Here is a 144,179-nt window from a genome sequence, read left to right on the forward strand (position 1 = left end):
CTTCCCAGACAGGGACTTTTTCGGTGTGAAACAGGAGGGTATAAAGTTCTTACACTCTGGCTTCCGAAACCATGAAATAACCATGGCAATGAGAGTGTCTACTTCAAGTCAAACACGGTTACCTATCCAGTAACCACTCCTCCTGAGAACTCAGGGGCGAATGGGAAGCTCAGGCCTCTTCACATCTCTTCTTTGTTGTGGTAAACTTGATGAGAAAGCAAGGGGACAGAGCTGTGCTGTTAAATTCCATTTTCTTACTCAAAGGAAGTTTCTGAAAATATTTTCATTTGCTTCCTTTTCCAAAAGCCTTTTATGTTTTGAAGGAACTATGCACATAAAAAGCTGTTTCCAAGTTGTCTCTGTATAAGGAGATATTGACATAATAAACCCACATAGTAAACACGGGCAAAATCCTCCCTCCAAAACTAGTATTTATTTTTGTAAAAAAAAAAAAACAAACTTGGGGACAAAAAAAAAAAAAAAAAAAAAAGACAGAATAGGGAAGGAGTAGAACATTCAAGAAATTTTAAAAACATGACCTAAAGCAGAAATCTCTATGATTATAAGGTGGTAATTAAATAATGAGCAGAATGGGAATTAAATTAGAAGTTTAACCAATTTTCTTCAAAGCAAAAGATTTGTTTTTATTAAATAACCCCAGGACAGGCTAAAGTATGTGCATCAAAATCCAAGGCATCTGAAAAGAGCAAGTGTTGGGGACTCGGGGACTTTCTGAACCATCCGTTCAGTTTTGTCAGTTTACAAAGTTGAGTGTATGTCTCAGAGTGACATTACATACATCACCGTGTGTGCATGTGACCATAGGAAGAGCAAGAAACAGACATTTACCATGGAAACAACCTGTTGTTGACACTGGCTTTAATTCAGTACATTACCAAGTTAGGCCCACGGAAATAACCATCATGGCTGAAAGGCTGTATGAGAACAGACACGGAAATGGACGAGCACACGGTTACGGAGCCTGGTTTAATACGTGTTTATATACACACATTCACATCCTTACATACACGCACCAGGAACTCAGGTTCTTTTCATTAATTTAGTTTCATTAATTCCCTTCTGGGTGCTGAGATTTTTTTTAAAGCAATTACAGTATCCAAAGAACAAAATGACTATACCATTTGGGTTACAGATGACAACAGGTGCAGTGGGTGAACTCTGATTTATCTTCTGGAAAGTGGCTTTGTTTGTTGAGACGGGCAGGATTCAGCTGTGCATACCACCTCTCAGAGACAGCCTGGGGAAGCACAAGGTTCAGACAATCCAAACAACACTCCTGGGAGGTGTCCTCAAAACACATCTGAGGATACCCTGTTCTCAAAGTATTTTCTTCCGAGAGCCACAAAGGCCAGAGTTACTATGTAAATGTCTATAGTTAACGAAAGTGACCGTTTCATTTTTCAGAGCAGCAATTGTTTAGGGAAAGGACAGGATACCATGGGAGTGCACCGCAGCTAGAGCACTGTGGCCTGCAGAGAGCCACAGGACACGAGATGGCACGGGTTCCTCTCGGTGGTTTGAAGGATCCAACTCACAGACAGGCGCACAAGCCTGCACGGCTCCTCCTGGTACCAGCTGACGTCACGTGAAGTCCTCTGTGGATTACCAGTGCATACCTGTCCGTGATCGCTTTCTCTGTTTTTTACAAAGGCAATATATAGGAAATACAAATAAACCTAGAAATTGAAAAAATGAAGGCAATTAGGGAGGAAAGCACTGAGGGGTGTGTGTGTGTGTGTGTGTGTGTGTGTGTGTGTGTATGTGTATACATATATGTGTACATACATATATATTTAAATTTTCCTAATTTTACTTATATTACAAACTAGTTACAACAATCATTATCAATAGTTCACAACATCAAAATACATGGGATGTGTTTTTTGTAAGACTTCATTCTTCCTAGTTTCCTGAAGTCCTCTGTCCCCTTTATCACCCTCAGTCATACAAGTCTAATTAAAAACAACAACAACAAAAAACAATGTTTTCAAGTGAACCATCTAGCTTTATGTCCTTGTCTTTACTGTCACAATCCTATAATTTGCACACTATAATATTCATTTCATTACTGGTTGTTATAATATTGCATTTAAGAACACATGGGTTCCCAGTTTAACAAGTTTGAGATTTTAATGAGACCGGAGTCCCTCTACTTATAGAACAGATAGTAACATCTGTTCTATAAAGTCCCAACTGACTACAATGACTTAAATGTGAGATACTTTGTAATTCTCTCTGCCCCACACATTCATTATCTGTAAGGAGAAGTTTACATGTGGAAAATCATTCAATCAGCAAAAGCATCCCATTTTCTATAGGGAATAATGATCAAAGTAGCTTTTATCTAGAATGTTTAAGTTGAAATTTTTTAAAGCAATGCTTCTCAAAGTGTGCCCATGGGCTAACAGCATTAGTAGCATCTGGGACCTTTTTAGAAATGAGAACTCATGAGTCCAGCCAACACACTGTGCTAGAAACTGACAGTAGGATCTAGCAATGTGTGTTTTTAACAGCTCTACAGGCTAGCTATATCATGCTAAGTTTGAGAACTAGTCCTTTATATGTTCCTATATTACAGCCTCATAAACACATTCTATAGGAAACATGACTTACACACCCCAAGCTGCATGGCTGTTTGAAGCAAGGCAGAGCAGAAACCACACACACACACTGACTGATTCACGCTACTCTATGTACACTCACACTGTCCCTACTGCCATGGAGAAGTCTAATCTGAAATATGTCATGTTCTTACCGATTACAACTGCTATGGCCCCTAGTGCCAATCCCAAAACCAGGATAAGAGGCGCAATGAAGAGCTTTCCAGCTGGAAAACAAAAGGATAAAGAAAAGGTTCTCACTGCCGAGTTACCGAGCGGTTACAGGAATCCTCACAGCAGCACAGGTACAAGTAAGGGCACATGTAGAACTGACACACAGAACGCAGTGCCACGAAGCCATGGGCATATGCCGAACACCCACAGGCCCCTTATTGTTTATAACCAAAATAAGATTATAATCTTTTTACACTGACACATTTCATTCTTTTGTGCTTTTTCCTTAGATTCCTCCACTTTCAATATTCAAAATGTTGAATGATTAAGGATGGAGTGACTCAGCAAACAATCTATTAAGCTCACCAAGTTAGAGGAGCTGGTAGGGACCAATGAGGGTGTCTGACCAGGCCCGTGTCTAAGAAAAACGCTGTATTCACTTGCTAGATAAAGAGGGAAGTCCTATGAATGTCTAGCAGACTGAAGACAGCTGCTGAGTAAGTGATGGGCTGGAAGTGACCCAAGTGAATCACTGAGACAAATGTTAACAGGAAGCATTGTAAGACAGCTCCGTGCTGGCAGGCACGGCGTGCTTGGCAGGACCAGCGGCTTCTGTGCTGAATGAATAATTGATTGGTGATAATAATCACCACTGTTACGTGTAACCGCGGCCCAGAAGCCACCAGTGGAATCCCTGACTCTGGAAGGCAGCAACGCAGACAAAACCCCAACAGTTACTTATGTCTTGTTCCTGTGCTGCGACTTTTGACATAACTGTACAAACGAAATGTCACAAAAGTGTGAAGGGAACAGGAAGCCTGCAGTGGACACACAGTTACTTAAGAATCACACAGCAATATCATCTGTGTTATGGTCATTGACCAATGACTGAAAGACAACAGCCATTTGCTGGGAATTTGTCAGGAAAAAACTAACTTTTTTAATTCATAGAAAAAAGTTTTGGAATTCAATGTCTAGCTATTGAAAAAACACAGCTTTAAATATCAATTTAACAACATTGCTTAATATTTAGTAAATTTAGAAATGAATCATTGTTCGTTTAACATAATACCTAGACATACTCTTTTTTTTTTCTTCTTTACATCAATGACAAAACTCAGTGCTTGTACATCCAATGAGCTGTAGGGAAGAATCTAGAATATAGTACCAAGGTTTACATATTTTAAGAGTCTGCTTTTCTTTCCTTGGCCCTGGCTTAGACTCTTTAGTAGTATATCTTCTTAAAGTACCCGCTAAGACATTTTCTTCACAGCAACAGAATACAGCAGTCAAGTAATAAGAGCACTGACTTTCCCAACCGTCACTGAGTTCAAGGAGCACATGCCTGCCTTTAGGAGGAATAACTTGACAGTACAGGACATGGTTAGGTCTACTTTAAAGATGATTTTGACTTGGGTAAGCATGTTTGTTCTTATTCCAAGAATAATTCTCTTAGGACCTCATTTTTTTAATCATCAAATATAATTTTTCACAGTCATAAATAATCTTATTTAAAGATTTTTAATTTAAAATTTTATTTAATTTCTGCTATTACAATAAACCATTGATTATATCTCTAGATTTACTGTTTTATTTGTTCATTGCTTTGGTGTGTGTGTGTGTGTCTGTGTATGTGTGTATGTGTGTGTCTGTGTATATATGTGTGTATGTGTGTGTCTGTGTATATATGTGTGTATGTGTGTGTGTCTGTGTATGTGTGTGTATGTATGTGTGTGTATGTGTATATGTGTGTGTGTGTCTGTGTATGTATGTGTGTATGTATGTATGTGTATGTGTGTATGTATGTTTGTACGTGTGTATGTGTGTCTATGTGTATGTATATGTGTACATATATGTGTATATGTGTGTATGTATGTGTGTGTATGTGTGTGTGTTTATTCATCATTGTCCTGTTTCATGCTGTACTGTACATATTTAGGAAAAGTCAATGGCAATCCTTGTGTTGAGATACCAGCTAAGTCCATACAAAAATTAATACGATATTCTTGGTTTCACCACTTGGTTTTCACTCAGTGTTCCAGATGTGCTGATCATGGAAGAGTGTCATATTAACAATCTTAACTTTCCAATTTTGTTCACAAAGGGAGTGATTCTCTTCTTCCTCTATGGTAAGGACCTACTAGAATCTCTGGCACATAGCAAGCCCTCAGGATTCTCATGCCTGGGACCCTGCTGCTCGCTGCCCTTCATCGGATGCTGAGGAAGCAGGGAAGAGCAAGCGTGTGTGCTACTCACCACAGACTGACCCTCGAACTAATCTTCTTAAGTGAGGTCTCTCTGGGAGGTAGCGATATTTGCATCCAAATATACTGAGGTTTGATGTATGGTCTCCGAAAAACCGGAGCTGGCGGTATCTCTCTCCACATCGATAGCAAAAATTAGTGTTACACTGTGAACAAGTCATATGGTCACACCCTTCTGTCCTCTGGATATGGATCTGGATAAAGGGACAAACAGAGGGAAACACAATGTCTTTAAAAAGTAAAATATGTCAAGAAGTAAAATAAATCAGTTTTATGAAATTAAAAGTCTTATGAGTATCCCAGAGTGACGTTTTCAACTTGTTTATATTCATATTTATAAGGTTTCCAATATTAATTTTACCATTATGAACTTGTAATGTGGCTTTAGGAAATGCACACTGGGGAATATTTTAATGTGGCTGGGAATTTTATAGTTAAAACAAGAGGCGAGCCTGCCAGAGTTTGTTGTTTGACTTAGCAGTAAGTTGCTGCCAGAGTCCACAACTTTACGTATTCCACTTATGACTCTACTCTTTTTCCTCAAGTACACAGGGTTAGCATGTGGTCAAGGGCATATGAGCAGTTACATTTTGGGGTCCCTACTAACCCAAAGCTGATGATCCTTGCTACTGGTCACCTCACCCCTTCACAGCTATACAGTTTTCTCTTTGTCTATGCTGGTCCATAGTAGTGGATAGGCTTTGTGCGGCCTATCAATTATCTGAAGGTCCCTCGTTAAGGACAGATGTAAATTGTCAATAAAAACCTGGATACAAGGCCTCCTAGTCTCAGCCGCTGGTCCAGTGACCACGCTTCTTGTGCCTATTTGTGAATAAGAAGATCACAGCCATGCAGCCCAGGTGGCACTAAGATGGCGCTCAGGCCGGGACTGGGAGTAGCGAATAGGCCTGATCCAATCGATTGCACCTCATGAACTGAGCACAGGCCTGCACTGCCAACACCAGGGGCCTGGGAGGCAGGAGAACCGGAAGTTCAAGATCTTTCTCCACCACTAGGAGAGAAATCAAGGCTAACTTGACCTGCACGAGGCCTTCTCTAAAAAAAGAAAGAAAGAAAAAAGAAAGAAAACAACAAAACAAAAGCAAACAACAACAACAAAAAAACCCCCCAGTAGTATAGGCCAAGGCACTTGTGAACCATTTCTGAGCCTTCACACTCCCAGGTCCTAGAAGGCATTGTGAGAAATCCACCCTAAGCACTCAGCACCCACCGTCAACCTTTGGACTGACTGCTCCATTGAGACGGAGATAACAAACAGTCCGTGGTGTTTGTGAGAACGCGGCCGCATCACTGGTGACCTACAGAGACTGCTCCTGCCACTTCTAACCACACAGTGTGACCATCCTTCTTATTCCTACCCGAGCTCTGAAAAGTATTTGGACTACAGAACCTTGGGAAGTGGGACGAGCTGTGAGGGTCTTTGAAGGTTACAGCCCAGGCCTTGGTTCTGGTTATACTCTCTGCTTTCTGGTATGTTATGGTTTAGACACACGTTCCTGCCACCACGGATGCGACTACTTGACCACACCTTCCAGTTACAAGAGACTGAACCCCTACAACCACGAGTCGAAACAAATCTTAGAGTCTGTACCAGCTGGTTTGGTCCCAGTTATGCAAAAGCAAGGAATATGATTATATAAATTCTTTATGACAGCCTGGAAGACATGGCCACCATTACAATAGTGGCGTGGATGTCATGAGAGTAAACAAGGACTTTCTGGTTGAATTTAAATCTTGCATGACAGGATGAAACCCATACCTGGCACCATTATTGGGCTCAAGAACCTGTGGCCTGACAGTTCATAGACCACCCCATAGGAGAACCTTGTATTATCCTTCAGCCAGTTTTCTTAAAAATGTTCACCTGTCAAGGGGGTAGCGCCACTAACAGTGGGTTCAACTTCCCCACATCAACAATAACCAAGAAAAGGTCCTAAAGATATGCCCACGGGCCAATCTGGTCAAAACAGCTCCCCAACTGAGATGCCCACAAATAACGCTGTACTCAAACTGACAACTGTAGCTAACGAGATCTCCTCAACAGTCAGTCAAAGGAAAACATACTAATTAGTGATAGACTCCTGTAATCCAGTGCTTGGAAGCGTGAGGCATGAGGATGGCCTTGGTTACACTGTAAGATCCTATCTTAAAAAGCAATATAAAATAAAAGACAAAATAAATATAATGAGAGTATAGTTGCCATCAGGGAGTCAATGCCAAGGGGGAATAGGTAAGAGCTTATTACTAGAAGTTAAAGACCAAATGAGTGAAAAGCAGTTGCTTTTCCTGTCAGACATAGTTCCTAAAAATAAATAGGATGTTGGTTTCATAGTTGTTTGGTATCTCCCATTGTGATGTTAGCTTTTTAACATCGTCAGCACCAATGATCCCTTGTCTCCATTGGATTTGTTTTCAGTAAATGACAGAAGGCTTTATGCATGCTTCTGTCTTCGTTTATGAGGAAGGGAAGAGTCTGAAGTAGGTATGAACACTGTGTGATTTCTATAGAGCTTCGGAACTGATTAGCCTCTCACTACCATCTTCCTCCTTTACCACAGTACCTCTCGTCCTCAGAAAACACTGACTTCCATTTCCTCATCTTCACATTCACTCTCAACCTTTCCCTCTGCTCTGGACTCCTCAAGCATCCATTAATTCCCCATGGTTGTCTAGCCAGAGATTACTCTCATTTTCCTGAAGCCCTTGTTCCTCTGAGTCATGTCTCCATTCTTCCTCACCAGAACTCATGTTCTGGAAACATCCAGCTGTCTTCTACTTAGTCCTTTGCCCAACAAGCAATTACCTTCTTGCTGATAAAAGCCATCTTTCATGGCTTTTACTCTTAAAGGACTGTGTAATTTAAAGTGTAGACAGATAATCAATTGTACAAAAAGCATGTCTCCTAAGCCGTAAAAAACTCCATGAAGAGAAGGAGTGTGTGGGGGAAGAACGGTTAATGGAGGAGGAGCCTGATCTGGTGTTAAGGGCAAGAGGAGGTTTATCTGAGGAGGTGACATTTAATCTAGGAGATGAAAAGCAAGAGCAGTGTACTCGCTGAGTGGAGTTCCAGGGCAGAACACTGTTCTCAGCACCAGACTTCTGAATGCACCAGCCAAGTGCTGCTTATTCTACAGCCTAATTATCTGCATCCCCCTGCCTAAGCCCTGGCGGATAAAGTCTATGTTAGCCCAGATATATCTATTCATTCATGTATTTATTTTTGTTAGTATTGTATTTGCACCTCTCTCTCTCTCTCTCTCTCTCTCTCTCTCTCTCTCTCTCTCTCTCTCTCTCTGTGCATGCATGGGGCTGAGGGGTAGTGCATACATTTCTTTGTATGAGACCAGAGGGCATGAGAGACATGTGTCCTCCTCAACCCTTCTGTGCTGTTCCTTTGAGTCAGGAAGTCTTCTTTTGAACCCAATGCTTTCATTTTTCTTGGTTAAGCTGGAAGCCAGCAAGCATCAGCAATCTGTAACTCAAGAGCTAGAGTTACAGGAGAGGATGGGGTTGTTGCGTGGTTGTAGGAATGTGAACTCTGGTCCTCAGGTTTGCAGTGAAGTGCTGAGCCACATCTCCAGCCTTCTGTGCATTGCTTTGTTTTTGTGTTAAGGGGCTTACACGTCCTCGCACACGCACATTCTCCAAGAATACTTATGAAGCGGCAGATGAGTGGTACCCACGATGTTACACACAATGGTTGAACTCAGTGAACAAGTTTTAAATGGTTATCTTCTTTTTTTAAAGATTTATTTTATTTATTTTTAGTATTCAGACACACCAGAAGAGGGTATCAGATCCCATTACAGATGGTTGTGAGCCATGAGGACCTCTGGAAGAGCCATCTCTCCAGCCCCTCAGTGGTTATCGTCTTGTATCACTTGGTGTCATTAGTCAGCCCGTTACTGCCTCTTGTCTCACCATTGGCAGGCTCTTCTTTCAGTGACCTCTCTTTTTCCATCCTCTGATCTCTCTTGGGTTTGCACTGCTTCACCTGGCCCTCGTGCTTCCAATACTTCGTACGAGATCTTTGGGTGAGCTCTTTCCACACGTCAGTCACTCTTCCTCCACTCTATTTCATTTCTTTATCTCATTTGTGGGCCTGGCCTTTAGCCTTTAGGTCTGCACAACTATCTGTTGTCATTTACATAGGACTTTTAGTCACTTCCAACCCAAATAAGCAAAACTCAAGTCACCATCCTTCTAGAGCACTTTCTCTTACAATAGCAAGATAAAACTGTATCTTGTCTCCATGTGCAAGTGAGCTGACAGCTTCCTCACAAGTTTATGTACACAACTAAATGTCAACGGTGACACATTAACCTCCTTTAACTGCCTATGTCAGACTAATCATGAAGTTCACGGAGATGTAGGTCTAGGTGATTTGTCTGATCCTTCTCTTCTCAGCCTTGGGACAGCTAGCCTAGCTCATACCATCATCTCTTTCTAGAGGTGTCAATAGACACCTACTAGAAGCGACTCTCAATGGCCATTTCCACTCCCTTTAGAGAGGTCAGAATTCTTCTTTTATTTGGCAGGAGACACCTGGCTATCACAAATGAGGCCGATGCTGCCTTGGGGTCTCCTGGAAGAATAAGACGCTTGCCATATAATTTTTAAGTGCATTAGATATTCATACAGATATAATCTACTTATAATGTCTGAACTTAGACCCTAACTATTTTATGTATAAACACAAAGCTATTTATATAGTTTTCAAAGAGCATGTTTTCTTAACTTACACTACTATTATGTGACTGAAGATATTGATTGTATATGAACTTAGAGCCTTACTCCATTTTATATTAAAGGCCAAAACATGTTTGCATAGCTTTAAAATTAATGACTGTTCTCATGGTATAACTGCACATATACATAAGCTTTTATATGCATATACGTATATGTGTATGCACATGTAAGCATGTTTAGACATATGTATATACCTTTTTGCCTTCATTTAATACTATTAAATTAAAGGACAGATATTGATATCTTAATTGCAAAGTTTATTAAGTATTAATACATTTATATATCTGCCTGCTTCCTTATCTCTTTTAATATCATAACCCATATTTACATATTATAGTGTATGTTGTTGTATTATTATAGTGTCACTTGCTTCTATTTTATAATTAGATCAATTCACAATTTAAAAATGGAGGGCAGGAAAGAAAAACAGAAAGAAAAAAATTTAAAAATGAATGTAATATGTATTTAGCAAGTTTTTTTTCTCATAGAACTCCAGTTGTGGTTGGGTTTGTCTGCACATGCTCAGAATCCCAGCATGTGGCAGCCGCTGTGGGGTGACTGTAAGATAACTACCTACCACAAAGACTGGCGTGTGGTAGCAAACATCAACATACATTAGACAGCACCGTTATTGTTATTAACGTGTTAACAGTATAAGGGGGAAATAAAGACTGTGTATCAGAATTTAGCATTACCTATCAGTATTTCAGCTTGTGTGTGCATGTATGAGTGCGTTATAACTCAGAGCACCCCTGACTATAGCCCTGACAATTCCTTTAAAAGCAGAAAAGTAACTGTCTTTTCATTCTGAAACAATGTGTTGGCTTAGAATAAGTTACTTAGCTACCATTGTTTCATATTTCATATTATTTCACAAATCCTGTTACACATTAGCCTTAGAACTCATGTGGTTCCCAGGTAATTAGTTCTTCCCTATGTCTTATAAAATAGCTCAAACAGAGGCACCAGTTCATTTCTGTAGCAGGAGGATCTCAGTTGTCAGCTATAAATCACCTGGTTGGGTCACGTGACTAATGTCTATTACATGCCATAATGTCTAAGCAAACAGCTTTTCAATTCAACACTAAGGAAGAAAGTAGCTCAGGAGGAGGTGGGTACATGAGTTCCCTTTTAACTCCTGCCTCCCGCAGGCACCGCCAAAAAAGATTCCCCAATAATTTTGGAAGCAACACAACTTTGGTTTAGTAAGCTCTGAATTCTGAGCAAAACTTGGCCTTCACCCAAAGAAGGAAACACAAAAAGTAGGCAAACTAAACCAAGAGACATTCTGAGTCCCTAAAGGATATAGAATACACAGGTTACAGGAGAGGGTTGTCTGTGAGCTAACCAACGCCACAGGACATGACACTACAGGGCTCCTGATGCCTGGCTGAATTTTATTTTTAATTATGAGCAAGTCTGAATAGTTTAAGTATTACCAAGGATGATTTAATGACTGTATGTGGACTCACTGTCCACATTTAACAGAGAAGGAACAGTTCAGCCTTTGCTTTACAAGGGTGAGAAGAGATGCTGTCTTGGCTGATTGCTTTCTTCATATAATTATGTGTGATTGACTCAACTTCCCGCTTGCTTTGCACTTGCCTCAAAGTATGATGTAAAACAAAGGTATGTGCTACTGTGTTTTCCAAGATCCTAAGTGGGAAAGGCATGTTTGGTGGGGGGGGGCAGGAGTCCTGCCTTAGAAACAATGGGGTTCGTCTCTGCCTTCTGATTGGAGACGGCAGGCATGTAACAATTACTCCTGGGTGAGGACAATAAAATAAAATATAAAATTTTTTGCTTGTTTTAGATCATGGTCTTAAAGAAGCAGTTGCGATTGAGAATCAAATGCCTTGTTTCAAAACCTAAATACTCGCCAGCAGCTACTAACTTCCCTGATGGTTTACTGTTGAAGGCAGGGGGACAGAGGCAGGTGGAGGTCTGTGAGTCTCAGCTTAGTCTGGTCTACAAGCAAGATATGGGCCACCAGGAGCCACATGGTGAGAATACTGTCTTGAGAGAAGAAGAAAAGGAGGAGGAGGAAGAAGAAGAAAGAAGAAGAAAAAGAAGAAAGGAAGAAGAAAGATGGAAGAAGGAAGAAGAAGGAAAAGAAGGAAGGAAGAAGGAAGGAAGAAGGAAGAAGGCGGGGAGGAAGAGGAGGAAGAGGAAGAAAGATGGCAGTGATGTGACTAGAAAGGTGGCTCAGTAATGAAGAGCACTTCCTGCTCTGGAAGAGGACCCAGGATCGAGTCCTAGCACCCACATTGAGACTCACACCCATCTTTAACTCTAGTTCCAGGGTATCTGATGCCTTCTCTGAACTCTGTGAGCCCCTGCCTATATTTGTATATATTAATTAATTAATTACAAAGTGGTAATGACATTCATCAAAATGGTTACACAAATTCACTCTGAATAAGACATTTCTACAATCTCATAAGATAATTAATGAGTAACCTATGGAATTGTTTTTGTATGTTTACCCCAATACACAATAATTGGACTTATGAGTAAATATCTTGATCATAAATGATAGGGAAGAGTTTCCAATGCTTATTTGTAATATCTGTTAGATTCAATTATACTTTTTAATATATTTTATTCTTATACATGTGTGCATGCATGCCACGTCTACCTACGAGCAAGCCATAGCGCATGTGTGGAGGTTGTACCACAAGACCGAGGAGTCTGGTCTCTCCTTCAACCACATGAGTTTTGAGACTGAGCTCAGTTTAACAGTTTTGATGGTAAGCGCCTTGAATTTATTGATTCATCTTGCTGGCCCCCAAAATCAATTATAAATACTAATTTTGATTTATTTACAAAAGTCAAATTTTTCACAGTAGCATGAAACTGTGATTTCCACCTGAGGCAAAGGCATCTCACAGTGGGAGAAGAGCTTTGCTGAGTGAAGGAGAGGAAGAACCTGCTGTACTTAACACACTTCCCACAAGGTTCACATACGATTCACGCAGGGACAGCCACATTCTAACGCTGCTTCACTTAGGCGTAATCATTGGAACTCATTTGTCTAACAACTTAGCCACACGATTGGAGATCCCAGCGAAGACAGTATTATGTATTATAAGATGACACTGGCTTAGCAAGAATTAGAAATTACTTGGTAGGGCAGAATTATTTGACAAATACAGTTGAACCAATATGATTCAATTGGGGAAAATCATTTTAAGTGTCTGATTAATAATAAACACTAAATAAATTATGGTCAGATTAAAATTTGAAAGTTAAAATATCGGTATGTCAAACCTAAAAGGAAAGAAAGAAAATAAACACTTGTATTAAACTTTTACATCAAACTTTTGGATGAGTGACTTTTTAAGCTTAGAAGCAAATGCATATGGAAAACATGTAAGTATAAAATATATGTGTGCATGATATTTGTGTGTGCTTGTATGTATGTACAAAGAGAAAGAAAATGATATATTCAGACAAAACTTTTAAAAATATGTGCAAATCAATTAAAAGAAAAAAACAAGCAGAGAAAATATTCTATAAAAAGAGTTAAATTTTGAAATGGAGAGCTCATAGAATTTGATGCAGACAAGAACGCCTCAGCCCAGCCCACTCAAACGGTCAACTGATACAAACGGAAAATGTAAGAGTTCGTGACGAACACTAAAGAACGTGAATATTTATTTAGCTTATAAGCAAGTAAGGAAATGTCAGCATGAGGATGTATGTCACAATTACTAAATTTGCAAATGAGTAACAGTATTCTTGAACTCTGCATAGGAAAGAAAAGCGCACCAGAAATCTGCAGACATTTCTGGGAATTAAGCTGTTTCAGTGCTTTTAGAATTCAGTAATGGGACATTATCCACCAAATGTGGAGAGCCTGCGTCCCTACACTCGGCAGCTCACAATGGCACATGCCACCGGTTAAACGGGAAGGATGATGTATCCATGTACACACTGCTCATGTAGTGTGCAAACAAAACCGAACATCAGGGAAAGGACACTTAAGCGGAGAGGACGCAGATTATAGAAATGTTTACTGATATTAGAAATGTCTGAGTGGTTACATCGGGAACTAAGGCCTGTCATAAAAGTGATTTCAGAAGGGCATGGGCTGTGGAGACAGCGGATATGGTGGTGCAGTGGGGTGCTTTCCCTCTCACCCCAAATCCTATCAAGTTTATGAGTTTAGAAATGAACACAAAATACAAATTACTACTAGTACTATAAAATTAACTTAAAACACAACAACAGAATGCAAAAATATAAGTAAGTTTGGTCAAAACAAAATTCAAATACATTTTGTTACAAGTATTGAGTCTATTTACATGAAAATGAATTGTTCACTTGGAAGCATTGTATATGAAAAATCTTTGAAAAAACCTCTTCCAGATGGTTTCCTTTTTCATATTTGTAAATTTTAATGGATATTTTGTGAAAAGTGCTCTTAGAGTATAAAACACTAACTCACCAAACCTGTCTCCTTAATTCCTAGTAGGAAAAAAAGAAAAAGAGGGGTAGTGATTTCAAGAACAAAACAAAACAAAACAAAACAAAACAAAATCAGAAAATATAGAGCTTTAAAGTCACATATGGAAGGAAAAAAACAGGTTTGCAGTCAAAACAAGTCATAAAAATGACTTACACTGACCTACGCTTTATGGTAGTTTTCAGGCGTCATGTGGGTGGCCCCATGCCTCCTTCCTTTGGGCTGTTTAAAGGGCAGTTCTTTTGAAAGCCTCTTTACCTGCTTTGTGGGCTGCAGCCCTTCCCACGGTCTCTTAGCTATTTATCTGTATTCGTGGAAACTGCAGACATTGTTAGAGCCCGCGGTGAGTAACCAGCTGCTTTTCCTCCATCCTTCCGCTCACTGTTAGGTTAGGATACGAATGGAATCCTCCTCTGCATGTCACAGGGCCATTTGTTTGGGGTACAGTTTGAGAGCCATACTAAGTGGAAATTGCTTTTATGACTACTTAGAGATGTGAGGTAGGCTCCTGAGGAAAGTGTTCCATAGAGTGAGCGAGTAGCCCCTCAGCACCTACTGGCCTGGCCTGGGTTTGAAACTGAGAAGATCTCTGAATGGAGTGCTAGGCAAGAGAAGGGTGAGCCGTCTCATCTCATACCTGCTCTACAGTGGGGCAAACACTGATGTACGCAGAGCCATTGGCTCAGCACAGAGATAAAGACTGAAATGGAACTAACCTCAAGAATTAAGTCAAGCTAGTCTGGAGGTCCCAGCTATGGAGGCTAAGACAAGACAACCACGGGAAGCCAGGAGTTCCAGTTCAGCCTGAGTAACACTGAAAGGACTTCTCTCAAAGAGTTCTTCTTGTCACTAAGTATACAGCACAAATGTCACACTACATTACTTACTGCCTATATGTATAAGACTGGATATAAATTTGGCACAGCAAAACATTACATGCTCAATAATATATTAGTTTATAAAATGCTTTTGATACAATTTGAATTAACCATTATTATTTTTTATAATAATTTAAATTTCATTTATCTAGTGCTAGATATCAAGGAAGCAACTAAAAAAATTATTCTTAAAGAAAATAAGGCCCAATATGGTTGCCTAAAAGTAAATTTGTTGGAAGACAGTACAAATACTTTTCAATCACACACATAACTTTCTAAAGTAAATCTTAAGATAAAAATGTCAGGCTGCGATGGATGCTAATGACAATAATAGACACCATTTATGTGACTGTATGTTCAGTTTGATACGCAGTCCAATTACTCTTTAAGAATGAAATGGCAGAGCTTCCTCACACCTGATCACAGTTATGCACATGATCCACGTCCATGCTGCAAATACTGTCCCTTTAAATGCAGACGCCACTCCCTTCTTGCTAAGGCTTCTCTCACCTTGCACTTTGGACACTTCTGGGCATTTCTCTGCCCGTGCTCAATCTCACTGGCCCAGTGACGCAATAACTTGTCTCCTTTTCTGTACTCCTTGCAGTTAACACCTTCATGCCAAGGAGAGTGGCACTTAAAACACCAGATGAATTGGCAAGTGGGACACTGGATCTGTGCAAGAGAAACAGTCATTAGTACCCACGAGACATACTGAGTATTTTCTACCACTGTGATAAACACTGTAAACACAGGCAGCTTGGGTAGGAAAGGGGTTGTTTGGCTTACACATTCCAATCACAGTCCGTCATGGAGGAAAGAAAAGGGAGTGCAGCTGGACCTGAAGCAGAGACCACAGGGGAAAACACGCTTGCTGGCTTGCTCAGCCTGCTCTTGTATAACCCAGGACCGTCTACCTAGGGAAGCACTGCCCAGAGTGGGCTGGGCCCTGCTTTATCAATCATTACTGAAGACAATGCCCTCCTGATGGAGAAATTTTCTTAGTGAAGGTTTCTTCTCAGATGGCCTGAACCTGTGTCAAGTTGACAAAAAAAAATTAACCAGCATAGTGCCTCAAAGATAAGAATGTCAGTGCTTTGGGAAATTAACCAAAAGGTTATTATTTGACATATTTTTCCCAAAACCAGAAAAGCTTCCCACTAAAAGAGAAACACTCTGCTACTGAAAGAGGAAAACATCGTTTTGAAAGGATAGTTTGTTGTTCAGAGACTACTCAGGCATTAACTAAGCATGAGGTGTTTTCATTTTGAAAACAATTTGGTTGTTGAAATCTCCCCCCACTGAAGCACAGAATGAATCCTGAAGTCACCAAATCTGAACTCTTTGACCATTTGTCAATTCACCTGTCCCCTGAGCCAACTTTCTAGTCTTTCCATTGCTTTTCTCGCCGAAGGCTTGCTTAACGTACAAGTGGAAAGCTCAGTGCTGGTGCCACGCTGCTGAGCCAGCACTGAGGGTCCTGTTAGAGAGGTGCAGTATGTGGACTTGCTGGTGGCACTAGGACACCATCAGAAGGAAGCCTTTGTGGTGAATGCCAATGTATGGAGTATGCTCATTGGGAACATCTGATGTCCACTCAACATGGAAGATACCTTTTTAGAATGGCAGTGATGTATTGTTTCACACAGTATTCTTCATTCTCGTTATGGTGTGATAAACGCACCATCGAATCCCTGAACTCCAGCACCAAATTCTAGCATCATCAGATGAGAAGATGTAAGTTCTCTTTTAAAGGAAATAAAACAACAAGCCTGAGGATCTGAGTTCAATCCCCAGGACCCATGTTTAGCAAGAACCAGACATAGAGGTTGGTCACACTTGTAACTGTAACTCCGGGACCAAGTGGCCGTCCAGTATAGCCTAGCTCAGTGAGTAAGATGTAGTACACGGCCAAGCAAAAACGCTCAAGGAGGATGGTGCTTAACGTTGAACATACTTGTACGCACGGATACTCAGACACAGACAAACATACACTGCTGTCTCCTTCCCCTGCAGGGTTTTTTTTTTTTTTTTTTTTTTTTTTTTGTTTTTTTTTTTTTTTTTAACTTGAGTTTTTCTTATTTATTTTTCGAGTTTTTTTCCCTTTTCCGTTTTCCGGGCCAACATCCCCCTAACCCCTCCTCCTCCCCTTCTCTATTGGTGTTCCCCTCCCCATCCTCCCACCATTGCCGCCCTCCCCCCAACAATCACGTTCACTGGGGGTTCAGTCTTAGCAGGACCCAGGGCTTCCCCTTCCACTGGTTCTCTTACTAGGATATTCATTGCTACCTATGAGGGCAGGGTTTTAAATCAGATTTATATTGTATTTATTAGTGAATAGAAGAAGTAATGTATAGTTACTTTGAGACCAGGAAACACTTCACAAAGGTGGGACCACTATAATGTCTCAAGGATTCTTATAGACAAAAGTTGAATTACATTTACAGCTTTCGAGCAATGATAATTACAAATATTCAATTATATTAAGGTATCATAATGAAGGAGTCTGGCACCTGGTGCCTACACCAGAGAATGTGGTACAAAACGAAAAGTCCTAATTCTTACCAACACAGATTTGGAGACAAACTGAGAGAGCCACTGTGAAGCAAGATCTGAAGTAACTATGGATAATAAAAATTCACACTGAGCTAAAATAATATAGAACGATAGCAACTTTGACCTCAGAGAATTTACCTGAATAGTTATAGACCTAGATTTTGTCTGAAGATGCCACGATGCCTTATTCATTATGACCTTAACCACGTTCAAAATCAGCCTTACATCAATGCAGATACCAACGCTGCCTCGTGTCCAGCTACTGCCCTCAGGAGATGCCAGTTCACAACCACAGGCCTGCCACATGGAGTTTGCCTTCTGGAGTAAAATTATCTTCACACAGATGCACCATAGTCCCTCCTTCCCACCGGGACTGGTTTGAATGTGAGATGTGATACCTGCTCTCCAGCTGGGGGCACTGGAACACAGCCTCTCTGTGCTCTCAGAAAACATTTCCCAGATGATTTCCCCTCAATGATGCTGGTCTCTTCTTGATCACCACTGATTTCTTAGTTCCAGCTGACCAGCATCAATAGTCCCAGTGATGCAAAGGTTTCGCTTTAGTAGTTCTGGTGTCTTGTTAATCACAGCCCCAGCTAACCAAACCACAGAATCTTCACAACTAAAACAACCTGACAAGTGGCCCTGACAAGTCTTTAATCTTCCCTCTGAAACGTTACAAGCCAGGCCTCCATCCTTTGCACTGTTCTCAACATTAGCTTCCAAGCGCCCACAGAACATCCCACAGAGCTCTTAACACCCAATGGTTCTTCTAGCCCAAAGCTCCAAAGTCCTTCCGCAGTTCTCCCCAAAACATGGTCAGGTTGTCACAGGAATACCCCACTTCGGCACCAACTTCTATATTATTCAGGGTTCTCTAGAGTCACAGAACTTATGGATAGTTTCTATATAGTAAGGGAATTTTTTATGTTGACTTATAGTTTGTAATCCAATTCCCCAACAATGGTTAGCTGCGAATGGGAAGTCCAAGAACGCAGAAGTCGCTCAGTCCCACACGGATGTTTATTCAGATGGCCTTCTGTAGAAGTAGAGTCCTACAGATGTGCTGGCAAGTAATTGCAAGCAGGCAAAGAAGACTAAATCTTTTTTCTTCCAATGTCCTTATGCAGGTCTCCAGCAGAAGGTGTGGTCCAGATTAAAGGTGTGCACCACCACGCCTGCATCTGGGACTTGTTTTGTTCCAGGCTGATCTTGAACTCAGAGATCTTGCCTTACTCTCCTACCTTGCCGAGCCCTAAGCTTTCCATAGCCACTCTGCTTCAAGATCTCCATGTCAAGATCCAGGTCAGAAACTTGTGTCTCCCAGCCTCAAAATCTGGATCACAGGTGATTATAGTTCATTCCAGATATAGTCAAGTTGACAACAAGGAATAGTCCTTACACATACCCATGCTAAAGTTTCAAAAGGACCAATCTATTCCCTTCATCTCTTTGACTACTGGGCCCAGAACTTCTCCCAAATACATGTAGTTACTGGTTGACATGGTTGACAAGCTGCCTAAGGATTAGCTGACATTGTTGTGGCAGCAGAGGTCATTCCCTCTTTAATGAAAAGAAGCAAACTGTGTCTTCTCTTCTTAGGTGCAAGATGGGATTCACATACATCCGGCCTTCACTGTGGCAGCCGACAAGAAGACTGTAGGTGCACATCCATGGAGAAGACAGCTGACATTGGCCTGTTTGCTCCTGCTCCCAGGACTGTCTGCTTCTCCCTGAGCCTGCTCTCATCCTTCCCAATCCTCTGTGTGTGTGTGTGTGTGTGTGCGTGTGTGTGTGTGTGTGTGTGTGTGTCTGTGTGTGTGTGTCTGTGTGTGTGTCTGTGTCTCTGTGTGTGTGTGTGTGTGTGTGTGTGTGTGTGTGTGTGTGTGTGTGTGTAGGGGACATGCTTAGGAAACCTCATTGGGGTGGCCTGAGAAAGATCGCCTCTTTGCTTCCTCTGATTGAAATGGATCTAATTAACAAGATGTTTCCATTGATGTATCCTGAGGAAGCTTCTTGCTTCAAAATGTCTTCTCTGTGCTTCCCAACCATATTTAGGACCTTTACCAGGAAATTTATATTAGGTATACAGATATCCAATCTCCCCAAGAGTCTACAAATTCTCTGAGGCTAAAGTCCTCATCTGCCTCCTGGGTGCTCGAAGCTAATAGCATAAACCACAGGCAATTAGTAAGTTTTCTGTAAAAGGAATCTGACTAAACCCAGGAGCTGACGTAACACTGATGTGGCACTACCACAGCACCAGGCGACATTTTCTAAACATCTTATCTTCTTGACACTTTAGTGATCATCTTGAATAAGGTATAAACCCTTCTGCATGAACTAACTTCATGCTTCTGACACTACAAATCCATCTCCTTTTGCAGGAATCCTTGCCATACCGACACTTAAACTCAACTGCCCTAAGCAAGCGATGCTTTCCTGTAAACACATCAAGCCTCTACCCCCAAAAACACTCAAGAATAAGAATTTAAAATAAAGAAAACTACAGATAAGTTTTCACTAAATTCCCATATTCCTATATATGATTTTAGCAATTTATTTGTGTATATGTATGGCATATGTATGTGTGGGTTCATGTGGGTTTCTGCACTTGTGTGTGGAGGTCAGAGGTCAATGTTTGATGTTTTCTTCTCTTGCCTTTTCTTTTATTTTCGAGACAGGGTTTCTCAGTGAACCTGGAGCTTATCACTTGGCTATGCTGCTTGGCCAGAGGTCCTTGGCATCAGTCTTTCTCCAAGCCTCCCCAAGGCTGGGGATTACAGATGCATATTGCATCTTCAACTTTTATGTAGGTGTGGAAATCTGAACCCAGGTTCTCCAGTTTGCACATCAAGCACTTAACCCAGTGAGCCAATGCCCAGCCTATAATTTTAAATAAATCACAAAAATCATTACATATTATGCTCAAGATGTTAGACAACATCCATGCGTACATAAATCCCTCTGAAGATGAGAGCTACCTCAGTTTCCCATGAGGGACTTAATTCTAGCATCAGCTTAGACATATTCTCAACAGTGAAACAATTCATTTGCAGCAGAGTCATATAGTACCTGAGTGACAGGTACTAATATACTGATTTTTTTTTAACGTTTCTGACACAGAATAGAATGAGAATATCTTGTCCGTAACGAACTTACTAGAAGCAGACAGGCATGAAGCCGGGCAGTCATATAATCATAATCTGCCGAAGCTGCCGAGATAGAAGCTTGGACAGGTCAGGGCCTGGAAAAGATGTTTCAAGGAAGACTGTAGTCTTGCACAACAGGTAGAATGCTGCTGTAACATGTGCTATAGCCCTCTGTCAGCCACAGTCCACCTGGAGTACTAGATCGGGCCCTGAGAGCACGCACAGAAACAGGTTATTCTAACAGCCAGAACTGAGAGGGCATTCAGCTAGCTTACCCTGAACCGTGCTGCTTTTCCAATCAACAGACTCTGTAAATCCCTATAATCCAAGAGGGCTGCAGGTCTGGGTTCAGGGCAGCCAAGATGGAATATAGGTTTTAGTAAGTAATAATTTAGGAATATCCGAGGGGAGAATGTTAGGCACATGAAGATTTGGAAGTGGCCAAGCCATTGAGCTGTTTAAGATATATTAAAATATAAAGGCTGTGCGTGCGTGTGTGTGTGTGTGTGTGTGTGTGTGTGTGTGTGTGTGTGTGTGCGCGCGCTTGTGTATGTGTGTGTGTCTTTCATTCGGGAATCCAAAACATTGGGGTGGGTAGCAAGGAGCAGCACTGCGGCCTCCGTCACCTCCTCCACCCTGCAGCAGTGATTAGTGGTGATCAGTGTAGCATTAAGTGGAACTGCAACAGGGGATTGCTCCAAAGAGCCCCCTTTCCCTCATGCAAGATCACAGTTTCACTACTCACCTGGAAATACTCTGTAGACCCCTTCTAAGGTCAGACAGCAAGGCCTAGGGAAGTGCCTGAGTCCCAGGCCCACTTTTCATTAATGTATAAAGGGGAGAGGATAGGAAAATTCTGTCTTGAGTTACCTCATCTCTAGGCCAGTGTGGCACCTCACTGGGTCTATGCAAATGGGAGAGTAAACGAGAGAAGGCAGGGTTACAGAGGGCAAAAGAGAAGAGTGGCATGGTCCTAACCCTTCCTGTTCCTGAGCATCTTCTGACCACTGTACACCAGCCCTAGATGTGCTGGTCAACCCCCAAAATAGGGCTTGTTCTGAAACCTCAAGAGGCGATGTGATGAAGGAAAACAAACAAACTCACTTCTAAACACTACGGAAGTGAATTTATGTTAGCTTTAGGTCTGGATTATTATTATTATTATTATTATTATTATTATTATTATTGTAAAATATGATAATATTTATGATAAAATATCAGGTGAATTTCAATATTTGACTGTTAGACGTTAAGAGTAGGAAATTTTTCTAAAACTTTAGCTGTTTTCTGGAATCAAGAAAGAAAGACAGGTAAGTATGGCAAGGCCCCTCATAAAAAAACAAAGGGAGAAAGAAATGTGTTCACAAAATCTAGCCAGCTTGCATCACCACCGAGCATCAATAAACACTTCAAGGTTAACACCTGCGACATACCCTTTGTTTAAGTAGCTTCCTTAAACCTGGCTGGACAACTTCATTTTTATCTCTCTTGTGCAACAATGTTTAAAAAGCTACCTTTGTTTTCTGCCCTCTGCTAACACTGACGATGCGTCAGTCAAGTTAGTCCATGTGAGGAGCTACGCTGACCCTGGTGGCTGACTGGCAGCCTGTTCTCATTTGTAAGCAGTCAGTTTGAAGAGATGATGTGTTGGGGGTTGGGGGAGGTGGAGGAAGGCAGGGGTGGGGGGAATGTAGAAAGGAGAGCAGAGAATACTAATTTCACATTCATGGGGAAGCCTGGAATATGTTTGCACATAGATAGCTATCCTCTTGTCATTTCAATCAGAAGGAACACTAAGCACATTCTATCTACCCTTCTGAAAGCCCTTAGGAAATTATTTTCACCACATACTGAAATAGCATATGTGTGCAGCTTTAAGGACTGTGATTACCCAGAGGCCTATGACTCCTACAGAAGGCTGGAAAAGTCCTAGAGCTGTAGGATTTTCTCCAGGACATCCTTTTATCTGATGGTGAGTCACGGTACCATTGTGCGAATCACCCCGGTTGAGCTTAATAACCATTGTGATGAGTGAAGGGCTGTTATTAGTTTTACCTTCAGGAGCCACATAGGTGCGGCTGACATGTTCCCTGTGTGGATATGCACGGCCTTCAACTGAAACTGAGTCAGAATGAAAAGTGGCTCATTCTTCGTCTCACTTGGGAGGAGAGGGGAGTTTGGAGCCTCAATAAACTATGAGTGGCTGCTTCTGACCCTTGGTGATAAACTGCTCCTCTCTACTTGTCTATCCGAAACAGAACTCTCACTCTTTTCACTACAATGAGTTTAGTTATTACGATGGCTGTTCTTGATTGGTCACGAGTGGAATCAATTAAAACCCAAGCGAATGTGTATACCAGTAAGAGATTTTCCTTAGCTAAATCATTTGAAGTGAGAAGACACACTTTTAATCTGGATCTTTCAAGGTTAGGAAATCCACCCTTAATCTGGCCTCATCTTTAGATGTCAGCCTACACACAGAACATGGAGGAAGGAAGGTCTCTGCTTCTTGCCTGCTTGCTCTCGCTCTCACTGACCGGCAGTACAGCCTTTTTTGGGATTCCGGTGTATACTGAAAACCAGCTGAGACAGCCTCCAGTGGACTGAATAACTACTGGATTCTTGGACTTCCTATTGGGTGACAGCTAATGTTGCTGTATCTGGGCCACAACCTACAAGCCACTCCAATAAATTCCCTTTCTTCTTTTCTTTATATCTTCTTACTTCCTTTTATCTACCTCTTTCTCATATATATTATATATTTATACAGATAGATTGATATATGGTAAATAGATGATAAATACATTCTATCAGTTCTTCTCTAGAGAAAGAACCATGACTAATATAAAGTTAGAAATCTCTCTTCCTACAACCCCTACGACTGATGACTTGTATAAATCACTTCTGACTCTGATGTCCCAAGGGGTCTTTACGTCATCAACATATTTCTAACTCAAGTGACTTACTTTGACCTAAACAACCTAGCCTGTTGCCCTTCTTCAAGCCAAGCGGCCCATCTCACCCTCTCCTATTCCTACCATCCATTTCTTGCCCTATCCATGCCTCCATCTCTGCTCTTGTTGACTCTCCTCCTTTCTTGATGCTCAGGGCTGTTAACCTTGCTCCCTTGCCTAACAGTAATGAGCACAGTGGTTGCTGGTGTGTGTGGAACATGACTATCTGTTAGTCATGGTGCTAGTCCTTTATATGTGTGGTTTCACTCAATCCTCACCACACCCTTAGAGCAGAGGTGCTATTTACCCCCAGGTAAAAATGTACAAACTAAACTCAAGGTATTAGAGAAAGCGTGACAGGCTGAGACTACAAATCACGCTTACCTATGTTGGCAAACTCAACATTAAAATATTTAATAACCTTTCTAATCGCTCCTGCCTTTTCCTTTTCCCATATTCCCAAAACTTTCTACCCAGATGTATTCTAGGACATTTATTATTATTTACATGTTGGCCACTTATTAGTTCCTGTAGCAAGCAGAATTCATAAGAATGCTTGCAGGATGATGTCATTATACAGGTGGAAGGCAGGTACAAGATAGAACGAGGCCTGTCACTGGACTCGAAGGAAGGATGGGCGGGAGAAAAGTTTTAGAGAGGGGAGGAGACTGGAACAAGAAGGAGAAGCAGTGGAGAGAACATGGAGTCAGATGTTAAGATTCCCCTCCACACATTTACCGGTTGTTATGAGTGTTCTTAAGGGATGGAGTGTACAGGGCTTTGTGTGTCTAGGTGGGCAATTGTATCTTATCAGTTGGGTCAGCAGTTATTGTGTTGTGCTCTTTCCTGCGTCAATTTAAGTTCAAGAGAGTGTGTGGTGGTTAGATACGCTAGCCCTACCATGAAATTGGGATGTGTATGATTGGCATGGTGGTAACCTGCCTTGGGAACTAGACGGGTAGAGAGATTGCTGCCAGGCTCAGAGAGAAGCCATCGGCAGTGTGATATGGGATGGAGCAGAGCGGGTGAGATGCTTTGCTAACTGAGATAACGATATCTAACAGATGTCTTGGGGCACTGCGGTGCTGGACCTAGTGCAGGGTAAAAGACAGCATTTTATTTAATTTTACAGCAACAAATACTGGCAAGTTTGTAGCTGCTTAACTGCAATGAATGAAGCCGACCTGGACCTGGACCCCTAGACACCAGGTGGAAAGACAGGTTCTAACCAGATGACTACACAAATGTTCCATAAAATCCCAAATGACAGTCTCCATGGAGACACACTTCAGGTGCGGGTGATACATTCGTCTCTAGCTGTCATGTGAGTACATTTAAGACATATTAACTTTCTCATTGCGAACACGCTTGCAACTTGACGGGCATTAAGTATGACATCGGGGCATTAAAGGGATGGTTTAGGCAAGAAATTGTATTTTTACTCAGAAATTGAAGTCAGTCTTATAGAAATGGAATTGTATAAATTGAAGGAAAAAATAAAATTGACTTGACAAGGTTGTCTTGGTATATATTTCTCAACCCAGGAAAGCACTTATTCAATGTGATATGAATTTGACATGTTTAGAATACATCGAATTTTATTCAAATTATTGCCAGATGTAAGCTGTTACCTGGAGACCGGGAGATATGAAGGAGTGCCCAAGAGTTCTGATTACCTGAAAATGCTACATTTCATCTGTCCTGCTGGCATCTGTTAAAATAAATATTTAACAATGGTCTTTACAGAAAACATAAAGATGAAAGGCCCAGATATGGCAGTTTTGATCCTTACGTGAGAAGCATCATTCAGCTGGAAAATGACTGAGACATTTCAGATCAGTTTTAGCCTGCTTCTGACTTGATAGCCAAAACCATGGTAAATGCTCAGAGTGACTGACGTCTTAGAATGATGCTGTAACTTAGTGATTCAAGAACAGTACTACTGAGATAAATAAATGTGAAAAGGGACTTGTTGATAGGCACAAAACCTGTGTACAGCTATAAATAATGTCATAAAGAGATACTATATTATTTGGAAACATTAGGAATTACCGGCAGCCTTTTTTGTTTGTTCATTTACGTCATAGTTTGAGTGTTAGTATTTTGTCTAAGCTCTGCCCTATGGTATCAGATATGCCTGATACTATAAACAGGGCTGCTTGCCCCCTCCTCACTCTCTTACTCTTCCCTTCTTGCTCTCGAGCTCTCCCCATTCCCTTCCCCCTTTCTCTCCATGTGCTCATGGCCAGCTTCTACTTCTCTACCTCTTCTCTTCTATTCATTTCTCTTTTCTTCTGTTCTCTTCTCTTCTCCTTTCCCTCTCCCTCTCCCTGCTTTTATCTTTCTTTATTACCCTCTTAACTCCCCTCCCCATGCCCTGAATAAACTCTATTCTATCCTATACCATGTGACTCAGGGGAAGGGATGGCCTCAGCATGGGCCTGCTGAAGCACCCTTTTCCTCCAATGTCTGACTACTCCTCCATAGAACATATCCCCCCTTATCTTTTGTTATAAGCATATTATTGAGTACTTTACTAAATTGGAAGTGAATTTAGTTATTGAGATAGATGATTAAAATACATCAAAATGGAGGGGGAAAATATCCATTTGCTCACTTCGAGTACCAAAATTTTAGTGTCAATTTACAGTGCTAGCCTAAGAGCATGTATGCCACGGGGCTTGCTGGCATGACCACGTCAGCACCATCCTCACCTCAATATCGAGACACTTTGGGGCATGTAAATTGGGGAGTGTTAATTAATGTGTAGCCTGGGTTTTAGTGACGGGAGCTGTTATGTGAACACTACACTAATGTAGTAAGAAGTACTGCTTCAGGAATTACTTGAATCCTGCCTCAGAATAAGGCCAGCACAGACCAGGAAGAATCAGTATCTCTTGACTGCTGGGGTTTTCTCTTCTAAGAGAATAAACGGGGGCAACAAAAGCAGTCCAACCCACAGCCAGCCAGCGGCAGCCTTGCTCTTGCTGAGATCTGAGTCATGCTGCAGTTTGGCTCTGTAATGTTCTAAAGGCTCATGGCTGCTGGTGAAGGCTGGGTTGCTACCTATATGAACTCTATACCTGACGTGAACTCTATAGGGGTGGCATTTAGGGACTGAAGCTGGTCTTGTGGGTATGCCCCTAAGGACATACTGAGACTCATACCCTCCCTTCTTTGGCTTCCTCTGCCACTCTCCAGTTTCCTGTTATCATGCACCCCAAGGCAATACAGATGACAAACCACTGAGCGAAGCCGAGAGGTAATCTTCTCCCCTGTAAAATGCACGTTGTTGCGGTGACATAAAGCTGCGTGGCACAGACTCAGCTTGTGATCCTTACGCCAACCCTGAAGATTTGAACTGCTTTATTCTGAACAACATTTCTTTTGTTCTAAGTTTCTGCTCTCCTCCCGGTCCATTTGTCCTTTGCTCCTCTGCTCACCTGCAACCCAGTTGAGAGACACTGAAAGAGCACTATTTATTGGGATATGTTATCCAAGTTCCTGTGGTTCACTCAAAACTACAGACAGCTAAATAGATATGCAAGCTGACAAAGTATGCTTATCCTGACATGGTTTTAATAAAACAAGACATTTTATTCCTATAATAATTGTACCTGAAATTATAGCACTTGTTGCCCATTTAGTAATAACATTACATTTTAAATTACTCAATTATTTTTATTTTGATTCAATTATGCATCCATGTTTTAATTTCAAAACTCCATAACTGAGTATTGCTTCATATATATATATATATATATATATATATATATATATATATATATAATTCTGAAAGTAATTTAGAGAAAAGTACAATACTCTATGTTATGGAAAGACATAGCTTAGTTCTAAAAATTAAAGACTAGTTCCAAAACTAATCTTTTCTTGATAACATTAATAAAACACAACTGGACTGATTCCTCAACCTAAGAGCGCTCATCATCCAATAAAAATGTTCTATTAAGATCACACATCCTCAGGGCATGATTTCAGTCCCATGGCTTCATAAGCTCAGGATGGCATGTTTGCAGAGGATGGACAAAAGACTTTCTTGATGGTTATGTGCTAAAGAGACTAGAGAACATAGCAACAGGACAAATAAAAATACTAAGAGTCAAGCAGCTTCCAAGGCCAGCTGGTCATGAAGAGACTTGGACTCAGCTCACCAGGACCACAGAGGATCAGAGGAAGTCACTCACTAACCAGTCTCCTTGAGGCTAAGGACCAATATGGTGTGACCACTGCTTCAAAGATAGCACATGGGCAGGAACTGCCCCTAAATAAAGGGGACTTGAGACAGTCACTTGCTTCGATGGTCAGGAAGGACACAGGACACACTGCAGCAGCCTTACTGCCCCATCCTAAAAGTCCCCTGCTCTGCTGCTGGTCAGGCTCCTAGTGAGCTGAGACATGTTGCAGGACATTGTTCTGGGCAGGACTGACTGATACAGGCTATGTCTTGACAGCTCCCTAGGCTTCATCCCACAACAGAGGCTGCCCTACCATGGCAACTTTCGACTACTACAGTTCCGATTTCTCTCAGATGCCTACAGAATTAAATTCAAATCTGTGAAGACTTCCTACAAGACTCAGCCTGCCCTGCTCTTATCTCCACAGCTGCCTCTCTCTTCCCTGGGCCTAGGCAATGACTCAGGCTTTCTCTGAGTTGCTCACCTCTGTGTCAGCCAGAACAATTCCTTCTCAATCAGGCTATTCTTAACATCCTGGCTAGTGTCTACCCAGGTACTACTTACGTACGAACTGCATATGTCTCTTAAGCATCCCCCACCCCTACGCCGTATGATAAAGAAAGGCTTGTTCTCAGTGAGAGGTGTCAGAGTTTTAACAGGCAAGGCCTAAAGGCAAACCTTCCGGTCACCCCTCTCCCTCTCTCTTGCCATACGACCACAAGATGAGTAGTTTTACTCAGCTGGTTCTCCTATACAGGCGCAAAATGACCAAGTAAAGGACCCTGGACTAAAGTGTCTCAAACTGGCCAGCAGAGAACAGGAACATTACCCTCTATAAGCTGATTATCAAGGTGTTTGTTACAGTCACAGAGAACTGGCAAGCATACACTTATGGAGAGTTTTGAAGCAGAGACTGTGTCACATTTGTTTGTCACCGATTGCATGTAAAGGCCAAGCACATGACAATATCCTGCACTTGGCGAATAGTGAATGAATGTTTTATACATGTTTACTCATTATATGTAGATAGAGGCTGAGAAAAAGGAAATTGAGACCACCGAAAAAATCAAGCTCATTACTGAGAAAGAAACAAGGTCCTGGCATTTATGTAGCACTTGGTATTAATGATGACTGCCACTCTAAAGCTTGGCCTTTCCATTAAGTCATACAATGAATTTCCAACATGATTCAACTCAAAGAGAAAACTTCAGTTAAATTCTCCAGTGATCTCTTAACATGGGTCACCCCAGGCTACATGTCAGAATCACGGGGAACACCCACTTACCTACCCAGACAAGGGGGTAAGAGAAGAAAGCCCACATAATGCCCACTACAGGTCAGCCTATCATGGCTGCTCCCATGACCTTTAACCCACCAGTCTGGAGAGCATGCTTACTTTGTATCTGCTTTCTGATCTGGAAGGAGTGGGGATATGTCCTTTTTTCTTAAAGGTTGTGAAGTGTTTGCACTGAGGACATGGCTTGGTGCTGGAGTCAATCCGGCCAAGTTCCAAGAAGTACTTATACTTGATGGAGTCCTCATGGGTTAAGTTGTAGACGACAGTTGTTTCCTCCAGGAACTCGAAACACTCTGTGACTGGGCATTTGATTTCTACTTGGCCAAGTTGTACCTGTGTAAGAAACAGACAGAAAAGAAAAAGACCACTGTTTTTTTTTAAGGTTTTCGTATTTGCAAACAATGTCTTTATATACAGAGTATATAATTCGTACTTTCAAGAAAAGATTATCAACTACCTTTCCAGATAGCATAAGGAATACTGGTCATTTTGAAACCTATATTAAGTACCAAACCTAATCAGAATCTATAAAACGTTTAAGCGTTCTCTGACGAGTAGGTTTGCAAACTTATTTGACGATCCACAGGCTCATTAAGGAAGCGGTGGTCTGTCATACTCTTTTGGAAACTTCAGTGTGAGAGAGCATCCGGCAGAGAGCCAGCTGAACGGTGCGCAGACGACTGAAGGCCCTGGGCCCTGCCAACCAAGAAGTATTCAGAGATTTCAACTGCACTGCTGTCTTCAGTCCTATGCTTTGGGCAGTTTTAGAAAGAGAGATGCTATAAAGTGCTAAAGTTTAATAGCTACTAGTCTATAACAGTCATGACCCAAATTAAAGTTTTCTGTGGCCCTGCCCCGACAAACACATAAATAGCTCCAATTTAACACAATCTTAGAAATACGAAAAGAAACCAAACCCCCTCTTTGGTATAGGAAAAATAAGAAAAGTCCTGGTTGTCATCAACCTAAGGATGTGGGTTCAATCCCCAAGACCTACGAAATAGAAGCGGCCCTTCTTCCAAAAGTTGCCCTCTGACCCCATATGCATGGCACAAGCAAGTCTCCTCTTTTATGCACACATACACCAAATGAAAAAATACAAAACAGCTGAAAATACAGTGGTGTTATTATGACATTTTAAGTGCAATGATGAAATCTTGCAACTGTGAGAAAACTTATCAACAAATAAATGTTATGGGAGATACTTAAAGCTAGCCAGACTCTTCTACGTAATCGGGTTAGCTCACCGCTTCTCGTGGTATTTGCAAGTCCTCCCAGCTTTCTGTTACCTTTAACTCTTACATGCGTTCTCTCAAGTTTGTGAGAGGTGAACAGTGATGTCAAGAGTGAGTGTGAGTTTAAGGTCTTTATTTGTAGTTGTTCTTAACAGCTACCTCTTTCCTCTCTCCAGACCCATTTTCACCCCACTCTTCCTACATTCTCTTCTCTTGTGCGTGAGTGTGTTGTTTCTCAGAATGTCGGAACAGCTTGCCAAAATCAGAGTTGTAATTGTCATGTAAGCGTCTATTGTCAGCCTTCCTCTCACAGTGTGTGTGTGTGTGTGTGTGTGTGTGTGTGTGTGTGTGTGTGTGAAGGCGATTATGGTGCCAGACGACCGTCTAGAGGCACCACTACTCTAGAAAGCATCCCAGTTCCCCTTTACTCTTAGTTTACTTTCTTGAAGTTACTATTCTAAAAGTGAGTTGTGCTAACGTCTCCTGTTTTAGTCATTTTCTGTCATGTTTAATGTGTCTGTCACCTAGTTTCCAATCCAAATGTGAACAGTGACATTCTTGGTATCACTTCTCTCCCAGTTCAGCTCTGTGGTCTTCTGGATAAATTAACATTGTAAGATATCAGGACTAAACCAGATTTTCAGACAGTTTCACTTTATAACCCGGGTTGGTCTCCCTTGCTCAGCAACCTGACTGTTTAGATATCCTCCGATCACTGGCTTTCCAACTATTTTTTCTAGTAAATTATTTTGAATTATACTTCAAGAAAGAGGTCTTTATAGCTTTTCATATTGACAAAAGTACACATGGACCAGTAAGTGTTTGGGTTTATGACATTGGTAACAAATCCTTAAAAATGACGAAGTGTTCCTTTTGCATACTCTGTGGACATCTATGAAGCCCTGCTTAGAACTAGGCACCGAGGTAAGTGCTGACGCTCGGCAGGTCCCTATCAGGAACGATGCATGCGTCGGGGCCCGGACTGAAGCTATGTCGGCCTGACAGGGTGGTGTCGCCGAAAGGTGTGGGAAGCTTGGTCACTTCATACGTGAACGGATCAGACCAGCCTTCTCAGAATGAGTGTAGCTTCCAGTGAGAGCTTAGAATCATCGGGACTTAGCCAGTAAGAATGAAGCTGTTCCAAGCACACAAAACCAACATCCTCTGTGAAAGGCCTGGAGGTAAACGCAGAGCTCTCTGGGGCAGGGCTGCCATGTTCCATTCACCCCAACTGCATTGACTTACACAGGAAGCATTCGTGTGAACTGATGATCACACCCTTAAAAGAGGGTAGGAAAATTGGATTGAACCCCACAATATCAGTGAAGAAGGGGCTGTGGACAAACGAGCTTGCATCAGAGCACAAGGGCAGGGTGTCACGCTATCTGAGGTCCCTGGACATTTTCCTCTATAAAAATAACACCAGTTCCTAGCACATGGAAGCAGAGTTTCTTTCATTTAACGGGTAACGGCCCATTTTAGTGCTTAAGAGCCCAGCCTACCTATTTCCTGCCTGATGCTTGGATTTAACCTCCATCTTCCTCTGTTTGCATTTACTTATTTCAGCCGTGTAAGTGGTAGGGATGGATGCAGCACTTTTCTAGCTATCTGGACCAGTCGGGTCTTAAGGAAATGCCATGCACTGTGGCGAGTAGAAGCATCCCAGGCCTCCGAAGGACAGGGCTATCTTGTTACTCTTTGAGCGGTGGGTGTTTATTACCTGACCACACTGGGATGCCATCCAGCATCCAGAAGGCATCTGCTCTTCTTCAGTGGTTCTTGGCCTTCTGAGAACCTATTCCATTTCCGTGGGCACCTTATTTCCTGTAGTTTTCGCTCTATTCTTTCTCAAAGCTCCCAAATCCTTACCCTACAACACTGAACCAGCGACTACACACAGCACTCTACCTACCCATCCCGGGGAGACGACCTCAGGCACATATGCCTCAGCTGCACTGGCAATTCCATCGTCTTCCTCCACCCAGCACTCTCTCCTCTGGCTTTCTTACTATGAGACAAACACACAAGCACACAAAAGTCCCTGGAAAAGTTTTTTGAGATTTTAAGTTTCTTAGCCTACTCTAGATTAACTCATTCAGAATTACGCATTCCGAATTTGAATTATTTTCAGGAAGCCAGTAATTGGCAGATGGAACAATGACTCAAGCCTTTCAATTAATGCACACTTCCTCCCCAGAGCCACACCCCTTCGCAGGCAGAGCGTGACTCATGACCTGTCTGATTCTTGACAGCTACATGTATATTGTTTTCAGACAATTTTCTTAAAAGATTATCTGACAAGTGTCTTAACGAAGCAATGTCTATTCATTTATTTATCCAGCAATATATATCCTATTAATTCAGGGATACACTTAAATAAAAAAACCCTTTAACACCTCAAAAGTAAAATTTGTCTTGCAAGCGAGAGCTGGTTAGCATTAAGTTGAAGTTTTTAGTAGTTTTACTCTTGGATGGTGCATGGCGTAACAGTGTGTCCCACAACTAGTCACCTGTTAGATTTCTGCAAACTGTGGGCCTCACAGGGCAAAGAACACGAAGACTTCTAGAGAGATGGGAAGAGACGGCTATGCTGGGCTTATGGAAAGAAAAGAATTTTAAGTGCAGATTGCTATCTTTGCCACGATGGAGAAGTGACAGCTTCCCACAGGGCCTGAAGAGCTGTGATACAGGGAAAGTCTCCACAGGCAGAGGAACCAAGGACTGTGGGTCCCTCCCAGACAGGAGGAACCTGACGTGGTCCAGTGGATAAAGCTTACCGTGTGTAGCCTGGGACAGAAATATGTGGAATGAAGCTGGTGTGTCAGGTAAATGTGGTCATATAGGCTTTCCTAATCATATTAAGAATTCTAGGTTAAATTAAAATTCAATTTGAGTCACTTCCAGGTTTTAAAACAAGGTATAACATATCACATTAATAAGTAAATAAACCATTCAAGCTCTTCTTGGAGAATGCACCTACCATACAGGAGCCAAAGTGCAGGCTAAGAAAATAGTAGCTCTCAGATAAAATCTGGGTCTACCAGATGTTCAGGGAGCAGGCTGCTGATGGCTGAATTTGGGTGCCTAGCGGCAGCCAGTATACAGCAAGTTTTGTAAGTAAGACCAATTGAGACCTTTTTTTAATTGGCAAAAATTATCTGTGTTTACACTGTGCAACATGATGCTTTAAAATATGGATCCACTGTGGACTGGCTACAGCTCATTTCAATATTTATTATTTTGGAGTGGGAACACTGAAATCCTTAGCAACCTTCAAGCTTCTCATTATTAACCACAGTGACCACATTGGACAATAGTACCTTGAACTTATTCCTTCTAATTGAAGTTTTGTATTCTTTGATGAACATTCACCAAATACCCCCATGTCTCTCACCGCTGCTGCCAGCCAGCTCTGGATAGTTAGCTACTCTCTGCTTCTCCGACTTCATCGTTTTCGGATTCTAAATTGAGTAAGATTATCTAGCAGTTATCTTTCCGTGTGTGCCTTCCTCACTCAACATTGTACTGCTGTGGTAGATGACAGAATTTCCTCTTTTTAAAAGACTAAGTAGTACTCCAATGTGTGTGTATATTTACAAGTATGACAATGTAAGCATAGTTTCTCCGTCTACTAACAGATACTTAGGTTAATTTTGCCTGTTAGCTCTTATGAAAAACGATGCAATACACATGGAAGTGGAGATAACTCTTTACATGTATATATTACACACACACACACACACACACACATACATACACACACACACACACACATACACACACACACGAGTATATATTTTTGTAGTGAGTATTTGAGAGGAGCCATTCTTTCATTGCACATAATAGCTGTAGTAAATTATTTTATTTATTTTAAAATTAATTCGCAGGGGGTGGGTTAGCCCTTGTGACACATGTGAAGGTCATAGGACAATGTAGAGGGGTTAGTTCTCCTTTTACACCCTGTGGTTCCTGGGGATTCAACTCAGATGGTCAGGCTTACTGGCAAGCACCCTTCCCCCAGCCATCTCACCAGCCTGGCTGTGGAAGTTTACATTCCCACCCACATGTACTCCACCATTTATCCTTTTTACAGTTTATAGAAACATTTGTGTAGTGATAGTGATAAAAATGATGGGTACATAGAGTAGACTAATTGTGAAGCCTTCACTCATGGCCTTCACAACAGTGATCAGTGCTGACAGATTTTGTAACTTGGGTTTGATGTTACTACGTCCATTACTATCTTCCCAGTGTTTCATAAAGCCTTCACTAGGGATAATTACAATCATATGTGAAATGGTAGATAGGCGCTAGGAATCCTCATGTGCTCATTCTCTCATTTAAGCAATTGTCAACTCATGACCAATACAGACTCTTTGGGGACTTGACTTATTTAGATCTTGCATCTCATTTTGAAGTAAACGCCCAACATCATGTCATTTCACTCATACATATTTTCATATGGTTCCAAGAATTAAGACATTCCTCTGCTACTATAACTGTCATGCCAAACATTTCCCCAAATGTCTCTTAATATCAAACCAACGTTTGCAAAGTGCCAGCCGACATCTGTCTACAGTACAGCGATGTTCTGAGTACACATAACTGACTTTGCATTTTGTTGTGTTCAATGCTGATGCCACTCCTTACCTCACTGAAAAATATGTTCTCTGCTTCTTCTGAACAAGTTCAATCTTGTAAGAAGAAAATTACTTAACTGTAAAACAATCTCCAAGGTGTCAGCAGGAAGCATAATTATCCACTTAACACCTGAGCTAGATGGATAATTTGCCACATGAGAGAACTCAAAAGTAATTTAGTGGCTAAGGTGAGAGAGACCTCTGAAGTGGTGGATTAATTAACTAAATTCTCCAAAGAAAAGGACGGAAAAAGGTACAATCTGGGGCCTCAAAATCAATTTATCAAATGTTTAGTATGATTTGGACCTTGGTTTTAAGTTGGACATGAGATTTTACAAGGTGTTTACAGCCTTTTGCTCCCGATACCAAAGGATCGCGTTGTCTGTATCCTGAACAGTGAGCAGCAGCATCAGGACGCCCTCAGCATCCACTGTGCAAACGGCTTCCCAGCTCGCTGCTTTCCAGCATCAGCAGCCATGAAGAGGTGGATGCTCTGGGGTATTTTTGTGTTTGCTTTTTGGCATATGTAGACATGTTAATGGATGAACATGCATCTGTGTGCACGCACACAGGTGTGGAGGCCAAGGACAGGTGTTTTCACAGACTGCTTTCTTTATTTACTGAGGCAGGGTCTCTCACTAAACCCAGAGCTTCTAAGTCTGGCTAGCCAACTTGCCAACTTGTCTCCTCTCCTGAGTGCTGGGAATACAGGCAGCTGCCATGCCCACTGGCTTTTTATATGGGTGCTCGGGATTCAAACTCTAGTCCTCATGCTTGCACAAGTGCTTTATCTCCTGAGGCAGCTGCGTAGGAGTTTTTAGTTTCCTCAGCAGCTTCCACGATGTCCTATGGTAACACCTTAAGTTGCTTTCCTTTTTATTGTTCTACCAGGTACGAGCAGCATGAGTGCAAAGAACACCGTATTTAGGAGCCTGAAGCAAAACCACCAAACACCCACATAAAATAATAAATGCAACCGTGAAAAGGAAGCGTATCACAAAACGGGAAAACTTCAGCCCTAGGTGCCTTGTAGGTGAATCCACTAGCAGTCAAGGATAAAATAACATTAACATTACACCATAATTTCGCAAACAAGGGGGAAAGAAGCATTGTTGTTAATTCTTATGGAGTTAGCATAACCCTGATGACAAAACCTGCAACAGAAGCTTCTAGGAAAAAAATATTGGGCAATCTCTTCTATAGACATTGATGCAAAAACCCTGAGAAAGCATTCACAAACTAAACTGACCAACACAGGAGCTATATCATGATAAAGCTGGTCCTATTGTAAGAATGCAAGCAGGATTATCTACTGAAGCTTGAACAAAGACGCCTTATTGGCCCTCTGGAGAGCACCATGGTGTTTGTCAAAAACAAGCACCTAAGGAAAGATGGCAGAGGGGAGCCAAGAAGAAAGTCATTCATCCATATTCTAAGGAAGATCTGTCAGACAGGAAAGCTCTAGACAGATAAATATCGGCCATGATAGAGACCCAGCACTGCATCCCACAGCCTCAGGACTGTGTGTATGAAGTGAACCTTGCTGATCTGCAGATTGATTTTGGAGCTTTATCCTAACTACTGAGGATGTGTGGAGCAAGCCTGCCTGGTCAGTTTTCATGGAAATGAGCTAAACTGGAACAAAATGTATTCTGTGGTCAAAAGTAGAGTCGGTCAGTAAGGAAGACCACCCTGAAACATCACAGCCTATTGCCACTGCTTTTTGGTGGCCCTCCAGGACCTGCGTTAAGACTCTGTTGCTGTGAGTCAAAGGATATGGGGAAATGAAGCTGCTACCATCATGAAAGTTTCATCCCTACTGGCTAGCTTCCACGGTGCAGGAAGCCTCTCTCGTGATACTGGGGGAGAACGGTAACCAGCAGTCTTATCCAGTTGTGATCCCTGGAAGCTACTTTATAGCAATGCCTAGATTGACACAATAGGCTCTCCACTGCAGTAGTGGCAGCGGGAATGCTATGGGATTAACCAGCCACTTTCTGATAGGATTTAAGGTCCATTACCATTGACATGGAAATCATGCTTGGTACCACTAACTGGGCCAAAGAACTGAATGTGGCTAAGTCATTGACCTTTGGGAATAACATAATGTTACTGTCAAATGGACACAGTATTAAATTGCACCACTTCCTCCGGGTTCTTATCGTTATGCTTATAGATCATGCATTTTCCAACCCTCATCAGAGAAGCTCCTTTTTGAAACAGATGGAGGTTAATATAGACACCTATAACTTCCGATATGCAGAGCGAGTCTATGGAATGTTCTACTCTAATTTGGACATCTATATCACAGCCCATCCCTCAAGTCTCAGTGATCACCTCAGAAGAGGGGGTAGTGAAAATTTAAGAGTCAGAGACAGTAACTGTCTGCAGTGAAACAGTAGTTGCGGGCCATAGCAGAGCTGCTGCACACATGAACTTACAGCATCTGGGACTACATGAACAAGACTTGGATAAGACCACGCCAGCCAAAATCCCAGCATGGATGGGGAAAGCTCATTATGTTACACCCCTAGCTAAGGATCTACTGTCAACTGATGACTTCCAGTGTGGAATGGAGTTTTCCTAGGACCTCTGAAAGGCTAGTTATGTTGCAGTAGACAGTCCTACACCCTTGCACATACAGGAACTCAGTTGTTGTTTTTTTGTTTTATGGTTTTAAAGAGCATATAGCATTAGGAAGGAAAAATGGTTGAGGGAATAGTGGTGGAGTTGGAGGGGAAGGTATGGGGGTGGATTTGATCAAAGCACACACATGCATATATGACATTTTCAAACAACAAAGGGCAGGTTGTGATTACAGCAATGGTAACGTGAACCCTACTGCCAGTTATCGGCTTCATCTATTTTGCATTGGTTTTACAAAAACACAAGAACCAGTAAGCAACATTACCAGCACATCTGCCATTCCCAGAAGATGATGAGAAAAATCATGGTCCAAGAGGACACACAGATGTCTTGAAAGAAGAGGATAATCCATTGCTTCTGGCTGGCATTGGGGAAGACACAGAAAGGCTTGCCTGTCAGTAGGTCCCCTTCTTAAAAAAGGAAAAATGCTGAAGGCAGCCGGGTTTGAACTGGGAAAGTGCCTGGAGCTTTATGGTTAAGGCAATTGGTTGGGAAAGGCTGCAGGTAAAGGGACAGGTGCCAAGGCTCCACATGGAACACCAGGCAAAAGATCTGCTTAAAATTCAAAGCTTTAATAGTGACAAATTTTAAAAATCTTATTTTTAAGAAAATAAAGTTTAAAACACAATAAAGGAGAAAGATCTTTTGATCATCACACATCAGGAAACATTCGATATATTCAACATCTATTCCAGAGAAAATCATTCTGAATATCAGCAATATGAAAGTGTCCTTAGTGTGATGAGGAATAGCTACAAGAACATCCACAGCAAACACCAAAAGTGTGAAACACCGACAGTTTCTTCTCAACGTTGTACTAGGGGCAGTGATCCCCAATGTCACTATTATTCAACACCCAGTAGAGTGTCTGACCAAAGCAAGATGACAAAAAAAGGAAATGAGAGTTGAACACATTGGAAATGAGGAACTCAATCCCTCATGACTTGCAGATTTCATGATCATACACGTAGAGACTTTGAGTTCTAACAGATAAACCATTAGAATTAAATGTAAATCTAGCAAGTGCAAAATGTTGCACAGGTTGGTCTTGGAATCTAGACTCTAGTTGGTGAAAGGAATAAGAAAGGACAGACACATAGACACATGTACAGAGAACCTGGGGCCCAATGGAGATGCACCATCCACAGAGCAACAGTAACCAGAACCCAGCGTTCGTCTTCTGTATCTAAAGCAGAGGGAGGTTTACTATATCCAGATGAACACGGCCTCTGTAGGGTGGCTATCTTCAGCTGCAGTCATCTGACAGAAGGAAGCTGTGGTTGATAGTTTTTGTGTAGGCTGTCAACATTCACACTTAGACCAGAGGAAGACTATGTGGACCTCTGAGCTTCACCACAGGAAGGATTTGCTGTCCCGACATCTGAGGCACTGGGTTGTTGACATAGCTGTGCTCATGTAAAACAAATTTCCTCAGAACTTCATCCACTCTGCATATTCATTCAAGGCTTTCTTTGCTTCATGTAAGCAAGGGCACTAAATAGGTTAGTAATGCACAAGCTTACATATTTCTGTATACTCGTTATGAGAAATCAAAGATAATCTCCAAGAACCAATGACATTTTGGATAATAAAACTATTTCCAACAGAGGTAAATATAACAAATTATCTCCTCAAACAGACGTCAAAAAACAACTAATGACTAAAAGAACACACTGCATTCAAGAATTGGAAGAACACACTGCATTCTGGGACTGGAAGAGCACACTGCATTCTGGGACTGGAAGAACACACTGCATTCTGGGACTGGAAGAGCACACTGCATTCTGGGACTGGAAGAACACACTACATTCTAGAACTGGAAGAACACACTACATTCTGGGACTGGAAGAACACACTGCATTCTGGGACTGGAAGAACACACTGCATTCTAGGACTGGAAGAACACACTGCATTCTGGGACTGGAAGAACACACTGCATTCTGGGACTGGAAGAGCACACTGCATTCTGGGACTGGAAGAGCACACTGCATTCTGGGACTGGAAGAGCACACTGCATTCTGGGACTGGAAGAACACACTGCATTCTGGGACTGGAAGAACACACTGCATTCTGGGACTGGAAGAGCACACTGCATTCTGGGACTGGAAGAGCACACTGCATTCTGGGACTGGAAGAGCACACTGCATTCTGGGACTGGAAGAACACACTGCATTCTAGAACTGGAAGAACAACTGCATTCTGGGACTGGAAGAGCACACTGCATTCTGGGACTGGAAGAACACACTACATTCTGGGACTGGAAGAACACACTGCATTCTGGAACTGGAAGAACACACTGCATTCTGGGACTGGAAGAGCACACTGCATTCTGGGACTGGAAGAGCACACTGCATTCTGGGACTGGAAGAACACACTGCATTCTAGAACTGGAAGAGCACACTGCATTCTGGGACTGGAAGAACACACTGCATTCTGGGACTGGAAGGATACACTGCATTCTGGAACTGGGAGATTCAACACTAACAAGTGTAAAACCAATCTGGAAGCAGCTACTATTTCAAGTTAAGTGAAATTTCTAGCAGTTTTCCTTTTCTTATTTTTGGGGAAAGTAGACTCAATATTATGAGGTAATTTGAAAACATATATATATATATATATATTTTTTTTTTCATATTCATGACACTTTCCACTGTTTGAGCTCCCAGAGCCTATAAGTGACATGTAACGACCATTGTTAAATATCAGGAGAGAGGGACTTTGGAAGGAGATTGACTCATGAAAGTGGAGTCCCTGCAAGTGAGATTAGTGCCCTTATGAAACCGACCCCAGAGAGCTCTGCCTCTCCTTCTATGTTGAGAGACACACTGGAAAAAAAAAGCTGTCTACAAACACAGACATTCTCAGGGCTCAGTTTCAAAAGTTCCAGTTCATGCTCACTGTGGGTCTGCAGTGGTGCATGTGGCAGGAACATGTGGCAGAAGAGGCAAGCTTACTTCATGCCATCTAGAAAGTAAGGAGCAACAGAAGGGAGCGTCCTAATATCCCCTTCAATACATGTCCCCAATGACCTACCTTTCTTCCATTAGCTCCCATCTCCCAAAGGAACCCCCAATTTCCTATAGTGCCTCTGGGTGGGAACCAGCCTCCACATGTAAAGCCTTGGGAGGCTTTCAATATCTAAAGTTGAACAGCTCCCTAGTTTATAATATTTGATTATAAAGGCATGAGTGGACTAAGTCAATACTTGATCAAGGAAAGAACAGCAGTAAAACTTGTTCTGCAAGATTTAAAACTAATCTGGGAGCTCCAGGATTATGATACAATGGTGCTGGCTTGAGGGCAGATCTTGCAACAGTGGACCAGGCGTACAGAACAAAAAGCAGTCCACAGGGAAGCTAAATACACCGATGGTACACAGTAGTGTGGCAGACAGCTGATTTAGTAACTCATCTGGGTTCCTTAAATCTCATGGCCGTTAGTCTTAGATGTCCCCTTTGCACGAGGTGGGTTATGGTTATGTAAGTAAAAAAGAAGCTTCTAAAGGCACCCGAGAACAGTTTTGTACCAGAAAGTACTTCTTACACACGATGGGAAAGCATTCATTATACAAACAGGTCAATTCACACCTACACTAACCAGAAAATGTAGAAGAGTTGAGATTCATAATTATGAAATATTCACAAAACAGAAATGACAAGTCTCATAACCAGAAAATATAAAAAGTGAAAAAATATGACCAACACAGTTTTTAAAAAAAATGGTCAAAGGACAGACGGGATTTCAGAAAAGATGATATCCACATGGCCACAAAGAACATCGGAGGGGGCTCAGATTTGTGAGCACTCAGAGAAGAGCCCAGGGCAGGTGCCTCAGAATTAACAACCTGAATGCTCGCCTCACTTGAAGGGTCAATAGATTGGCTAGGGAGAGATGGCTTAGTGGGTAAGGGGCCTGCCAGGCAAGCAATGAGGATCTACGTTTGAATTTCCAGAACCCACAGCCAGCCACATGCAGCAGCACATGTTTGATCCTGTGTCCCAATGTCTCTATGCTGAGATAAGAGGCAGAGACAGGAGAACCCAGAAGCTCATGGGCCAGGTAGCCTGGTATATAGAGCAATGGAATTAAAGATTGTAGCTCAAGACAGAAGCCAGACTGAACACCTGAAACTATGACAAGCACACGCTCACATAGAGCGCGCGCGCGCACACACACACACACACACACACACACACACACACACACACACACACACAACACACACATACACACACACACGTGCGCGCGCGCGCAGAGGGAGAAGGGGAAGAGAGAAAGATTAAACATTAAATATTTAAAATAACTGTAGACTTAATGGATTATTGGATTTTTACATAGCCAGTTCTAGGTACTCTCTTTCATGTAATCATGCTCCTGTATTACTCAAACGTTTCCCCTTCACTCTCTGGATTTTATAACCACCTTTAAAGTAAATGTAAATATTCAACTCATGTGTTTTAAGGTTGTAAATTCTCATGGTTCTTCGATAAAGAAGTAGGACACAAACCCAATGGACAAGCCTGGGTCTCAGCCAGGCCCTGTTTCCTCACAGACACAGAAGGCTGGGGTTTCTTTCCAGAGACTTTGCAGGGTGGCTGCAAAATGCAAGGCTCTCCACTATCCTCCCGAATACAAATGTCTATGAATAATCCTTGTCGTACTCTCTTTATCAGGAGTTGCGTCCCAGAGCTATGCTTATATTAACTTGAGTAGGTTTTACTGTTTCTTCATAATTCCTAGTACAGCATACCATTTTATTATAACCAGTCATAATGCCTATCCTGATATCTATATTATTCTTAGTACTTTGTTGTATCAGACAATGCTGGAATATCTAATATTTTACATGCATTATTCAACTCTACACAATTACCTAAGAAAGATGAGTGCCTTAGATGAGAACCGTTGGGTCTAAAGAAAATGCTTGCGTTTAATAGACAGAATTAGCCTGTTCTCCAGGGGACAGTTAGAGTCGGTGTGGTGGCTCACGTCTGTAACTCCAGTACTCTGGAGGCAGAAAAAGGAGGACCATGAAGTTAGGGTCCAGCCGGACCAACAGAGTAAAACTGTATTTCAAAACAAACAAAAGAGAAAACTTCGTGACCAAATAAAGCTTTGACCAATTAGGTATGTAGAATGTTTAGATTCTGGAATTTATAGGGCAACAAGTTCCTTTTCTTTATTTATTTTTGTAAAGTCATAAGTCCAATGTAATTTCCTTTTTTGAGAAGCACACTGAGATGTAATGTCAGACACTAAGCAATTTTTACGTGTCCCTAACTTACCTTGACTCTTTGAGAAGAGAGCTCCCTACTTCTCATCAATACTTGGCAAATATTACCAGAGAGGGCCTTTGTCCCCCCCAAATCCAAGTTACTGAACAAGCATTTAGGCGAAGGGAAACCTGAGGTGTCACATGTGTGTAAATGTCCAACTTTTATAACTTCCTGTTTAAGTGAAACAGTTAAGTTCACTAGGTTTACAGTTGCTGTGCTGTCATCTTACCTGAGGTCACTGGCATCCTTTGCCTCTCCCTAGTCCCTCCTGTCCCAGACCCTCTTATTCCACTCTAATCTTTACTGCTTGTGCTTTTGGATTTGATGCTTAGGTGAAGTCATGTGGTAACTGGTTTTGTGCACACTTATCCCAATCCAAACAGTGTCCTCTGGGTTATAGCAAAGGGCAGAGCACCCTCTGCTTTATCCGTTCCACTGCATACATGGACACTCTCTTACTCATCCATCCACTGGTGGACTTGTGGGCTGTTCCCACGGCATAGGTAGACAAGGACTGCAGTGGGTATGGAAACATAGTTATTATATCCTCTAATGGGGTCACTGGATTATATGGTAATTCCGCTGTACTGTTTCCTATGGCAGCTGTGCTAACGTCGCCACCAACAGAACACAGGATTCTTTCTCCAGAGCACTGTTTTTAAGATACAATTCTGATCATCATATCTCATAACTTAGTATATGTGCTACTGAAGCGAGCACAGAGTCTCATAAATTAAAGAATCCAATGCCCTTACACTGAAATAAAGTGAAGATTTCTCATTATGTGAAACCAGCCCTGCCTCACGATTGTCCACTTTGGGGGCTCCCTGTTCCCCCTCACAGGCTATGTTTCCATCATATTTGCTTTCCTCTGGGCTCTTACACATGCTAGGGCGCATTTTACATCATTTAGGACGTATTTTTGAACATTTCCTTATATAAATTCTTCAGATCTTAGTACAGAAGGCAAATACTACTAAAAGACATTGATACTCTATCAAAACTGTACCTGGTGATCTTAAAACAGCGTGTGTACCTTCGGCAAACGATGCTTACTCAAGTAGTTTGGTTTGTATTATGTTTTCCTGTTGTCTTGTAACTCCTTAAAGACAGCACTGTGGTGCGCTTGTTCCTGTACCTCCCACACCCTGCTGATGACCTGGCACAGAGCGTGTACCTAACAAACATGCGTCGAAATTTAAAAAGAGGCTAAGACAGCTTTGCATGGGCTTTGCTATGTAATGATCAGGTGTCACTAATAATAAGGGGGAGTAGGTGAGAAAATGACCCTGTTATAGAATAAATGGTATGTGATTCTGGACTATTTTAACGAGGGTGAGGAGGCATGCAAAATGGCCTCACTCCGTGACAAAGAGGATAAAAATGGCCAGGTCTAAGTGCCAGAGCAGACTTATTCAGGCTGTATGGCCAGTCTCCTAAGAATCGCCCATACTCACAGCTTGCTATGGTTTTAGATTCTGCTGTGATGGTTGAAAAAGGGAGTTTCCGTGGCTCTCTGTGACAGCTTCTGTCTGCAGGTGTCCCTAAGCAGCTCAGAAGAAAAGGTCGTACTATGGTTCGGAGATTAAGTGTCCCTGCAAGTGTCTCAGATATTGAAGGGCTAATCTCACACTCTACCTTCTTCAGTGGATTAGTCTATTGCTTCATTCAAACTCTCCATAGAAAACTAGGAGGTAATAAAACCCAAAGGCAGGGTATGCTTGAGCAGTGTGCCCCAGAAAGGTAAACCTAGTACTTGGCCCCATCCTGCCAATTCTCCTTGCTCCCTGGAAACTAGAGACAAGACTTCTCCTCCAGACGTACATACATCCTAGCCGGAAAGAGCAGATCCAGTCAACCACAGGCTGTATCCTCTGATACTATGAGCCGAAATGGATCCCACTGGACGTTCTCTTCCCTTTTTTTTGTCTTAGTGACCAAAAGCTAAATAACACACACATTTGCTACTGACATTTATTAATGCATTAGTTATTGAACTTCCACTAGTTGACTAAAACATTAAGAGACTTCTACTAAAGGTGACAGAACTATACAAATTTTATCTGATGGTTAAATAATCTCACTATTTCATATGAGAGATCTGAAATATCTATTTTTTTATTCCTAAACAAAAAGCTATAATTTCAGTCTCACTGGATAGACGTATAAGGGAAAAATGGACCGATTGTTAGGTCAAGTGTGTGATGACTATAAGTCTCTTAAGCCATACTTTCAAACAGACTTGCAAATACTGTATTGATATTGATTTACTTCGTAGCTGTGGCCAGTGCACTTCTTTTCCCTCATAAGGACATATTGGGGACTTGGAGCACATGGGGTAATATCTGACAACAGCTTTGGTCAGTGAATGGCCTTGTTTACTGAAGGATAGAATACCATTTTACTAGTTGTTTTGATCATATAGGGAAAATGAGATGACCTGTATTTGTGTAACTAATAAATGGTTTTATAAAAGAGATTTGGAAAATGGCAGTAGAAAAATCAGGCCTTGGTTTATCATCTAAACAAGTTCTTTTATTTTCTGGACAATTCTCTCTCTCTCTCTCTCTCTCTCTCTCTCTCTCTCTCTCTCTCTCTCACACACACACACACACACACACACACACACCTTGCAAGCCTTTCGCACACATGCATATCATATCATAGTCTACATGTAACTCACTTTAGTATCCTACCTGTCCACATCTATGCAGTGTGAGCCCCTCTTATGTTATTACTGTGTGTGATCACTTTCTGATATCCAGGAAACTGAGAATATACTGACCATTTTGCAACCTGTCAGCAAGCAGCAATAGTCCACCTCTATGTGGACACTGCATCCAGTAATGCACGTCACTTCGCTGGACTGAATACCTCAGGGCAAAAAGGCCTCTGTATTAGAGGCTATTTTCTTAGGCTAGATTCCCAGAACTGAAATTACTAGGTCAAAGGAAATGATTAGTCTAAAATTTTTCAAAACATACTGTTGAAATGATTCTCGAGGGCTGTATTAATGCTAAACAATATCAACCTTTTCTCTATTGTAGACTACCACCTTAAAAAAAGCATGCAAACACATACATATGTACACTCACTCACCCACATATATACCTCAATATTTTGTCAAGTAAAGTAGCAATGCTATTATATTAATATATGTCAGTCCTTTTCCTCCTTGCTGTGAGATGCCTAGCCATGTACAGCCTATTACAGTCTGATCCTTCTCCCACACTTGCAGTATTCATGGAGATTATCTAATATTCTATGTGAAGCATGAATAGTTTCCAGCAAGTGCAGCCAAAGGAGAGCCTTTATCCAGAATTCAGCCCTGAGCAGATGTTTACTTGGCAGCCTGACTGCACTAATTAGCATCAGAAAGCAGGGCAATTTAAAAAATAGACAAGCAGATCTCAGGTCCGTGAATCACTGTTCTGTAAAGGGCCCAAACCATCTGGGCCCAGTCCTCCATTTTGAGAAAAGGAAGCAGGACAGTAGAGAAAGTCAAGGGACCTCAGAATACCAGGCGCTCACAACATAATGTCCTCACAGTGTGGCCTCTTAAACCCCAGCCATTCTCTATCTCACAGAAGCTGGTTTACAGATAATCTGAAGGATTACCTACATCTCAGACGGACATGTGGCAGTTTCTGTTAAATCTTAGTTTCCTACATAGCACAAGCAGGACTTAGTATTTACTTATTGACATAGATTGAAACAGAATAATCAAAATCTTGGCAGACATATGTCCCCAGGCCAAAGACAGGGGATGACTATCTCTGTCTAAAGTCCTGTTGTAGGGCACAGAACATTCACTGCAGCCTACCGCACCGGAGAACCCACAGAAACGAGGAGCAGCAGGTGGAGATCTCAGGACCCGCAAAGCCTCTCGCCAAGATCTGTTGTGCTGCCCTCCACAAAGCTGGCCTTTCAGAAAGCAAGATGAGACTTTGATCTCATAAGCAAAACTAGCAATGCATGATTGTCATGGACATAATTTTAACACCGGTTTGCTTTTTTCCTGTTGTTCATTTTCTCAAGAAACAGATGTTTACAGGTGATTTTTTTTTAAAACAGGAAAGTACTTTTCAAAGGATCTACACTAACAGGGCAACTAAGGAAAGTTTTATTTTGAAGTCTCAAAATGATGTGACTACTTCCAAAATATTTCAGAGCTAACACACATTTAGGGAACTACAATGTTGCCTTCTGTTCCAATCTAACTTGTTTGCAAATTTAAATATGTCAAATTCCTTTACTGGCAAAGCATTATTAATGTATCTTTTTAAAAGGAATAAAGTACATATTAGGCTATAATGTATACACTAAGTGATTTATTTCTAGTTTTCTATTTTGAAACATTTGATATCTTCTCTCTTACACAATATTTTTCATTGTGCTTAAGCATTTAAAAATATTTAATCAAAGTATAACCTTGTGATGAGGACAGATCCCACATGAAGTATTTTTACCTAATATAAATGCCATATTCAAGTTTCCTCAATTTCCCCTCCAATGATCTTCACAGTTGCTTTTTAAAAAACAATTTAAGATTGATCAAGGAGTCCAGAGTCCATTCAGCTGCCCTAGTGGTTCAGCTGGTTCAGCCCTTCACCTGAAGAAAATGCTGTCATTAAATGTGAGAAATTCGGGTCAGTTATTTTGAAGAATGTCTCACAATGTGGATGTGTTGATTACCTCATCCTAAGAGAACCAGGTGAGCATTTTTCTGGTGCGGTGTCTTGACAAACAGCAGGCCAGGAGGCCTACAGCTCAGGTCCCCACAGTTGCTGACGGCAAGTGTGCTCTCTTAGCTCCAGTGATGACTGCCAGGGCACTCCCCACAGCACTGCCCGGTCCTCTGTGAGGAACATGTAACGTGTAGGTTGGTACTTGGACACAGAGCTGTATTTAGTTCCCCTAAGAATGTTTTACTCAGTGGCTGCTTTTCCATCTGTTGATGATCTGTTCCTGAATCAGACACTGAAGTAGGGGTTCCAGAATGTAGCTTTTTCTAGTTCTATTATTCCTTCTACTTCTATTAGCTGTAATTCTGAGTAAGAGAGGACTTTGCATATCTCTCTCTCTCTCTCCCTCTCCTCTCCCTCTCCTCTCCCTCCCTCTCCCTCCTCTCCCTCCTCCCCTCCCTCTCCTCTCTCTCTCTCTCTCTCTCTCTCTCTCTGTGTGTGTGTGTGGGTGAATGTATGTGTGTGTGGTATGTGTGTTGCGTGTGTATGTATCCTCAGTATTTCCTTTTTAAATCATCATGTTACAATCCATTACCATCTTTCTAATTGGCCCACGCTTGGCCAGAAGAGATTCAGTAAGTCAGCACCTTTCGGCAGGTCTGCATTAGTCTTGAGTAATTCCTTGTCATGGAGCTAGAATCAGCAGAGTCTCCAGAGCACTGTGTCTTGAATGAGGAGTTAAATCTATTTGGAACCCAGGATCGGGGCTTTAGAGGTGCACCCGTTTCTACTAAAGCATCACGACTTCAAAGCTGCAGCACCTGTGTATCCAGTCCTTACTCCGGTTATACAGTCATGCCATCAGTTCTAGCCCACTCTGCTCGTAGCTCTTTTCTGCAGTGAGACGAACTATTGCAAACAGCTCCCCTCCCCCACAGCCCCCCCCCCGTTCCCCAGAGAATATTTCTCTGAGTAAGTGTCACGGCAAGGCGTCTGTAACTTTTCTGAGTTAATTCTTTAGCCTGGTTATTCAGCCAGTCTGGTAAACAGTTAAGTGCCTTTGTTCATTTCGTATTCTATTTTTAGGTTTGCTTTTTAACGTTTTCTATTTTATTTATTTTTGGTAAGTAAAACAATGTGATTCAAAAATCAAAACTATGTGAAAAATACACTTAGGCTCTCAGAGGGTTTATACTTCAAGATGGTGGTCACATACCAGCCCTTCCACTCCATTTCCTCCCCACCTCTATCCAGTTTATGGTTTCTAACAAAGTTCTTTTGACACAAATAAATACGTTTTGGTTCTTTTTCACTGTCTTGCCCCAACATATTCTTAACCTCCCTGAATTAGGGAATTTTTGTATCAGAACTTAACAGGTGAACACAAGGCAGACCTCTAGTTTCAAACTGATAGAGAAAGAGCAGACAGGGCTATTCTATGTTTCTAAGACCTTCACGTCAGTGAAGACCAGCAATGCAATTAAGAAGTATCCAGAGACAGAATTTGGTGAGCAAATCATTGTGCTCTGAATTTAAATGCCACACTCATGCAAAGCGTTGCATTTCCAGATACACGTCACAGTAAAAACAGACTTTTCCCCACTAACTAAATGTGCTTTTAAGGGACGTGCAGACATACAGTATATACATCTCTAACTGTGCCCTACATGGGACAAAAAGAGCAGCCAGCACAGCAGGAATACCAGAACCGTGAAAATGCATCTTAGAAGTGAATGTAAGGTATTTAGTGATGCCCTTAGATGTGAGCCAAAGCTTCCTTGACTATAGTGACTGCACAAGCCCATAATCTTCTGAAACAAACGTAAGCTGGGTACTCTACAAAACGAGCGCTGATCAGCCTTACAAGTGTTCCTTTTATTCACTGTGTGATCTTCAACTGAAAAGGCATTAAATATTCCATCTCTTTCTCACATACATACAGACATACACAGACAGACAGACACACACTCAGTGAAATACAGGAAACTGAAGCTAGAATTCTGTGCATGCTAGGCAAATGCTGTATACACATTTGACCCTCTTTCTGCTATTTTGAGGTATTGTCTAATTAAGTTACCCAGGGCAGCCTTGACCTGGTTTTGAACTTGGGACCCTCTAGTCATAGCTTCTGAGTAGCTACAACACCAAGCCATCATCACTTCTTACTTTAGAGATAATAAATTACAGTCGAAGTATGGTCCAGATATAATTTGAATTCTCCTGGCTAAACAAAAATACAATGGATTTGATAGTCAAATGCAGTTATGGCAAAATATTAAAATAAAATTCAACCACGTATATGCACCTAACAAAGGAGCCCTATCAAAGGGCTCTGTACGCATCATTTTTCTCTTTGTAAGAATCATGGGAACTTATTTTTTATTAGAATTACTATAATTGTTGACATTTTATAAAGGATGAGACAATGGATTTCTATGGTGTAAGTACCTTCATTAGTTGCAAACCAAAACAACCCTGTCTAGGAAACTTAGAGAATGTCGCACCATTTTGTTTTGCCTCTTCCTCTTCCTACCAGGTCCTGCCCACTGTCTGAGTAATTAGCAATCCCTAGGGATCTGCATCTGACCCAGTGTGGCTCAGGGGGTGGGACTTACTTTTCATCTGATGGCACAAGGATGACATTTCACCTTATATTGTTACAGGGTGACACATTCTTAAACCTTAACTTTTTCCTCGTTTTTGTTTTGTTTTGTTTTGCTGGGTTGGTTGGTTTTCTCGGTCTGTATTGCTGTTACTCCTGAAGGAGCGGGACTGCCTGTCAACCTGTTCAAAGGCAGGCAAAAGCATGCACTTCAGAAGGTGGGACATTCCTCATCTTTATTCAGATTTCCAAGTAATTGACCATTTTCACACCCAGAATTCACCACATCTTCTAAGTAATCAGACACAATCTACACCAGGGGTTCTCCACCTTCCTAATGCTCTGATCCTTTAATTCAGTTCTTTATGCTATGGTGAAACTACAAAGTTATTTTTGTTGCTACTTCATAACTGTAATTTGCCACTGCCATGAATTATAGTGTAACTATCTGTGTTTTCTGATGGCCTTAGGCACCCCCTGTGAAAGGGGGTCAATTCTAGGGGGGTCGTGACCTACTGGTTGAGAACCACTGGCATACACCAAAAGACCTTCTGAGATTCTATGGTATGGACTAGCATATTTCTTCCTGATATTTCTTTTATAGTCACCTAAGGCTCAAATAGCTCTCTTAATTCTATCATTCCTCCAACAGTCTCTCTTCTAAAATAAACAAAAAAACAAAAACAAAACAAAACAAAACAAAACAAAACACCAGTCTGGATTTCTGGTCCGCTTCTGTCTGCCCCTTTGTTCTCATTGTCCCAGTAAGCTAAAACTCAAGTTTTGTGAATGCTAATGTGTTTGGAAAGCCTTTAACAAAAACAAACAAGATATTATGTTTCCAGTGAAAACTCTTATGTTGAAGGGGATCTGTCCCTGAAAACACAATGAGCTCCTTCTATGGTGTACAAAGGAGAATATTGCAAATAACCCACATCCCTTTACTCTGAGGCCCCCAGATTCACAGCAAGTCACTTGACTTAATAAAAATAAAATATAATTGTTACTCTTTCCAATGTAACACAGGGGCCTTAACTAGAAGTCAAAACTATTTACCACAACTGTACAACTCTAAGCCTCACATGGTCCACACTATAATGTATGCCGATTCCGAAGGAGCCCTTGCACTGTCTCCCATGGACGCAAAGCCTTTCCTAATACATCCATGCTCTTTCCTCACAAGCTTTCAGGGAGTCACCTTTACGAACGGCCAGTGTTTGTCCTTAAACAATTCCAACCCAACAGATTCTGCCCTTAGAGGGTGGGTGTAAGCACGAGTGTTTTAAATGCTTCAGAAGAGTCTGGTAAATGAAAAACATAGTAACCTCTTCTGTAAATTCACAGTCATGGCAGCCATTTTACACAGTGATTGGCTGCTTTCCTACCTCACTGCTTTGTAACTATAGATGTTCTAGCTCAATTTCTCAATATTGAATGTGTTCATTCATCTTAATACAATGCTTGTGCCCAAACAGCCACTGAACACAATTTGAATAGAAGGATTAAAGAGACTGTTGCCCACAGAACCTTCCCAGTAAAAACTCAGTGATGTTTGAATATACACAAATAAAGATTAGATTCAATCTCTATTTTAAATATAGGGTTACATTCCTTTGAGCTTAAAGGCCTATACAAATCTTAATACAATGGAGAGAATATAGGCACATCTGATAGTAACAGTACTATTTTGGGCATTCATGTGGTACTTTATCTATATATCTAACTTATAACTTGACAAAAGAGCCTTAAAACGGGTTATAATAGGAGAGATAAAGCTGCAAAGCAGTAACAGAGCCCCTGCACGTTGTTGGAAGAGTTAGAACCTTCACTATGAAACCCTGCTAAAGGCAATTCCAGTAATCCCCAACTTAACTGAAGACTTTCTAGTTGTAAAGACAAATGGAAAACAAATGCAGTGTATCAACATTAATATGGTATTGCCATAATGCAGTCAGTCATTCCCACAGTGAAGCAGACATCTGCTTCCATCCAGTGGAGAAAACCATTTGAAGTCAATGGGATACAAAAACGAAAGTCTAAGAAAACGGTGATCCTTCATGTAATGTATGCCAAATGTCAAAATTCTATATCATGTCCCACTTTAAACAAAAGTTTATTAGCTCGCCATGTTAGTGTTAAACTTGGAGGCTGTTTCCAATTGTTTCTAATTTTAAAAAATAATACAGAATACCCTAAATCCCTATACAGGCTCTGTGTGTGTGTGTGTGTGTGTGTGAGTGTGTGTGTGTGTGTGTGTGAGTGTGTGTGTGTGTGGTGATAGAGAAAGCAAGAACAAGAGAGAATGAGAGAGTAGGGAGGAAGGGGGAAGAGAAGGAGGGTAAGAGGGAGAGGGAGGGCATGGCATCAATAGGAGAGAGAGCTGGAGTCTCTGAAGGGAAGCAACCAAACACACGACTTAGTCCCCAACAGCACTAAAATGAAGTACATAGCAGATGACCTTGGCAGGAATGATATCCACTTTCAACTTAAAAAGTAACTTCTCTTTATTACAATAATGGCTTCTTCAGAAAAAGTATGCCCTACATACAGGAATGAGTCACTGGAAGAACCAGGTCTTTGATAATGTCAAATTCAGCGTTGGTGTTCAGTGTTGAATAGCTTCTGACTGTAAATGGCTGAAAGACCTGGTCACCTCCCGAGGCTAATAATTCTGTCCTGTTAGATTTTGTCAGCATTGAAGTGGAATCATACCCCACTTCCTGAATAAGAAAGAAAGACATACTGCTTGACTGAACGTTGTATCAAGTGATTAATCATAACATGAAACAGCAAGGAAGCAGCAGCTTACATCAGTTATCAATGGAGTCTCCCTTTGTGCCTTAGTTTCCTTGTCTATGGGTACCAATGATGCCTCTCCAAAGCTCAGTGGGTGCGCAGGGCTTTTAGAGCGCAGTGTGGAGAGCAGTCCTCCTAATATCTACGAGTCACGGCTATCCCTGTTGCTCAGAATCTCTCCCTGCCTGTTGTGCAGTTGACACTTGATAGAGGTGCAGACGAGTTCCCCACCAGTCCTGAACCACTGACTTAAGTCAGGACTCACCGCTGTGCCCAGCTCCATGAACAAAGGCACAAACGGTGCTGCCTGGGACTGCCCAGGAAGGCAGTGCCCTCTTCAGCCGTGTCCACACCAGCCTCGAGATTAGACAACAAGAAGCAGGAAAGTGTAAGTTTTACCCGAAATAAATACTTTTGCAAATACTGACAAACTAACAGTCTTTTCACATATAGCCAATGAGACAATATATGTAGGAGTCATGTTAACCCCTTACTCAATTAATAAGAACACCAGTTACTTACAATACAGTTATATTTAATTTACCCAAAAAATATCACTCGATAATGGTCAAGTGGGAATTTGCTGGTAGCTCTAAAGGTACGGTCTACTTCCTGGTTGTAACTCAGTCATGCAACAGTGGATCATTAGGACATAATAAATAAATAAATAAATAAATAAATAAATAAATAAATAAATAAATAAATGTGGACTATTTTTCTGTCTCTCTTGAAGAGTTTAGACATTTTCCTACCATATTATTTATTATGATTATTAGATATGATAGGTGAGGAAGAACTATATAATGTATATATCTCTGTGTTTTAAAACAATGAAAGCTCTCATTTTGTAATAGAAAGCTATCACCTATTAATCCTTCCATAATCATATTGAAATCAGCATGTGGTCATGAATGGTGCCTGCCCTCGTATTACCCCCCGTGTCTTCTTTAACTTGTCACTGTCCTGTTCCATATTTATATAAAGATATCATTTGGGTAACTGGCTTAGCTCTAGAACAATAGAACCTCTGTGGCATATGGAGTAGATGCTCTGTCAACATCCAGTTGACTTGATAAAGAAATCAAATCACATATCAATTATTTCAAATATTTTTCAGTACTATTCAAAAGCTTTAAGAAAAATGTGGCAGTAGTAGTTTTTACGAAATATTTAATATTCTATTTCACATTTAAAACCTACCCATGAAAAAGATGTACTGTGTAATGACATTTTACTTTCAGTACTGAACAGATACTTTGAATTTGAAGACTACAGTCAATAAACATAAAGCACAAATAAATATTTCAAAAATGATTATAGACTTGCCAATAAAGTGAAAAGCAAATTAAACAGAGAGTCTTATATCCCATAATCCAACATCTGCAGATAAGCACGTTAGAGAAATAAAATGAATCGCACTCCCACAAGCTGTCTATTGCCGTAGTGTGCTATGGCCCCAGGGGAAGAGAGCAACGAATTCATAAGGATTTGGAACAGAGCAAACTTCTGTAAAGGAACACAACTCATGCCCTCTTGGAATATGCATAATATTGTAGTGGTGAAGGCTTGTATCAAATGACAGTGATTATGAAAATGATTTAAATAGAATCCCAAAGGGATTATAAAAATGTCTGAACCATTACCCATAATGGCTACAGGCAGCACTGATAGAACTTTCTTTACTTTCTTCTAAGCATGTTTCTCTTTCAGATGACTAGACATCAAACCATTTCTGACTGCCTCTTTCCTCTAGACTATTCAGTCAGATTCAAAGCATACTGGTCCAATGATAAAGTGAACTGGGATATTCAAATGGTATTTGGTCAGCCTCATGATATAACCTCTTAAATTTACACGAAGGTGCTTATAAAGGCAAAGAAAAAAAATGAAGGGCTCAGAACCCAAAAGGAGATACTAGTTAATTTAGTCTGCTGGGTGTGGTGGCTCTCGTCTCTAATCCCAGAATTGGGGAGGCTTAAAAGAATAGATCACCGTGAATTCAAGACCAGCATAGGCTAAAGTGAGAATCTATCTTTTAAAAAAAAGAAAAATCCCTTATACAGAACCACTAATGAAAGCGTACACAGAGATGGAATAAAGGAAAGAAAAAAACCCAAACAATGAAAAGAAAAAGTAAACTGAAACATCATGAAACAATGCATTATGTTCCTACTAAATGCCTTTAAGGGACTGGAAAATTGTCTCAGTGGTTAAAGAACTCTGCCCTTGCAGAAAACCTGAGTTTGGATCCCAGAGCCCGTAACTCCGGCTCCATGGAATCTAAGGCCATTTTTTTCAGTCTCTGCAGGCATATATATATGTATGTATGTATATATCATGTCCCAGGGCCTCTGAGGGTGAAGTGCCTTAGCTTCTTTGGGGTTGGTGGGCCTATGGACAGCTGGCTAGAGTACATATACATACATACATACATACATACAGAAATAAAAACACAGCTTGTTTATAAAAGTCATTTGCTAAGTAAGATACAAGGTCACACTTTTGGAACCCGACGTTTTTCTTCTTGAAATGTGACCAGTGCCAGTCAGGTAAATGGTGAATTTACACTCATGTCGGCCTACCTTTGAGACAAGCAGAGAGACTTCAGAGTTAGTGAAAATCCTGACAAGGCTAAAATAGTAGATCAAGAAATTTAAAATCGTGAAGTGAGATGAACCATGGTGGGTCTAAAGACCACAGTTATCATGGCTCAGAAAGTGATGGCTTAACCTGTGCTAAATGTCGCTCGCTCTGTGTGGCACTAAGTGACCGCCCAACTGCCCCCGCTGCTTTGCTCTGCTTCCTTACATGTTAACCTCACACTCACACTTACGAAATTCTTTGTTCCTTCTACGATGTCACCTTCAGAATTGCTGCTGTCTAAAGTGACTTAACAGAGCTGAAGAAGCGGGGCTAATTAATGTGTCAATCACACCCTTAAATGGCCTCATGCCTCAGTAATGGCTCAATCTCACGTCTTGTCTGTTTGGGTGCACATGTGAACTGAACCTGAGAGGAGCCGCTGAGGGCTAGAGCCTGGAGCCAGTTCCTGGTAATGGCTGCGTCTAGCCACTAGCTGTCCACAGGCCCATCCACCCTGAAGGGGCTAAGCACTTCACCCGCAGAGGCCCTGCGCCGTGACAGGCTCCTTTCTCAAGGACTGAAGTGAGGAGATGCTTAGTGGCCTTTCCGTGAATCTTGCCACAGTTTGAGTAAGAAATAGTTTATATAACCAAAGTGACACATTAGGAGATAAAAGTGTCCATATAATTTTTTTTCCTGACATCTTCAAAAGCAATTTCCATCTCATGGATAAAAACTGGTAAAGACGACAAATCTTCAGAGACACCACTCCCATGAACTGCTCGCTTTGGAGACAGTTATTGTAACGCAGATATGCAGACGGTACTCTCAGTATAAATCTGGGATTTTGTTTTACGTGTGTGGGGTTTTTGCCCATACGTATTTCTGTGCGCCGTGCATACATAGTGTGCACAGGAGTTTCAGTCAGTTGCTTAACAGCCATGTAGGTGGATCCTACGAACCTAACCCAAATCTTACTCTTAGCTGCTAAGTCGGATTTCCAGGCCTTTCCTCCTTACTTTCCTTTCATCCTTAAAAAACAATTTTTGTTTTTAAATAGAAGGGTTAGGAAGTTTCATTCTGTTCTGAAGCAGAGCTAGACATGGGAGCAAACAGGTACGCAGTGCTCTTCCGAGGTCCCTGCTTCAGTTCCTGGTAAGCAGCGCTCTTTCGCGGTCCCTGCTTCAGTTCCTGGTAAGCAGTGCTCTTCCAAGGTCCCTGCTTCAGTTCCTGGTACACAGTGCTCTTCCGCGGTCCCTGCTTCAGTTCCTGGTACACAGCGCTCTTCTGCCGTCCCTGCTTCAGTTCCTGGCCTTGGAGCATTCAAACTCCAAACTCTGACACCCCGCAAAAGCAAAGGCTTCTCTTTAGCTCTGGTTATACATAAACATCATTCCAAAAGGTAGCACATCCAGGCCCACACTGAGAATGTATACTCGGTGCTGGGACCCCAAGCAGGACGAAGCCATGACCAGGTCCGACTGAGTAATACTCATCGTCTCTGTCAGTCTGGCTCTTTGGTCCAGAGAAAGGGATATACGGGATAGTAAACGTGAAAGTTCGCACACAAAGCTTTGTATGCATGCACCACAAAACACATCAACACAGCATCTGCACTTCAAGCACTGGGGACAAAAGAGACTTGAAAATATGAAGGGTTTACAGGTCCAAACAGTGAAAGAAAAAGAAACTATTAGTCAAGAATGTAACTTCATGGAAAAAATGCAGTAAAATAACATAAATCCTTGACAAAAGGAGAATCATTCAAATAATTCAATCGACAAACTGATTTATAGTCAGGCAGGAATTTAAAACTCAAGAATTAAAAACAAATCAGCGAATTGAAATATGGGCTTCAGAAAATTATCGAGAACTTTATACTAAGCCTTGACTATAAATATATTAAATAAGCCAGTTGTGGAAGCACAAATCTTTAATCTCAGCACTATGGAGGCAGAGGCAGCAGAGGCAGAGGCAGAGGCAGAGGCAGAGGCCGAGGCCGAGGCAGAGGCAGAGAGGCAGAGAGCCAGTGGCAGAGAGACAGAGACACAGATAGGCAGAGGCAGAGGCAGAGGCAGAGGCAGAGGCAGAGGCAGAGGCAGAGGCAGAGGCAGAGGCAGACGGTTTTCTGAGACTGAGGCTCATTATTCTACAAAGTGAGCTCCAAGACAGCCAGAGCTACAGAGAAACCCTGTCTCAACTCTGCCAGTAGTTAAGGACTCTGTGTGTGTGTGTGTGTGTGTGTGTGTGTGTGTGTGTGTGTGTGTGTGTATGTCTGTGTGTATGTCTGTGTATGTGTATCTGTGTGTGTGTATCTGGGTGTCTTTGTGTGTGTGTGTGTGTGTGTGTGTGTGTGTGTTTGTAAACATATATCTAATAGTTATACAAAAATAAACCTAAAATACTGACAACATGTGTACAGATATTCTTCTTGAGTCAATTTTAATGTTAAAATTCAAAGCCAAAAACAATTGCAATGTCTGCTGATTCAGACTATTAGGTTATTCCAGTTCATCTGGTACAGCAGCACATCTTGATTAAAGTTAAGGACAAAGTCTGTGACAAGGCCAGCCCAGATAAATCTGCCTCTACCATGGCTTTCCAGCTGACAGCAAGTTTATACTGTTGCCTGAAAAACAGAATATCTTTCTGCTTTCTCACCACTGTGAGACCTTCTCACCTTGAACCCTTATGTTATGTGAGACACATCTGTCTTTAAACTGCAGTGTCAACATGTTCACAATATGCTGATATTCAAGTGTCAGGCAGCATAGACACGGCTCCCCTGCATGGTCCGCGCCAGAGACCAAATTCCCAGAATCCACCGTTCCTTCTGCTGTTCTAACTCCCACCCAAGGGCCTTAGAAAGGAGCTTTTTATTTCTTTATGGCACGGTTCACACAATCTAAACGAAGACTCTGCATGGCTGTAGAGTAGGGAGGCCGGTTTTTTAAGAAACAGAAAGAATTGACATGAGTTGTGGTCCTTAATATTTGTGCATATTTATCCATTCATAATTTCTTTCTTCCCTTCCCATAAAGCATCTCTAGTTTTAAAAGGTACAGACCTCCACAGAGCATCTGAGAACCTTGACTTCTTCCAGGGACGGCGTCATAAGGAAGAAGGCTTCGTTCTCACTGCCTTGCACTTGGCAGACATTTATTCTCCCATGGCTAGGACTTCTCTGCTCTAGTTATCTCAATTCAGCTTCCACTCTCGTTTAAGGATAAGATTCTAGGGTAGGAACCTGGCCTGGCTGGAGGCTGGCAGGTATCAGTGGAGGGGAAGGTTCCTATCCAGAGCTGAAAGGCTCAGGCACAGGAGGGGAGACACTAGTGTCTGATGAGGTGCATTTCTGGGATAGCCATGGTTCCATGTGCTGTAGGGACAGGGTAAGGTACAGACTGCATGCCCTTTATCAAGACATAAATGGTATAATTGGCAAGGCCCCAGATGTTGACTAACACTTTCTGACAAGGCTCAGTTCTCAAAATCGCATTTAAGAAAGGCAACCTTGACTACCAAATTTGGGAAGAGAACAAAAGAAATTTATTGCACCATATAAAGGAAAGATCAAAATCAAAAATCTAATCTAAAAACATGTATTGAAAGTAGAATTTTTCCCAGGGCATTGCTTGGCTATTGCACAATGAGATTAAGCATAAATGTTGACATTGACTACTTTGGGTTTCCATCACGGGCTTTTCTCAAGTTTCCTTAATCTAAACTTCTCTTGCAGAACTCATCCACCTCGCCAGATGTTAAAGACAAGGACTTTTCATAAAGTAAAACTGCCCAGTGCCAGCTGCAATAACAGGGACATGAAATGCCCAAAATACATCTGCCTTTCCTCTGATGAAGATAGCTTTGTTTTTTGACACTTATTTCTGCACACGTGTGAATGCCTGTGTGTGCATGTGTGTGCATGTGTGTGTGTGTGTGTGTTTACATGTACAGACATGTTTGTAAAATGGTGATGAGCACATGGTAGTTAGAGGACTACTTGTATGAGCTGACTCACTCCTCCATAGGATCCTGGAACTTCATGGAAAGTTCTTGTACCTGCTAAGTAATCTTGCTGGCTTTGTTTTTTAAACATAATAATCATATAGCTTATGATGGTCTGAGTATACAGTGTATAGAGAGTGATTAATTCAAGCTAATTAATATATCTACTACCTTGTCTGCTTATGTTTATTTAGTAGACTATTTTAGATGTAAGTGATTCAGAAATATCTGACACATTGTCGTCATGGTGTAATCTCCTTTTACACATTTATTTATTACAGTATTTATGTATGCATGCATGCATCTCCATGCCAAGGCACCCATATAAAGCTCAGAGAACAGCTCTCAGGAATCAGTGCTCTCATGCTGCAGTGTAGACACCAGGGATAAGACGCGGGTCATAAGCACACTGTTCAGTGCTCGGAAGTAGGTACTGGCTAAATCCCTCGGAGGTCAAGCAGGCTCCTGATCGCTCAGCACCAGACCTGACAGAAAGGCACTGCCTACTTAGCAGCCACCAACTGGGTGTCCTGATGGCGAGTCAAAGTGGAGGGTAATAGTCTCCCTGGTCGTCTCCCTTCTAACAGAAAATAATCTAGACTATCTATAGGAGTTTGGAGTCCACAAAAATGTCTGTAACTACATCTCATTTCACACTGAGAATCTAAAGGTAGCTAAAATCTACATGCAGAAATGACTTGCCCTCGCCTTCCCCACCTGGATGGAAACAGTAACTCTAGAGGCCTGCTCAGTCGGGATAACTGATGCGGGCCTCTTGGTTGCTTTTGGCTACTGTGCAGTTTTTCACTTATCACTGCCTGGAATCCTTTAGTCAGCATAAGAAAACCATTTTGTTTCCCTCTCTCAGCACAAAACGTACAAACCCCACGCAGTGACGCACGGGGAGTCCTCTAACACAATGGAGTCCTATCGCACAGGAGAAATCCTATCTTTGACTCAAAACTGGGAACAGAAAACAAAGTGGAGTATATAAATTTTGAATAAACAATGACTCCTAATTTTAACAATTATGATTTAAATTTCAACTTAGTAATTTAATAGAAGACTACAACTCTATGAATCAGCGAAAGAAATCTACTCGATTATTTCAATTTAATCCTATTGTCATTTTAATTACTAGTTAACAAAACATATTATTATTACATCTTATCAGCCATGTTGCATAAAATAATAGGTGTGGGACTCTTCACTGGGCATTCCCTGGACCCTTTATTCTAGAACTTTCAGATGCAATCCAGCAAACCTGAATGTTAAACTCACTTTAGACACTAAGATCCAGTAGCAAGGTAGAACAGGGAGGAGAATAAACACAAAAAGATTGATGACAGAAACATGGGACGGGCCTCGTGTGGCTGGGGCTCCAGTACGTAACAGCCCAGCAGGCCCCTGGAGACTGAGTCCTGCTAAGAACTAGACTGAAAAGGGGCGACGTAAGAAGATAAGAAAACTTACATGGAACTGCACAGCTGTAACAGCTCTAGCTTCTTACAATACTTTTCCCTTCTTTTATTTCCTTTTGGGAAAAATCTTCTAAGTCAGCGGCTGGAGAGAATATCTAATCAATAAAGAAACTAAAGGAAGACTTAAAAATGAATGTTTTTCAAAATGTCAAATCAATAAGTACGAGATGATCTTTGGGTTGCTTAGAAAGTTGAGACTGCCTACCAGTGGCAGTAGTGGGCATGCCTTTAATCCCAGCACCGGGGAAGATGGCAAGGTCAAGGCTAGCCTGGTCTACAGAGCAAGTTCCAGGACAGCCACAGCTACATAGATAAACCTCATCTCAAAAAATTTTAATTTTATGTCATGGAAAGATGTTTCTCTTACGTTGTGCTGCTAATGAATACTACTGTTTGTAAACTAATGTATGGAATAAAATGTAAAATAAAGAGTGAAAGGGAGGTAAGCAGGCCACTCTTGCGGTCTAAGAACTTACGCTTATTCTAAAATCATATACAAATCTTTTGGTCAGAATAATTCACTCAGGACCAGTCATTTCATTAATACAGAATACTGCTGGACTGTAATTACAGTTCAAGCTAGAACGTGGATACGTTCTTAAGACACAGGCATGCAAGTACTCGTGTATCGTAAGTGGGTGTACTCAGATTAAATACACTCTAGTGTGTCTACTTTTCCACTACGCATTCAGATCTGGAAGGCATATGCTCTTAGGGAAGATATTTCCTTAGGGATTGTTAAAATGGATATTTTATAATAAAGTACCAGTATTTTTAAAGTTTTCTTTACACCACTTTGGATTCATATAAAAAAGATAATAAATAAGTCATACCTGGTATTGGATGTCTATAAACCCCTGCATCTGCGTACTACTAATAGATTATGATGCATCACATACGTGCCAGGGGTTTCCAGAGGAGATTCTAATATACATGGTAGGCCCAAAAGGTTTGGGGTTTGTGGGGTTTGTTTTGTTTTTAAACTGGTTTTAATTCATTTTTAATTTTGTGCGTGTCCATGAGTGTGAGTGAGTGTGAGTGTGTGTATGTGTGTGTGTTTGCTAGTGCAAGTGACTATGGAGGCCACGATAGGGTATCGGACTCCTTGGAGGTGGAGTTACAGGAAGTTGAGAGCGATCCTGTGTTAGGAACCCCTGCAAATTCAGGTAAGAGCAGAAAATGCTCTTGACTGTTGATCCATCTCCCCAATCCAGGTTTTAAAAACAAAACTTCTTTTCAGGGCACTATTCATGTATTCATACCAAATAGCATGTATCTTTAGTTTATAGAGTCCCACATACATTAAAACTATAATGTAAGGACACAGTAACAGCATCGTGCGGCGGGATTCTGTGCATCTCGCTGCCGAGCAATCAAACGGAAGAGAGATCTGAACTGTACATATGAACCTCAAAGCCACCACTGAAACCCAGGCTTCTCAGTGCTCAGAAGAGATAAGGCATGGGGGAACTGAGCCATCACATGACCAGCGGCTGCACTCCGTACAGCAGCATCTGCACTGATTGTTTAGGTATTGGGGTAGGGAGAGAAACCATAATTCTACTGGAGTCAGTGATCTGAAGTGCTACTGGGTTGATGTGAGATCTCCTGTGCTTTGCATGTTTGTTACAGTTTTGTAGCTGTTTAACTGTATGGGGGGAGAAGTGTGAACTCTGTGGAATGTACTCATTTATAGTAACGTTGCTATAGAAATATTGTAGCTGCACTCACCCAGGACGCCTGTCTCTGCTGCCCCACCGCCCTTTTGTGCTGTAATCGCTCAGGGATGACAGGGCCTTTCTCAGGTTTACTGGAGGAGACTCTAAGTTAAGGGCACATTAACTTTGAACTTGGAGGATGATTCTGCATGTCCCTAGTCACACGGGGCTGTACAGTTAGGTAAATGGTTGAGCACTAGTATGGGAATGGCTCTCCGGAAGATCTTACTGGGGCGGCACTGACTGAGCTGAGTGTTCAAAGTACAGACTCTGAGAGATACAAAGTCTGAAACGTGAAGACATACTTTCCCCTAACATTAATCACAAAATGATAAATAGTAGGTTTTGTTCCCTGTGTTTGTTCAGAACCAGTTTTCTTGTCAGTTTAATAAGAAACATTGTACCCACCCCCAAAAAAAGAAAATAAACTCTCTTCTGCTAGCACTACTTTTTTAAAGCAGAATCTAGAGCCATTCCCATTTGAGGAATAGAACCCTGTACAAACACTACAAACAAGTTTTCCTGAGACTGTGTATAAATCTTATAAATCTTGATGGCTGATTCTGAAGCCAATCACAATTACATGAGTGATGAGAGGATCTTAATATTCTACTTTTTGAGACTAGATTAGACTTTGCTCTGGGGTGAACAGTATTTTTACCACTCCTGAAGTCCTGGGTAGAGGAAAGTCTAGTAGCAGAAAAACAAACAAGGAAACAGACAAACAAAGAAAAGAGCATTACACACTCAAATAGAACAGAACAGAGAAAGATAAGCTGGGAGGAGATTTTCAAGGATCTAAACAACCAAGAATTTAGTATTCAAGATGCAACTGAACTCTTAAGTCAAGAGACAAACGGTTAAAGTACATGACAAAGTACAATACAGAAAACATAAATAACCTGTAATTTACAAAAGCAAAAAGCTCAACTTCACCATAAACCAGGAACTACATATATAAACCATGGTTCTTTTTCATATCCAGAATGTTGACCAAACAAAATACAATGTGCAGAGCAGTCCAAAGGTAACCGACCCAGCAAAGCTAAAGACGCACGGGGCTGTAGAGCAGTTATTCCTCTCCTAGGTAACATACCTATCTATAAAAGCAACACTGAACAAGAAAAAGTCCACAAGTTGTTTGACACTAATGTACATTGTGTGGACAAGGGAAAACTGGCACCGTGGATTAACTGAAGGGAAAGACCATAGTGATCCTCTCTAGCACAGTCATAGTGTAAGGCAGAGACAAGGATGACATACATCAAATGACAACGTAAGAACATAGGGAGAGTAGCAGACTTGAGAAAGAAGTGGAGAGCTAACCCAGATGCCCTTCAACAGAGGAATGGATATAGAAAATGTGGTACATGTACACAATGATGTGCGACTCAGCTATTAAAACAATGACTTCATGAAATTCATAGGCAAATGGGTGGAACTAGAAAATATCATCCTGAGTGAGGTAACCCAATCACAAAACAAAAACAACAAAAAACCACACACATGGTATGCACTCGCTGCTAAGTGGATATTAGCCCAAAAGCTTGAATTACCCAAGATACAATCCACAGACCACATGAAGCTCAAGAAGAAGGATGACCAAAGTGCAGATGCTTCAGTCCTTCTTAGAAGGGGGAACAAAAATACTCATAGGACAAGATATGGAGACAAAGTTTGGAGCAGAGACTGAAGGAATGGATATTCAGAGCCTGCCCAACGTTGGGATCCAGCTGATGTTTATACAACCACCAAAACTAAACAATATTGATGAAGCCAAGAAGTGCATGCTGACAGGAGCCTGATATAACTGCCTCCTGAGAGGCTCAGCCAGAGCATGACAAATACAGAGTCGAATGCTCACAGCCAACTATTGAACTGAGAATGGGGTTCCCATTGGAGGAGTTAGTGATAGGATTGAAGGAGCTGAAGGGGTTTGCAACCCCATAAGAACAACAATACCAACCAACCAGAGCTCCCAGGGACTAAACCACCATCCAAAGACTACACATGGACAGACCCATGGCTCCAGCTGCATGTGTAGCAGAGGATGGCCTTGTTGGGCACCAGAGGGAGGAGAAGCCCTTAGTCCTGCCAAGGCTGGAGCCCCCAGTATAGGGGAATGTCAGGGTGGGGAGGTGGGACGGGGTGGGTTGTTGGGTGGAGGAAAGGGGATAACATTTAAAATATAAATAAAAAAATCCGAAGAAGAAGAAGAAGAAGAAGAAGAAGAAGAAGAAGGAGGAGGAGGAGGAGAGGAGGAGGAGGAGGAGGAGGAGGGGAGGAAGGAGGGGAGGAGGAGGAGGAAGGAGAAGGAGAAAGAGAAGAAGAAGAAGAAGAAGAAGAAGAAGAAGAAGAAGAAGAAGAAGAAGAAGAAGAAGAAGAAGAAGAAGAAGAAGAAGAAGAACAACAACAACAACAACAACAACAACAACAACAAGTGGAGAGTTGCAATAAAGTAAAGGCAGCAGCCAGAGCCACTATAACCCACACCCTGCCTGGCTCCTGTTCCTTAAAAGAGCAGCAAGAGCCTGTTTGTATGCAAATGGAAAGATCTAGTACAGGGAAAACTGACACAGGACACAATTCATTTTGCCATTTGACCAATCTGTATAGAGCATAACCCAAGAATGTTTTCTACCTTTCCTAGTGGTTGGAAAACGTTTCCACAATATGAAAGTCATAGTTTACTCATATGTCCATGTTCACAGAAGGAGCTTTGCTGGGGACCATAGTTGTGCTGCAGATCTATCATTGTCCCTGGCTGCTTCTGTGCAACAAGAGCAGAACTCAGCTGCAACACACACGGCACAGAATAGTCCAAGTGCTGCTCAGATCACCAGGAACTGGAGATACCCCATAAGTCGATGGAGTTATGAAGGACTTGCATAATCCTCTGGCAACTGTTTTCTTTTCAATGACTTTTTAAAGATTTACATTTATATCTTTTCTGTGTGTATGTGGGCCATATGTGTACAGGTGCCCAGGAAGGGTGCTGGACTTCCTGAAGTTGGAGTTATAGGAGGTTATAATTGGCCAGACATGGGAAATTAGAACTAAATTCAGGTCTTCTAGAAGAGCATCAAGTGTTCTTTCTTAGCAGTCATCCCTCCAGCCCCCTACTGTAGCACTTTATTGTTGTTGTTTATTTATTTATTTATTCTATATATCAAAAGAAGAAAAAAGATAGACGTTAGGTTCCACACTTTGAAGACAGGCTCAGTGAAGTATGGATTAGACAGCAAAGCACTGTTTATTCTGTGCACTGACACCATGGCTAGGAGAATACTAGGAAAGTCCTGAGAGTCATGAACATCCCGCATGAGCTAGTGGACTGACACAGCATGTGACACTGCCTGTGTAAAAAGACGTTCAAGGGTGAAATGCATAAAACCAGTACAGAAAAACATATCAATGCTGACACAATCAACACTGATAACTTTGGACTCTCATCAAGCAAACTGTTTCCTGGAACAAAAATTTTTATAGCAGTTAATGAGCATTATACATTTTAAGTATCTTTTTAGTATCACAACTACTATCATTATTATTTTTAAGTTTTCGTCTAGAATAGGTGCAAATCTCTTACACTTTTTCACTAGTACTTAAAAGTAACTGCATAAAATTCTTGATTTTTATTTTTTGACCTGGAAAATCTAAAATATGTCCAGCCTTGCCCTTCACAGAAGGCAGGCATCGGCCTACCCTTGGCACATGAAGAAGAGGGAGTAAGTGTTGGGGAATTGCCTTGCATAGGCAACTGTGATGGCTGGATGAAGGTAGTGCCCACAGGCTCAAAGGAAGTGGCATATTAGCAGGTATGGCCTTTGGGGTTGGTATACTTACTGCACACAAGCAAGACACTCATACACAAACTAAGTATTTCCTTAAAATGATTGTAAGAGTGACCAGTGACCAGCCCAACACTAGCATGGAGCTAGGTTACACAGTAATCAGGATACATTAGCATGGAGAATAAGGGGTCAAAGACAGACCGGCAGAGAGAGCCTCAGTAAGAGAGGATGTTTCACACCAGTCTGTGACACTATCGAAAGAGGAAGTCTGTTGGCCGGCAGTTCTTGCCCTCCCTCCATTATAAAACTGCAACTTTCTCAACACAGAGAGAAAAGGCCAGCCTGGCACTAACTAACAAGAGAGATTACAGCAGAGGGCACAGTGCCGGCAGGAACAGTGATCTTTAGCTTTGCTCATCAAAACAGCTAAAAGTTCAAGAACCCTGTCAACTCCGAGGGAAAAGGGGAATAGCAGAGCAATGGGAATGCACTCCTTCAGTGAAGATGTTTCCCACTTTTGCGACTTACCCAAAATTCACTTGGAGAGGACAATCATGAAGACCAGGGTATGTAATGAACAGGCCGTAATGAAGTCCATTGCTTTGTGTGCTAATTTGAATGTAAAAGCATGATGGACGATTACAAACTGGCATTTACACCCCATCACGGTTCCCGGTGTGTGGATAGAACAGCCAGTCTGAAAAGGGGACTTTAAATCCAGCTACCTCTGCTGTCATCTGCTACTGTTACATACTGTGTCACACACTGTAGGATGATGACAGAATCTATGGGGCTAGAACGAATCGCAAAGGTGGCAGTGCTCCTGCACCTGACTTTACACGGATACTTCTGAGTGTTTAAAATGAACATAGAAAATACCAAAGATCTTGTCTGAGGCTGTTTAGACTGCTATAACAAAATGTCCTATAGTTGTCAATGTATAAACAGTGGGCAGGCACATCTTTTAGACTCGAGGTATACAAAGAGCAAGCAGCCAGGAGACTGTATCCAGAAAGGTCCTGTTTTTCACAGACGCATCTTCTCCATGGCCTCAAGCACTGGGCACAAGTCTCATCCATGAGGCCTTATAACCTTGTGAAGCCCGTCCATGAATTGATTGATTGGCTGTTTCAGGTGGTGTTGGGAGTAGAAAATGCAACAGTCCCCCGTAACCAGGCTTTGCTTTCCATGATTTCAGTTACCTAGTAGCCACTTTAGATTGAACAAGTGAATGAAAACAAAGACAGATAATCCATGTTGTGAGTATGATAAGCTCTTGCCCTGTCTCAGGTGGGTCCTGGTGACACATGACTAAGCACTTTGACCAGCACTTCTGTCCCATGTACATACTTCCTTATGCATGCTTTATCTGTTTGTGTCAGATCATCAACCGTCAGTACACCTGGTGCTTGTGTTTCAGTAACCTGCACATACTAGTCTAATACTGTACCACGCTGTGACCATTAGAACACCTAAGAGTGTCAATAAGGGACTGTAGAGATCATCTTGATCTGTAGGCACATCTGAGGGAGCTGGGCTGTCTTGATTATGTCACTGGATGTAGGAAGACTCAGCCTGGATTTGGATCCTGAACTGCGTGAGGGTAGAGTGGGAGAGCTAAGCAGTAAAGATGTATGTATCCACTCTTCCTCTGCTCTGGCCTGTGGATGGGACCAGCTTGACCTCTCTAAAGGGACTGTAACCTTCCCTTAAACAAACCGCCACTGCCCTACGTTGTTTTATGTTGGTGTTTTTTGTTTTTGTTTTTTTAATCACAAAAATCTAAGCATATACCGGAGAAAAGACACCTCCCTCGACAAGTGGCACAGGAAAAACTAGCTTTCCACATGTTGAAGAGTAAAACTAATCCCTGTCTTTCACCCACACAACTCAAAATGGATCAAGGAACTTCATGGAAGACCTGAAACTCTGAAACCATAAGAGGAAAAGGGAAAACTTCTCAAGTACAGACACACGATGGCTGACATTGTCAGGTTGAAAGGTCTGGAATCACCTCGTAACAAGGCTCTGGCTATGCCCATAAGAGATTATCTAGATTACATGGAGAGACAGAGGGAAGATTCACCTTAACTATGAGTGGCTGAACTCCACAGGGTGGAGTTCTGCACTGACTGAAGGACAAATGGCTAAATGGTGACATTCAGCTCCCTTGCTTCCTGATGAGGGTTGCAATGGAACCAGTTTCTTTAGTTTCTTGCTGCCCTTAATTCCCTGACAACTGTTAGGCAAAATAAATCCTTCCTCTCTTAAACTGCCTTTGTCAGGATATTTTGTCAAATCAACTAAACAATAATATTATAATACATAAACAAGGAATTTTTCAAAAGGGTTCCCACATCTGAGGAAATAACAGTGAGAACTAAGGGAAGGTAGTCCGTGAAACAATGAAGGTTTTAACCAAGGTCACAAAACAAGGTGAACATACAGAATGAGAAACGGTGACAACCCAAATCAAGTCATGCCGTTAATAAGAACATAAATGAAACCACTAGACACTTTTTAAAACATACGTATAAGTGAACAATAAGAAAATGAGAAATGTTCAAATGTCCTTAGTCATCACAGAAATGCACATCAAAACTACAGCGCTCCATCAACCCCAAAGCAGACGCTGGGGAGGGCGTGAGGGAAGAAACTCTGGACACTGCTGGTAAGAGCATAAATAAGACAACCACTGCAGTCACCAGTAGGAAAGCTCCCCCCAAACTAGGAACAATTATTCTATGGTTCAGGAATCTTCTCCTGGAAGTATATCCAAAGGGGTTTAAGGCAGCATTCCTGAGGTACCCGCATATCTGTTTAGTATAGCATAAATATATAGCTAAACCATATGACCAGGTTAAACTATGAAATCAACAAATTTCACAAAAAAGAAAACGTGTTTATTAGACATATATATTCACTCACATACATGATACAAAAGTGTAAGGAAACACCTCTGAGGAAGAGCAAAGGAGGCCTACAGGGAAACAAATATGGCCAAAGGACATGATACAGTTGAGTAAAATGAATTTATGAAATTCACCATTGTTTACAATGAATATGGCCAAAAAAGGGTTGAAAAGCTGGAGAGATGGCCCGTAGTTAAGAGTGCACGTTATGCACACACCTATGGTCACTTGATCTTTGACAAAGGAACTAAAGTCATACAGTGGAGAAAAGATAGCATTTTCAACAAATGGTGCTGGGTCACCCGGAGTTCAGCATGTAGAAGAATGCAAACTGATCCACTTTTATCACCTTGTAAAAAGCTCAAGTCCAAGTGGATCAAAGACCTCCAGATAAAACCAGATACACTCAAACTAATAGAAGAAAAAGTGGGAAAGAGTCTCGATCACATGGGCACTGGGAAAAATTTCCTGAACAGAACACCAATGGCTTATGCTCTAAGATCAAGAATCGACAAATGGGACTTCATAAAATTGTAAAGCTTTTTTTAAAGGCAAAGGACATTGTCATTAGGACAAAACAGCAACCAACAGATTGGGGAAAAGATCTTTACCAATCCTACATCCCATAGAGGGTTAATATCCAATATATAAAAAGAACTCAAGAATTAGACTCCAGAAAATCAAATAAGCCTATTAAAAATGGGGTACAGAGCTAAACAAAGAATTCTCTACTGAGGAATATCAAATGACTGAGAAGTACATAAAGAAATGTTCAATATCCTTAGTCATCGGAAATACAAATCAAAATAACCCTGAGATTCCACCTCACACGTGTCAGAATGGCTAAGATCAAAAACTCAGGTGACAGCAGATGCTGACACACACACACACAGACACACACACACACACACACACACACACACACACACACGCACGCAAAGAAGTATTTTATTTTATTTTTCCTTAAAAAAGCTGAGCCTAGCAGTGGTGGTACTGCCCTTTAATCCTGGCCCTCTGGAAGCAGAGGCCAGGACGAGCAGGGCTCCACAGAGAAGCCCTGTCTCAGAACAGCTGATGCTCCTTATTGCTCCTGTGTGCTCTGGGCAGTGAGCAGGCAACCTGCCTGGGACTCTATGGAAAGGACACCCTGGGGAAAAAGAAGTAGTATAAAATAAGCAAAAAGAGTCCCAAGTTTCTGTAGTTTGAAACGTTCTGTTAACATAAAATACAGTGAAACTATTCGGTTTTCCAAAATTATTTTATAAATACTTAAATTACTGAAATATTCACTATACAGTACCTTTCATTATCACACTATCTACTTTGAAAATGTCTGACATTTAGCAAACACTACTCAGTAAATTGCTGTCCTCTGCGGTAAGTCACACAGAGTAAGCTGAACTGATGGTGGAACGTGTTTATGCTCTTCTGAAATTCATGCAAACATATTAGAGCACAGATCTATGATAAGGTAAACACAAGGTATTTTTCATACATGGAAAAACACCACACTGGCATTTACATCCATTCAAATGCTACTGGTCTTATAATAAACATAGAATGTATCAGAGGAAACCCTAGGGCACTGTGGGAAGTAAATCAGTGTGTGGGAGGGAGGAGAGCTCGGTTACTCAGCACAGGCCCAACAGAGCCGTCCTTTGTTTAAGCAGCCACTTTATCATTAGACACTTACTGAAAACAAAGAACAGGACAGCCACATCAAAACAGCACAGCCTGTGGATGGCGAAGCTGTGACCTCAGAGTCTGTGCCATTAAATGCAGAGGAAGTGGAACTTAGAAAAGAACAGTGTTAGAAAAATAAGAATCGGGAAGAGGAATACAAGTAAACACAAGTAGGTGGTGAAGCAAGGCGCAGTTACAACCAACTCATCAAACAAGGGCACGCGCGGGATAGAACTACCAGTGCCCGCTGTCGCTGTAGCGCCTCTGCTATCTACATGAGGAGGGGAGGACAGAGCTCTTGTTCGCTTCCCGGGGTGGCAGGGGCTAAGTACTGAGCATCAGATTAAGCAGAGAATTCCTTTCAAGAAAAACAAAAGGGCACTTAAAGGAGTTGGGACACAAAACTGGCTCTAATAATCGGTAAGGTAACAACAGACAGTAAAATATATAGACAGATGTGTGCATCTATATTTTAGGGCAGTGACTTTTTACATAGTGTCCCCAAACCACACAAAAGCAAGCAAGCGAACAGAACGCCATCCTAGACGGCTGAAATCTGGCAGGAGAATTAAGTTAAGGAGACATTTGTCTGTGTTGCCTGGGAGATAAGACTGCAGCTGGTGTACAGGGTTGCACAACCTCCAGGCCTTTCAACAGAGTGGCTGCAGGCACTGGCCAGGTCCACTGCTGCAACAGGAGCACCCCCAACACCTTTGAAAGGCAAAAGGCAAGGAAGACGTAATGCAGACAAGCCATCTGCAGCAGCTGCATGACGGTGCAGAGCCAGGGCCCCCTTTGCTGTCACAGCAACAGTCTCCTAGTCACCTCCCTGCTGTTACTCTCTCCTCTAAACACAGTTTATGCTCCACAAGGAAGGGAGAATCTTTGTAAAACATTAATGACATCGCTACAGCTGTTCCAAATGGTCTAGTGACTTTTCATCACACTTGGAATAAAGTATCGATTCCACGGAGGAGCTACAGAGTCTGACCCATAACCAGTCTGTGCACCCTCCTCCACGGCTGCACCCATGCTGCCTCCTTCCCTTCCTGAGAAAGGCCAGGCCTGGCCCTATTTGGTGCCCTCTGAATCCTGGGCTCCAGCCTAGGCTCCACTCTGTAGGAGGTCTTAGTTCTGCTCACCACCTCTCACCCGCTCTCAGCTCTTCTTCTGTAGCTGCTACATACTGATCCAGTCCCCTCTCCACCCATGGTCACCTACACATTTGCACAAGTGTGTTTTGAGTGTGTGTGTGTGTGTGTGTGTGTGTGTGTGTGTGTTTGCTTACTCTAACTTACAGCTGCCCAGCTCTTAAACCACCTCCTAAGGCAACAGCCTCTTTTCAGATACCAGCCAAGTTCCAACTTTCACTACTGAAAACACAGCTTTCTCTTCCTAGAACTGCTGTCCCAGCAATCGATAACATACAATTTCGTCTCATAGATCTCACCCTAATCTTTTCTTGGGGAACTTATTTTTCACCTGTTGATTTTTTTAAATGTCCTGAGAAAACCGATAACGGACTACTGTGTAAAGACCCACCTGTCTCAAAATATGAGTATGTGCTCCCAAACCTTCTGTGTTCTGAAATCATTTTAATAGAATACGAACACTCGAATTGAGCTCCTCCTTCCCATGCTCCTCTTACGCCCACTGTGTACTGAAGAACAGTCTCTATAAGCTTGACTCTAGTAAAGGAAAAGCAAGCTCGGACAGTGAGAATCCTTTCTGGAGAAGCTCTGGAACTCTTGGCTGCCTGTTCAGTCTGTGATTTGTTTGTCCAAAAAAGGTGACAAAATTAATTATTCCCCCACCTTGCCAGAGCTCTGGTCTTATGATCAGCAGCAGGCAGGTCCTTTCATGACTGTGCAGGGTTAAGGATGTGGCCACTGATCAACAAGTTGCCTGTGAGAAGCCTGCCCACTTGACCTTGGCCTCATTTGCTGATGCTCTGTGTAAACCTACTGGGTCCATCTAGACTGCAGCAAACCAAGGGGATACTGAAATGGAACGAGGCACAAGATTCGGGGACTTTTTTTTAACATATTAAGTTTAATGAATTAATTAACTATGTAAAACCAATGCCATAGAACTGCCTAAGTTAGTTTTGAAAATCTGGTCAGCTGTTGGTGATTCTGGGTTTGTAAAGTCTGCATTCTGCTCCTTTTGACACTGACGACAATGTATCTGAGACAGTACCTCACCCAAGGACAGATGAAAATATTGCATTGTTGCCTATGTTTGATAAATTTTAGACTCACGTTTGCCTCCCATGCGCAGCTTAAGGGAAAATTGCTGCTGCTAAATATAGCACACAACCAACCACTCCTGCAGCTCAACACACAACACTAAATTAGTCTGTCTTTAAGACAAGTAGACCAAATCGCTCTGAAAACTTTCATTTACATAGACACAAGCTACAAATCAGGAAAGACTTGCTATCCTTTCTGAGTTCCCAACTCAGTCTGCCCTCTGAGTACTTCCTGCTTATTAAGACTGAGACACAGGTAATGTCAGAACTCAGGACAACACAAAAAGTAAATGTTAGAATTATCTATTTCGATCACTCCAAACTACACTTGAAACAAGATTAACTAGGAAAGAGTAAGCTTGGGTTTTTTTCAAAATCAGTAAATATTCTTATGACAGAAATACGTAACTCTGAGGTTAACAAGTAGCACACACACACATTCACACACACACACACACACACACACATTCACACACACACACACACATTCACACACACACACACACATTCACACATTCACACATTCACACACACATTCACACACACATTCACACACACATTCACACACACACACATTCACACACATACACACATTCACACATCACACACACATTCACACACACATTCTCACACACATATTCACACAAACATTCATACAACACATTTCACACAAACATTCATACACACATTCACACACATTCAAATACATTCACACACATTCATACAACACATTCACACACATTCATTCACACACATTCACACAACACATTCACACACACATTCATACAACACATTCACACACACACACATTCACACATTCACATTCACACATACAACATTCACACACACACATTCACACAACACATTCACACACACATTCACTCACACACACTCATACACACTCACACACACACACATTCACACACACACATACACACACACACACACACTTACACACATTCATACACACACACATTCACACACACATTCACAACATATTCACACACATTCACACACACACACACACACACACACACACACACATTCACACACACACACACACATTCACACATTCACACAGTATATACGTGTGCATGCAAGCATACACATGCATACATACACACGCAGGATAAGTACATATGTGAGCATACAAACACCCACACACATAATTTAGACTTAAATGTACCAAAATATTATTCCCTTCTTAAGTTTTGGGAATCTATCATTAGGCGTGTCTTCCAGAAACAATCTTGAGAAGAGAACAATGGCAGTACATAGGGAGAAAAGCCACTCAAAGACATCAGTGGTTAAGTAGGACCAAATGGGGACACTCCACATCCAGGGCCTGTCTGGAGGTGGGATGAAACTGGCCTTCTTGCCAAGGTCACATATTCAAGCAGAAAGTGTAGAACAATACCGCCACATCAAAGTCGCTTCTGATTTACCAGACAGCTGTTCTTAGATAGATATCAACTAATTAAATTGCAACTATCGGGGAAAATTCCTTACAATCAATTGCTTCCCTGCTGTTTTTAATTGTTCAGCAACTAGGAGAAAAGGCTATGGTGACTGTACTTGCCGCACACAAGCCAGAGCTAATCGGCCTCTCTGACACTAAGAATGGCCAAAGATCACACGAGGGAGCACGGCCAGCGTGAATACCACAAAGGGAAATGATTTCCAGGTAGCCTGTAATTAGCGTCTCGTTCTACAGTGGAGAATGGTACTGAGGCAGTAGATTAGGAAGAATTTAAGAGGGATTAGTCATTCATGTGAAGAACTAATCCCTGAATTAAGTTACCTGAGCCAGGGGAAAGGGCTACATCATGCAAGCGATATACCCCTCTATCGGAGATCCCCTCCATTAAAGACGCCTCTCTTAAAAGATACTTCTCATTAGAGATCCCTGTATTGTAGATACACTACAGATGCCCTCTTTTACAGACCCCTCCATTACAGGTCCCCTCCATTACAGATCCCTCTATTGTAAATCCCCCTTCCTTAGAGATCCTCCTCAATTGCAGATCCCCTCTATTGCAGATCCCTCTATTATAGGTCCTCTTTAACAGTCCCCTACATTATAGATCTCCTCTTCTTCAATGACAAGGAAGAAACTTCTGAGTATAGCACACTTGTTTCGGGAAATTTCAAGTTACTTCTTCAAGGAGACGTTAAGTAAACAATACAATCATCTGCACACACTAGGACTACAATGAACAATGAAACTCTAATAGTGAGCTCATAAGGATTAAGTAGGAGGGGTAATTCTAAAGTATTCTTAGATACAATAGCACTTCATACAGAGTCAACATGATAAAAGATCTGCTGTATCAGAAAGCTTAGAAATTTCAAGGGAGACTTTTGACTTCCACTGTGACTAAAATTCTGATACAGTGAAAGGAAGTTGTACTAGCGACAATGCTTTTAAGCAATACTAATTAGAATAGTTAAGTTGAGCTTGACCCCAGAATATTTCAGTTATGGTAAAATTAAATAATTCTGAGAAGGAATAGCTTTTATATGAGCCCTTATAAAATTATTCAAACACAAAGCACAAGAATCCAAGATTAAATTTTATTAACCAAATGTAATGATATATTAGAAATGTGTGGATGGTGGGGAAAACATAAACATTAAACAAAGTAAAACTGGAAGGTGGTGGCACATGCCTTTCTTTAATCCCAGCACTTGGGAGGTAGAAGCACGGGGATTTCTGTGAGTTTGAGGCCAGCCTGGTCTACAGAGTGAGTTGCAGAACAGCCAAGGCTACACAGAGAAACCTTGTCTTGGAAAACAACAGTAAAATATACACTCCAAAAACGTTACCATCTAAATTAACAATGTTTCTGGATTTTATCTGAAACTGTGCGGTAGCTACTAAAATAGGTCTCTAAAGTCCTTGAAGGAGTAGGGTAAACACCCCTCTCCACTGAGTGTGGGTGGGCATGTGACTGCTTTGCTCAGGTGGTGCTGAGGACTTGCACGTCAGGGTGGAAACGATTAGCTGACATTAGCCTGGTTGGTCACAGGCTTTAGGGAGAGCCATCTCTGCGGCAGAACCCTGGGACAAGCAGGCACTTTGGTAGACAGCCACAGCTGAACTCCCTGACAACAGCTGCAAGCCCAGTGAGCATGACATCTGACTACACACAAGAAACTCCAAGAGTGAAGTAGCCATCTGAGCAGTTCCCAAATTCCTGACCTACCGTGTCATGGTCAAAATAAAATGGTCATCTTAAGCCCCTGGGTTCTGGAAGAATTCATTAAGCAGCAGGCACAGTTTCCAGAGCAAGGGCTGTAACCAGAGAAGAAACTCTTCAGTGATTGGCAGGCCAGTAGAAGACATACTCCAGCCATGGCAACAAGTCACATTCATATTTTAAATATATTGTACAATAGTATGTCAAAAGATTCAAATATTTACCTTTCCAACCTAAGCTTACCCCATTTCCCACCATGCCCTTTAATAAGTATTAACTGAACACTTATCTATCCTGGATGTCAATCCAAGGTGCTGGTTATGACAACAGCGAAAGTACTGAGGCGAGTCCCAGATATTCCAGAATCAGACAGCAGTCACCCTACAAGCATGTGGGAGGACATGCTGACAGAATAGAGAGGACTCTGAGAACACTGACAAGAAAGGGTCACATGGGTCTTGGCAGAGATCTGAAGGCTGAGGGGAGCTGACCACAGAGAGGACATTATGCCGTGAGAGAAGATGCTTGGTGACAGTAGGGGCTAAAACCATAGGTGGGCGCGTCCTCCCATCGATGTTAGGAACCAACACGTTTGTGGGAGGTGATGGAAGAAAAGTTCTGCAGGTTCTCAAGCAAGATGAGATAATAGTGAGTGTTTCACTTCACAGGACCGTTGTGGCTGCTAGGTTGATTTCAGTGTGACGACGTACCTGCGATTGTCAACTAATAAGAAACGAAAGGCCCGGTTGGTCACAGCCTGCAGTCCCTGGTCACTGGTACTGGTGCACTGAGACTGTAGCAGCATCGTGCCCCTTGACGGGAGTCCATAGCTCAGAAGGCCGCTGCCTCAAGGCTCCAGAAAGTAGAAAACGGAGAGAGGCCAGGATCACAATATCTCCTCCAAACCACGTCCACAATGTTTCCACTTCCTTATCCTAGTCCCTACTACTTAAAAATTGTATCAGTTCAGAAAACAGTCACAAGCAGAAGAGCAAGGCTTCCACATCTGGTCCCTTGGGAAGACCTTCGCTGTCTAAACTATAGAATTATCCAGCACAATTCTACGTACATTGACAACACCATTGTAAATGTGTTAAATATAATGAAATAAACTTTACATGCACTTATTTCCATGCCAATAACACACAGAAGAAAACCAGTGTGTGTACGTGTGTGAACCACATGTGTGCACGTTAGCTGCACCTAAGATGGGTTTGCTGCATGCTGTCACCTGGGCTCCCATGCTTGTCCAGCAAGATGCTACGGAAGTGCCCAAACAAAACAGAACTAATCTCTTTATCTGCATGCTCTTTTATCATCTAATGGAAACACTAAGCAGGAAAGGGGCAATTTAGATAGAGCGGAATAAGTCGAATCTTCCAGAAAGAGTCTTACATTACATTGTTTTATAGCCATAAAAGAATAGAATGCTACTCCATATGTTGGTGGTCAGAACCAATCACCACAGAATGATACCTAACTCAAGACTGGAAGAATGCAGAGAAACAGAAGGTACAGAGAAAAGAAAATGTAGGCTCTCCTTAGCCAGGCTCCATGCTACCAAAGGCAAAGACACACACATACACACACGTATACGCGCACACACACTCACACACACACAAGTCTAACACGGCTCTAGGCTTGGGTCTACTTGAGGCCAAAGCTTGGAAAGCACAGGAGTCATGTCACTTAGGGACATGGACACACAAAGCTCACACTCTACTAGAAAAGCAAGAGGCCACCAGTGGCCATCTGAGAAGGAGAAAGCCAAAAATGGCAATGCCTTTTAAAGAACCCTCTGACTTCGGTGTTGGGAAATAGATTGGAGATAAGATTAGAGTACGGGAATGGAGTCACCAGAGTCCAGGAGGGAGACACTGAGGAGACAGCTCCACAGTTAAGAGTGCTTGTTCCCATGCTCTTCCAGAGGACCCAAGGCTCACAACTGTAACTCCAGTTCCAGGGGATACAAACACTTCTCTGCCCCTTATACACACCTACATATATGTGACATACACTCACATGCATAAACACACACACACATAAACACACACATAAAGATAAAGATAAAATGTTAAAGATGATCGGGGTGGGGAGTGAAAGGCTGGCGCAGAGGAAATGGCAGCAGAAATGAAGAGATTTATAGAGCAACAGAAAACACCTTAGGGCATGGGGAGGAAAGATCCACACGCCGGGGAGACAGAAGAGCCCAGGCATACACTGAACTGGTATGAGGGATGCAAGCAGGGACTCCTGAGGCAGAAAACAGGCTCTGGGAAGGCGGAGATCAGAACAGGAATCCGTGTTGAAAATGTAAGATGAACTGTCTACAGGTACGTGTGGGCGGGGCATTCCGCTAGAAGTGGGCAAACGATAGAGCCTTATCAAGACAGGAAGAGCAACAGGTTGGGATAATATTTTGAGGCAAAAGCACATGGAGGACCCCTGAGCAAACGCTGTGGGACGGCTTGAGGGCCATCCGGACACCATCACTAAAAGATGGTAAAGAGCAGGTTTAAATAAAGAGTGATGACTCAAAGGAAGAAAACGAGAGCACAGTCAGCAGAAGTGAGCAGCAGGTCAAGTCCCTGTTTCCTAAAGCGAGTTCCCATTGGTTGGTCACTCAGAGCCCAGGCGCCTTCTCTACTAAGTCCGGTGGGAAGCTCCCACTTTCTTAAACTGTGTAACTATGTTTCTGTTCTGTCTTCAGTTGGGAGAGTTTGATTCTGTGTGGTATCAACATTTCCTCCCTGGAATACTCCCTTCCTCATCTAATCTGCTTTTTACTTCACTCCATGCCTACAGTGTGACCTCAACACAGACATTAAATCCTTCCAAAGGGATGCACCCACCTCACAACTCCTCACTCCACACATCCCTCATCCCTCTCAGAGAAAATAGAAATCATTTACAATATAATGCCCCCAGTTTTGCCCAGGCCTTTGGTCAACATCGCCTTTTTGATTAGTTAACAAATTTAAAAGCTAATAAAAGGGCTGTTGGCTCCAGAGCCAAATAGATCTGCACTTAAATCCCACGTCAACATTTGCTAACTCAGTGACTTTGAGTAGTTATTGACTAATCGTCAGTGTTCTCATAGAATGTCCTATTGTATTTATTCTCAACCTGGGGGGCTCAAACTACCCTTTCACGGGGGTCGCATATCGGATATCTTGCATATCAGATATTGACATTATGATTCACAACAGTAGCAAGATTACAGTTAGGAAGGATCAATAAAATAACTTTATAGTTGGGGGTCATCACAACATGAGGAACTGTATTAAAGGGTCACAGCATCAGGAAGGCTGAGAACTACTGTCCTACTAACTACGCCTTGAATCTGAAGGCCAACAACTGACAATGAGAAATGAAAGATCCGTTCACGGTTGACAACCATACAACCATCTCCTTGTTGGGAAAGATGACGGTCACTTTCAGTTATTGGCCTGCTGGCACTCAGATGCTTGAGACAGAAGATTACTCCTTCTTCCGTGTGTGTGTGTGTGTGTGTGTGTGTGTGTGTGTGTGTACACATGGGGGGTGTGCACACATGGACTTGCCGGTATATACTAGTGTGGAAACTAGAAGTCCAGATCAAGTACTTTCCACCTTGATTTTTTTTTGTTTTTTGTTTGTTTTACAGGATCTCTCAATAAACCAGGAACCCATCTAGCTCTGCCTTCCTGGCACTGCAGTTATAGACGAGTGCCACAGTTCCCAGCTTTTATGTGGGTTCTTGGGCTCCAAGCTCAGGAACCCACGCTTGTCCAGCAAGCACTTCAGCCCTGGCCCATGTCACCAGCCCGCCCTCCCTTTTCAAGGCATCTTTACCCACCTCTGTTTTTGACAAACTGGCTTCTCCCTCCCAAATTCTGGTTCTTTCCCGGGACCCGCACTCCATATCTGTGCAAATCAACAGGACCAGAGTCAATGCTCAGTTTCCTTCTCTATCTGTTATCACTCTCAAGGTGACCTCTGGGCTCTAGACATGAAATATTACCTAAGTGTTACCAATGGCCCAATACGTATGTACTGCTGGGACCTCTCCTCTGGTGCCTGTATCAGTCCTTCATGACCGTCTCAACAGCACTTACACTCAGCCTTCCCAACTGCTCCTTTTTCCAAGCCTGGTCCTCCTACTGAGTTTCCTCATCTTTCTAAATGTTCTGACTCAGATCTTGAATCACCCTCAATTGGTTTACTCTCATGTCACATGCCATCAGTAAACCCAGTAAATTGTCAGCTATATCAGTAAAATATATTCAAAATTCAAACAGTTCAAACCATACATCTCTCTCCCTTTAGTCTAAACTCTACTTTCCTGCTTGGAACAATACCATCATCAAACTGATCTTTTTACTTCTACTTCATCTTTTCAACACTTTCTCCACAGTGACTCAAAGGAACACACTTATGGCTACACTTCTGTTCAGTGCTTTCCTGTAGTTTCCATCGTATGCAGATGAAAGGCAAGCCTGCATATGGCCTTAAATGTCTGCTTTCTGTCATCCTACCACACTCACCAGTCCTGCCACGTATCAAGAACATGGCCTCCTTGCCATTCCTGGCACGCCTCTGAAATGCTATAGCCATTTTCTGTTGTGCATATGGCCTGTTCAACTGCTGGCTTACAAACGCCTTAACTAGAACGGGACTTTGTAAGAGAAACCACTTGTAACGATGTCCCCCAAATGATGAATTCAGCAACAATCCCCTCTTTGGTATTTACCACCTTTTCCTTGTTTCTTTCTTCTCCACAGTCCTCCTAACCTCTAATACAGTAAATAATTTCCATGTTCTCTTCTTCATAGCCTGGCATATAAACCCCACTAAACCAGAGATTTCGCTATCTTCTTTCCTCTCATCTGGAGAGAAGACAACCCTGTCTATAATCCAGAGGGTACTAACATGAAATGATGAACTGCAGATAGGAATGATTAGAGATTAGCTTTGAATGGACGGTTGTTATCAATAATTATGAACGTGTACACAGCTTCAAAGCACAATTATACCAACAGAGAAGACGTAAAGGGGTTGGTTGGAAGTTACAGAGAATGGGAGATATTGAACATCATATTCCTATAGACAGTGAGTTGTCACTTTAGGATGGAACCTAATTTGAGAAGTTTCATTTTAGTTTAGTATGTAAAAATCCTTGTAACAAAATATGTGTAAAGAAAAAAGAAAAACACTTTGTTTTAACTTCAGGGTTTAAGAGTGAAGCTTCCTGGCCAATCATGTGATGAGCATATTACAGCCCTGGGTTCGATCAACAGCACAAAAGAAAGTCCTTTCTTTAAACATCAGGCAAACTGTCATTAAAGAACCAAAGCGAAATTAGCTAAAATCATGTTATCTCTTAAGTTAGTGGTGTAAATATTTTAAATAAAGAGGGTGCTTACAAATATTCTATTTCTAACAAATGCAATGTATTCTGAAACATACATGTTTGTGTGTATATACATATATATGCATATATATAAATATACATATACACATGAACAAGTATATACGGATTTATTATTTTCTATGAACACAGTTACAGAAATGATACATTAATTAATTAAAGGTTAGTAGGTTCCTATAATGTTCTTAAAGAAAACTACCAGAGAATGAGAAAAGGAGGAACAGGTACCTAATTACTTTAAAAAGAGCTTTTAACTGGAAACAAAAATACAAGGTTGTAAGACGGTTTCTTGAGACCATTTAACATGTCTACAGAGTAATACAAAACTAGAACGCTAGTTAGCAAATAGGGTAACTATAAGAAACGATGCCAGCTGACTTTCTTAACAAAATGCTGAGGACTCAATCTCTACAGAATATTGTTTGTCCAGCATAGCTCGTCTGGACTATGGAGTGTTTCAGGGCTAAACAATGAGTCCCACCCACTCCAGAAGGAGAATAAAAGTCACATCTAGGCAGGTGGCAGGAGCACACGCCTTTAATCCCAGTACTTGGAGGGGCAGAGGGAGGCAGGTCTCTCGGAGTCTGAGGCCAGCCTGCTCTACAGACTGAGTTCCAGGACAGTCAAGGCTATCCTGACAAACCTGAGAATCCCCGTCTCAGAATAAATAAATAAATAATGAAAATCACATGGGTGTCAGCTGATACAGAATGTCAGTAGTACTCGTAGCATTCCCTGAGATCTTTAACAGGGGAGCACGGTGTAGGACTGCTCGACAGAGCCTCTCTTCCAGCCAGCTGTAAAGAAGGGAAGCAGCCAAAGGGCAGGAGGAGCAGGGTTTGCTGGCCCCAGAGCTCAGTTCTGGATGGAAGACTGCCCTGCAGAAATTAAGTGCCAGATAAAAACAGGCTTCAAAATGAAAAAGAAAAACAGAAACAATTGGCAAGGCAAAATGGTGCAGAAAGAGAAGAGGAAAATAAAGGTACGAGTTAGAAAGGTGCGCAGACAAATGTTACCACATCCCCCAATATGCTGGAACACACACACACACACACACACACACACACACACACACACACACACACACACACGTGAGAGGGGCGGGGCATACAGAGGCCTTAATTCTCATTTTGGAAATCTGTAAAGTGACTCCAGAATAGACTTCATGCTCATATTACTCTCCACACTTTCAGGATCACCAAAACATTTGGCCTGGTAGGATCTGTAACTTTACCTATGTGAAGACAGTGGTACTCAAACTCCACGTTCGATAAGATAGAATCGTTTATCTGCTTTAAGGAAGAGAATTTAAGCTAAACTTCTTTACCTATAAAGACTGGGCGGCTTGGATTCACTAATGAGAGATTTTTCCTTTGAGGCCTGGGTCACTTTTCTCAGATGACTACAGTAGCAGTCATGGCAGGGCATTACCATGTAGCAGCTGTTTTCCACACACTGTGGAGAAGCAATGTGTGTCTTGCTGCTATTAATACCCAGTGGACAGGTGTATGCATTCCAAGTCATACAAACCTTCCAGTATCCTGCTCTTCTCAGCAGTGTGCTAATGGCCACAGCAGCTGCACCCTGGGCCAGCCTGCTGGTAAGCTCAAGGTAATAAATGTTAATATTTCATGTTTACAAGATATTGTTCTGTCTAAATCAAAATCATGAAGGAAAGATATTTGTGGATGGCTTCTGCAAAGCCAAGACGGCAAGAGATCATCTTTCTTCCTAAAAGAATGTGGCAAAGGCCAAAGGAGCTGAGAAGATTGAAACCTGGCAGAACCTGGAAAACGGGGAGACATTGCTGGCATCCTGGGGACTGTGTTGGCCGTGTGTGACACTGGGAGATGCACTTCTAAAACTGTCTGTACAAAACAGACATAATCCTAAGCAACAGGAACCAAGGTGAGGTCCGCTCTCTGTCTTGGTGCAGCACGACATCTAAACCAGCCAGTGCAGTGACTGATGCTCTAGCCTACGGTTTAATCAAAAGGTTCAAGGAACGTAACGCACTGTAAAGTCCTCCCTCTCATAGCACTGAGACACTGTAGTCCTCTCATAGCACTGCCACTGTCTAAGAGCTGAGGCCTGTTCTGAAATGCTGCTGATACCAATTCATCACCCTTGGCCACAGCTTCTGTCCCTGAAAGAGTCTTTGCTGCTCCAAATCTGAAAGCATTTCTGGGTCCCAAATCCCTGTCTCCTTTCAAAGAACACAGCAGTGTTCCTCAGAAGAGTCCACTTAACCAGGCATGAGTCCAACTTGCAATTAATATGCATTTTTAATGTTTGTATAAAATGTTTAATACTCATTTGCTTCATGCTCTTAAGTGTTGTTAAATAGTGCACTGAGCACGCGGCACAAACTCAAAGACGGAAGTGTCGCTAATAGGTCTTTAAATACATCCTTCCCCCCCACGTCTTAAGAAGCCTTAAAGTCAAGGCTTGCCACATTTGCTTAAGACACAAATCTTATCAGATGAGAAAAAGAAAACATGCAACGTCTCCTCCGCCCATTTTCCCTATGTTTTTGCTGTTGTTTTGTTTTGGGCATTGTGAATCAAACATAAAGTCACCCACCAGCTAAGTAAGCACTCCCCCACTGAGCTATATATAATTCTAACCTCCTGCCACTCCCTGCCTCCAACACACACACACACACACACACACACACACACACACACACACCTTCTTTAAAATCTAGAGACAAGATCTCACTACATTGCTCAGGGAAGCTTTGAACTCACAAAGTTGCCCAGGCAAGCCTTGAATTTGTGATCTCTCTGCCTCAATCTCCCAAGCAGCTGGGATTACAGATCTGTACCATCAAGCCTGGCTGCAACCACACATTAAGACACAGTTTCACTCAGACACTGGTGGGTTCTGCCCAGATCACTGTCTACAGTTAAATTTCACTAATGAGAACATTCGGGCATAGATGACTGTAACACACAGACACTTGAATATAAAGATGATGAAATCTTAAAATGCAGGATCATATCAGAAATATTACAACCATGATCTTGTATTTCACCCAATGGAAAAAGACTTAAGTTTGTATAAACTAAAAGTTTGCTTAAACTCTTTTAGATCTAATAGTAAATGTAGCCTATTTCATTTATCTGCCTTAAGCATTTGTCTTTTAAATACAAAAACGTTCAGAGCAAAATTTCAGCACCTAAGTTTTCTGAGGTGACCTTAGGGCTTTACAACTTCATTAACTATTGAACAAATATTTCAATAGAAATAACAAAACCGTATAGAAACTCCTGTCTTCACAGAAGCTATCTACTTAGGTACAAGATAGATTAGTGCTGTAGAGAAAAGCTAAAACCCAGAAAGAGACACAGTCTTGAGGATCTGAGTTCAAATGTCCAGCGTCCACATAAAATATGAACATGCATGCAACCCCAACATGAGGAGCAGAGCCAGGCAGGCTCCAGGAATGCCTCCAGACAGCCTATGTGAAACACCACACTTCAGGTTCAGTAAGAGACTCTCAAAGGGAGGACAGAGGTAGAGCAGGACATCCAATATCCTCCTCTGGTCTCTGTGCAAGTGCACCACTGTGCAACAGCCACGCACATACGCGTGCACATGCACGCCTACGAAGACACTCGGTGAAGACCACAAAGATGGTGTGTGAGTACAGAACCGCAGGTGCCATAGTAGACGGAACAAGCCAAGGGACAGGGAGGCAGACACCTAGAAACAGAGAATATTGAAGCACCCTGAAGTGGAAGCATGCCTGCCATTCTGGGCTTAATTTGTGCTGTGACTGCTTGAAATATTGTCTATTTCTTGCTGCTAAGATTCCTGCCAGTTGCTTTGGGAGGTCAGGAACACCTGATGTCATAGGTGGCAGACACAGTTCAGAAAGTGCTGTCACTTCAAAGGAGTCTGTTGTCTGTATGGTTGAGTGTGGACTTCACACTCAACCTGTTCCTTCTACCCCTTCTCACTGCAACTCAAAACACCAACTTCCTAAAACCAACTGATGCTGAAAAAATGTAAAGAAAATTGCTTCGGAGAACAGGGCCTATTGTAAAATAATCAAACTGTTAGGCAGGGTATCGACGCACCAGAAATACCGACCTTGAACACAAGGTTGTAAGGAGCACTTAACAGTTAAAGCCTGGAGTTGGGCATAGTAGGACAAAGTTAATTCCAGAGCTCAGGAAGTAGAGGCAGTAGCTCATTGGTTCAAGACCCATCTGGGGGTACTTAGCCAGTTAAAAGGCCACACTGGGCCACACAGTAACCTCCTACCTATGAATGAGTGAATGAATGAGTGAACGACTAAATAAACAAATAAAAGCTAAGTACTCCTTGGTATTGGTGTTTACATTTCATTAGATGCTACTCTGTGCTACATATTTGAGTGCATTTGTTCTCACCATGACTTCTCTGGAGCAAGGTCCATTTCTTGGGAATGTCTGGATCCCACCACAAGGCTGTGTATACAGACAGCAGCCTTATCCGTACAAGGATGATGTCATAGAAACAACCGCAAACAAACAGCAGACATTCCTGTCTTAAGTCCCCACTAGTGGATACATTCTAGAACAGACACCATACTCTCTCAGGGCATGTGGGTAATCTCAGCCACTTGGGCCAGGCTCTTGTGAGTGTAACATTCCATTCTGTGTAAGTTTGCCTTTGCACTTCCAGTTGGGCACACTACACCCTTTCAGACCAGACCCCATCAATGGAGCTGCCCACAAAAATACACAGGAACCACTGTTTAGACCCCTGTTCAAACTGCCTTCAGCCGATACAGGCAAACACTATCATTTGAAACTATCCGATTTGGACTATAAATCGGCGTCCAGACAGTCTGTCGGGACAAACAGGCAGGCCGGGAACCATTTCAGTGCAGGAAAGATTGGAAGACGCATTTTAAAAATATCTGAGCAGGGGCCTGGAGGATGAGGTAAAGCAGCGTCACAGAGAAGCTGGCACCTGAACAGACGAGGTTTTGAAAGATGAATGGGCCTAGGACAATCAGACACGGGATCAAAGGGCATTGGGGATTGTGCAAATCGGTGGCAGAAACACCACTGACTGGAAACCATGAAGGAGGGCTGCAGTGTTTCTCAAGCTTTCCAAGAAAAAACCAAGCCCTTTACAGGAGGGTGGAGGGAAGTTCGGTGGCTGCCTATTTGGTTAAACCTCTGGTCTCTCTGCTTTGTTTGCCTCTTTCTGTTTTGTTTCTCTTTTAAAGAACTAAAAGTACTGTGACGGCTTAAAATTTCTGTGGAGAAAAGTATTATACCTTCAGTGTAGAAGAGTAGGCAAGAGCTTTTCGTGGTATTATTATTATTATTATTATTATTATTATTATTATTATTATTTTACATTTCTCTGGCTATACAAAGGCAAGGAATTTAAAATGCAGGTTATCACAGCCCTAACACACTAAGTCCAAACCTTCTCTTCACCAGCTCCACAAATATTTATTTTATGCTCACTGTCTGTTAGTTTCTGGGATGCCAGGCCTGTGAGGCAGTCTTTCTCCTCTCCTCGGAACAAGCTCTTGCATGCAATCCACAGACAAAATAATCAGAGGGCAATCCACCTCATTCCTCCCGTAGCTGCCAAGCAAAACCTGAATCTCAGAGCAGAGTTAACCAGCCAATAAACCAGTGTGGGTAAAACGCACCCAATAACAACTAGGACGCTAGCAATTGCTGAAGGCCCCGGGTAAGGGGACTTGGTCACCTCTTCCTTGCTAGGAAGCTTAATGCTTTGCCACGGTGATCAGGGCTGAGGGTGGACAGAGAGTAGTGGGGAGTTACCTGAGAGCTCAGGTAGATTTTGAGGCACTCCTCGCACACCGCCTTCTTGCAGCAGGGCAGGGGCTTGATGGGCTTGTCTTCCAGGCACACCCGGCACATCAGCACCATGAGGGGCGCATAGGGGTCCCCTACCCCGCCCAGGCCAGAGTAGGGTGGAGCTCCTAATAGGCCAGGCACGGAGAAGGGCTCCGGAGCCAGGTAGAACTCCAGCTCGATGCTGCCGCCGTCGGGGGATAGGGGGTCAGCCGGGAGCGACAGCGGGGAGCTTGGGAAGGAGGCAGGCGGACTGGCGGGAATCGGCCCCGGCGGTGCTTGAGGTGGGGACTCCGGAGGCGACGGGGACTCGGCGGAGGGGGCCTCGGGCAGGTCGCTCTCCACGCAGTACACAGAGCAGAAGACTTGCGGCTTGGCGGGGGGCGGGTGTCGCTGGGCCAGCACGTCCAGGAGCAGCCCGTCGCGGGGCTGCTGGCCGGGGGACGCCTCTGGCCCCGTTCTCTCCTCCTCGCGCTCCAGCTGTAGTTCCAGACTCTGGGGGTCCAGGGGCCCGGTGAGTGGCAGTCGCGCGGGCTGCCCCGCAGGGGCCCGGTTGCTCGCAGGCTCCGGAGCGCTCGCGTCCACGCAGCCCGGGTCTCTGCCGCCGCCGCCGCCGTTCGGTCGTGAGGAGGAGGAGGAGGCGGCGGCGCGCGGCCCGGTAGCCCCGGCGCGGTCCCCTCGCGGCCTGGGGGACTCGGACTGGCCCACCGAGCCTCCGCCAGGGGCCCGCGCCTCCCGCGGCCCGCCGCTGCCGCTCACCGTGCTCTGCTCTCGCCCATCGCCGCCCGCGGCCCGCGCCGCCGCCGCCCATCCAGCCGCCGGGACCCCCAGCCGGCGCCGGGCAGCGCGGGCAAGCGGCTCGGCTCCACTCGCGGCGGCGCTTCTGCTTCCGGGTCCCTCCTCCGGGGCCGGGACGCCCCAAGCGCCCTCCGGGGAGCCCGTGCTCCCGGGCCGCAGCGCGCGGGCAGCCGGCTCCTCCTCCTCCACCTCCTCGTTGTCGTCGTCCCTCCAGCGCGGCCAGGCACCGCCTCAGGGACGCCGAGGGCCTCAGGCTGCAGGGCCCGCCCGCGTGCAGGTCAGGGCAGTGCCGCGGTCCCCCTGGAGCCCCTGGTGGGGCGGAGGGAGTTCCCGGGAGGGGGAGGAGACCGTCAGTCCCGCCCATCCCCTGTCCCCGCGGCTGGGCGCGCAGCCGGCGATCCCGAGGGTCGCGGGACCAGTGGCGTCACCGAGAGGTGGCCGAGCCCGCTGGCGACGGCCGGGGCCCCCGGGGGAGAGGCGGGGGCCGGGGCCCTCCCCCCCCCCACGCACCACCTGGGGCTCTGCTCCCTCCCCCTTACCCCACCCCTTTGGCACACACCTCCCACACCCACACACATACATACGTGCACACACAGACACACACAGACACACACAGACACACACACACACACACACACACACACACACACACACACACACACACACACACACACCCCACGGGTGCCCGCGCACACACTTGCACGCACACCGAAATGAGGGTGATCTAAGCTGAGCTGCACTCTAACCCCTAAGAGTTCACCACGCTGTGCTCTGCTTTAAGTAGAACTTCCTACAAAAACTGCTGCAACCTAGGCTCTGGACAGAGAACACACTGGGATGTCACGCTGAAGAAGTAGAGGCGATGGTGTGCATTCTGCCCAGTTCCCTGTTTTCTGCCTGGTGAGACAGGAAGGATCTTTGAAAACCACAAATAACCCAAAAAGCACTTGTCGCCTACTCCTCCAACTAGAATACTTACAAGCACTAACTAACTAATCTGAGATTTACCGCTTTTCCTCGGCTCAGTTGTTCTCTCGGGAATTGTTTTTGTGGGCTTTTTGTTTTATGTTTTGTTTTCTTTCTTAACCCCTTTAAGTGGGTAGCCTGGCTTAATTAATCAGCTGCATCATCATTAGGGATCTGGGAGACTTTCATTAACATAAGCATATCCATACCCAAAAACTGTTTCCAAGACAACAATTATATCTCAGCCAGAACTTAATTATGTGTTGATCTATCTTTATTTTACAGGAAGTATTAGTCACCCAAACACTGGTGTGTTTTAGTTTTCTAAAGCCAATGAAAACATTTTTGGGAAACCAACCTTTTTTATTTTTTAAAACTTGGTAGGGAATTCAATTTACACATTCATGTCGAAGGAAAAAGCTGTTAAGTGTGTAGTTTTTTTTTTCTTTTTTTGCATTGAAGTTGTTATTGATTTGTTCCAAAATATTTTCCGAGGCAAACACAGATGCTACTGGGGGACTAAGAATTCAGTATTGCCCAAGTGGGTTTCCGTCAGGAGCGGTTGAAGCTCAGGTACACGTGAGAGTGGTAAAATGCCTCCAGATGCCCTATCACTCATTTGTCTGACCCGAGAATGAAGAATAATTATTTGGACGATTAAATGGGGCTCAAGCAGCCTGGAGAGATAGCTCATTCAGTCAAACATGGGGACCTGAAGTCAATCCTCAGTACCCACTGCGAAAGCACAAACCCACTGCCAAGCCCAGACAGGTACCTGGGTGTGGAACTCCACACTGGCCATCTTCCTGTGCAAGGACTGCCTGCCTTTTCCGTACCAGGACTTCCTCCTGCTACATGCTACTGGCATTTCTGAACATAGGAGCATGTTATTCCCATCGTCCTCTAGGGAAATCCTCACTTGCCTGAATCCTGGGCCTGGTACCCCTAGCATTTGGTCTAGCACAACAACAAAAGAGGAATCGTAATGTAATACCACAATGGTGGTTCTTTGCTCAGTTTCTCCCAGACTCATGAAACACCAATAATAATTGTGCTGATGGAACTTCTTTTTCTTTCTTTCTTTAAAAAAAAAATGGTTGAAAATATAGTTACTAGCTGGGCGGTGGTGGTGCACACCTTTACTCCCAGCACTTGGGAAGCAGAGGCAAGGTGGATCTCTCAGTTGAAGGGTGCTTTTGTTCTATAGAGTGAGAGTTCTAGGACAACCAGGGCTACAATAGAAAAACTCAGTCAAAAAAACAAAACAAAACAAAAAAACAAAAACAAGAAAACCCCACAACAATAGCAAAACAGGAAAATATACTTACTATTTATATAGCAAATATTTCATGGACATACTATGAGGTTAATATTGTCCCTGTTCAAGCCATCAGCAGACAAGCTGAATATGGCAGTTTCGACAACAAAGGTATTTTTAATGCACTGCCTGTACCACTTTCAACTCTCAGCATGTCCTAACCTGAACTGAACAACTCTGATAATCCTCCACCTTTAATATCTGAGCTCAAATTCAGAATTCATTCTCAATCCAGAACCTTAGGATTACTGCTCCCAAAGACTTTGTATTACTAATCATTTCTATTACCACCTTTTTTTTTAATCCTGCCCTTTGCATATGGCTTGCTTGGGTCTTCCTTGAAAAATTTTAGCCAGATATTAGACTAATTAAAAACCTAAAATTAGCTAATTAGAAAGATATGATGTGATAACTTAGACACTGAATAACTTTAGTTGTGCATATAAAAACTAGAATAAAATTCTTCTGAACTGTTGTGGAGAAAATGCATAATATTTAAATTTCATGAAACAATTATATGTAAAGTATTCAATTTCAGGGGTAGGCAGATCTCTGCGAGTTCAAAGCCAGCCTGGACTACAGAGCAAGTTCCAGGGAAGCTAGGTCTCTCATACAGAGAAACCTTGTCTTGAAAAGCAACAACAACAACAACAACAACAAAGAAAAAAAGAAAAAGAAAAAGAAAAAGAAAAAACCCTGCTCTGGGGGCTGAGGAAATGGCTAAGCAATTAAAGAGTGCTGAATGTTCTTTCAGTGGGTTCAATTCCCAGCACCGACATAGCACCTTACAACTGACTGTAGCTATTAGTTCCAGAGACTCAAACATACATGCAGGCAAAATACCAATACACATGAAATAAGATAAATTTATATCAAGGCCCATACCTAAACATAGTAAAAGCAATATACAGCAAACCAATAGCCAACATCAAACTAAATGGAGAGAATCTTGAAGCCATCCCACTAAAATCAGGGATTAGACAAGGTTGCCCACTCTCTCCTTTCCTATTCAATATAGTACTCGAAGTCTTTGCCAGAGTAATCAGACAACAAAACAATGTCTAAGGGACACAAATTGGAAAGAAGTCAAAATACCACTATTTGCAGCTGATATGATAGTAAACTAAAGTGATCCCAAAAATTCCATCAGAGAACTCCTAAACCTGATAAACAACTTCAGCAAAGTGGCTAGGTATAAAATTAACTCAAGCAAATCACAAAGGATAAACTGGCTGAGGAAGAAATTAGGGAAATGATACCCTTCACAATAGTCACAAATGATATGAAATACCATAGTGTGACTAACCAAGCAAGTGATAGATCTGTATGACAAGAACTTCAAGTCTCTGAAGAAAGAAATTGAGGAAGATCTCAGAAGATGGAAAGATCTCCCATGCTCATGGATTGGCAGGATAAATATAGTAAAAATGGCCATCTTGCCAAAAGCAATTTACAGATTCAGTGTACTCTCCATCAAAATTACAACTCACCTCTTAGAAAGAGCAATATGCAAATTCATTTGGAATAACAAAAAACCCAGGAGAGTGAAAAGTATCTTCAAAAGTAAAAGAAGTTCTGGGGGGATCACCATCCCTGACCTCAACCTGTGTTACAGATCAATAGTGATAAAAAGAGTATGGTATTGGTATAGAGACAGGCAGGTAAATCAATGGAATAGAATTGAAGACCCAGAAATGAACCCACACACTTATGGTGATCTTTAACAAAGAAGCTTAAACCATCCAGTGGGAAAAAAGATAGCATTTTCAACAACTGGTGCTGGTTCAAATGGAGGTCAACAAGTAGAAGAATGCAAATCGATCCATTCTTATGGCTCTGTGCAAAGCTCAAGTCCAAGTGAATCAAGGACCTCCACGTAAAACCAGATACACTCAAACTAATAGAAGAAAGAGTGGAAAAGAGCCTGGAACACATGGGCACTGGGAAAAATGTCCTGAACAGAACACCAGTGGCTTATGCTCTAAGATCAAGAATTGACAAATGAGACTTCATAAAACTGCAAAGCTCCCATAAGGCAAAGAACACTGCCATTAGGACAAAACAGCAACTAACAGATTGGGAAAAGATCTTTCCCAATTCTACATCCAATAGAGGGCTAATATCCAATATATACAAAGAACTCAAGAAGTTAGATGCCAGAAAACCAAATCACCCTATTAAAAATGGGGCACAGAACTAAACGGAGAATTCTCAGCTGAAGAATATCGAATGGCTGAGAGGTACCTAAAGAAATGTTCAACATCCTTAGTCATCAGGGAAATGAAAATCAAAACAACCCTGAGATTCCACCTCACACCAGTCACAATGGCTAAGATCAAAAATGCTGGTGAGATTGTGGAGAAAGAGGAACACTCCTCCATTGTTGGTGGTTCAACCAACTCTGGAAATCAGTCTGGAGATTCCTCAGGGAATTGGACATGAGGATCCATCTGTACTACTCGTGGACATATACTCAAAAGATGCTCTAACATATAACAAGGACCCATGCTCTGCTATGTTCATACCAGCCTTATTTATAATAGCCAGAAGCAGGAAAGAGCCCAGATGCCCCTCAACAGAAGAATGGATACAGAAAATGTGGTACATTTACACAATGGAGTACTACTTAGCTATTAAAAATGATGACTTCATAAAATTCATAGGCAAATGGATGGAACTAGACAATATCATCCTGAGTGAGGTAACCCAATCACAAAATTCACACAGGGTATGCACTCACTGAAAAATGGATATTAGCCCAAAAGCTTGGAATACCTAAGATACAATCCACAGACCACATGAAGCTCAAGAAGAAGGAGGACCAAAGTGCAGACGCTTCAGTCCTTCCTAGAAGGGGAAACAAAAATAGTCATAGGAGGAGATATGGAGACAAAATTTGGAGCAGAGACTGAAGAAATGGCCATTCAGAGTCTGCCTCACCTGGGGATCTAGCCCATACACATACAGTCACCAAACCCAGTAAATATTGGGGATGCCATAAGTGCATGCTGACAAGAACCTCATATAGCTGTCTCCTGAGAGGCTTTGCAAGAGCATGACAAATACAGAAGTGAATGCTCGAAGCCAATCATTGAACTGAGAACAGGGTCCCCATTGGTGAAGTTAGAGAAAGGATTGAAGGATCTGAAGGGGCTGGCAACCCCATAAGAACAACAATGCCAATCAACCAGAGCTCCCAGGGACTAAAGCACCATCCAAAGACTACACATGGACAGACCCATGGCTCCAGCTGCATATGTAAAAGAGGATGGCCTTGAGGGGCACCAATGGGAGGAGAAGCCCTTGGTCCTGCCAAGGCTGGACTCCCCAGTGTAAGGAATGTCAGGATGGGGAGTTGGGAAGAGGTGGATGGATAGATGGGGGAACACCCTCATAGAAACAGGGGGAGGAGAGATGGGATAGGGGAATTATGGACTGGAAACCAGGAAAGGGAATAACATTTGAAATGTAAATAAATAAAAAATATCCTGTAAAAATAATTTTACAAAAAGAATCTTAAATACTAGATTTGTGTGTTCACAGGACAGTCCTGTAAGTATTTAAAGGGGCACAAAGAAACCAATTATTTAACTAAACTGTGAAGTACTTAAGGAACGGTCTCTGGTCCCCTGCTCAGCCACACAGTGGACTCTGGGCCTCACCCTGCTGCTACTAAGAGAACTTAGAATTATGAAGAAAATGGGTACTGCGTGCTTAAGAGAAATACTAACAGCCTTGTCTTCCTTTTTCACCTAAACTCCTTAAGAAAACTTCAAGGAAGAAAATTTATGAAAAAGTTAACAAGAACACCAAACATTGTCTTCTCTTCAAGTCAAAATAACACAATGTATGTTGAAAACAGAGGAAGCCGAGAAGTGGGAGAAAGAGGAGAAGAACGAAGTTAGGGAGAGAGACAGAGGGTAGAGAAAGGATGGGGTGGGAGAAGCTGGTTACCAGTTAGCTTAAGTCCAAACAACCACTTCAGGAAGGAACACATAGGGACGCATTGTTCTTTCATTTGAAAAATATACTGGGGAAAGGGGAGCACAAGAGAGATGGCTCAAAGCTAAGAGCACTGGCTGCTGATGAAGAAGGCCTAGACTCAGTTTCAGCTCACAACTGTCTGGTACGACCTCACTTTCACTCTCCACTGGCCTTGGTGGTCACACTTGGCACACTTGGTGCACATTTATATGTGCAGGGAAAGCACCCATGCATATATAAAATCTCGATATATGTGAAATTGTAGGGCTTTTGTTACGTTTTATTGTGTTTGTTTTTGTTTTTTACTCCTGTGCCTTTATTATTTAAGGATCTGTCCTGAACACAAGTTTTAGGGCTGCCTCTAAGTCATATGATTTGTGACCAGTTAATACCTTTCTCTGTATATTTTATGTCATTTGTTTCAAATAGATAATCTGTAATCTCAGTAAATATGTCATGTTTATATTATTAGTATCATATTAACATTTAATGGAGCTTTTATATAATTCCTAACATAGTATACCACAAATTCCTAGGAATTAAATTGTTACTGAGAACACTAAATAGATTTTAAAGGCTTTTGGCATACATTATCAAAAATACTTAGAATCAATTTCTAGTCTCATCAACGTGGTAGGTACAAGATAATCTCCTTCTTTAATCAACCTAAGAATAGTTTTCTATAATGGGGGGGGGAGGATGGGGAGGGGAACACCTATATAGAAGGGGAGGGAGAGGGATTAGGGGGATGTTGGCCGGAAAACCGGGAAAGGGAATAACAATTTAAATGTAAATAAGAAATACCCAAGTTAATAAAGAAATAAAGAAAAAAAGAATAGTTTTCTATTTACCATCAAAAATTTAATACAGGGCTATGTTTTTATTTTTAATTAGAAAAAAAAAGAGAGAAATCTCTTAGTAACGGTCAAGCCCCCTCTAGCTATGAATCATTGCATCTGCACATTCTCCATCCCATTTGAGAGGTTAGGGTTCTGACAGTGTCGTGGTCACTGTTCTGTTGCTGTGGAGAGACACCATTAGCAAAGCAACGCTCATAAAAGAAAGCACTGCTGCTCTGACAAGTTCTGTGTCCGTCCAGAGAATGATTTATCTTAGGATATGATTTAGGTTTATGATTCTCTTAGGAACCCTCTGGATTTCAATACTGCAAAAAAGCAGCCCATTGGCTTTTATAGGTTTTCATTTCACCTTTTTAATCCCGAGCAGAAAGGTGTCTGTGGGAAGATAGTGTACTTGCCATTTCAAGATAAAGACAGGAGAGTATGAGGGGAATGAAAACAAAGTTCATTTTCCTAAATGGCCTAGATAAGAAATTCCTTCATTCCCGATGGATTGACTACTTGAAATTAGCTATGATCCTTCTCTTGACAAAATCTAGCAAGAGGATTAAATGGTTCTGAAAGTTTTTAAGCCAATCACTTAAACCATCCGGCTAAATTTATTTTAAAATTATGGCAAATAATGATATCTGTTTATCTCTTAACACACTGCTACCAAGTTGGAATGGGAAAAAGCCAGCTGCCTTTGGGGGATGTTAAATGCCACAAGCTGTTTCTCAAACACTGTGGCATCAATATAGCTCAAAATATTTTTCTCAAATACTTTTATTTAAATTTCTCAATATGCAAGTATCAAAAACAGCTTTTTATTCACACATTCATGACTCATTTACATTTTTGGGTATTTATATGACTCTGATGAGGCTCTGATGAACTTTGGGGGAATCATTTATGTTCCATAATCCTGTGGGAAAAGAACCAAAATAAGTAGGTTTGTCTCTAAGCCAGTCCTGTTTTCTATTGATGGTCAAGTTGCTTGCACTCTGTAGGCCTAAGTTTTTGCTTTTGCAAAACATGGCAGACCTTACTGAATGGTTCTAGAGTTCATCTCATTACTAAAATTATAATTTCCTATCCAACCACCATGCTTATATGTCTTTTGTGCATAACATCTTGGTATGCATAGATAGAACATATCTGAGAACTCTTGCAATTCAGTAGAGAAGACATAGATAATAGAGACATCAGACGGATCTTGTGGGTGTGATCTATAGACTCAGTTCTGTGGGAGCTTCTGTCATGGCAAACTTTATGTAGATGGAAAAGGCAGTTTTCTATTGAGAAATGAGATTGCATGGGTGAACCGCCAGTGGCAGATAATAAGATACCTTGAATGGCAGCTAGCAGCAGCCCTAGGTACTAATCATTTTTTTGTACAGCACACAGATGACCCAAAGGTATATAGAGCCTTTAGGGGGTATAGATCCCATTTCCTCTCTGTTTTTCTAAATACTGGCCCTTAGCCTCTGACAGGTCAGAAAGGTTCCTTATCATCTGTCTTCTGATTCATCCAAGGGAAATGACTGACGAGTGAGGAGAGGGCTGGGAGGGTGGGGTGTGTGCATTACTTTTCTAGATCCTAATCTGACAAATTCTTGTCTGATATCTATGTCTTCTGACCAAGACCGAGCTACCGCTTCTGTATTCTAAGACATCTTCCTAGAACTGTCATGACAACAATGAACATTAAGTGCTACAATAAACGAAATGCATCAAAGTGGTGGTTCTGAGGCTACAAGTCTGAAACTATGATGTTGGATGAAGCCCAAGTATGGGAGGGTATATTTGCTTTCTTCTCCTGACCTTTGGTGATGCTGTTTCTTGATGTTCTTTCCTGTGTTGGTTTGAATGATAATGGCCCCTACAGGCTCATATATTTGAATGCTTGGCAAAGGGGAATAGCACTACTTGAGAGGAATTGGGAGCTGCACCCTTGCTAGAGTAGGTGTAGCCTTGTTGGAGAAGTGAGTATCTGGGGATGGGGTTTAAAGACTTTAGAGCCCAAGTCATGGGGTTGAGGAGATGGCTCAGCAGTTAAAAGTACTGTCTGCTCTTCTAGAGGACCCTAGTTTGATTCCCAGAATCTACATCACACCTGACAATTGTCTGTAACTCTTGATCGAGGGGATCTGACACCCTCACGTAGACACACATGAAGGTGAAACATCAATGTGCATAAAATAAGAATAAATAATTTTTTAAAAAGGGGGCTCAAGTCAGGCCAACTGTCTTCTTCCTGCTGCCTGCAGATCCTGTTGTACTCCAGTTCCTTCTCCAGCACCATGTCTGTCTGCAAGCTGCATGCTTCAGACCATGATGATAATGGACTAAACCTCTGAAACTGTAAGCAAGCTCTAACTAAATGCTTTACTTTGTAAGAATTGCAGTGGTCATGGTATGTCTTTAGAGCAATAGAATATTGACTAAGCACTTGCCTTATTGATGGCTGACTCCCATCTCTGCCGCTGGCATCATATGGCCATCTGTCTATCCGTGTCTCTTTCTCCTCGTAAGGACTCTAGTCAGTTTAGATTAAAATCCTACTTTACTGCAGTGTGGCCTTATCTGAACTAATTCCATTCTGAAGTGTTTGGCTTAATTCACATCAAGAGAAATCCCAGGATACTGAATTATCTCTTGCAGAAAACTTACATCTGTCTAGTTTTTGTGATTGGTACCATCAATAAGTTCTCTGAGAGTCATTGTTTATATTATCTGCATTCTTTAGAGTTTCTCCCTATATGGGTTTGATTAGTTTGGAAGTGATCTGACTACGCGTTTTGTTGTGGGGTTAGTTTGGGTACTTTGGGGTAGTCTAGGTTTAGGGAAACGAGTTATATTGGTAAATAGAATCCCAGAGGGGCATGAAGAAATGGCCTCTTGCTTGTGTGTTAAGTGGAGTGGGATGTGAGAAAGGATGCCAGTGGTCAAAGGTTTCCTGTCTCAGATACAATCCAAAGTCTCCCTCTGGCTCTTTGCATAGTATTCATTTCTTACCACCCCTCTGTCCATTCTTCCTTAATTGTCCCACATACCTTCACTAACTTCTTCTTTTCCCTTACATTTCCCATCATGTCCTGTGCACCAACATTGGCTCCTCACCTTGTGATGGTTAATAGTCATTGTCAACATGACAGAATTTAGATTTTCATAAGCGCTGTTTCGAAGGAAGCAAGAACCACTCTAAATGTGAGAGGCACTATCCCACACTCAGGAACTCAGAGCAGAATAAAGAAGAGAATCTCTCTCTCTCTCTCTCTCTCTCTCTCTCTCTCTCTCTCTCTCTCTCTCTCTCTCTCCCTCTCTCCCTCATGCTGTAACGGTGGACTATAGCCTCAACCTGTGACCCAAAGGAAGCACTTCCTTCCTTCCATTGTTTCTATCATGTATTTCTCACAACAGTGAGGCACATAACTAACAAACCAGCAGACTGTTCTTCTTTTCAGGTCAAAAGACCCTTTGTCAGAGAAGCATTCCTAAACCATCCTAGATCACACAGCACCACCACCCTCTCCCTCATCCCATCTCCCTCTCTCTGTATTTTATTCCCCAAGGATCTACCCACCCAAGTCAGCATGTAATTATTCTCGTTTTTGATATCTACTTTATAATATGTTTGTAAGTCCATTAGAAAAGTACTCTCTTGTTTGCAGTTGATGAGAATTCATCCAGCATAAAGAATGTGCTCAATGAATACTCATTAATTGATAGACAACATTCAAAGTAGAAGCTACAGCAAATGATAATAGTATGATGTAGTCATGAGTGACAGAAGTAGAAGGATGAGGAAGAGGATGAAAAGAAGAAGAAAAGAAGAAAGAGGAGGAGGAAGAGGATGAAAAGAAGAAGAAAGAGGAGGAGGAAGAGGAAGAAGAGGAGAAGGAGAAGAAGAAGGAAGAAGAAGAAGAAGAAGAAGAAGAAGAAGAAGAAGAAGAAGAAGAAGAAGAAGAAGAAGAAGAAGAATTAATTATGAGCTTAAGACTTGTTCCACCCCAACTTAGGAAATCCTGTTATCATACAAATAATTTTTAATGCCTTTCTTACAAGGCTGTCAAGGAGATTTTCTAGAAAGGTTTAGTTTTCAATGTTACATTTTAAAGGATAGTTTGGAATATTATTTTTAAAATCCTGATGTTAGTCATAGGCATTAGCAATTCCTATGAGAGTGCCAGTAGGTTGTGTGATGCAGAACACATTTCTAATATTGTGCTTCTGATTTGTAAATTGTTATTTTATGCTGGCAGATTCCACTAATACCATTCTGAATTACATGGGCTATGGCTAGTGAGTGCCCAGTCTTCTTCCCCCTCCTAATATGTCCTTCTAATATCTATTTATGTTTATCTTATTCTTCCCAAACTCAATTCTTCTCAGATGACTGAATGCTCAGTGGTTACGTTACAGTCTTAGCTAATGCATGCAATTTGACTAAATAACATTCTCTGATGCATATTTTTTATTTCATTATTTGCTTTCAATTCTAGACGTGACTAAGAGATATTGTGGAACAAAAGAATCACAGTGCTTTCCGAACCTAAGAACCTGGCTAGCATGGTGCCACTGTTGTTTCAAACAGTGATTGTGTGTGTGTGTGTGTGTGTGTGTGTGTGTGTGTGTGTGTGTGTGTGTGTGTGTGTGAGAGAGAGAGAGAGAGAGAGAGAGAGAGAGAGAGAGAGAGAGAGAGAGAGAGAGAGAGAGAGAGAGAGAATCAAGTTCCCTGGAGTTGCAATTACAAACTTCTGAGCTCTCTGATAAGAGTCTTGGAAAACTACCTTGTGTCCTCTGGTCAAGTCATGTATAATTCTTAACTACTGACTTGTTCCAGCCCTTGATTCTTTTTGCTGTTGTTGTTGTTTTGTTTTCTTTTGTTTTGTTTTGTTTTACATGTCCATTCAAAAGCACCAGTGAAGACTTACAGGGTATAGCCATTCATTCTTAAATTATTAGTCAGCTATAATGAGTTGGAAACTATGACTATAAGTTAGGAACAAGAGAGAATTTCATGACAACTTGTATGTTCTAATCTACTTATGGGAAGACAAGAAGTTCTTTTCCTGGCTAAGATAATTACAATGAATGACTTCAACATTTTTCTCTGATCCCAGATTAATCACATTTGTTTACTAAACCCAACTGTAGAAACATTAGGAAATGAGCCTCAGTGGTGGTGGTGCACACCATTGGTCCCAGCACTCAGGAGGCACAGGCAGGCAGACTTCTGTGAGTTCGAGTCCAGTCTTGTTTACCCACACAGTTCCAGGACAGCCAGGGCCATACAGAGAAACCTTGTCTCAAAAAATAAACAAAACAAAACAGCCTCAACTACAGAAATAGTAGAGTACAGCCCAGTAGCCGTTTGTATACAGCCAGTCACACTAAGAATGTTTTCATACATTCTAATTTTTCATTTTTATTTATTTATTTTTTTATTGGATTTTTTTAACTTAAATTTCAAATGTTATCCCCCTTTCTGGTTTCCCATTCATAAACCCCCTATTCCCTTCTTCTATGAGGGTGTTTCATCCTCCCCAACCAGGCACCCTTTACAGCTCCCCACCTTTGATGCTCCCTTATAGTGGGGGGGGGTCCAGTCATGGCAGGACCAAGGGCTTCTCCCATTGGTGCCCAACAAGGCCATCCTCTGCTACATATGCAGATGGAGCCCTGGGTCAGTCCATGTGTAGTCCTTGGGTGGTGGTTTAGTTCCTGGGAGCTCTGGTTGGTTGGTATTGTTGTTCTTATGGGGTTGCAAGCTTCTTCACCTCCTTCAAACCTTTCTCTAATTCCTCTAATGCCCCCATTTCATGACCCTGTTTTCAGTTCAATGTTTTGCTGCTAGTATTCGCCTCTATATTTGTTTCGCTCTGGCTAAGCCTCTCAGGAGACAGCTATATCAGGCTCCTGTCAGCATTCACTCCTTGGCTTCATCAATGTTGTCTAGTTTTGGTGGAATGAATATATATATCCTCGATCCCCAGGTAGGGCAGGCTCTGAATGACCATTCCTTCAGTCTCTGCTCCAAACTTTGTCTCCATATCCCCTCCTATGAATATTTTTATTCCCCATTTTAAGAAAGACTTAAGCATCCCTACTTTGGTGGTTCTTCTTTTGAACTAAATGTGGTCTGTGAATTTTATTTTGGGTAATTCAAGCTTTTAGGCTAATATCCACTAATAAGTGAGTGCATGCCATGTGTGTTTTTTGTGAGCGAGTTACCTCACTCAGGATTATATTTTCTAGGTCCATTCATTTGCCTATTAATTTCATGAAGTTGTTATTTTTGAAGGCTGACTAGTACTTCATTGTGTAAATGTATCACAATTTCCATATCCATTGCTCTGCTGAACAGCATCTGGGTTCTTTCCAGCTTCTGACTATTATAAATAAGGCTGCTATGAACACAGTGGAGCATGTGTCCTCGTTATATGTTATAGCATCTTTCAGGTATATGCCCAGGAGTGGTATAACTGGGTCTCGTACTATGTTCAATTTTCCGAGGAATCTCCAGACTGACTTCCAGAGTGCTTGTACCAGCTTGCAATCCCACCAACAACAGAGGAGTGTTCCTGTTTTCCCATATTTTCACAAGTGTCCATTGTCAGGTGAGTTTTTGATCTTAGCCATTGTGACTGCTGTGAGATGCAATCTCAGGGTTGTTTTGATTTCCATTTTCCTGGTGACTAAAGATGTTGAATATTTCTTTAGGTGCTTCTCAGCCATTCTATATTCCTCAGCTGAGAATTCTTTGCTTAGCTCTGTACTGCATTGTTTTAATAGGGTTATTTGGCTCTTTGGAGTGTAACTACTTAAGTTCTTTGTTTATATTGGATATTAGCCCTCTATCCGATGTGGGATTGGTAAAAATCTTTTCCGAAGCTGTTGGTTGCTGTTTTGTCCTAATGACAGTGTCCTTTGCCTTACAGAAGCTTTGCGGGTTTGCGAGGTCCCATTTGTCAATTCTTGATCTTACAGCATAAGCCATTGATGTTTTGTTCAGAAAATTTTCCCCAGTGCCCATGTGATTGAGGCTCTTCCCCACTTTTTCTCCTATTAGTTTGATCGTATTAGTTTTACTTGGAGGTCCTTGATCCACTTAGACTTAAGCTTTGTACAGGGCTATTTATGGGTTGATTTTCATTCTTCTACTTGTTGACAGCCAGTTGAACCAGCACCATTCATTGAAAATGCTTTTTTCTACTGGATGGTTTTAGCTCCATTATCAAAGTACAAGTGACCATAAGTGTGTGGGTCCATTTCGGGGTCTTCAATTCTATTCCATTTATCTCGGTACCAATACCATAATCTTTTTATCACTATTGATCTGTGTGGGATGATCATACAGGTGAGGCAAATACAGGATAGAACAAGGCCTATTGTTGGATGAGAGGGAAGAATGGGTGGGAGAAAGGCTTGAGGGAAGAAGAGGAGACTGGGACAGAAAGGACCAGAGAGAAGGAGAGAAGCTGCCACCAAGAGATAACATAGAGGCTGACGTTAAGATTCCACGCTGTACTTTTACAGGTTGTTATGAGTGTTCTTAAGGGATGGAATGTACAGGGCTTTGTGTGTTTAGGTGGGCAATTATATCTTATCAATTGGATCAAAGGTTATTGTGTTGTGTGTTCTTTCATGTGCAGATTTAAGTGTAAGAGAGTTACAGCAGCTAGTCTTGGCCACCACAGAGTTAAGATGTGTGCTTCTTGCATGGAAACCTGCCCTGGGAACTAGATAGCTAGAAAGATTCCTGCCAGGTTCAGAGAGAGGCCTTCGGCAGTGTGATATGGGATGGAGCAGAGCGGGTGTGACGCTTTTCTAACAGAGACTAAGATATCTAGCAGATATCTTGGGCACTGCGGAGACAGATCTAGTGGGGGTAAAAAGGCAGCCATTTATTTTATGTAGTTTTACAATAACAGATCTGTAATACAGTTTGAGGTCAGGATAGTGATTCCACCAGAAGTTCTTTTATTGTGGAAGATAGTTTTCGATCTCCTGTGTTCTTTGTTATTCAAAATAAATTTGCATATTGCTCTAATTCTATAAAGAAGTGAGTTGGAATTTTGATGGGGATTGCATTGAATCTGTATATTGCTTTTGGCAAGATGGCCATTTTTACTATATTAATCCTACCAATACATGAGCCTTGGAGATCTTTCTATCTTCTGAGATCTTCTTCAATTTCTTTCTTTGGAGAGTTGAAGTTCTTGTCATATAGATCTTTCACTTGCTTGGTTAGAGTATCACCAAGCTATTCCATATTATTTGTGACTATTGTAAAGGGTGTCATTTCCCTAATTTCTTTCTCAGCCTGTTTATCCTTTGAGTAGAGGACAGCTAATGATTTGAGTTAATTTTATACCTAGCCAGTTTGCTGAAGTTGTTTATCAGGCTCAGTAGTTCTTTGGTGGAACTTTTGGGGTCACTTAAGTATACTATCCTATCATCTGCAAATAGTGATATTTTCCTTTCCAATTCGTATTCATTTGACCTCCTTTTTTTGTCTGATTGCTCTGGCTAGGACTTCAAGTACTACACTGACTAAGTAGGGAGAGAGTGGGCAGCCTTGTCTAGTCCCTGATTTTACTGCAATTGCTTCAAGTTTTTCTCCATTTAGTTTGATATTGACTACTGGTTTGCTGTATATTGATTTTACTACGTTTAGGTATGGCCTTCAATTCCCAATCTTTCCAAGACTTTTAACATGGAAGGGTGTTGAATTTTGTCAAATGCTTTCTCAGCATCTAATGAGATGATCATGTACTTTTTTCTTTGAATTTGGTTATATAGTGGATTATGTTGATGAATATCCATATATTCAACCATCCTTGTATCCCTGGGATGAAGCCTGCTTGATCCTAATGGAGGATCATTTTGATGTATTCTTGGATTCAGTTTGCAAGAACTTTAGTGAGTATTTTTGTGTTGCTATTCATAAAGGAAAATGGTCTGAAATTCTCTTTCTTTGTTGGGTCTTTGTGTGGTTTAGGTATAAGTGTAATTGTGGCTTAATACAAGGAATTGGGTAGTGTTCCTTCTGTTTCTATTTTGTGGATAGCTTGAACAGTATTCATCTTAGACCTTCTTGGAGGTCGGATAGAATTCTGAACTAAATGCATCTGGTCCTGGGCTGGTTTTGGTTGGCAGCCTTTTAATAACTGCTTCTATTACTTTAAGAATTATGCGGCTGTTTAGATGGTTTATCTGTTCCTGATTTAACTTTGGTACCTGGTATCTGTCTAGAAAATTGTCCATTTTTTCAAGATTTTCCAATTTTATTGAATATAGGCTTTTGAGGTAGGATCTGCTGATTTTTTTTTAAATTTCCTCAGATTCTGTTGTTATGTCTCCCTTTTCATTTCTGATTTTGTTAATTTGGACACACACTCTGTGTCCTCTTGTTAGTCTGGCTAAGGGTTTATCTGGTTGATTTTCTCAAAGAACCAGCTCCTGGTTTTGTTGACTCTTTGTATAGTTCTTTTTGTTTCTACTTGGTTGATTTCAGCTCTGAGTTTGATTATTTCCTGCCTTCTACTCCTCTTGGGCGTATTTGCTTCTTTTTGTTCTAGACTTTTAGGTGTGCTGTCAAGCGGCTGATGTATGCTCTCTCGAGTTTCTTTTTGGAGCCAGTCAGAGCTATGAGTTTTCCTCTTAGCACTGCTTTCATTGTGTCCCATAAGTTTGGGTATGTTGTACCTTCATTTTCATTAAATTCTAAGAAGTCTTTAATTTCTTTCTTTATTTCTTCCTTGACCAGGTTATCATTGAGTAGAGGATTATTCAACTTCCATGTATATATGGACTTTCAGTTGTTTTGTTTTTATTGAAGACCAGCTTTAGTCCATGGTGATCTGATAGGATACATGGGATTATTTCAGTCTTCTTGTATCTGTTGATGCTTGTTTTGTGATTTATTATATGGCCAATTTTGGAGAAGATCCCATGAGGTGCTGAGAAGAAGGTATATGCTTTTGTTTTAGGATGAAATGTTCTATAGATATCTGTTAAATCGTTTTGGTTCATAACTTCTGTTAGTATCACTGTGTCTCTGTTTAATTTCTGTTTCCATGATCTGTCCATTGATGAGAGTGAGGTGTTGAAGTCTCCCACTATTGTGTGAGGTGCAAAGAGTGCTTTGAGCTTTAGTAAACTTTCTTTTATGAATGTAGGTGCCCTTGCACTTGGAGTATAGATCTTCAGCAGGATTAAGAATTCATCTTAGTGGATTTTTCCTTTGATGAATATGAAGTGTCTTTCCTTACCTTTTAAAATTACTTTTGGTTGAAAGTTGATTTTATTTGATATTATAATGGCTACTCCAGCATGTTTCTTGGGAACATTTGCTTGGAAAACTCTTTCCCAACCTTTTACTCTGAGGTAGTACTGTCTTTGTCACTGAGGTGTGTTTCTAGTATGCAGCAAAATGTTGGTTCCTCTTTCCATATGCAGTCTCTTAGTCTATGTCTTTTTATTGGGTAATTGAATCCATTGATGTCAAGAAGCATTAAGGAATAGTGATTGTTGTTTCCTGTTATTTTTGTTGTTAGAGGTGCAATTATGTTTTTGTTGCTCTCTTACTTTGGGTTTGTTGAAAGAAGATTACTTTCTTGCTTTTTCTAGGGTGTAGTTTCCCTCCGTGTGTTTGAGTTTTCCATCTACTATCCTTTGTAGGGATGGATTTATGGAAAGATATTGTGTAAATTTGTTTTATGCCGTGGAATATCTTGGTTCTCCATCTCTGTTAATGGAGAGTTTTGCTGTATATAGTAGCCTGGGCTGGCATTTTTTTTTTCTCTTAGGGTCTGTATGACATCTGCCCAGGATCTTCTGGCTTTCATAGTCTTTCATGAGAAGACTCTTGTAATTCTGATAGTTCTGCTTTTATAAGTTAATTGGCCTTTTTTTCTTACTGCTTTTAATATTCTTTTTTGTTTTGTGCATTTAGTGTTTTGACTATTATGTGAGGGGATGGATTTCTTTTCTGGATCCATCTATTTGGAGGTCTGTAGGTTTCTTTTATGTTTATGGACATCTCTTTCCTAGGTTAAGGAAGTTTTCTTCTATAATTTTGTTCAAGATATTTACTGGCTTTCAATGAGGGAATCTTTGCTCTCTTCTATACATATTATGTTTAGGTTCAATTTTCTCATTGTGTCCTGGATTTTCTGGATGTTTTGGGTTAGGAGCTTTTTGTGTTTTACATTTTCTTTGATGGTTGTGTCAATGATTTGTATGGTATCTTCTGCTCTTGAGATTCTCTCTTCTACCTCTTGTATTCTGTTGGTGATGCTTGCTTCTATGACTCCTGATCTCTTTCCTAGGTTTTCAACCACCAGGATTGTCTCCCTTTGTGCTTTCTTTATTGTTTCTTTTTCCATTTTTAATTCCTGGATGATCTTGTTTAATTCCTTTACCTGTTTGGTTGTGTTTTCCTGTAATTTTTTTTTTTGGTCCTTTTTTTTTTTTTTTTTTTGGAGCTGGGGACCCAACCCAGGGCCTTATGCCTTCCTAGGCAGCGCTCTACCACTGAGCTAAATCCCCAACCCCTTCCTGTAATTTTTTAAGGGAGTTTTGTGTTTCCTCTTTAAAGGCTTCTACTTGTTTATCTGTGCTGTCCTGTATTTCTTTAAGGAAATTGTTTATGTCCTTCTTAAAGTCCTCTATCATCATCATGAGATGTGATTTTATATCCAAATCTTGCTTTTCTAGTGTGTTTGGATATTCTGTATTTGCTTTGGTGGGAGAACTGGGTTCTGATGATGGCAAATAGTCTTGGTTTCTGTTGCTTAAGTTCCTGTGCTTGCCTCTTGCCATCTGGTTGTCTCTGGTGTTATGTGGTTTTGCTGTCTCTGACAGTGGATTGACCCCCTTGTAAACCTGTGTGTCAGCACTCCTGAAGACTGGCTTTCTCCCAGTGGGATCCTGGTATAGAGAGCTGTTAGACAGGTCCAGCTCAGGGAGTCTGCAGAAACTGGCAGGGTCCTGTCCGGGACTGCTTTTGGGTTCCTGTGTCCTGAGGGGTCCAGGCGGGTCCCTCGGAGCAGAGAGTTAGTTTTACCTCTGCTCTGAAGTGTGTCAGCACTCCTGGTGATTGGCTTTCATATCCGGGCACAGGCAGAATCTGGAAGTATCCTCTTCCTGACTGCTCCTAGGTTCCTGTGCCAGAGGGGTCTAGGTGGATTCCTCTTGTGTCAGGAATGTGAGCAGAAGTAGTGGTCCCCACTGAGCTCACACATTGTCTGAGAATCCAGCTCTCTCACCCACAGGATTTGGGTACAGAGAGGTGTGGGACCTGGTCAGCTCCGGGTGCAGGCCTCTTTTATTCATTCTAAGGAACTGTTTAAAAAGGGAGCGACGCCAAAAATAATAAATAAATAAATAAATAAATAAATAAATAATAAAAATAAATAAATAAATAAAAGCATCAAATGATCCCCAAACCTGACATATTTATTATCATTCATTTCACAGATAAAAGTTGGCCTGAGCCAAACTGGGATATACTCCTTATTAGAAGATAAGGAGTATGCAGCTACAGATGGGAGCCAGGAAGGCTCAGCACATTAAGGCACTTTCTGCAAGGCCTAAAGACCTGAGTTTGAATCACTTCCCTTCTAGTGAGGGAGAACTGACTTCCTCATGTTGTCCTCTGACCTCTGCAAACCTGCACACATAAGGTTGGCAGAAAATGTAATAGAAAATTTTGTAAAAGCTACAGATTGGTGAAGAAGTACAAGCCATTTGTTTTAAATTTATTTTTCATTGCATAGTTTATTTACATTAAAAATGTTATCCCTTTTCCTGGTTCCCCCACTAGCAGTCCCCTCCCTCCTTCTTCTATGAAGATGCACACCCCCAACTCACCTTCTCCCACATCACAGCTCTGGCATTCTCCTACACTGGAGAATTGAGCCTTCACAGGACCAAGGACTTCTTCTCTTATTGATGCCAGATAATGGCATCCTCTGCTACATATACGGTTGGAGCCATGGCTCCCTTCATGTGTACTCTTTGCTTGGTGGGTTAGTCCCTGGGAGTTCTGGGGGTCTAGTTGGTTGTTATTATTGTTCTTCCTATGGGGTTGGAAACCCCTTAAGCCCCTTCAGTCTTTTCTCTAATTCCACTATTGGGGTCCCCATGCTCAGTCTGATATTAGCTCCAATCTTCCTCAGCTGTATCAGTAAGGCTCTTGAAGAGCGTCTCAGGGGACATCCATATCAAGCACCTGTCAGCAAGCCCTTCTTGGCATCAGTAATAGTAACTGGGTTTGGTGGCTTCATATGGGATGGATCCCCAGGTGGAGCAGTCTCTGGATGGCCTTCCCTTTACTCTCTGCCCCACTCTTTGTCCTTGTATTTTCTCCCATGAGTATTTTGTTCCATCTTCTAAAGACTGATGCATCTCCACTTGAGTTGTCCTACTTCCTGAGCTTCATGTGGTCTGTGGATTGTATCTTGGGTAATTCGAGATTTAGGGATAATATTCTCTTATTCATGAGTGCATACCATGTGTATTTTTTTGTGATTTGGTTACTTTACTTGGGATGATATTTTCTAGTTCCATCCATTTGACTTATGAATTCCATGAAGTCGATATTTTTAATAGCTAAGTAGTACTCCATTGTGTAAATGTACCACATTTTCTGTATCCATTCCTCTGTTGAACAGCATCTAGGTTCTTTCCAGCTTCTGACTATTATAAATAAGGTTACTATGAACAAAGTGTAGTATGTGTCCTTGTTATATGTTGGAGCATCTTTTGGGCGTAAGCCCAGAAGTGGTATGGCTGGGTCCTCAGCTAGCACTATGTCCAATTTTCTGAGGAACCTCCAGACTGATTTCCACAGAGGTTGTACCAGTTTGCAATCCCACCAACAATGGAGGAGTGTTCCTCTTTTTCCACATCCTCACCAGCATCTGATGTCACCTGAGTTTTTGATCTTAGCCATTGTGAATGATGTGAGGTGGAATCTCAGATTTATTTTGATTTGCATTTCTCTGATGACTAAGGATGTTGAACATTTCTTTAGGTGTTTGTCGGCCATTTGGTATTCCACAGTTGAGGATTCTTTGTTTTTTCTCTGTACCACATTTTAAAATAGGATTATTTGTTTCTCTGAGTTAAACTTCTTGAGTTCTTTGTTATATACAAAGAGTGTTGAATTTTGTAAAATGATTTCTAGGCATCAAATGAGAAGATTGTGTGGTTTTTCTCTGTGAGTTTGATTATATAGTGGATTATGCTCTGTATATTGAACCATCCCTGCATCCCTGGGATGAAGCTTACTTAATCATGGTGAATGATTGTTTTGATATGTTATTGAATTCAGTTTGTGATAATTTTATTGAATGTTTTTGCATCTATATTCATAAGGAAATTGGTCTGGTTATCTTTTAGCTATTAGCCCTCTATCAGATGTAGGATTGGTACACATCTTTTCCCAATCAGTTGATTGTGGTTCTATCCTATTGAGAGTGTCCTTTTCCCTACAAAAATTTAAAATTTTATAAAGTCCCATTTGTTAATTCTTGATCTTAGAGCATAAGCCATTGATATTCAGTTCAGGAAAAATTTCCCTGTGCCTATGTATTTGAGGCTCTTCCCCACTTTCTCTTTTATTAGTTCAGCATATCTGGTTTTATGTGGAGGTCCTTGATCCACTTGGACTTGAGCTTTGTGCAAGGAGAAAAAAATGGGTCATTTGCATTGTTCTACATGCTGACTGCCAGTTGAAACTGCACCATTTGTTGAAAATGATGTTCCCCGACACCCCACTGGATGGTTTAATCTCCTTTGTCAAAGTTCAAGTGACCATAGGTATCTGGGTCTTCAATTCTATTCCATTGATCTACCACTCTGTACCAATACCAAGCAGATTTATAATGATTGTTCTGTAATATAGATGGAGGTCAGGTATGGTGATTTCTCCCAGAAGTTCTATTATTGCTGACAATAGCTTTTGCTATCATGTGATATTTTATTATTCCAAAGGAATTTGCAAATTTCTGTTTCTAACTCTATGAAGAAGTTGTGTTGGAATTTTGATGGGGATTGTGTTGAATCTGTGGATTGCTTTTGGCAAGATGTTCATTTTTACAATACTAATCCTGCCAATCCATGAACATTGGAGATCTTTCAATCTTCTGAGATCTTCAATTTCTTTTTTCAGAGTCTTGATGTTCTTGTCATACAGATCTTTCACTTGCTTGGTTAGAGTTACACCGAGATATTTTATGTTATTTGTGACTATTGTGAAGGGTCTCATTTCTCTAATTTCTTTCTCAGCTTGTTTTTCCTTTGAGTAAAGGAACCATACAGATTTGTTTGAGTTAATTTTATATTCAGCCACTTTGCCGAAGTTGTTTATCAGCTGTAGGAGTTCTCTGATGGAATTTTTGGGACCAGTATAATATCATATCTTCTGCAAATAGTGATATTTTGACTTTTTCCTTTTCTAATTTGTATCCCTTTGACCTCATTTTGTTGTTTAATAGCTCTGGCTAGGACTTCAAGTACTATACTGAGTAGATAGTGGGAGAGTGGGCAGTCCTGTCTAGTCCCTGATTTTAGTGGGATTGCTTCAAGATTCTCTTCATTTAGTTTGATATTGGCTACTAGTTTGCTGTATATTGCTTTTTACTATGTTTAGGTATGGGCCTTGAATTCCTGATCTTTCCAAGACTCTTAAAATGAAGGGGTGTTGAATTTTGTCAAATGATTTCCAGGCATCTAATGAGACAATTGTGTGATTTTCTTCTTTGAGTTTGATTATATAGTGGATTACATTGATGTATTTCTGTATATTGAACCATCCCTGGGATGAAGCTTACTTAATCATGGTGAATGATTGTTTTGATATGTTCTTGAATAATTTTTTTGAATATTTTTGCATCTATATTCATAAGGGAAATTGGTCTGAAGTTCTCTTTTTTGTTGCGTCTTTGTATGGATTAGGTAAAAGCATAATTTTGGCTTCATAGAAAGAATTGGATATTGTTCCTTCTATTTTTATTTTGTGGAAGAGTTGGAAAAGTAATGGTTTTAGATCTTCTTTGAAGGTCTGATAGAATTCTGCATTAAACACATTTGGTTTTGGGCTTTTTTTGGTTGGGAGATTTTTAATGACTGCTTCTATTTCTTTAGTGATTATGAGAATGTTTAGATGGTTTATCTGATGCTGATGTAACTTTGGTACCTAGTATCTCTCTTGAGAATTTTCCATTTCTTCAAGCTTTTCCAGGTTTGTTGATTATAGACTTTTGTAGTAAGGTCTGATAATTTTTGTCTGCCATTTCATTTCTGATTTTATTAATTTGGATACTGTCTTTGTGTCCTCTGGCAAGTCTGGCTAAGGGCTTAATGTGTCTTGTTGATGTTCTCAAAGAACCAGCTCCTTCTTTACATAGTTCTTTTTGTTTCTACTTGGTTAATTTCAGCTTTGAGTTTGATTATTTCTTGCAGTCTACAACTCTTGGGTATATTTGCTTCTTTTTCTTCTAGAGCTTTCAAGTGTGCAGTCAAGCTGCTAGTGTATGCTCTCTCCAGTTTCTTTTTGAAGCCAGTCAGAGCTATGAGTTTTCCTTTTAGCACTGCTTTCAGTGTGTCCCATAATTTTGTGTATAGTGTGCCGTCATTGCCATTAAATTCTAAAAAGTCTTTAATTTCTTTCTTTATTTCTTCCCTGACCAAGTTATCATTGATAGAGTGTTGTTTAACTTCCACTTTCTGTTGTTTTGTTTTTATTGAAGACCCGTTTTCATCCGTGGTAATCCAATAGGATGCATGGGATTATTTCAGTCTTCTTGTATCTGTTGAGGCCTGTTTTGTGACTTATTATATGGTCAGTTAGGAAGAAGGCACCATGAGGTGCTGAGAAGAAGGTATATATATATATTTTTTTAGGATGAAATATTTTATAGATATTTGTTAAATCCTTTTGGTTCATAACTTCTGTTAGTTGCACTGTGTCTCTGTTTAGTTTCTGTTTCCATGATCTGTCCATTGATGAGAGTGAGGTGGTGAAGTCTCCCACTATTATAATATGTAGGGCAATGTATTCTTTGAGCTTAAATAAAGTTCCTTTTATGAATGTAGGTGCCCTTGCATTTGGAGCATAGATGTTCAGAATTGAAAGTTCATCTTGGTAGATTTTTTTCTTTGATAAGTATGAATTGTCCTTCCTTATCTTTCTTGAAAAATTTGAAAGTTGAAAGTTTATTTTATTTGATATTAGAATCGCTATTCCAACATGTTTTCTGAGACCATTTTTCTCCCCTTCGGAAAACTTTTTTCCAGTCTTTACTTTGAGGTAGTGTCTGTCTTTGTCACTGAAGTGTGTTTCCTGTATGCAGCAAATTGCTGAGTCCAGCACTTGTGTATCCAGTGTGTTAGTCTATTTTTTTTAAATTGGGGAACCGAGTCCATTTATTTCAAGAGATATTAGGGTCCAATGATTGTTGTTTCCTGTTATTTTGTTGTTAAGGTTGGAATTATTTTTGTGTGGCTATCTTTTTTTGGTTAGTTGAAAGTAGATTACTATTGTGCTTTTTCTAGGGTATAGTTTCCCTCCTTGTGTTTGAGTTTTCCATTTATTATCCTTTGTAGGAATGGATTTGTGGAAAGATATAGTATACATTTGGATTTGTTATGGAATATCTTGGTTTGTCCTTCTATGGTAATTGAGAGTTTTAGTGTATATAGTAGTCTGGGCTGGCATTTGTATTCTCTTAGGATCTGTATGATATCTGCCCAGGATCTTTTAGCTTTCATAGTCTCTGTTGAGAAGTCTGGTGTAATTCTGATAGGTCTGCCTTTATATGTTACTTGACCCTTAGTGCTTTTATTTCTTTGTTTTGTGCATTTGGTGTTTTGACTATAATGTGATGGGAGGAATTTCTTTTCTGGTCCAATCTCTTTGGATTTCTGTAGGCTTCTCATGTTTTCATGAGCATCTCTTTCTGTTGGTTAGAGAAGTTTTCTTCTATAATTTTGTTGATGATATTTACTGGCCCTTTAAGTTGAGAATCTTCCCTCTCTTCTATACCTATTTTTTTTAGGATTGGTCTTCTCATTGTGTCCTCAATTTCCTGGTTGTTTTGGGTTAGGAGCTTTTTTCACTTTGTATTTTCTTTGACGGTCATGTCAATGTTTACTATGGTATCTTCTGCTACTTAGATTCTGTCTTCTATCTCTTGCATTCTGTTGGTGATGCTTGCATCTATGACTCTTGATCTCTTTCCTAGGTTTTCTATCCTCAGGATTGTGTCTCTTTGTGATTTCTTTCTTTCTTTCTTTCTTTCTTTCTTTCTTTCTTTCTTTCTTTCTTTCTTTCTTTCTTTTTTCTTTCTTTCTTTTTTCTTTCTTTCTTTTTTCTTTCTTTCTTTCCTTCTTTCTTTGTTTCTTTCTTTCTTTCTTTCTTTATTATACCATTGTTGTCTTCATACACACCAGAAGAGTGCATCAGGACTCATTACATTTGGTTGTGAGCTACTATGTGGTTGCTGAATTTTTTATTCAGGACCCCTGCAAGAGCAGTCAGTGCTCTTAACCAATGAGCCATCTTTCCAGCTTATCTCTGCGATTTCTTTATTTTTTTTTATTTTTTTTATTTTTTTCGGAGCTGGGGACCAAACCCAGGGCCTTGTGCTTACTAGGCAAGCACTCTACCACTGAGCTAAATCCCCAACCCCCTCTCTGCGATTTCTTAATTGTTTCAATTTCCATTTCCATTTTTAATATTCTTGATGGTTTCATTCAATTTCTTCACCTGTTGGTTGTGTTTTCCTTTAATTCTTTATAGGATTTTTGTGTTTCCTCTTTAAGTGATTCTACTTTTTTACCTGTGTTCTCCTGTAATTCTTTATGTGCATTATTTATGTCCTTCTTAAAGTCCTCTATCATCATCGTGAGATGTGATTTTAAATCTAAATCTTGCTTTCTTTTGTGGTGTGTTGGGTTATTCAGAACTTGTCATGGTTGGACAACTTGGTTCTGATGACGACCAGGAGCCTTGGTTTTTCTTGCTTAGATTCTTGTGCTTGCCTCTCGCCATCTGGCTATTTCTGGTGTTAGTTGGTCTTGCTCTCTCTAACTGGAGTCCTGTGGGCCTGTGAGCCCAAGACCTTAGGAGTGAGAGCACTCCTGGGAGACCAGGTCTCTGAGGGCAGGTTTTGGGTCTGGAGGGCTATGGGCCTTAGCTCTCGATGCAGATGGAGACTGGAAGGATCCTGACCCAGGCTGCTCTGTGATTGTTGTGCCCTGTTTGCTTCTTGTGGGTCCTTCATTGGACTGAAAGTGGAGTCTACCTGTGGGTTTAGGAATGAGTACACTTATGGGAGACCCGCTCTCCCGGGATGGACTGGGCCATGGAGGGCAGTGGAACAGCTCCAGCTCTGGTTGTAGATCTAAATTTATTTTAAAACAATAAGATTAAAATAGAAGGTTCCTCCCGCCTCAAAGAATAAGAGTTTTAGGTTTTTTTTTTTTTTTTTGTATCCTTTACTCCTGACATTAGTGGCAACTAATAGTAAGTATACAAATGGGACAATGACAGTGTTTGTTAGATATGTACTTTGGTTATGTGTTTTGTAAACGATTATTTAATTAATGTATATTGGGGTGCATACCATAGCATATGTGTGGAGGTCAGAGGACAATTGGAGAGTATCAGTTCCCCTCTTTCACTATGAGTCCCACAGATAGAACTTGGGCATTCAAGCTTTGCAGTAAGTGCTTTTCCCCATGGAACCGTCTTGCCTGTAATACCAAGCAGTACTCTGTGATGTGCTTTTCTATACAGATAATTGAAAAGTTTGTAGTTCTCAATATATATTATCATTATCTAATATGAATATATCTGCATATTACATAGAACCTTGATTTTCAATAGCTTTTAACATCATTTAGTCTATATACATCATTCAATAGAAAAATTTAATTTCTAACAGGTAACAATGTGGATCAGAATCAAACTTCCAGGACATATTCCAAGGAACTCATGCTAGGCAAGGAGCATCAGGAACTCATCTCATTCTGAAGCCTAGCTGACATGCCAGAGGTTTGAAGGGAGTGAAAATTCAAGAAAGCTAAGTCATAAGTGCTATGTATTAATTCTGCTCAAATCTCCAGCTGACCCTAAAGCACAGGTGTGTTAACATGTTGCAAGCACCCCAGCTCATGACACAATAAAATTGAGCTGCACCCTGCCACAGGGGAACAGTTTTTGAAGATTGAACATGTCAAAAATAAATTGGTTGAGAAATAAAAAACAAATTTTTTAATAAATACAAATTATGGAGAATTTTTAACAACACATTGTTTCATTTCCTAGAATCTATTCTAAAATTGCTTGTTATAGTCAAAAAGGAAAAGGTAATCCAATTTCAGAGGACAAAATAATGCATAGTCGGAATGTACAAGATAAATCATGCTGATAGGAAGACATTACACTTGGGAGCAGTAGTATAGCATCTTCTGATAGGCTTTTGGGTTTTCAGCTATTATGTGGAGACTACAAGACGAAACCAAGAGAGAATTGTAATGGGAAAATATAGTCACCATTCCTATGCATCTAGCACTGGAGGGGCTGGAGAGAGCTCAGTGGTTAAGAGTACTGGTTCAATTCCCAGCATCCACTTGGCAGATCACAACTGTCTGTAATTCCAATATCTGAGACCCTCACACAAACATACATGCAGGCAAAACACCAATGCACATTTAAAAGGAAAGAAGGAACTCCTAGCCGTGGAGAAATGGAACAAGTTTGTTGGCCCCTTGTTGATTCTGTGGACTGTAGATTCAGTGGGCGACTCTGCCTTTAAAACAAAGCAGAGAGCTATAGATACACCAGAAATTAACCTCTGGCTTCCATATATGTTATTATAAATACAAAGATATACAAATGCATATACAATATACATATACACATGGACACACACTAATTAAATATTGAATATTCAGTATAAATTATCTTTTCTGTTTTAATTTCATTAAACTATGTATTAGTAGTTAAAGGAATATCTGTCACATTATATTCTGGGTAACATTTTTTGTTCTGAATTTTTTCCTCTTTTCTTTTTATACTTTCAAGATGTCCTGACTACAAAGCAGGAGTAGCCACCTCTACTAATCTTGTTCAACACTATATCAGAGGTCCTGACCAGAAGAGAAAGAAAAAGATTAAGTAAGAAAGAGGAAGGAAGTGGTCTGCTTTTTATTCACAGATGATGTCATCATTTACTAAAAAATTTCTATGAAATACACAGAAATATTTTAGAAATGATGTTGGAGGAACCCTTTGTTACATTGTGCATTGTGTGAAGCTAAATGCAGGCAGGATATTGGTGTTGTCATTTCTATGGTCCATCACCCGCCTTATATTTTAAATGCTTGTCCTTCTATGAGCAGAGAGAGAGAGAGAGAGAGAGAGAGAGAGAGAGAGAGAGAGAGAGAGAGAGAGAGCAGTAGACACACAGTGGGTCATGGAGAAGATACTTAAGTTAGATAGTTAAGCTAGCTGAGAGATTGCCCAAGCAAAATCAGACACTATTTTTTTTCTATTTTTTAAAAAATTCTTTATTAGATTTATTTCTTTACTTACATTTCAAATGCTATTCCCTTTCCCGGTTTCCGGTCCATAAGTCCCCATCCCCTCCCTCTCCCCCAAACGGGTGTTCCCCACATCCACACCCCTTACCTCCCTGCCCATATTCTCCTGCACTGGGGATCCAACCTTGGTAGGACCAAGGGCTTTCCCTTCCACTGGTGCCCCAACAATGCTATTCTCTGCTACATATGAAGTTGGAGCCCTGGGTCAGTCCATGTAGAGTCTTTTAGACCCCAGAAGCTCTGGTTGGTTGGCATTGTTATTCTTATGGTGTTGCAAACTCCTTCACTCTTTCAATACTTCCTCTAATTTCGCCCCCCAGGGGGTCCTGTTCTCAGTTCAGTGGTTTGCTACTAGCATTGACCTCTGTATTGGACACGCTCTGGATGCATCTCTCAGGAGAGATCTATATCCAGTCCCTTTCAGCATGTGTTTTTTAACTTCATCAATCTTATCTGGTTTTGGTGGCTGTATGTGTATGAATGTATATATATATATATATATATATATATATATATATATATATATATATATATATATATATGGGCCACATGTGTGTCAGGCTCTGAATGGCCATTCCTTCAGTCACTGCTCTAAACTTTGCTTCCATATCCCCACCTACAGATATTTTTCCTCCCTTTTAAGAAGGAGTGAGAACATCCACAGTTTGGTCATCCTTCTTCTTGAGCTTCCTGTGGTCTGTGGATTGCATCTTGGGTAATTCAAGCTTTTTGGCTAATATCCACTTATAAATGAGTGCATACCAAGTGTGTTTTTCGGTGATTGAGTTACCTCACTCAGGATCATATTTTCTAGTTCATTCCATTTGCCTATGAATTTCATGAAGTCGTTGTTTTTGATAGCTGAGTAGTACTTCATTGTGTAGATGTACCACAATTTTTGAATCCATTCCTCTGTTGAAGGGCATCTGGGTTTTTTCCAGCTTCTGGCTATTATAAATAAGGCTGCTATGAACATAGTGGAGCACGTGTCTTTGTTGTATGTTGGAGCATCTTTTCGGTATATGCCCAAGAGAGGTATAGCTGGGTCCTCAGGTAGTGGAATGTCCAATTTTCTGAGGAACCTCCAGACTGATTTTCAGAGTGGTTGTACCAGTTTGTAATCCCACCAACAATGGAGGAGTGTTCCTCCTTCTCCACATTGTTGCCAGCATCTGCTGTCACCTGAGTTTTTGATCCTAGCCATTCTGACTGGTGTGAGGTGGAATCTCAGGGTTGTTTTGATTTTAATTTCCCTGATAACTAAGGATGTTGAACATTTGTTTCTGTGCCTTTTGGTCATTCGATAATCCTCAGCTGAGAATATTTAGCTCTGTATCCCATTTTTTAATAGGGCTATTTGGCTCTCTGGAGTCTAACTTCTTGTGTTCTTTGTATGTTTTGGATATTAGCCCTCTATCAGATGTAGAATTGGAAAATATCTTTTCCCAATCTGTTGGTTGCCATTTTGTCCTAATGACAGTGTCTTTTGCCTTACAGAAGTTTTACAGTTTTATGCGATCCCATTTGTCATTCTTGATCTTAGAGCATAAGCCTTTGGTGTTTTGTTCAGGAAGTTTTCCCCAGTGCCCATGTGTTCGAGACTCTTGCCAATTTTTTTCTTCTATTAGTTCCAGTGTATCTGGTTTGATGTGGATGTCCTTGATCCACTTGGATTTAAGCTTTGTACATGGTGATAAGAATGGATCGATTTGCATTCTTCTACATGGTGACCTCCAGTTGAATCAGCACCATTTGTTGAAATGCTATCTTTCTTCCATTGGATGGTTTTAGCTCCTTTGTCAAAGATCAAGTGAACCATAGGTGTGTGGGTTAATTTCTGGGTCTTCAATTCTGTTCCACCTATCTATCTGCCTGTCTCTATACCAATACCATACAGGCTTTATGACTATTGTTCTGTAATACTCCTTGAAATTAGGGATGGTGATTACCCAAGTTCTTTTATTATTGAGTATAGTTTTCATTGTCTTGGGTTTTTTGTTATTCCAAATGTATTTGCAAATTGCTCTTTCTATCTCTATAAAGAACTGAGTAGGAATTTTAATGGGGATTGCATTGAATCTGTAGATTGCTTTTGGCAGAATGGCCATCTTTACTTTATTAATCATGCTAATCCACGAGCATGGAAGATCTTTCCATCTTCTGAGGTCTTCTTAGATTTCTTTCTTCAAGGATTTGAAGCTCTTGTCATACAGATCTCTCACTTGCTTAGCTAGAGTTTCACCAAGATATTTTATATTATTTGTGACTATTGTGAAGGGTGTTGTTTTTCTGATTTCTTTCTCAGCCTGTTTATTCTTTGAGTAGAGGAAGACTACTGATTTGTTTGAGTTAATTTTATACCCAGCCACTTTGCTGAAGTTGTTTATCAGGTTAAGTAGTTCTCTGGTGGAACTTTTGGAGTCACTTAAGTACACTATCATATCATCTGCAAATAGTGATATTTTGACGTCTTCCCTTCCAATTTGTATCCCTTTAACCTACTTTTGCTGTCTAAAATCAGACACTTTAAACTATATGTCTCCTGTTGTTATTTATACAGCTGGTGGGCCTGAGGAAATCCCCCTATAAAACACTGAGTGTATTTATTGAATTATTATATATTAGCAACAATTTGAGAATAAAATTAAAATCATTTTCATAGATCTCACACCAGAAACACATCACAATCCATTCAACGAATGATACCAAAACCTTCCACATGTTATATTAAAAAAATGTAGAGAAATTAAAGCACATGCAGAGACATTCCAATCTCATGGATAGGAAAGCTCAACAGGAAGGTGTCAGGTTTCTCCTATAGATCTATGGGTTCAGCAAAATTCCAGTCATAACCCTGTAGCCCTCTCAAGAAGACCTGAGCTCTGATTCTAGCACACTTGTTCAGCAGGGCACAACCTGTAACTATAGCTCCAGGGGATGAGGCGTGTGTGTGTGTGTGTGTGTGTGTGTGTGTGTGTGTGTGTGTGTACACACAAGTGCACACACAATTAGCTTAAGCAGCCTCAAACTACAACAGTAAACATGCAGAGTTGATGTTCATATTTTTGACCTCATAATTTTAGTCATAATTAATTATCTAAGTAAAACAAAACCAAATAAATTAAAAAGATTGGAGCCGTGGTTATAAGATGTTTAGTCTTAGTAAGTCTAACCAGAGGTAGAGCAGAATGTGTTTGAAAATGTGTGGTATATTTATACAATGAGACATTATCCACTAATGAAAAATACAAGCTACTGATACACATCAGCATAGATGAGCTTTTAAAAGTGCCTGGTGTCAGGCTCAACAGGAAACACCATCATGTGAAGTTATAAATGCATAAATAAAATCAGAACAAAGGGAGAGGCAGCAATGAGAAACTTTGAAGGGGCTGTTAATGTCTTGGTATATGCTGAATTTTTCTAAATCTCAGACGCTATGAAGTTTTGAAGACTAAATATGCATAATGGAGTTTTTCAGGGGACTACAAAGATGTTTGAAATTTATTTTGAACTCTGTCAGAAACAGGTGTCCATGGATATATGAGTAAACGCAAGGATAGGTATAGCCATAGTTACAGGCTAATGAAGGAATCCAGGTGGCGGACAGCTGGGTGTTTACTGTATTCATTTAAAATTTTCCATTTTAATTGGGTGGGGGTCCAGAAAATTCCAAACTAGGAAGATGATCAAATCTGATGACCGTATTTGAAATTCTTATAGCATTTACTCAAAGGTAATTTAAGAAAGCCATTTTATAGCCATCCTATGCTTCTATACAAGGTTGAGGAGAAATGCCAATTTTGTTATGCTGTAGAATCTTAAAGTTAGTTCTATTGAGAGTTTTAAATCATAGTAATATACAGATAAAGAACAAAATCGAAGTATAAACTAGGCTTAATTGTTCTGTATAGAAATTCTAACTTCATCTAGTGTGAAATCTTGAAAAAGCTCTGGGAGAAATGCAGTCAGCCATGTTCTCAAATAAAGAAAAACTACAGTGTCCCTGACAGACATTGTCCTATAACGGACATCTTGCTCCATCAAGATTCTTTTGAAAATACAAATGTAAATTATTACACCTGTGTGTATGTGTCTCTCTCTCTGTCTGTCTCTGTGTGTCTTTCTGTGTCTGTGTGTGTGTGCCTGTGTGTAAGTTCACATCTCTTTGTGTGTGTGTCTCTCTCTGTGTCTGTGTGTGTGTTTGTGTATCCATGTATGCGAGCCCTTGTGTAGGTTTACATGAAGGTTAGAAACTGATATCAGGTGTCCTTCTCAATTGCTGCCCATCTTATTCTTTGAGGCAAGGTCTCTTTGAACATGGACCTCACCAATTTGGGTAGATCGGTTGACAAGAGAGCTCCTGGTTCCTCCCAACCTGCCTCCCCAGCATGGGAACTACCATACACAGACCTCAGGGTCCCACTGTTTATATAGGTGATGGGGAACCAAACTCAAGATCCTCATGCACACAAAGCAAGCACTTTACCTACTGGGACATCACGAGTCCTCCTGTGTAACACTTTATGAAGTCTTTGGAAAGGGATTTTTCCATCTCATAATAAACTATCATATATTTACCCTTGATCTAGAAGACAAAAATGATCTACTAAACAGATGGAACAGGTTTATGACACATATCCTTTGTGTCAGCAACCATAACACGTAAGACAGATGGCCTGTCTCATGATGTGTTTTTCAGCAAAAATGTTTTAGGCTGAAAATTCTAACATTTACTCTGATAGTCTGATTTATGGTATATTTTTTTCTCCAAATACCTATTTTCTAGTGAACTTTTAACTGCACTGTAGAGTTTATCATTGCTTAAAAGTTGTACCATGTCTCTCTTTCTAAGGAAAGTGGAGTGAGTTGTCATGAATGTGTCTTTAGCCAAGCAAAGATTGGCTGTGTTTTCTGATGTGATTCGAAGTTATTCTTAGGTCATATCAATATTCTCACACTCACGACTGCTTACAGCTAACACTGCAGTATTTCACTGACTTAGACCTATTTGTCCATCCTTTTTCTTGTAGTTTCTTTGAAGGCAAAGAAATCACTTACATTTGTTTAGTATAGGATCAGTCATATAGCCAGAATGCAAGAAATATGCATGATAAATATTTTATTCATTTGAATTTTTTTTAAAAATTTTTTTTTTTTTACTTTATTCGCATGAGTGTTCTACATGAGAACAGAACAGCTATGAAGAAATGGGTTTGGAAAGAATGGCTTCTTACAGAGCTGTGGTTCCAGTCTATAGGGAAGCACTTGCACTGCAGAGTGTGAAGACTCAGACACAGAAACAAGCAGCAGCGAGACATCAGATGACGATGCCTGGACGTAGAAATATAAATGTTCACAGCTGACCTGCCCCGCTGAGCTCAGCCTTGTGTTTGGAGGATTTAGAAGTGTTCTTTTCCTTTTCTTATGTTGTTGAACACTTCGTGCACAAGGGAAATAATCATATCCCAAAGAGAGAGCCATTGTCTTGCTTAGCTTTTGTTGTTCGCCCCTGTTACCTGCTTAGTCGACATTCATGTGGTTGGGTTTTTTTTAAGCACACACAGTACCTGTTGGGCTGTGCACAAGTGGGAGCTGTGCAGGCAAAGCTGCAGGGAGGAGACGCTGCTCTGCTCAACGGCTTCTTCTACCAGCCCTTGGGCACTCACCCCTGTGCTCAAGTAATCGTTGTCAATGACAAAGTGACTACTGATGGTATAATTGTATTAATTTGCTAATAATTAGAATATTTTATTTCATTTTGGCTGCTGGGGTAAATTAGCCCTTGACCAAGCATATGTGGTTGGTTTTGTTTTGTTTTTTCTCTCCTTTTTTTGGTACAGCTGTAAAATATCTGGATATAGGAAATGTTATTCTCGCAGCCTTAATATTCAGGGCGGGTTGTAAAATATAAACTTTTGTGAGATTCAAAGGTTATGATTATTTTGATAGCATTATTTACAGATTTAAAAGATGTGGCTACCACAAGTCTGTTGAGGGGGAAAAATCTACTGCATAAAATAACTAACATGAAATAAATATTTTGCATCAGTTTGGATCGGCTTATATAAGAAATATATTTTCTTTAAAGGTAGAGAGTGGATTTTTTTTAGGGGAAATATTTTTAGAAATCTGGGGGAAAACTGAAGTCAGCCCCACCTGCTTCTCTTTTCAGCAAAAATTCTTGTGGAAAAAACCTGTGCAATAAATTATTCCTAATAAACTACATTTTCTTTCCTGAAAAAAACCAATAACTACATGTATATAAGTAAAATATGTGTGTGACTGTTGCCTATGGAGGCCAGAGGAAGTTATATGATGTCCTGGAACTTGAGTTACTGATGGTTCGAGTAGCCTGAGGATGCTGGGACTTTGTGATTTCACTGAAACCTAACATAATTTGATAGGTGGGAGAAGAAAGTTTAACTCTAGAAAAATTAATGATTATAATAGAAAAATCAAACTGTTATACTTCCTGCTGAAATAAATAGTAAACTAAACAAGCTTTCTTTTAAAATGTTTCCACGATTCTCTGGTTCTTTAACTGTTTTTCTAATTTCCATACAAAGTTGTGATATAGTTTGTTATGTTGTCAAATCATTAAAACACAGGACACACTTCGTAGAATCCTTCAAGTAAGAGAATAAATGCCCAGTAAATTTTTCTCAGCTTAGTTTATTTCTTAATCTTATTTATTGTTAAGGACCCAAGCCTCACTGTTGAAACAGAAAGAATAGTTGAGATAATGACTCTGATTCTGTAAGGATGGATGATGTGGTGGTAAAGAACTTCTCCTAGCTCTGTTTAAACACACTAGAGAGAACTGCTTTTCTGTTTATTAATTTTGCCCTCTTCTTACAGTGACTTGCAAGTTTTGGTTACTCACAGTACTGAATATTTTAGCACATGCTTATTCACTATTTTTAGTTTTTTAAAAATAATTTCCTAAGCATAATCTTCGGCTATTTCCCTACTTATTACCTTATTATGTTAAAGACAGTAACCCGTTGTTTCTTATAGATACATCAATTTGCCTTGTAAATGTTTTGGTAGCTGTAACTTTTGTGTTACTTAAAATTTTTCCTTATGAGCACCCATGATTTTATTGGTATAGCAAATTACATCCAATCTTACAGATCAGCACGCACAAGAAATACTATTGTAGGCATCCTAGATATTTCTAATAAGCTGTATTTTTCAATATATGTTAACATAGGGCAGTTATATTAAAGCATAATACCTTCACCATACATCCAGATGCACCTGTGTGTCTCCCAAATTTTTCCCATATAATCGGAAACATCTTTCCACATATTGTGTTGACTTGCTATGTTTTGTGTGCATGTGTGTGTATGTGTGTTTCCCAGCATGAAGGACTTCAGTGTTCAAGAACTCACCTGTAAAGTTCATCCATTTCAATAGGTATCTATCTACAAAGAGCAAAAATGAGATAAAGACTTTAGCTACCCATGGACTCGGGCAACTTGCTGCGCTGTACAAGATCTGGCCACTGCAAAGATGGCAACATATGGTGAGAGCATCATTATACAGCTAGAACTGTAGAGTCAAAATGGAATAACCGCCCAATTATGTGCTATTTGCCAAAGATCTTAAAGAAATCTAAATTAGCAATCTAATTTATTAAGGGTAGAAATCTCATACAAATTCACATAAGACGAAGAAACTGTTTCTCAAAAAAATACTAGGGAAATGTTATGTTATATCCAAAATAGGAATTGAATACATCCATTGTGTTATGTGATGAGAAACAAGCAGACAAAATTATATCCAAGAAGCAAGCGAATTACAGCAGAAAGGATTCAATTAGCCAGCTGTTCATCCTAATATACAAATTAAGACTTAGTCACTGCATGACACAAATTAGATCATGTATAATTCTCAACAGAACAGTCATTCTCATTACCATAGATTTCTTTTTTCTTCCTTGTAACTTTATTATGTACTGAACATTTATAAAAAGTTCATTTAGAGAAGCAGTATTACAACACCCATTTCAAGACTCAGAATATATACATTTGATGATAATGTAAATGTATTCTAGAATAAAATTAATTTGAACAATTAAAGATAGCCAATCTGTATAGAGACAGCTTAAATTTGCCAGTTAATGACCTCTTTTCTTTGCCTTCAGACAAATTCTCCCTCAGGATTAATTTTTAAAAGTCCTTATGCTTATGTAAGTTCATTGGCATAAAGAGGCCTTTATCACCTGATTCCACATCATCCATTTATACCCTGAAGAAATTCACTTCATTCCATACAGCTTCTCTAATAATTATAAGATGGATCTTCAAATCATTGTAGTTGTTAAATTTCAATCAATACTAAGTTAATTTTCAATGTAAGACATCTAGATCCCCAAACAAATTCTCTTTGAACAATACAGGAAAACATTAGAATTCATTCATTCCTTTTTATTCCTAATGCCACAATCCCAGAACATAATCTCCTGTAGTTTCCTTAAGTTTGATTTAAGTTTGATAACTCCACGATGTGATTGGCAAGCTTGATGAACCAACCTACTTCCATCTTGGGCTTAAAAACCGTCTTATAGTAAAGACAAACTAGGTTCATTCCTATGATTACATCACTTTTTCTCCAGGTTTCAGCTATGCCCTGACTGTAACCTTAACTACAAATGTCTATGTTCAACCTGTTCCAGGACAATGCAACCATGTCTAGGAGAGGCCCCTGGTTCAGGTGGCAGATCCATTGGGATCCGCTACTGGAGGATTTATAACTTAGAGTGGTTACAAACTAGGATGCTAGTTGCTGTGATTGCGTTACTTGTGTTGAGTCTAAACTAAGATTGTGTGGTGTTTTCCTTCAGCTGGGTTCCAGAGAAAAAGAAAGGTATAGCAGCAAAACGTGGGTTTGTGAGAAGTGCACCTCAGCTAGCCATGAGAATTTGGAAGCATAGGGCTGTTGTGGCAGTCAACCACCATGGGAACTTAGTGAGCTAGGTGGAGAGATTTCAGAGCTCTGGTGTCAGAGAGTCTGCTGGGCTGGGAACAGGCCAGCTGGCCTGTCCGCCAGTGCCTTGCCGGCTGTAGTGGGGGATTCATTTTTTAATATTTCACACAACGGATGACATCCAATGTGGCAGGCAACAATCCACTAGAAATTTAAGATTCTTAGCCTGAAAGTTAGAGATTTAGTTCTTGGTAAGCAGAGGGGAAAGGTAGTTTCTCAGCAAGAGGAGGAATCAAATGGCGGCTTAAGCATGGGAGCCTTAAACAAAGAAACACAAACTCAGCTCACAGGCTCTGAGGTCCCCTGCTGTGAAAAGAGACAAGGTGATTGCTCCAAGGCAGAAAGCCAGAGTGTAAAGGCTGTCTGTTTCCTGCAAGCAGGCGATCATAGGACAGAATTTTAAAGTTTGGTTATTTGCTTTAAAGATGGTATAAAGACACAATGCTCTAATAAGTCTTACAGGATACTCACATTCTTTTTAACGTGGGCTCCATAGGAATTTTGGGTTAAAATCCTGGTTTAACAAGCTGCCTGCTTCTTACTAGGAGGTATTAATAGAAGTGTGATTAAATTGTTTTTATAGTTAGAAGGAGACAATAAAGATTTTTGCCCAACTCACTGTGGGAAATTCTGCCATCAGTTCCTGGCAGGTATTAGTGGACGTTTACTTTAAAGATGGTATATTAGAGTCTGCAGGATAATTCATATTCTTTGAACGTAGACTCCCCAGGAATTTTGGGTTAATTATCCTGACATGACAGATTAGGAAAAAGGTCTGAGAATAGGTTTATACAGTCAGCAAAAGTTTCTTTTTAAGGATAGTAAGAAGACTGTATGAAAACAATTGTTTAGGGAAAGCAGGATAACATATATTCTTTGAACATGGGCTCCACAGGAATTTTGGGTTAATATCCTGGCATGACAAATTAGAACAGTCCTAAAAATAGGCTCATATAGTATTATTTAGTTTACTTCATTTGTGTTGAATTGTTTTTATTGTCAAAATAAGTAGGATTATGAGTTTTGTGGTTGTTTTATATTTTCTCTGGAAGTGAAAGCAAGAAGCAAGCTTACCGACTGAAGGATAAGCTGATTTGGGAGAAAGGTTTTGTCTTTGCATTTTTAGAAAAGGTGATTAGGCTCTGGACACTTTCCAGAGTTATATGGATCAGATATGACAACAGGAGACTCCCTGAAGAACTAGATTGAAGAGAATCAAACAAAAAAGATATCTAGATGATACTAAAATTTTGTTTTGAGATTTGTATTTTACAGACTACACAGCTTTGGTGAGTATTGTTATCACACATGCTGAAGTGACCTGCTTAAACCACTGATCTCAGGGACTTTCATTCAGATCCAGTCAGGACACAGACATCATCAGAGACTACCCTTTCCCTGCTTCAAAGATATCTCAATGCCCATATACAGCTGAAAGAAGTTATGAAGAGTCGTCATTCCAGTTCTCTGGACTTGGGGGCTGGAGATGGTTATTCTAGGATTGTCTTTCTGGGGAATTTAGAAATGGTCATAATTTGAATAGGGAGGAAATAGAATTGATGGTGTACCCATTATCTCTTTGGTAGAAATCTTTACAATAGTTACTAAGTTGAAGTCATAGTTTCTTACATTGGTACAGAATTTATTTTGAGGCTGAATCAAGGTTTTCATTGGTATAATTTTCTTCTATTGATACAATAAATTTAAAAGTATAAGGTTTAGACCCAGTCCTTCTATAAATGCCATTACAGACTGGTTTTAGATGTGTAAGCAATACGAGTTAAGGACCAGATAGCGAATTCTTGGCTCTGGGTTAATTGCTAGGGTGCTTGCAAGATGTTTTATTCAGAAATAGCTGAGAGTAGTTAACAGACAACAGTCCAGATTACTTTACATAGATAGATGGTTTTCAAAAACGTAAGAAACCCAGAGAATGTGACGTTTAATGTTATTTATTCATTTGCTGTTGAGGCATACCTGCTCCTAACAGCTCCCCATTTGCGGATTCAAAGAAGAAACTGAGCACCTCTACCTCCCGGTGAGATACATTGTGGCGAGGTGGCCGCTGGGCAGAAATTGCCTGTTTTTTCTACAGACCTGTACTGTTCTTGAGAGGACACAGATTAGGTTAAGACAGCTTAGTTCTGCCCACAAGGAATAAGCTAGTCCTTAATAATTCCTGTTTCACTAGTGTCTGTCAGATTCTTGGGCCAGAGGGCTGAAGACTGATGTTCCAACTTCCTGCCATACTAGGACTATATAGGTAGGCAACTGTCTCTACAATTTGTCTCAGTTCTGGAAGCTGTGTTAGGCTTCCTATATTTTCAGATAATATTGGACTAATTGTAGTCTCATAGCATAGCCAAGCTGTTTAGCATTGAGAGGACATATTTGATTGGGTAGTTTTCAGATAATATACAAGCTGAACTAGGACATAACGGATATGGATTCATAAGCCTCTTTTAAGTTAGTGTAGATAACAAAGTGTTCTATTTAATTGACAAAAAGGATGGACTGGGTGTTAGGTCTTCCTTGTTCTTTGTTAACTACAGAATGGTAATAGTTATATTCAGCTTATATTTGAGAGAAAAGGTTTCTTTCTTTTTTAATAGACAGAAAAGGTGAGATGTGGCAGAACCTTCCCCTAATGAATAAAGATTTCAGGGGACCAATCACCGGGCAAAGGGTAGGCGGGACTTCCGGGTCGGGAAAAGGAAGAGGGGAAACAGGAGAAAGATGTTTTCTTTTGGGCAGGAAAGATGGTGGAGACAAATTGTAGGTAGGTGACGTCACCAGTTCAGGTGGCAGATCTGTTGGACTCCGCTACCGGAGGATTTATAACTTAGAATGGCTTACAAATTAGGTTGCTAGTTGCTGTGTCCAGTGATTACCTGTTGATTCTAAACTAAGAAAAAAACCCACATTGTTATGACTCCCTTGTTAATGACCATCTTGCAACTATGTCTTTATTTTATGAGGTTGTTATGACCTACTTGTCATGGTATGTTCTGCTTCTGTAACCCTGCCTATTTGCCTGCCAATTCTCCTTTGCAAATCCATTCATTACTCCTGAGCTATAAAATTTTTTTTATCTAATACTCATCTCTTGAATCCCCCACCTTAGGGAGAAACAGCCCATGTACTTGAATTAAAAAGCTTGCTTTTATCAATTAGGCCATGATTTGTGATTTCTCCCCACACCTGTGGAATTAATAAGATAACAGAATACTAACAAATTTAGAAATAATTTTGTGGGCTGTAGAGATGGCTCAGTGGTTAAGAGCACTGACTATTCTTCCAGAGGTCCTGAGTTCAATTCCCAGCAACCACATGGTGGCTCACAACCATCTGTAATGCTATCTGATGCCCTCTTCTGAAGATAGCAACTGTGTACTCATTTACATTAAGTGAATAAATAAATTTAAAAAAAATACATAGTTTTGCAAAGCATATTTATCTCAAAAAATGCGATGGTGGGGGGAAGGAGGTTGGTAAAGAGAATGGCTTAGTGGTTAAGAGTAAAGGACCTGGGTTCAGTTCCCAACACCCACATGACAGCTCATAACCATGTATAAGTTTAGTTCTAGGGGGATCTGACAACTTCTTTTGGCTTCTGTGGCCACCAGGCATATGTGTGGTGCCCAGTCATACATGAGTGGAAAAACACTCATATGTGAAATAAAAGTAAGTCGATCTTTTTACAAAATTAATTTTTTTTCATTTTTCTCTAGGATACATCAGTCAATAGCTTTTTCAAAGGATCTTGGTAGCCTAATACCATGTCTAGAAACAGGTCAGAGTGGTGTTTAAAATTACTGCTTATATAATTAATCTACAACATTTTTATACTTGGCAATTCCTCTTAGGTCCCAAAACAAATGAGCATGAAAGAGTTCAGAAAAGCATCTACGGACAATCACTTTACTGATCTGTGCCTTTGGGGAAAGTAATTCACAATGTTAAGCTCTGTCTTATGCTCACACAGCCAAATATTTGTAAATTCATCCATGTTTGTAAACGTGTAATGTTACCCTTGTAACATTACATGTGTGGTGGCTGTCCTTACCTTTATTAGTCTTGTCTCCTAGCATCCCATGCTGCGGTGAAAGATCTCACAGCACCCTGGGCAATCCCCTCCTACTGATCCAAATTCCTCACCTCTTTCTTAGAGCAGCGCCATTCTATTTTGGCCTGCCTACCCACCCTTCTTCCTGTTGTCACATTACACAAATGCATTTCCAATAGAGGATTTTTCCACATCATGCCCTGTCTGATAGAGTTCTGCTGAAGAACCCTGTGGGACAAACAAACACCTACAAGAATCTAGTCTGTTTATGACTATTTCCCCTTTTCCAGATTCAGGCATTTACCCCTTATATAAAGCTCCATCATTCTGCATAATTTAACGTTTTTCTGACATGTACAAAAGTCGCTTCTTTACTTGTTGCTGTTTAAGCATGGTTTTTATATTCTCCCTTTTCATCTATTATCGATGATTGTTTTTGTTTAAGTTAATGGTATTTGTTGTTGGTACAATATAAAAGAAGAAAGGAAATTAAAGAACCCTTCCATCTACATTCTAAGAATGGAGACAGAAACACACATAAGCACGTGACCCATGTTTTTCTTCTAGCCTTAACCTACCATATAATCCTCCCAGCAGCTCTGGAGATTCATTTCAGGACTCAGAAACTTGGCCAGTGTCGCAAACCTCATTGTTTGGGTGTATCCAAACCCCAGGGGACGACCGTGGTGACAAAGGAGCTCCTCTATTGGACAAACGTCAGATTTTAACAGGCTCTGGCATTAATCTCTGTTTTCGAGTAAAGGCATATTTTACCTTGCTTGAGCTTTGTGCATGAGAATAACAGAGGGAACAGCTTGAGGTCTGGACCATGGCCAACCTTCAACCCTTCTAAAACTGCCAAATGCTCACTGTGTTTGCAGAATTGTGTCTGCGGACACATATTTTTCTTAGTCTGGAAGACCTCCAGGTGTTTGCTTAAGGAAGCCATTGAAACTCAATGCAAATTAAGACCAGCTTTCCAGGAGAAGAGATTCATTTTTTCAGGCTAAGGCTTGAGCATACATTATTTAGATGCTCAATATGTGTTTATGTTGTAAGTAGTTACACTGTGCTTAAAATTCTAAAACACAAGCCACTTTGGATTTTAGAAAAGCAAACCTTTTGCTTTTCAAAATATACTTAAAATTCTAAAGTACAAGCCACTTTGCTTTACTTGGTGTTTATAATATACCAAATAAAGAGATTTCTTAATTCAGATGAAATTTGTTTTCTCAGTAAGGATATGCTACCATCACAGCAGTTCCCAAGAACTGATTCAGTATAGAAGTTTCCACTGATAACATTAATTTTATGGGAATATAAGGAAAACAATAATATGAAATAATAAATTAAAAGTTGTTTTTACCCCCATATGGAGCTAGGCTGGTTCTGTGTAAGAAAAAAGATCTTCTCCAGCCAGGTGTGGTAGACACATGTGTAATCCTTGCACTGGTGAGGCTCAAGCCGAAAGTACATGGCAACATAAAAACCCAGCTTCAAGCTCAAAGGGCGTGAGTGACAATTTATTCTAGAAGCAAATATAGGTGAGTAGAGCCTGGTAATAAATAAAGATTCTGGTATCCCAAATATCATGTTCTAATGCAGATGTGGTTTCATGAAATTTTATTAGTTACAGGATAAAAAACAAGTCACAAAGGGCTGGAAAGATGGCTCAGTGGTTAAGAGCACTGACTCCTCTCCCAAAGATCCTGAGTTCAATTCTCAGCAATCACATAGTGGCTCACAACCATCTGGGATTGGATCTGATGCTGTCTTCTAGTATGTCTGAAGATAGCTACAGTGTACTGATAGACACAAAATAAATAAATAAACAAATTAAAAAAAACAAGTCATTTATAAGATATATTGATAGGGGGTGGGAAGCTGGAGAGATAGATCAGTGGTTAAGAACCCTGGTTATTCTTCCAGGGGACCTGGGTTCAATTCCTAGCACTCATATGGTAGCCCACAACTATGCGTAACTCCAGTTCTAGGGCATCCAAAGTCCTCACCTGGCCTCTATGGACACTGCAGTCATGTGGTACATAGACATGCATGTAAGCAAAGCACATAAAATGAAAAGATTTAAAAAAAGAAAATGGATTTGTAGGGACCTCCGGGACTGTAGGTGCAAGGCCATAGCAAAGTGGAGAAAATTGTGTTAAACATCTCCACACTATCTGATAATATTTTTAACTTTGGGTTAGTAGAAGTCACTAGGTTGGTAAGAATACGTTTTAAAGCCTTTTGATGATCACAAGGATGTTAGGTCAGATGTAGAGGTGGACAATTAATGTTTTTCCAAAGGACTGAAATTAGTTTAAGATAATTTGGTTGTGTTGTGCAGTATTTCAGCTTAACTCTTCATGACCACAAAGTTCACTTGTTTAGTTTTGAGGTCTTTTTTTTAAAATACAGATCTCATTATGTAGTTATGTAGTTCTGTTAGTTCTAGAACTCATTATGTAGACCAGGCTACCAGACAAGACTAAAACTCACAGAAATCTACCTGTCTCTGCCTTTGAGTATGAAATTAAAGATATGTGCTTTGTAAAGTTCTTAACACAGGCTCCCTCCCTCTCTTGTTCCCTCCCTCCCACCTCCCTCCTTCCCTTCATCCTTCCTGCTTTTCAGTTTTTTTCTAGGCATGTGAGTTCAAGGCTAGATGTAGGGAGACCATTTCAAAAACTGTTGCCTGAGCCAGAGAGCTGACTGGAGAGTTACGCACTCTTATAGAAGACCTAAGTTTGATTTCCAACATCTACTTTTGGTGGCTCACAACTGCTTGTAACTCCATCCCAAGATCTAATGCCTTCCTTTGAACTCTTCAGATAGGGGCACTCATACACACTACACACCACACCACACCAGACACACACACACACACACACACACACACACACATACACACACACCACACAACTAAGTCTTTTTAAAAGCATAACCATCTTAAAAGTCCCTTAAATGGCTATAAAATACCTATAACAGCTTAATAATGAATACAGTAAGTGACACATTGGAAATTCAGACTAAGTGGAAAGTCTGAGCACAGTGGCTTGACTATTTCCCCCAGTTTAATCCCCTAATGCAACAGTGTGAAGAGGTGGGGCACAAAAGTCCTCAGGAGTTCATTCTATACCTTTAGTATAGGAATGGGTTGGTTAGGACAGAAGAGGACTTCTGAATAAATGGTGAGCTTGCTTTCTTTCCTTTCTGTTTTCTCCTCTAGGAGGTTGCAAAAAAAAAAGTTCTTGGCAGAGGTGAGTCCTTTGATTTTAGAGATATTAGAAGAAAACGTGTGTGTGTGTGTGTGTGTGTGTGTGTGTGTGTGTGTGTGTGTGTGTGAGCTACCCTGTCCCCTAAACTCTGTGGTAATAGCATAAAGCAGATGAAACAGAAGCTTGATGCTAAGAAGTGAGTCTGGTGGGGTAATAACTGCTTGACACTGCAAAGCTTGACATCTCAAAGCTTGACACTGGCTTTGAGATGACATTATGAAATGTTGAATTCTGGAACATTCTGAGATCGTCATGAATGTGACATTAAGGACACTTCTTGTGAATGCTCAGAACAACACAAAAGCGACATGGTTACATTTTCAAAGGGATTGCTTTGACCGGTGGTTCTCAACCTGGCAGTCTTGATCCACTGTGGGGGAAGAGGGGGTCAATGACTCTTTCACAGGGGTCATGTAAAACCTTTGGAAATATCAGAGGTTTATATTATGATTGATAACAGTAGCAAAATGAACAGTTATGAAGTAGCAACAAAATTAATTTTATGGTTGAGGGGGGTCTCCATAACCCAAGGAACTGTATTAAAGGGTTATAGCATTAGGAAGGGTGAGAAGCACTGGCTTAAGTGGCCCTGATGATGTTATTGGTAGAAGAATAGACAGTAGATTCAACTCTGCTAAAGGCACAGACAGAAAGGAGAAACAGGGTATTGGAAACTGAAGTTCTGTATAGCTGTACAACCTGACAGAAGTGTATCTGTGTCCAGAGACTATATGGAAATCAGAATTTAAAAGCTGAGCTCCCATGGATGAAATGTGTAGACAAAGTATTTAAGACCATGGTTTAATGCCCTGCACTGTGTGAGCCATTGCTTGGTTTGGGGTACTGAATGGTTTCTTTTTATTTTTGGCCACTTACAATGAGAGGAGAGAAGAAATTATTGAAGAAAAGCAATTAAAAGAGAAACAGGAGAGGTTTGGGTAACTATTAGCTTGGCTGTGTGAAAAGATTAAAAATGTGTGTCTTGGGGAGAGAAGACCAGAGGTACGGCCAAGAGATCACTTGCTAAAGAGATTAATACAGACAAAGAACAGCCAGGTTTCATTTGCCAAGACAAAGGAAGAATGACCCCAAAGATGTTTCAGAGATCCTTAAGGCAAGTGGTAAGTTGGAGAGAAGGGTCACCCAAGAATGCCTATAGAAACTCTGTATATGAGTTTTCTTACTAGAATTCAGGCACAGTCCTCCTGAGCTGTCCTAGTCACACATGACATAAAAAACCCATGTGAGCCTTGGCCTGTTTCTCCCAAAAGTATAAGTCACAAACTTTGATGCTATCCATAACAGAAGACGTGTGGGACCATGGTGGCCTCCACCGAAATTTCACAGGATGTTGTAGACAAGCTTGAGGAAGTCAGCTTTGGATGCTACAGAGTAGAGGAGACTTTTATGGTAGAGCCACCTCAGAGAGCTCCCACTACTTAGTATCTTGTGGTGCCACAGGAGATGTTTCAGGGTTGTAGGTCAAGCAGCCTATGTTACCAACCTGGAAACCTACAAGCATGAAGTGTCAACCCATACAGACTGTTGGGTAGAGTTACTGGAGCTCAAAAATAACTGGGAGTAGAACTACTTAACATCTTAGAGGCCCAAACCATTGTTCCAGTGTGCTCAGGAAGTCAGACATGGAGTCAAAGATGGTTTTTGCTTTATCTTTTAGATTTATTTTATTTTTTTTCGGCTTTCATACTAAAGGCTGTTTCTGTGCTTGATTTTAAACTTATTTGGAAGCAGCTTCTTCTTTTATCCTATTTTTCTCTTCTAACATGAGAAAGTCGAAGATCTTTTTTTTTTTTTTTTTTTAACTTTTAAGTCACAGATTTTAATCTCGGTAGCCTCCATCCAATGTGCATATTTATAGCATGTTGTTCATAAATGCTACAAATATGAGACAAGAACACCCATTAATATATGTTTCCTGTGCATAAAGAAATATGTCCCTGAGCACATCTTGGTTTTGAGTTTCCAGTAATTTCCCTAAGGGAAGTTGTCTTAGTTAGGGTTTTCATTGCTGTGCACAGATACCGTGACCAAGGCAACTCTTATAAGGACAACATCTAATTGGGGCTGGCTTACAGGTTCAGAGGTTCAGTCCATTATCATCAAGGCGGGAACATAGCAGCATCCACGCAGGCATGGTGCAGACAGAGCTGAGAGCTCTACATCTTCATCTAAAGGCTGCTAGCACAATACTGGCTTCCAGGCACCTAGGAGGAGGATCTTATAGCCCACACCCACAGTGACACACCTGCTCCAACAGGATCCCACCTAATAGTGCCACTCCCTGGGCCAACCATATACAAACCATCACAGAAGTGATCTTTAAGTCATTCATAAATAATTACAACATAGAACAGGTGATGCCTTCTATTTTTAAAGAGAAAACCACCTTTAAAAATATTTACTTATTATTGTATCTAGATATAAACTGGTGAAAGATAAAAGTTTTAAAGTTGCCCCCCCTAGACACAAAGTTTAGAGCAGAAAAAACAAACAAACAAACCAAAAAAAACCCAAAACAAACAACAACAAAAAAAAAAACCAAACAGGTTAGGCCCCAGAATTGTATGTTCCAAGAAGCCTCTCCTAGGGCTATAGAATGGATAATTACATTGGTCAGCTCAACAGCTTTCTCCCAGAAACTAGCTGACCATAAATCTTAGAGAACAATCTTGAAAAGCAGGAAACAACTTCTCCTAAGAACTAGCGGACCATGAAGTTAAACAATCTGAGAAGTAAGAGACAGCTTCTCCTAGGAAACAATCTTGGGAGACAGAGAGTTCTTCCTTGTGATTTTCACTGTTATTCTATGACGCCATCCCTGCCCCCTCAGGTTGTGGTTTCTCCTTTAAATACCTCTTCTCCCAGCCTCTCGGGTCGAACTCCACTACCCCTCGTGGGATACAGTCTCGACCCCCAGTGCACTGGTTGCTATCGATAAACCTCATGTAATTACAACAAGGACGGTCTTGTGTGAGTTCTTGGGGGTTCGGCATCCCAGACTTGAGTGAGGGTCTCCCCACTCCGGGGGTCTTTCATTTGGGGGCTCGTCCGGGATGGGTGACCACCCTCGTCTCCAAAGACCCACTTGGAGGTGAGATAGCGTCTGTGTCTTTGTCTGTGTCTGTGTTTTGTGCCGGCTAAACTCTGGGTCTGTATTTGCTACTCTGGGTCTGTATTTGCTCGAGAGTTCTGGAGTTCTGGTTTCGAAGTCACTCCCATCTCGGGCTGAGAGGGAGGCTCGTTTCTCAGGAGAGAATCGAGTGTGAGCGGTAGACGTGCCTGGGGCTCACTGATTGCTCTGCCCTGGGAGATGTCCCAGGAGGTGTGGAGGGACCCCAGGGACGCCTGGGAGATTCCCATCTGGGTGCTTGTGAGGATTCAGTGATTCTCCTGGATTGGAGAAAAGACCTGCCCTCCTGGCCATCTGTATTTCCAGAGTGGTTTTTGTCTGTGTGTCTTAGGTCTTTGTTTTGTGTTCTGGTTGGGAAAGAGGAGTGATGTGGAATCCGTTCCCCTTCATCTGTTTTTGGTGAGCTCACGGAAGCTCCCATCTGAATCAGTTTGGTTTTGTGGTGATCTTGCGGTGACCACTTGTCTTTTGTTTTTGTGCGCACTTCTGTTTTTTTGTCTGTTAATCTTTTGATTGTCTTTCTGTGTGACTGAATGCCCCCGTCCCCCCTGGCGGACCTCTATCCTCCGGACTCTCCTCCCACTTTCCCACCATCCCACCCGAGATGCCCGTCAACAGCTGCCACAGGAAATACAGAATCCCACTAGAGGCCAGAAAAAAAAATGTTCCAGACACGGATGTAAGGCCCTCACTTCTGCCCGTTGGATTCAATATGCCTGAAGGCAGGGAGTGCTCCGAGTCCGCCCCCAGGCTCCAAGGGCGGGCCTCCGAGGGGCTGGAAAATGCCCCACCAACCTCTTCTCCCAGCCTCTCGGGGTCGAACTCCACTGCCCCTGCGTGGGATACGAGTCTCGACCCCAGTGCACTGGTTGCTATCGATAAACCTCATGTAATTACAACAAGGACGGTCTTGTGTGAGTTCTTGGGGGGTTGCGTCATCCCGAGACTTGAGTGAGGGTCTCCCCACTCCGGGGGTCTTTCACTGGCTGGTCTGTAGTCCAACTCCCCAACAATGATCAGCAGCAGCTGTGAATGGAAGTCCAAGGATCTATCTGTTGCTCAGACCCACAAGGCAGGCAGGTGGAAAGAGCTCCAAGATCTTCTTATCCCACCCCTGGATTTGTGAAGCAGATAATTGTGATCAAATGGAAGTAAACTTCCCTCTCAATGAACTGTGCCTTAATTGTGATTCACTTGCTTTCTATAGCATCTACAATGTGAATTTTCAGCTATTGGGTTGAGTTGGTGCTGAAAGTCAGTTAAGATTTGGGAACTATGAATCGCTTTTGCCTGTGGGAAAGTCATAGATTTTGGTGGCCAGAGACAAAAATCTGCATGTGAATGTATACTCAGTGGTTTGTGCCGAAACCTAAAGTAACCTGAAAGACTGCACCAATACTGGCGTTGTTGAATGGGTTAGTTTTCACTGGAGAGAAATTTGGATAAAAGACTGAATTGTCTCTGCACATTTTGCTCTGTTTTCTGTCTTTCCTGTTTCTGTTTAGCACTTTTTGTCACCTGGAACGGTATGGCCTGCTGCCTGTCCCTTCACTGGGACAGAAATTCTCACACAAGAAACATTATATGAGAATATATGCTTTTGCTAATGTAAGAAACGTAGCATTTCTTCTGCATCTTCCGGTATGTCAGTCATCTTTCTCATTGTGAGGACAGGGTTCTCGGACATTTAAAAACTCAAAAGGAGGTAACATTAGTTTCACTCATGGTTCCAGAAATTTCAGTGCATTGTGGCTGGGAAGGAGACAGAACAGGCTGCAACGGGACAAAAGGGACGTAGAGGAGAACGGAGACAGGAAAGAGCCAAGGGGAGATATGGTCCCTGGGGATACTGCATTCAGTGTCCTGCTGCCTCCAACCAGGCCCTGTTTTCCACACATAGTCTCTGTAAATTCTGAATCCTTCAGTGGATAAAGCTAGTCATTAGGTCAGAGAACTTATGATCAAATTCTTTCTGATAACATCCTCCCGGACAAACCCAGAAGTTTGCTTTATCTGTTTTCAGGCATTTCTCTATTCAAACAAGTTATCAGCCAAAATTAATCATCACTACTATGATTGCATGCACTTAAAATGCTTTATGAGCACTGTTTTACTTAATGTTCATGGTAATCCTTTTAGAAAAATATTATCACAATTCATGAGGAGGGAAACAGAATCCCATAAATGTAAAAAGTGGGCCTTACGTAGGTATTGATTATCTGGGATAGGATTCAAACTTGAGTTTAGATTTAGCGTTAGATGTGGAACTAAAAACAATACAAAAAGAAATGAGATTTCAACACATAAATGACAAACCCACTTACACGTATGTGGTAATGGAGCTAAAGCAGAGAGCAGGCACTGGAACACTTCAGGGATAGTACTGTAAGAAGAATCTTTATAGTGTACTGAGTAAGCATTTTTGTGTTGCAAGGCAGAGCTGAACACATTATATTCTCTTTGAGATGTTTGCTTAGTCAATGGAAAAAATATATTCTATTATCAAGTATATTGCATTACCATGTTACTATCTAAATCTAGAGCTCTTGGTTCTTAGAGGACAGCGTTTCTAGTGTTCTCTATATCTGTGATTCCCACTTTCTTAAGGCTAATGTACAGTATAGCAGAGATAAGGGCATGTCTTATGTAGACTATCTCTGGATTTTTATTTTATTCCCTTTGACCAAATAAATTCTTCTTTCTTTTTAGCCTGTAGGGTAGTTTTAGATGTAAGTTTTGTTTTGTTGTTCATCTGAGATACACTACATTATGTAGCCCTGGTGGTCTGGAATTCTCTTTGCAGATCAGGTTGGCCTTGAACTCACAGAGGTCTACTTTCCTTTGCCTCCAGAATGCTGGATTAAAGGTATATGGACCAAGCCTGGCTTTGCTTGTTTATCTCCTGTCCAAAATTTCCTTTGTTTGCCGAGGGTTTTGTTTATTTGTTCTTGACTTGAAAGAGGTCTGTTTACTCACCAGAACCCATAGACTTCTATATAGTTGTACTGGCAGTAATTAGACCCACATTCAGTGATGACTTTCTTTGTGTAAACTGAAGCTTGAGAGCTGGCTTTTAAGTTCCAGAGAATTGCCCCTATTTCTTATACCACTGGAAACTACTGACTGGCTTTGGAAGTGAGCATTTCTTCTTCCTCAGCTCTGTGCATCAGGTAACCAGAATGTACGTACAGAGTGATAAGCTCTAGCAACACAAATACTGTAGCATCAAAGCCACCAAGTTATAGGATGTCGGTGAAAGGGGAACAGATTTTGGTGAAATCTAGTCAAAGCAAACCTCTCTAAATCAGGTTTCTCTTAGAATGAACAGTGGTTAAGTCAATTATCCTACGGGACTCAAAACTGGCTCACATCCCTTGTGATGCTTAGATTGAAAACCAATACTATAGACTGTCTCTAATTAAGTCCAGACATTCTAGTTTCCTATGGAACACACAATTATGTCTAGTATTGGCCCAAACATGCTCTCTGGGTTCTGAATAGGTGGTGCAGTGATTGGGAGTGGGAGAAATGATCTCGATCTTGTTGGCTTATGCTAACCACAAATATTTCTTTCGGTAGGCACAGAGTAATCCTTGTCCTCAAGAGTCTCTAATGAAATCTCTGAAAGCATGAAATATAATTGAACTCAGAGTTTTTCAGATGAGCATGGTTGTCTGTGTGAATGAAAATGAGATTTAGTTGGGCTGGTTTCGAAGTTCCTTGGTCTTCTTGTCTGTATTTACTCTTTCTGCTCCTGGGGCATAAAAAATGGTCCTGTTAAATCAGACTGGCAAAATAGCAAGGTTCCCTGTTTGATTTACTCATGCCACATGCCACGTAAAACCATGCAGACTGGTATGAATGCCACATTTGAGAAAATCTCCCATTTGGGAAAACATACTGGGGCACATTAAAAAGGGATTAAATGGATTTCTTTTCTCAAGACATGTTTGGTAGGTAGAAAGGAATTCTGAGGTGGCTCCTGGGTAATGGTCTAGCTAAAGATGTTTCTCCTGGAAATTGCTCCACAGGGCTCCACATCATCAAGTGGGGGGAGGGGAAAACGGAAGAAGCAAGCTTTCATTTACCCTGAAAGCGGAAGCTGACAGATGAAATCCTGACCTTCTGCAGAGCCAGCAGCAGCTCACACATCTCAAAGCTTTGCTGAGCCCAGGGAACACAAAGCATGATCCACTTCCCTGTTCTACATTTACAGAATGCAGACACTGAGTGTGACCCAGTTAGTTGATTTCCACAGCTTGTACTGCAGGCTTGCTTTATTCAAAAGGTCTCCATGCTGTTATTTTTAAGTTGGATCACAAAGCTAGTGGATTTAAAAGTTAATGCTGGTGTAGTATACAGATGTATCCAGAAAACGGAGTTTCTTCCAGAGTGGTGTTTGTTCCAAAGCACAGCAAGTTTTATGGAAGTTTGTGAGATGTTCAATGACTGCTTCTGGAGACCTAAATTCCCAGGAGGGAAGGACATGGTGGAAAGATTGGGAACCACAGTACCCTCCAACAGGTAGAGGATTCAGATCCTCAAAAAGGAGTGGCTTTCACAGTACTTGCTCTATTGGAAGCAAAATGGCTCTGTGTTAATTGAAAATTATAGTATTTTAGAAAGGGTTGTAGTGTGAAGTAGCTATTTTACAAGTATTTTATTGCTTGGAGTGTAGAAAGTTGAGGCTGGAAAGGTAGCTCAGTGGTAAGAGCACTTGCTTCTCTCAAGATCCTGTCTGGTGACTTAAAATTCACCTGTAACTTCGATTCCAAGAGACGTGACAGCCTTCAAGACTTCCAAAGCACACACATGGCATGCATGTATCATACATGCCAACATACAATCAGATAAATAGTTGCAAAGTTGAAAGAAAGTGCAGTGTGGTTTCTGTTATCGCCTTACTGCTCCAAAGCTTAATTTTATTAGCAATTAGAATGCTTATGGGTACTTCCTATACAAAAGCCATTCATTAATACCGTTTGCCACAACTCGCTACCTAGTAAGTCCTACTGACTCATAGTCTAACAGGACTTGCAAATCATTACCAAATCCCACTGAACTCACTTAGATTGTGCAGTTGCTGTTCAAAATCTGTGTTTGGTAACCTCTTACTGGTATGAAATATAATATCACACCAATGTTATGAAATATAATGTGGCAGTGGGCAGGGGCAAGGGAGTACCTGGCAGGCCCGTGCCAAGGTGTTCCCCTGAGCAATCATGCCATGAGACAATTTATATGTGGAAAATGGAGAGGAACGAGGACCTGGAGAAAGGGCAGAGGCAGACAAATGGGAGCAAAGCCATGGAGGTAGTGAAGGGGAGACGGACAGAGAACAGAAACTTGGGCAGGAACATGTGAGAGCAGAGAGAAAGAGAAAGAAAGAGAGCTGGGGTGGCAAAGACTCCTTTTTCTATGCCACTGGGTGCATCACCCGCACCTGGCAGAGGTAATGGTGGCAGGTGATGACATGAGCTGTTGCTATGTCTCTGGGAAGTCTAGTTGAATCACCTATAAGTCAGCGCTTAGTGTTTGATCTTTAAACTGTTGTTTTTTATGTATATAGGTGTTTTTCTTGCATATATGTCGATAAACCATGAATGTGCCTAGTGTCCACAGAGACCAAATGAGAGCATCATATCCACGAAAACTGGAGTAACAGATGGTTGTGAGCTACTAAGTAGGTTCTGGGAGTTAAATTTGAATCCTCTGTAACAGCTCCCAGCACTTTAACTGCTGAGTCATCTTTCTAGTCTCAAGACACTTGACACTTGGATTTTGCTTCTGTCCCTCACTGCCAAAAAGCTCTTTTCAAAAGGGAATAATTAGTGTTTGAAATCGTAACCTTGTAAAGCAAAAAAAAAATTGTGTAAAAAGAGTCAACATTATCTATTGTTATAAAATCTTCCCTTTTAGACAAAAGGAAGTTCTACATAGAGCTAAAAGGAAAGACATTCTCGCTATACCCTTGTAAAACGCTCAGAGAGTTAATTTGCTTAAAATAGTGAGTTGAAAATTGAATATATATATACATATATATGTATATATATATATGATACGTCCCATTTCTTATGCATCTAGGATTGTGTCTAAAGGATATTTTACATGTAGAAAATATACAGATGAAAGTAGACATAGGATATTTGATGGTGTGAAAGAGGGGTCAAGCATCAGAAATGCAAGCACTGGCCACTTAATCAAGCCAAGCTGTAAGGCAGCACTGTGAGCACGGCCATTTGGAGGCTTGTTCCTTGATGATCTGTATTCCTAAAGAAGCCTCCTGTGTCTGCTAATGTCACCTGTACAAAACAGACCTTGTTTTCACTTGACACTTGGACTTTGTTTAGCCTTATCCATCAAAGTATGATGGTGATGTATCCATGTGCGTTGATCGAGAATGTCCCACATAGGCTCATGAATTTGAACACTTGGCCTTCAGATGGTGGCTATATAAGGGAGATTTAGGAGGTGTGGTCCTGTGGAAAGAAGTGTGTGGCTGAGAGTGGGCTGTGGCACATGCTCTTTCCTCCTTTCTCCTATGCCACCCCTACTTGCAGTTAAGACATGCATCCCGGCTTCCTGCTCTTACCACCATACCTGTATGCCATGATGAACCCTAATCCCTCTGGAACCATAAACCACTTCTTATATAAGTTTCTTCGGTTGTGGTGTTTTATCACGGCAATAGAAAATTGATACAATATCAAACAGAGGGATTTGTTTTTGTTTTGTTTTGTTTACGTAATTTCACCCAGAGGACATTTACAGGGCAAAGATTTAAAGGTCTACATGATTGTAAGCCTATTGATAGATTTTAGGATTTGAGAATGTAGCAATAAAGCTCTTCTAGAAGGAGAAAACCAAAAATTATACTTTATGATGCTTTAGTGTTAATCCTGAGATTCATGAGAAAAAAAAAAAAAAAAAAAAAAAAAAAGCGAATTCCACAATTTTGAGTCAAATTCCTAGCAAGCTTTAACTAAGTACTGACCAGGATGGACTTTGATCAGGTCCACTCTCTAGAATCCCACCTAGTGGAGATGAGTTACAGATTGTGGACTTTTTAAGGGCCAAATC

General features: G+C 41.2%; 1 protein-coding gene across 1 annotated transcript; it reads right to left on the bottom strand.

The window, feature by feature from the left end:
- Positions 1-623: 623 nt before the first annotated feature.
- Rnf217 (ring finger protein 217) lies at positions 624-98,291 on the bottom strand. The gene is made up of 7 exons (XM_032895264.1): positions 98,234-98,291; positions 88,049-89,109; positions 29,427-29,660; positions 15,686-15,850; positions 5,052-5,253; positions 2,777-2,848; positions 624-1,697 (listed from the first exon to the last, which is right to left on the bottom strand). Exons 1-7 carry the CDS (start codon positions 98,289-98,291, stop codon positions 1,624-1,626), a joined length of 1,866 nt encoding a protein of 621 aa, XP_032751155.1. The 3' UTR covers positions 624-1,623.
- Positions 98,292-144,179: the final 45,888 nt, after the last annotated feature.

This window comes from Rattus rattus, chromosome 2, assembly GCF_011064425.1.
Source record: "Rattus rattus isolate New Zealand chromosome 2, Rrattus_CSIRO_v1, whole genome shotgun sequence".
In the NCBI taxonomy this organism is placed as follows: Eukaryota; Metazoa; Chordata; class Mammalia; order Rodentia; family Muridae; genus Rattus; species Rattus rattus.

What these genes read in the sequence shown, in the direction of transcription:
- Rnf217 (XM_032895264.1), bottom strand. Translation starts at nt 98,291, where the DNA reads ATGGTGCTGGAGAAGGAACTGGAGTACAACAGGATCTGCAGGCAGCAG. An exon ending in AAATCTACCTGAGCTCTCAG is followed by an intron (nt 29,661 to 88,048) that starts GTAACTCCCCAC and finishes TTTCTTACACAG; the next exon opens with GTACAACTTGGCCAAGTAGA. An exon ending in AGTTCGAGGGTCAGTCTGTG is followed by an intron (nt 2,849 to 5,051) that starts GTGAGTAGCACA and finishes TTTGTTTTCCAG; the next exon opens with CTGGAAAGCTCTTCATTGCG.